The sequence below is a fragment of the Abramis brama genome (genome assembly GCF_963993115.1).
Source record: "Abramis brama genome assembly, chromosome: 15".
Classification (NCBI taxonomy): domain Eukaryota; kingdom Metazoa; phylum Chordata; class Actinopteri; order Cypriniformes; family Leuciscidae; genus Abramis; species Abramis brama.
The window spans coordinates 8,583,597-8,701,846 of record NC_139977.1 but is presented as its reverse complement, the minus strand read 5'-3'; the positions used below and the strand labels follow the sequence as shown (position 1 = coordinate 8,701,846).

General features: G+C 36.9%; 2 protein-coding genes across 2 annotated transcripts; one reads left to right on the top strand and one right to left on the bottom strand.

The window, feature by feature from the left end:
- Positions 1-14,090: 14,090 nt before the first annotated feature.
- Positions 14,091-78,236, top strand: ammecr1 (AMMECR nuclear protein 1). The gene is made up of 6 exons (XM_084136681.1): positions 14,091-15,393; positions 28,705-28,815; positions 50,002-50,116; positions 66,366-66,456; positions 66,596-66,692; positions 73,718-78,236. The coding sequence occupies exons 1-6, from the start codon at positions 14,924-14,926 to the stop codon at positions 73,830-73,832; spliced, it is 999 nt and encodes a 332-aa protein (XP_083992807.1). The 5' UTR covers positions 14,091-14,923; the 3' UTR covers positions 73,833-78,236.
- Positions 78,237-78,420: 184 nt separating this feature from the next.
- On the bottom strand, positions 78,421-117,031 carry tmem164 (transmembrane protein 164). The gene is made up of 6 exons (XM_084136682.1): positions 115,973-117,031; positions 108,808-108,857; positions 88,555-88,621; positions 86,772-86,850; positions 82,671-82,771; positions 78,421-79,910 (listed from the first exon to the last, which is right to left on the bottom strand). Exons 1-6 carry the CDS (start codon positions 116,408-116,410, stop codon positions 79,698-79,700), a joined length of 948 nt encoding a protein of 315 aa, XP_083992808.1. The 5' UTR covers positions 116,411-117,031; the 3' UTR covers positions 78,421-79,697.
- Between the last annotated feature and the right edge of the window lie 1,219 nt (positions 117,032-118,250).

Here is a 118,250-nt window from a genome sequence, read left to right as displayed (position 1 = left end):
TAGTACAGTAGTAGAATGTAATAGTTACGCCTGCTAATTATCTTGTCGTCTTGTCTTTTTCATGTGGTTTAAATGTATACATTGGTTTGTTAAATTGGTATTTTCATTTGAATTAATGGTTAATGCACTAACAATATGAGCTGCACGTCATGAGTAATTTTATAGACTTTTAAGCAATTTGCCTGTATGACATTTGAAAGTCAAATGTTTTCAGTTGATAAATGAACAAAAGTTTAACGCCTCCCATCTAATAAATCTCAATAAGCTTTATGATTTGTTACTTCTGATATGACATTTTGGCTCAACAGATCTTATAGCACCTTCAGTTCAAGCAAAGCAGCTGTAAAATAGTTTCATGAGGTATGCAAATAGTTTGGGACGTCCCCTAAAAGAACTGGCCATTATTATTTTTTTATTAGAAATTGTCTTTATAGTAAATAAAGTATAGTATATAAATTATCCTCTGAAGTATAGTGTAATGTCACATCTTCAAAACACTGCAGTAAAATGATTTTATAAGAGGTATGCATACACTCTTAAGAAAAATGGTTCTAAACAGTATCAAATTAGGGTTCTTCGGCTTGTAACAATAGCAGAACCCTTTTTGGTGCTAAATAAAACCCTTTTTATTAGGTTCCATAAATAACCATGCTTTGAAAGTGCTATATAGAACCTTAATGGTGGTGTAAATAACCTTTTCAACTATTTATTTTCATTAATATTAGTATATTATCTTCATATTATTAATATTACTATTATTTATATTGTTTTTTTAGCCCTCTATCTGCCTGGTGTTATATCTTTTTGCCTCTATGTGGGCTTTACATTTAAAAAACAGCATGTCAGTTAGGAACTTTTATTTTTTTATTGACATGGCAGATTGTAGAAAAAATTACAGTGCTCTAACAACAGAGGTTAGCTGAATACATTAATAAATAACAATTGACATTGAACATGATATAGGTGTATGTAATGAAGACCAAGTTCCAGTGAAATATCTTCACAATCCCCTATGATGTCTTTACGTCCTTCATTATGTGTATTCTGAGAGGCAGTTTCTCTCTGCAGATGATGAGGTTATGATACATGAGTGACAGCATCTGAAATAAACAACTGAGTTTAGTTACATTGTGTCTCTTCCATTTGATTATGTAAAAACAATTGTTCATGAAGGCCACAATTAGCAAAAATGGACAGTATGAGCCCTTTACCATGTTAAAAGGAAAAAGTGATATAAAGTCATGGTATAGCTTTAATATTTTTTGTGACTGGGTATGTTTAGGCATGAAGTCTTAATAACAAAAAAAACAAACAATATGGATCATAAATTCCATATCTGTTACTTTGTGGAGAAGAGAAGATGAGTATCCTTAACTGAACAGAGCTGCTCACACATGTTCAGTTAAACTAAAAAGAGAAAAATGCATGATTGTTAGGAAACGATTGTTGCAATTTTTAAAGTTAGAATTTATAGACATCTTAAGAAAGAAATAATTTACCTGTTGAGAGTATGTTGACAGTCTGTGTAGTTGTATAGCTGAGCGCCCGAAAATCAGTTATGAGGTGGCTTTGACAGTTACAGATAAACAAAAAAGAAAGAACCCTAAAATCTAACACAAAGAACCATTTCAACATATAAAGGGTTCTTCAGGATGATACAGTACTAAACAGAAGTGTCTGTTACTATGTGTAAAGAACCATTTATTTTTATTTTTAGAGTGTATAGTATAAGAACTGGCCATTCTTTTTTTCTACTTATTAGAAATAAGGTCTTTGTAGATGTATAAAGTGGAATGTCAAATCTCCAAAATGCTGCAGTAAAATGCCTTCATATTAGTTGTGCATATAGTATGGGATGTCCCCTATAAGAACTGCCCTTTTTTTCTACTTATGAGAAATTAGGTCTTTATTGGTGCATAAATTGGAGTAATGTCATATATCTCCAAAACGCTGCAGTGAAATGGTTTGATATGAGGTATGCAAACAGTACCCTATGGGATGTCCCATATAAGGCTATGGGATGTCCCATTTTTTCCCCCTACTTGTTAGGTCTTTAGGTCGAATAATGTGACATCTCCAAAACGCTGCAGTGAAATGGTTTCATATGTTGTTTGCATATAATTTGGAACATTGCATGCAAGAATAACTGCGTCAGTAATGCATATATAGTAAAATAAACATACATTTGAGAGTAACTGTCATTTATTATTTAATAAATTAAACTGTCAAATCAAATGTAAAAATTTCACTTCATTTTCACTACTGTATTGGCTCACAAAATATACCATAATTTAAAGCTCCATAGCATTTGAAGAGAATGACTTGCAGTCACACAACCAACTGTAAAGTCTTCATGTAGGTGTCAAGTATCATGCACACCTTTTATATTATTTATATTTATTAAAATAAACTGTCAACCGCAGTCAAATGAAAGCAGAAGTTATTGATATTTTCAATGTAATAAGACACAAGCCTGTTCAATTGTGTTTGCTCCTATTTGTTGTAAACAGCGCTTTCAACCATTAGAGATTTTAGACCAAAAGTGTGCACACATTCAGTGAAATATTGATGCATTCTCATTTACTTAACATTTATTCTCAGAACTATAATATATATTAATTCCCCACTGAATATGCGATCTGAAGAGCTTTGAAATTGATGCTTGAACTGAACAAAAAGTAGTACATTGGAAAAAGTGAAGAAGTGCTTACTTGAGCTGTTTAAATTGAGTGCTTTGCTTATATGAATTGCTTCTTTCACTGACAATCACTGGTTTACATTAGACGACTGTAATTAATCAGTAAATCAAATATGTTAACAGCTAGGAAGTAGGAACATTACAGTTTTTTTCAATTGCTAAGAAGCATTTGACAATTCTTAAAATACTTTTTCTAAACTCTTAACACAGCAACACACATACATCACACAATTAGCCAAATAGTTAATTTTCTGCCCAAAACCACATTTTCTTAAATAAATACAAACTCTACATTTCAAAACACAAAAAAAAAACTTTTTCAATATACGCTAATTCTATCAAAACACTGCAAACCCGTTTCAAAATCGAATCATTCGGTCAAAACTTTAGCACTCGTTTTCTATCCAACATGAACACAGAATCAATCATAGCGTAATGACTGTCAAAATTGTTGGTGGCATTACAAAAACTGCATTACTTGTCATGTTTCAGTTCTATCTGTATAGAACATACAGTATGAAATCCATTTTTTTTTATTCATTCAGCCTGTGTGTGTGTGAATTCATGGTGCATTAGATAGTATGTGTACAAGATAATATCTAAATGTGAAGGAGTCATCAATACTTTATAGAATGTACAACTGAAGAAAAAAATAGTAAGTGACAGAATTCCTGCAGTAAAGGCTTTATTAGCAATATGAAATTGCTGTCAGTGATCAACAAAATGAAACAAAAAAGACAAACATACATGGCCTTTGGTTTAAAGTGTGCAAAAATAAAACAATGTCCTCATGTTTCCTCCCACCCGTTCTGCTTCTGGCACCAGTTGTTGGTGGAGGTCATCTAAAAACAAAAGAAGGCACTCTGTGTTGTAGGGACCAGTCTGGCTTTTCTGCAGGACCAAACCAGCACTTGAGATTGCAGCACATTGTGATATTTGCTCCTCTCTGACCTGGCACATCAACGGTGGCCCTTTTCCCAATTACATTTCTTCCTCGTCTACGTGTTTTTGCCAGGTTAAACCCTGCCTCGTCTACATAAATGAATTCATGCAGTGTCTGATTAGCCTCCAACTCCATAATTCTCTGAAAGAAAAATAAAACACAATTTTTACATAAATGCTTTTCACTATGTGGGTATGTTTACTTGTAGAGTAGCAATAGAGAACAGTGGTAAAAAAATAAGTGTGGAATAGTCACTGTAGAATCAGACATGGTGTATAGACACCGTATACCTGGACGTATTGGTGCCGGAGTTCCTTGACCCGATCACTGTTTCTCTCAAAGGGAACCATGTACAACTGTTTCATTTGAATTCTGTGTTTGGTTGGAGTCTGAGCAATCGTAGCCAGGCTGATGCTTTCAACGTTCTGGAATACCAGGTTGTCCTCTACAATTCTGGTCTGAATTTCTCTCAGTTGTATTGCATTGTCAGCAATGACCCCTACAATGGCATGTTCTTGGTCTTCACTGTGAAGCTCTCTTCTTCCCCCAGAGTGAGGAAGTCGTTGTGTCCTTTAGAGGATTAGAGGAATAGCAACTGCATTGATAGCCCTCATGAAATGCATGACTTACCTGTTGGTTTGTTGAAAAATCCAGATAATGGAAGCAACGGTTGACCATCTAAGATTAGGCTGGACTCTTTCACCAGCCTCTCTCAATGATAGACCATGGTTTATCACATGGTCTATGATGATGGCTCCAATTTCATCCGTGACAACAGCTCTTACTCTCCTTAGAACAGCAGCACACATTCTTACTCCTCTCCCCCTACCTCTCCTTCTCCCTTGTCCTGGTTCAACTAGTCCTCTCCCTCGACCATCTAGTCCTCTCCCTCGTCCAGACGTTTTCTTTCTTTTTCTGCTCCTCTGTGTTGTTCTGTGTTGCTTTGAACAAAACTAATCCAAAGAGTGCCTTTTTATTGTGTATGTCCATGTAATGGAAAGTCTTCAACACCTGGCTATGTGTCTGTTTGAGATTGGAATCAGCTTGGAATTCCATTGAGATTGGAATCAGTAATTTAAAAATGCTTATCAGCTGTTTGAATATTTGTTTCAATACTTTTGAGCTGATATTGTTGCAGAAGTAGAAACTTTATACTGTATCTATGGTTTGGAACATAGGTCTTCATTTCTGGAATGCTGCGTTTAAGCATTTGTAAAAATGACTATAAAGATCCATGATTTTGGTATTGGGTATGCTTATATGTAAAGACAATGTAGGCATTTTAGAAACGTGTGAATTGACTGCATTTTGTGTGAAAACAACATGAATTGTGTTAATGGTATGGTCACAACAGACAGATGTTGTGCTAATTGTGTTTAGAGTTTTGAAAATATGACTACAGATTGGACAAAAGGATGTTATCAGTTGAAAAAAACTGTAAACATATAGATGCCTAATTTGAAACTTGTACAACTAAATAATTATGATTCACATTTTTTGCATTTCAAGACCCTGCAATGTTTCTGCCCTGTGTGACTCCTCACTTTGCTCGACATCCGTCCATTTGTCCGGCCCCCTCCACGGTCAAGGTCTTGGATGTTGAAGCAATGAAACTGTAATCGAACAATATGTATGCCAAAAAAAATTTCTTTCAAGTTAATTTCCTATCAATTCACATAATTTTGAACCTTTTACTGTACGTTTCTTAATTTCAATTTCTTAATTTAGTATACCCTACTAATGGGGTGCTTCTCAATATCCCTCCTCGTTTCCTCGCTCCTCCGTCCTCCATTCTATGACCCGGAAACCGATCGAGCTCAGCCATCTTGAAGGACATCTCAATTCTCTAATTGCACCGCGAGGAGGAGAGGATCAAGGAGTGAGGAGGCTTCCAGAGGAGCCATGAGTGAGGATACACAGGTGTATCCTTTGCGGAAGTGTTTTATCGATTATAAATATAAATATAAATATAATCCAATGTATAAAAAAAGCTTTCCTTCGATTCCTTTGTCCTCTTTTCTTTCCTTGCAGCCTTCCCTCTCAGAGACACGAGTAAAGGAAACAAGGATGCAAAAATAAGAATTGAAAAGCACCCACGGATTCTTTCAAATAAGATTAATAGAGCTAGCAAACCGGTGAGGACTTGGAAAGCCCCTCTCTCTTGGATAGGGATCTAACTGAGATTTCCTTCAGACCATCCTGCCAAATCACTGAGATGAGGTTCTGTGTTATAACCCTTATTGTTTCTATACACCCATTCTTTTGGAGTTTTGTTTAAGAGTGGTCTGCTTACTGTGTCTTCCATCCTAATCACTCAACAAGGAAGTCTGATAAAATGAAAAAATTTAAATACTTGTACGAATAATGTTTACCTTGATAGGTGAAGGGAAAAAAGGTGTCTGTTTCCTCTGCTAAAGGGATACTGAAAAAGCAGAGCATAGGTCAGTTACAGTAAAACAATTAGCAGCAGGAAGAACATTAGTCAGCAGTGTATGTGGATTTGGGACCTCTGCAAAACAGTATCTTATCAACTGCTCTCAATTCATGCACTAAGTGCCATTTTGTTTTGTCCGCCTTTGCAACTGACAAAATGGGTGTGTTACAGTGGCTGGCTGTTTTAATCAGCCCCTAAATTGGCTTTTTAATTCCTTCTTTAGCCTTTTGTTTCAATCAATATTGTTGTGTTCTGTGCTCCTGGGATTTATACCATGAAGCCGGTTTAGGTGGCTAGCCAGGTATGTTTGGCTATTTGGCTACAATAAACAGTCTATAGCTCATGACAAGTGTGATAAAATATGAATATCACCTGGAATGTTAATGGGTTGAATCAAAGGCTTAGAAGGAAAAAAGTAATTTTATACTTTAGAAAACATAGTACTGGAATTGATCTAATACAAGAAACACACTTGACTGACTCTGACCATCAACCTTATAAGGTCTGGACAGGTGTTCTTTTCTTCCTTTACCTCACAATCAATAGGGGTTGCTATACTTATTGATAACCATATACCCTTTCAAATGGAATCTATTGATAAAGATAAAGTGGGTAGATACATTCTTTTAAGAGGAATGATTGCATTAAAGAGAGTAGGTTAATGTATATCATCCAGAGATGGAGGGTGCTGACTATTCATAATTTATTTTTTAAACTTGCATGCCCTGCTGCAGAGCTGATAATTGGAGGGGACATTTATTTAGTCATAGACAATTTATTGGATAGGTAATCTGTCAAAATTATGGCATTAAACCAAGTTGCCAAAGCTTTGAAATATGAAAAGGGATGGTATAATGCCCCTTTTTACAATATGTAAAATAAGTCTCTGTTGTCACAGATATTTTTTACAGCATGTTAAAGTTCTTCCCTTTTTGAGAGTCAGTAAAATGTGTTGTTTCGTGTGTGTCCCTTTAAAAGCAAATGAGCTGCTGCTCCCGGCACAGAGGGCAGAGCTTCAAGAGCTTTGTGTGTGTGTGTGTGTGTGTGTTAGCAGCTCCGATTACTTCACACAGACATGCACTAAAATGGCAGAAACTATTCTGCCTTTTATGTTTAAATTGGAGTTGGACAATGATGGAGAGACTCAAGAAGAAGTCACAACATGTAGAATGCAACAGGATGTTTCTGAATGGTTAGTTGATGAATTTATGTTGCTGATGTGGAGGTGACTATCTTCAAGTCTTTGATTAGCATATTCTGTCATGATAATCTATAAATCGCTTGTGTGGGAACTGTTGTAAGATGCCTACAGAGTGACATGCTATTGCATTTTTTAAGTTACTGTATTGCATGTGAAAAGACGGATGTGACAGCTTGAGCAGACTCCCATGTGCTCTACTAAAACAACTCTTCCTCTTCTCAACATGGACTGCGTGTTCCCGGGGGCGGGGTTTATGTAAATTTTAAGGTTAATGATGTCACTAACCCGGGAGGAATCGTGTAGTCCCTACCAGCCGTTTGTTGTAGTCCTTAAAAAACAATTTCTTTAAAAGCTAATATCTTCCTTTGCTTTGAACTTTGAGCGTTGTAACTTTGCAGATGTTGTTTATGTTCAAACAGCAACATTACACACAAACTAAAGTTAGAAAAGTGAAATCATAATCAGTACTCCAGAATACTCCTTTTATTCACACAGGCATAATAATTACTCTAAAATTGACTTCTTTTTTTGTTCCCAAAGGAAAGGATTATTTGATTGAGTTCTAAGTACCAGCCAAGAATATTATCAGACCATGCCCCTCTACTCATGTCAATACAACAATCTTTTGAATTGCCAAATTGTAATATGGTGGTTCACCAACAACTTACTAAATAACTCTGAGGCATTGTTTTATAAATATAATCATAAAGTTAGCAATATTATTAAAGTAGTCTGAGAATCAAATTATTAGTTAATCCTCCAGTAAAAGAAAAAAGTACCCATCACAAATACAGTCACTTGAATAGGAAATTATGACAATGGAACGAGAACACTTCAACACTAAAAATGCTCAGCTGTTCCAACAATTACATTGTAAAAATTTGGAATATAATATTTTGAAAGAAGTTAAAGAAGCATGTTCTTTAGTATGTTCTTCGTAGGTCATGGCAGAGGTATTGTGAACATGGGGATACGATTGGTGGAAGGGGAAGTTCTAGCTTGGCAGCTTAGAAAAGAAGAAATTAGCAAAACCATTACAACACTGTTTTTAGGGGCAGTTGTGGACTAATCGTTAGAGAGTTGGAGTTGTAACCCGAAGGTCACAGGTTCGAGTCTCAGTACCGGCAATAAATGCAGGTAGGGCAAGTGAATGAACAGCTCTCTCTTCCACTCTCATTACCCAAAACTGAGGTATTGAGCAAGACACCTCAGCCCCCAACCGCTCCCCAGACGCCGAAGCAAAAAAAAGAAAAGGCTGCCCACTGCTCTGGGTGTGTGTTCATAGTGTGTTCAATACTATAAGTGTGTGTGCACTTGGATGGGTGAAATGCAGAGCACAAATTCCGAGTATGGGCCACCATACTTGGCAACACGTCATGTCACTTTTCACTTTCAAGACAATAAAACTATTAAACACCCTAAATCAATTAACCAAGAGGTTTTAGGCTTTTACAAACTTTTGTACATCACCCAAGGAGTAGATGAAACTGAAATTCATACCTTCTTTGAATATTCCAGTTTTGTGTGATGAAGACTGGAGAAAGAAATCTCAAAAGGAGAGATTCAAACTGCAGTCTCGGCCTTAGCTGTATTGGACGGTTGAAACTTCTTTTTCCAAAATTAGTCAATCTACTGTTCTCTATCAATCATACTGTATGAGGCAATTCACACAAAAAAAGAGTTACCAGAATCCCTTAATCAAGCTTTGATAACGGTTCTGTTGAAACCTGGTAAAGATCCTAATTTATGTGCCTCATACCAGCCAATCTCATTGCTTAATTGCGAAATTTTCTCTAAGATGATTGCATTACGTCTAGAGCGAGTCTTACCAAATCTAATCCATATGGATCAGACCGGATTTATTAAGAATACAGTAGGTCCTCTTTTGACAACATACGGAGGCTTGTGAATATCATATTCTCGGCAGAACAAGTAGACTCCCCAGTGATTGCACTTTATCTAGATGCAGAGAAAGCTTTCAACCGAGTAGAATGGCTTTACTTGTTGGCAGTCCTGCAAAAATAGAATTTCAGTCTAAAATTACTTGACATTATCCACATGTTATATAAAAGTCCATCTGCAGTTGTCCAAACTAATTACGATGTCATCACAATTTACTTTATCAAGAACAACCAGGCAGGGGTGTCCTTTTTCTCCACAACTTTTTGTATTGGCAGTAGAAACCCTGGCCATTGCAATACGGACAAATTAGTCAATCTTGGGTCTAGAAATAGGAGGAGCTGAACATATTATGTAAGGGATAATGTACATCCAGAATAAATGCCGACAGGGTGATCAGGACCCCGACGCAAAGCATCTAAATAATAAGACACAAAATATTTTATTAGGTCTTTAAACGCAAAGCTTCCGCAGAGAAAGAGCAGTTGCTAGCGCGGCAAGTTCAAACTACAGCATTTCAACACATAGATAATTATGGGGATAAGAGATATTGATTTGAGATGAAACTGTTTTAATATCATATCGGTTTGTTATCTTATAATCCATTAGTGTACAAAAACAATAGTCACAAAATGGCAGCAGCAGCGTTTGTATGAAATAAGAGAGCAAGCTCACGATACTGGATGGAATATTTAAGTAACTGTGTACACAAAATATTGATTTGACTGAGTTTTAATATTTTATTAGCTCACCAAATGCAAAACTTCCACGAAGAAAAAAAACATTCCTAGTGTATAGTCCTGCTGATTTCAGTAACCCGGATGAGCCTGTGTTATCTATTTTAGCGGTTATCAGGAATAACATACCACTGGATGGTGCGATTGACCAATCAGAATCAATTATTCCAAAGAGCTGTGTAATAAATCATTATATTGCTGTTGATATAATGTTATATCTTACTAACCCGGAATTATATCTGCCTACTTTGTCACAAGTATTGGAAAAAATTTGATCAATAACTGGCTATAAAATTTACATGAATAAAAGTGTTATTATGAATTTAGTTGCTGAAAAAATGCCCTTAAAAATTTCCCCTTCACATGGATACACAAGTTGTGTATTTACTAAATAGGTGGAAATCACTGCCTCTGTAATTACACTGGCTATGTAAATTGAGAAAAAAATGAGTGATCTTTCAAAATGTTTATATTTATTTCAAACTCTTCCAGTCGTTCAGAACGTTTTTTAACCTCTATAGCTTGATTAGAAAATTCATTTGGAAAAAACAAAACACCAAGGGTTAAATTTAAGTTATCACATATGCCATTTAAGAAAGGAGGATTACAACTGCCAGATTTCTTACTTTATTTTTGGGCAGCGCAAATGAGAGCTGTATGATTATGGATACATGGATACAAAGAAATTCCCCTAGATAAGGCATTATTCATTCTCCAGACCTGTGTTGTGAAGAAGGTCAGCAATCCATTTGTCAGTATGTTGGGGTCAGAGATCAAGAAAAAATGTAAATGGCTGTTGCCAATATATAACACTCCATTTCTCTATAACCTGGCTCTTTCAGAGGCACTTAGAGATGGAATAACACAACATTGGTATAAAAAGCATTCGAGTATTTGGTGATTTGTATGAGGAGATATACTCATGAAATTTGAACAACTGAGTGCAAAGTTTTTTTCTCCCCACAAAATACTTTTTAAAGTATTTTCAGGTGTACCATTACATTGCTACACAAGGTGGTCATTTATTGCCTCTTACTTCTATCCCAATAGATAACAACACAAGAGAGAAAAAAGGGGCCCAAAGGTTATGTATCTTATATGAATGCCAATTGCATTGATCTTTACGGAGAGGATACAACATCCTCTAAATTCAAACGGGAAAAAGATTTGGAATGTATTTTTGAACAAGATACTTGGGGAATTGTTTGTAAAAATGCCCTAAGATTCTCATGTAACAGCAGACATAGATTAATTCAGTTTCAATGTATATTACACACCAGATTACATAACATAAGTGGTTCTTATTCAGAATGTTGCCCTATGATTTAAAGTAGAAACTGATACATTATTACATATGTTTTGGGCATGTAAAAAAAATTAAAACCTCTTGGGAAAATATATATACTATTAACAAAACTTGTTAATTTATTTTATTAGGGTACGAATCAGTCTAGCAACTTGAACAGGGTCAATTTACGTTTTATGAAGATGGCCCTGATAGGAGCAAAGAAATGTTGTTTATTATTATGTTATGTTCCAGTTGAAAAAAATATATTTAATCTAAAAAAAAAAAAAAAATCTTTATTTGAGAAGATCTGGGTCAAATTTATCAATTATATGAGAAATTATATTGGAAGACAATGCTGATGTGGTAATGTAAAACTGTGATTTCTTAAAATTAAACAAGTTTACAAGTACTATTATATACTATATGTTTGTAAGATATACCCTTTTTCCATTTGTTACCCTTTTTTTAAAATGTATTATTTCAATGGATTTTACTTTATTTATTTATCTGTTTTGTTTTATTGTATTCTCTACAGCAGCTACTCGCTCTGAAATTGGTTGAAGTGTGCTGTCAGAGGGTGGTTTAGAAAAGATTGTTAACTTTAATACTGAATTAGCTCTGTAAACTGTTTACATGAAAGAACAATAAACATATTGAAAAACAAACATGCATGTAAACTCATTGTTATATTTTAACATATAGTGACCAATTGTGCTGTAAAGGAGTTACAAAGTGTGCATGTGTAAGTGGATATACATGTTGTGCGTTATTGATCTACATGACCCTAGGCACAGTTGTCTACAATATTGAGTTGTCTCATAAAGAACAGAAAAAATAAAACAAGAAGATAATAAGAAAAATCTAAATGAAACCTCTTTCTACAAAATAGAACTCTAAGTAATTGGATTATATGATCAAATGAATTGAATGAATTAATTACAGAACAATGCATATTTATTCTTTGGAAGCCGGGCTAAACAAGTAAACACTGTTACTGAATTCCTGACATGGGTCAGACCCTCAGTCAGTCACCTCTCAGTCAGAGACCAAACACAAATGCCTGTAACTTTAATATCCCATGCAATCTAGATGCTAGAATATATATATATATATTTTTTTTTTTACAGTATTGTTGGAGTCTAATAGATTTTGATTATCCCTGATTTCCAGTATTTCATATTGTTTGGTTATTTGATTTTGTTTACAGGTTGTGTTTGTCTCTTTAAATAGTGTTTGTAAAAGGGTTTTCCATATTTCTCCAGTTTGTACTGGCATTTTTTTTTTCTTTAAGATTTTTGCAATTATCCTGTGGTTTGATCATCTCCAGTGTGAAGAGTATGGAGTACTTCACTGCTGTTTCCACTGATTGTTAATTTATGTTTTTTTCCATAAGGCTTATCTCATTTTAAACAAACAAATACCCCCCCAATAACAAATTAAGAAATTTTACTTTGTACATGACCTCCCCCTCTCTCTCTCACACACACACACACACAGAGAGAGAGAGAGAGTGAGAGAGAGAGAGCGCTGAGCCAGAGAACCAGATGGATGAAGCTTCAAAGTTGCACTTTAAGTTAAATCCGTATGTTCATTTGGCTGGAAGCTAGTTATTTTACTTTATAAAGTTTTAATTATGGATATTTTTCTTAAACAAACTCATCGTTTTGCTTCAGAAGGCCTTCATTAACCCCCCGGAGCCATGTGGAGCACTTTTATGATGGATAGATGCACTTTTATGGACTTCAAAACAGAAACGGCCATTCACTGCCATTATACAGCTTGGAATAGCCAAGACATTTTTTTTTTATATAACTCAGATTGCATTTGTCTGAAAAAAGAATGTCATATACATATAGGATAACTTGAGGGTGAGTAAATCATGGGCTAATTTAAATTTTTGGGTGAACTATCCCTTTAAGGCTAACCCTATTTACATAACACTTTTTTGTGTGTGTGTGTGTGATAAAAACAGATATACCCAGCATAGCCTTTACAGACCAAGTAAACTTAACTAATGCCAAGTTGTTAGGCGGAGCTGGTATAAGTCATGCCCCAATGCTTCACTTTACCTGGATTGTAGTCTGTTACTAACCTGATCGCAGATTTGTGGTAACATGGATTTAACATAATCTAGACTCAATAGTTTCAGAGTAGGTCAGAATATAATCGAATGCAACAATTTATTATTAGTCAGGTAAATGTATCATGCCCTGGGTGATGGCACACCCACAGTAAGCAAAATATCTCTAACTGATAACTGATTTTATTCTTCATTATTTTTCTGCCTAGTCTTTGATGCTCAGACACTATAACTAAATGTTCTAGCAACACAAGTACTATGAAAATCCCCATGACTTTTTAGTGACATTTTGTCGTATCATTATTTTTATGCATCATTTAAAAATTTATATTCTTGGTTTTCTATTGTCATGTGAACCCATAATACGTTTAGTAAGGGGTGGTGAGGCTATCAGGTGAGAATATGCTGTTTTCATATCGTTTAGTGAGTTTGAAAATAATACAATGAGTGCAGATTCGACATCACTTTGACTCAGTCGTTTCAGTGACTAGAACATACGTTGCTCGTGTCAGACAGGCTGGATTCTGCTGGGTCATCATGATACTCGCTAACTGCGGTCTTCTTTCTCCATTAGGTTGAAGACTTAAACTAATGATGACAAGACAAAAGGATGACTAAACGGATTTATGCGTTTCAGCGCATAACAAATGCAGGATGTCTGTTTCCCTCGATGAAGAAACGGCGCCGTGATTACGTACAAGTTGGTGAATACGGAGAATGCGTATTATACGCAGGAATCTGTCGTAAAATACGTCCTGGGCTCTGTACTCCGGCGTGAAAGTAGAGAATACGAGTGCCTCAGATGATCGCATAGGATATTTTCTCAACCGCAACCGAGCTTAAGTTAGCAGCCGTGAACGGAACACACAGAGAGTCCGAGGGAATCCAGTGGATTTCTGGCGGAGGCCATATTATGCCGCTTGAAAATGTACCCGAATAATCGGATGACAGCACTCCAATCCATCGAAGGAAAACTTTCGAGTTCAGTTTAAACGGTGGGCTTGCAATAAAAGGAGGTGGTGTGGCTAACAGGATCCCGAGGGCTGCTGTGAACCGAGGAGCTGTGGCTAGCATGGTGCTAACATCACACATGCAGCCGAACTACATCGATTGACTGAAAGACTGCGTCGCTTCTCGGGTCTGCTAATGTTCATGAGGCGTGTTTGGGTCCTGCGTTCTCAAGATCCCCACTCCCTTGTAGGGAGACCTGAATCCGATCTGCTTTACGGGCCATATATTTGCCTAGCTTGACTGTCATTTCATGTATGGATGGACGCGTGCATGCTTTGACAGAATCCTGCGTGCATCGTTGCAGCGGCACAGAGCATCCAAAGGAGGGGCTCTTACTCTAGCAAATATACATTGGATCCGTCGAAGCATTTAATTTGCGGAGACTCGCGGCTGCTCGTCTCCCTAAGAACACTACGTAAGGCTTCAGCGTACCCTACGTCTTTTCGAAGGAATAATATCGGGTGACATTGCAGTCTCTCCCCTCTCTCTTGGAGAGATATAACGTAAGCTATTCTCGCTTGTTACGTCTGTGAAAGGAAGGGAAGGTGGAGCATTGCCCGTCGTACGTGCTGACGCAGTGGGATTTCTACGTGTGGTCTGCGTTTCGACCCGCCCTTCCCGCGGTGACGGTGATGGGTCGGAAGCGGTGTGTCGGTGCAGATTGTTCGAAGATGGCGGCCGGGTGCTGCGGGGTGAAGAAGCAGAAGTTGTCGGGATCCCCCGGTGCGGGGGGTCCCGGCGGGGCGGGGAGCGGGGTAGCCGGGACCGGACATTGTGGATCGGAATTGGGGATCGGGTCGTCTTCGACTGTCGTGGCCGGGAACGTGAATCGGGTGAACGGCCTGGGGGGTTCAGGGGGTAGTAGTAGTAGCAGCAGCAGCAGCAGCGGCAGCAGCGGCGGCAGCAACACCAATGTTCTGTCCCCAACTCCAGGAGGCTACAACTCAACGGGCCTCTCCCCGACTCTCAGTCCCGGACCTGGCTCGGGAGGCAGGAAAATGGTCGTTTCGGCGGAGATGTGTTGTTTTTGCTTCGACGTGCTTTATTGTCATCTATACGGATACCAGCCTCCTCGAACACCCAGGTTTACAAACGACCCCTAGTAAGTAACGTTAGCAAGATGGCTATTTTGACCTGGTTTGCCTCAACAACAGATGGTGTTTCCTTTTTCTGTGCAGTAACAAACAAAGTTTTGAGTATTCATGCTCCTCGGCGAAGTTTTGCTCGTGCCAATCTTGGTCTAAATGCCTTTTTTTCGTAATGTTAATTACTTTGTTTGATGTCCAAACCAAATGTAGTAAGGAATAGTTTACTTGCTAACCCAAGCCCTCCCGATGAGCTGTTGTTTGTCATGTTCTCAAACTCGAGGTTTCTGAGGAGTTTTAGAAAAAAAAAAATCGTTAATGTATAAACACCCGCTAGTCTAGTCGTATAGATTAATTTTATTTATGGTTAAATGTTAATTTTGACATAATATACATTTGAAGGTTTAAAATATTTAGGATGTATGATTTAGAAGACTGGTGAAATTATCGATCACTAATGTACCCGATAATTAGGTAGTAAGTTAGAGCTGATGTATTTTTTTTTCTCTGAAAGAGATTAAATGGGTGTTAGCCTGCTCTTCTTTATTCAAGCTTCTCTGCAAGCTAACATGCTAAGCAACGTTAGCCAGTTCACACGGTTCACATTTCGGCGAATATTTGACTTTTTCTTTACGTTCAGTACCATTTCTTTTTTTAATTCGTTAGATTTTTTTTTTAGAAACACCGAATAATATTTCGTTTTGATTCCAAAAAAACAAAAAACCCACTGCTGTTAGTGGTTAGCCACCGTGAGCTAGTAAGCTAACAAAACCCTGAGTTGTTTACGTTTCCTTCTGAGATTTACATTTGAAAGCTCTCTTGCGGTGTTTTTAATTCAAGTTGGCAATAAAGCAACAAAAAAAGAAAAAAAGAAAAGAAAAAAGTGACACAGGACACACAATATAATATTTCACGTGTTAACTGTTAAATCACAAACAGTTTTATATTTTGGTATTTTGTCACTTGCCAAACACTGAATCTTTATTATTTAGGACCCTTTCAGGTAAGCTGTTTACTCGAGCTACAGTTCGTTTTTTTAATGAAAAGGTCGTTAAAGGAATGTGTATCTTATCCGGTTAGTCAGGGTTCGTCGAACTAGGTAATGAATGTCTTCACTGCAGTGCCTCCCTCTGCTGTTGCTGATAGACACTGACTAGATTTGGACTGTGCACACACACATATGCATGTATTTAAGCTACATAGTACCTTAAGTTTCTGCATTACAAAAATATGAAACCGTTGTCTTGGTCATAGTCAACTGTTATTTGCCCATACTAGACAATTATTTGCTGACACCTCAAATTCCGTGAGACGATTAGAATTCGGTTTTATTCTGGAGTATGTTAATAGTATGTTCAGTAGATTCATATTCTGATATCATGTGCCTATTTTACAAAGAAATATATTTTTTTAAACTTACAAATGTAACCAAAATATGTAACATGAACATTTAAACGTACAGTATGGAATTTTTCGCCGCTAGGGGTCGCTAACCTCTTTACAATAACAAAGGCGTAGTTTGATGACGCAACATTTGCTAAGAATTATGGATCTTGTCAACGCCAAGCCGACTGATCTAATAATGTTTATGGATGACTGAATACATCAATGCTTTTATCATGATTGTGATATGAAGCAGTTCGGGATTGCTAAGATACAGCTATCAGCTCCACACGCGACGCGAGTCCCGCGGATATAAAAGGAATATGGACATTTCATTCTACCGAACTACATGCAGAATTACTACTCACAGGTAGGGCTGTGCAAAAATATCGATACAGCTAACTATCGCGATATTTTTTTTTCACGATAGTGTATCGATATTTCAACCTCTAGTATCGATATATATATATATTTTTTTTCAATTTCATCAAATCCCTCTGTGTGCGTCAAACGACCTCCTCCGCCGCTGCTGTAGTTGTCGCTGACTCGCTGTCCAGTTGTATGAGGCGCCGGACTGGACAAAAGCGAAGCGAACTGCGCGCGAGAGAGACCGAGGGTGTGAGCGCGCGAGAGAAACCGAGTGTGTGAGCGCGCGAGAGAGACCGAGTGTGTGAGCGCGCGAGAGAGACCGAGTGTGTGAGCGCGCGAGAGAGACCGAGTGTGTGAGCGCGCGAGAGAAACCGAGTGTGTCTGCGTGCGAGAGAGACCGGGGGTGTCCGAGCATTAGTATTGGTACATACATAGTAATATAATTACTATATAAGAGGCATGGAAGTTCGATTAATGGACAACAATAATCAGTACAAACGTCTTGTTTTGAACTATTGTTTAATAAATATAAATAATTCGAGCACATAAACTTCCATATGGAGGATTAAATAAGATTGAATGTATGTAGTAAGATTCCATAACTAATCACTGACACTGTACCACAACCGCGTCAAATAACAATGATTCTGAATTTTATTCACCAACATCGGGATGTTGTCAGTGCAAGTCATGGTGTCCGAGCATTAGTAGGCTTATTTGGTACATAGTAATATATAATTATTATATAAGAGGCATGGATGTCCGATTAATGGACAACAATATAAATAAAAACAACAATTAAATTATTATAAACAATAGTTCAAAACAAGACGTTTGTAGTACTGATTATTGCTGTCCATTAATCGAACTTCCATGCCTCTTATAGTATATAATATTATGTACCAATTAGGCTACTAATGCTGGGGCACTCTCAGTCTCTCTCGCACGCATGCACACTCCGTCTCTCACGTACTGTCGCTCGCGCACGCAGACACACTCGACACAATGCAAATACCTTTGCGAATAAATTGGAATTTAAGTTTTTGTCTGCTGAGTTATCAATATAATGTGATACACATACCAAAATACCCCAGGTGGTACATAACAAGTTGTATATTCAGCTCTATTTTTATTTTATTTTTACATTTTTGATTTAAAAAAAAAAAGTATTGCAATATATCGCAATATGTATTGTATTGTATCGTATCGTGATATATCGTATCGTGACCCATGTATCGTGATATGTATCGTATCGTGAGGCCCTTGCCAATACCCAGCCCTACTCACAGGTCAGTTTATTAGACAAATTAAACTTGTGAGGTAACGCAGCGCTGTTTCACTTGGTCTAACATTACACTAGCACACTAAACTGCATTCGAATGTGTTGAAATTTCTGTGTTAGTTTGTCTGTATGAGACTAGCAGTAAGCTAGATCAACATTAGAATAACATACAGATCATATTCTAACATTTTATCATTGTTGAACTATATAACATTGATTAGTATTATGAAAATGTGCTCACCTGTTTAATAAAGTACATGTAGAAGTGGTCGAAGTCTCGGACGTGGAGCTCTCGTTGGGAGCTCTAGGCATCTCGAAAACACCGCACTGATATTGATTCTCGTTTTAGTTCTCCTTTTTTTATCCAAAGTCTGCTTGCCATGGTCCATAATGTTTGAACGAAACAACAACAGCGTGCAAATAGACATTGTGAACTACACAGTTGTCTGCGTCTGTCGCTTTGGTTACTATCAGAGGGCTCTGGTTCATAGCTCTGGTTGCTATGGCAGTACGAGCGGAAACCAGGGACAACGTGGATATGTTGCATTGACATTGACGGGCATTGACGGCAACAAAACGGAAATAAAGAAACGGGACGTGTCTTCGAATTAAATTACAAATTTCTCCTGGTTTGAAAGTTGTTGGAAACAGTCGGGATAATGCAAGTACACAACTAAAAAAAAATATATAACATGGATAGTGATTTTTGCTATTTTTAAAGCAAAAAAGATACATATTGTGCCTTTAACTGCACTCTCTAAACATTGCACATCCTGTATCCCAATTGGGACAACCACAACAAAAATACACTTTAGATAAAAAAATTAAATAAAAAAATCTGATGACAGCTTGGCAGTCTAGAAAGTCTTTCATGCTTCTGTGCTAAAATGTGCAATGTGTAAAATCTAGTGCAAATCCTCATTGGGAAACAGAAGTACTCAACATCATATTTGTAATATGGCTTAAACCCGAATTTAGACCTTGAACTGAATTTGATGTGCATGTAAAAATAGTCATTGAAGTTTAAAGGGATAGTTTTTAAAGGGATTCATTTTTTGGTGCACTATCCCTTTATCAAAGACTTGCTTGCTGTCTGGATGTACCTTTAAGTTGAGTTTTATCGTTTTCGAATCCATTCAGCCTATCTCCGGGTCTGGCGGTAGCACTTTTAACATAGTTTAGCATAGATCATTGAATCTGATTAGACCATTAGCATCTCTTTCAAAAAAATGACCACAGAGTTTCGATATTTTTCCTATTTAAAACTTGACTCTTCTGTTGTTACATCTAGGCCTGTCACGATAACAAATTTTTCTGGACGATAAATTGTCCAAGAAATTATTGCGATAAACGATAATATTGTCGTTCTGAGACCATTTTCATCTAATATAATGATAATGCAGGGCTCCAGACTGCGACCAAATGGTCGCATTTTGCGACCAAAATTTGAGAGTGTGCGACTGAATTTTACATCCAGTCGCACATGTGCGACCAGTAATTTTTTTTACGTTAAGCGTGGAAGGGGCGCGTCAATGAATCCGGAATGTGTAGCAGGCCAATGATGACGAGTGTGAGAAGAATAGGGAATGGCCACTGTAACTGGCTAATGGGGGAGGGTCCTAGAGATAATCGAGCGCGCGACCGCACGTAAACGTCTGTTGGAAGGAAACAGACAACGGAGACAAATATCAATGTCACAGACACAGTCGGATGATGATTCAGAGTCAGAGGTTTGTGAGGTGATAAAGTCCCGAACCCACCATTTTCAGGAAGACTGGCTGAGAGAATTCAACTGGTTGAGGTACTGTAATGAGACGAACTTAATGAACTGCGAATGTTGCTGTCGCTTCCCCAGAACTGCGGGGAACACAAAGTTTGCAGACAGTGCAGGCACTTCGCAGTTTAAACACAATACGCTAGTTAGACACAATCTCAGCCTCAAGCATAGAGTGACATGTTAATAAATGAAAACAAAATGAAAGCGGAAAAACTGCGCTACTCATTTTTGCTTCACAGACCGTTTAATAGTTCGAACCAATAATAGACAGCGCAGAGCTTCTCTCGCCAGTCGCGGGCGGATCTCGATCACGCAACACCGTTACATCGTTGAGATCCAGTGAAGAAATCCATTGAGTTCGCAACATAATTAATAACATTGCTGCGAGATCCAGTGAGAAACATTCAGATTCGACGCAGAATTCTCTGTTATAAACTATATCAGATCAAACAGCGCTGACGTGGAAACCAGGAGAAACATCGTGCCATGAACGAACAAGTTATAGAAGGCTTTAGGTCCACAGATCAGCAACATTCACCATGGATTTAATGTAGTAACACTAACTGTAACTATGGTTATAACAGTAGCCTATACATATCTTTTTCCAGCACTTGAAAACTATAATATCATATTTAAATGTTATTTTTAATGTGTTGACCAAATCATTTTTTGTTCATCCTTTAAAGATTGTCCCCAAGCACGGCGCTACAGGGGCTACAGTGCTCCTAATAAAAAAAGTTATTCTGGAGCCCTGTAATGGCATAATAATGCAGGTACACCTTTTCAAAGATCTATAAACTTTTATTTCTAAAGAATATTAAACATTGAAAACAGAAAACATTTTAAATATCCACAAAAAATGAACAAAACAACCAAAAACAATAAAAGCAATGGACTCTCAGTGTCTGTTAACAAAAAAATTCACTTGAATAAATACCAAAAACAATAAATGGATATAAACAAAATTGCACTTCAAAAAATATTAAACATTAGGCTCAGACATAAATAGTGATACATTCCATAACAGGCAAAACTGCCAGTTAGGACCTTTGTAAACAACTAAAAAAAGCCTCAACAGGCCATATCACACCATTTTGCACTGTCCTCCTGTTACTTTGTCAACTAAACGCCCGAGTGATTGTGTAATTTACGCACAATACTTTATTGCGTGTATATGCTACGCACTGAAAATACTTGGTTATGATTAGGGGTGAGGAGTGCGTGCGTATTACACGCCATAAAGTGCGTATCATATGCACACAAAAACTATTTTTGGCGTATAAATGGCACGAGAAATAACATTCATGGTGTATGCATTTTCATGAGATCGGGCTCGCTGTCGCGTTTGGCTTTGAAACCAATTCCATCTTTTTCTTTTTTTTTTCCTCCAACTCACAACTAGCGCCTTCTCTCTCTCCCGGCAGTCGCCGCAAGCAGTCCCGCTGGCGCTTTCCCATACAAAGACCATGTGACTGACAAGCGCCGCGCGCCGCCTCCCCACACAAAGACCATGCAACTAAGAGAGTTTACTCCTCATATACGCGAAGGAACCGAGAGTGGTCATCCAGTCTCTTTGGTAGAGAGAGAGAGAGAGAGAGAGAGAGAGAGAGAGAGAGAGACGAGGAAAACAAACAAGCATGCAGATGGAATTATCGCGGCCGGAAAAATTATCGAGCTCATTTTGTTTTATCGTGCGATTAATTGATTTATTGACTATCGCGACAGGCCTAGTTACATCGTGTACTAAGACTGACGGAAAATGAAAACGTGCGATTTTCTGGGCCGATATGGCTAGGAACTATACTCTCATTCCTGCGTAATAGGAACTTTGCTGCCGTACCATGGGTGCAGCAGGCGCATTGATACTTTGAACTTTTCATTTCTCATCGGTCTTAGTACACAATGTAACTACAGGAGAAACTCTTTGGTCATTTTTTGAGAGAGATGCTAAGTCTAATCAGATTCAATGATCTATGCTAAGCTATGCTAAAAGTGCTACCGGCAGAATGGATTCGAAAACGGTAAAACTCAACTGTTTAACTCTAGGGGAGTTGGAAAATGAGCCTATTTCCAAAAAAAGTGGAGTGTTCCTTTAAGATTATAGTCATGGCTCTTATTAGGGCTTCACAATAATCATTAAACTGATAATAAAGATTATTTTGCGCGAAAATTATAATTGCGATTATTAATCATGATTATTAATATTTGATTATTAATATTTGATGTGTGTATTATAGGGCTGCCCCCGACTAAAGATTTTTCTAGTCGAATAGTAGCCGTTCATCTAAGCCATTTGTCGACTAATTGCACGTTTATATTAAATCAATTAATGTAATCACAGACCTCAATGGGCCAACAGTTCACAGAGAGACAAGACGGCAGAAAGCTCGTCCTGTTTGTTTTCTTTTTTACAAAGCACAATGTTTTGTTATTTTGATTATACAGAAATAAAAGTAGAATTATGTTATGATGAAGTTACTAGTGCTGTCAAAATTAACACGTTAATGCATGAGATTATTTTTTTTCCCCGTCATCCTTTAGCTAGCGTTACATTATACAATCACTCTCTCATTCATGCAAATGCTTTTCAAGCATGGTAAGACACAAAGGAGAACGTAGGGCTGTACTGGCTCGCGTCTGTGAATCTCCTGTCTGTGTGACACACATATGACTTGTGCGCACAGAAAGCCAATTCAGACAGCGCTTGAATGGACAAAAACACACAAAATTGTGCCAAAATTCACATTTTGTCGAGTATCCTCACAAGCAAAGTCTTAAATGGTTAGTTTGCCAAAAATTAAAATTCTCACCCTCATGTCATTCCACACCCAAGACCTTCATTCATCTTTGGAACAAAAATTAAGATATTATTTTTGATGAAATCCGAGAGCTTTCTGACCCCCCATAGACTGCAACGTCATAATCACTTTCAAGGAAAGCTCTCAGATTTCATCAAAAAGATCTTAATTTGTGTTCACGAAGATGAATGAAGCTCTTACGGGTTTGGAACGACATGAGAGTGAGTAATTAATGACAGAAATGTCATTTTTGGGTGGTCCTATTATGTCCTTTTATGAAGTTTTGACTTTATGAAGTCTTGACTTTTTTTTGGGTGTACTATGCTTTTGTGTTTGATTGTTCAAAAAACACATTTTTCACATATTTTACATTAGGCCTAAAAAAAAAATTGTTTGGTTCCGGTTTCCGACCGACCCTGTCAATTTATGTGCGACCCAAATTTATTTTATGAGCTAGGGGATGAAATAATACAAATTAAATAAATACACAAATAAAAAACTTTGAGGCGAACTATAATTTACGTTTTTGTACAGCACCGTTTTTGTATAGCACTTTATGTGCTGAAAACCGCATCCGACCTGTTTTCTGACAGCAGCACTAATTAAAATCCGCACCTGACCCGACCCACTTAAAACAGAACCGACACCCGACCCGCACCCGAAATAAAATCATTTTAGCCAATCACATTATAGACACACTTACAAATATGTTTATTGCCAGTTCATACAGAAGTTATTACACGACAATTAACACAAGGACAACTTCAGCCGAAGCTGTCAAAAGGCCGGTAACGTTACATGAAGAACATGGCTAACGTTACCAAAACTGAGTAGCCTAACATTTTACCAGTCGAACAGACACGGCTACAACACTATATGCCACGCAATTTCGTCAAGCCTACATTTGACAATTTTGGGTTCAAACACGCCCTGCACACCACACATACTTAACAGTGTTAAATATGAAAAATACTGTTTTTTAGAACTGCTTTGTTACCACAGTTATCTGCATGCTTCAGCGAAGTTCCACATTTGCGGCTATCCAACACGAAAATGCATGCAGCAAAGCCTTTCACAATATTTTCTTAATATAACTCCAAATTTCTCCCACACACTGGACTTGATTTTTGATGACGTATTGTCGACAACTTTACAATCTCCACTAGCTATTATTTTCTTCAGCTCCTCAGCATCCATCTCGACGACTGCAAGCAGATCGCGCGCGCGGTTATGATGAATTTTTAAAAGTGAAAGTAGCCTAGAAAAAATTCCCTACCGACCCATGACCTCAACTGACATCCAACTGGAACCAAACTTTTTTTTTTTGGCCTTACTATAGCACCCAGTCTGTCTCAAATGCGCCATTTAGTTCCTGTTTCGATTAAGCTCCGCCTTTCTGAAATATGAAATGTGCTGTGATTGGTTAGCTGGCCCACTGTGTAGTAATTGGCACCGCTTAGTGCGTGTTTGGGAAATTTCACACCCCTTACCATAACAGCGAGCTCTACTCGGATGTAAATATTAAGGATGACATCAATTTCTAACCAATTTAATCTTGATTCAGACTAGGGCTGCACAATATATAGAAAAATTATCGTTATCGCAATAATAGTATATGCGATATCTGTATCGCAGAAAGGTGCGATAAACTGCATTTATTTTATGTGCCAAGCATTTGTGTCATGCATGCATAGGTTGTTTATCCAAATTCGACCAATCAAATGTGGCCTTACTATCTTTATACCCGCCTCCCCAGTAGGTGCTATTATGCTATTGGCCCCAAAGGGGAACCTAGTGGCTCAGAGCAGAGAGTGGAAAATAAAAACGAATGGCGGGAGTAGAGACAAGCGAGGAAAATGACAGCAGCGAAGAACCTGTGCCTAAAGAGAAATGTACGTCTGAAATATGGCAATATTTTGGCTTCAATAGAGAAGACGTGTCATAAATGCAGCCAGGTACTGTGAAAGGGGCCGTTCACATATCGCGTCTAAAAACGCATGGAAAGCGTGGCCGCTCCGCTATCTCTTCTTTCCACAAGCGCTTGTGTCTGTCGTTGCTATGCAACCATGACCTGCATGAGCAATGTTTTCGTCTCGTCGCGGCATAAGCGGGCTATGATAGATATACATCAACACTAATGTTGCTAGCAGGTGAGCAGAGGCAAAGCTTTGCCCTTTGTTTACATCATAGCAACAGCATAAAACTTATAATTGGAACTACAAATAATAAGAAAAACTTAAGTTGTGATCCACTAACAACTGATTGTCCCGAGAAAGTGGGAACTCCTGCATTGTACTCATCTTAGGTCCTGGAAGGTGTAAAATGTGCACCACACAGATAAAAGTTGGGCTTATAATGTTCAGGAGCAGTGTTTAAAATAAATTGTAATCACACTAAATTAGTCAGCCTTAGGAAGGTCAAAGAAATGAGTTTTGGAAATGGGGTGGAAAAAATAGTGTCTCTTTGACATAGCGACAACACTAGCCGCTTTCCGACCAAGTAGTTACAGGAACTTAGTTCTAGGAACTGTCCACTTCTAAACAATTCTAAGAACTACTCTCCCCCTAACTCGGTTTTGCTGTTTGCGTTCGCACTGGCCAAGTGGCCATAGGAACTGGTAGGAGGGGTAAGGGAGTAACGCAAGCACGCTGACTTTTATTTTGACGGCGCGACGGACCTTTATTTTGGCGGCGCTGAGAACGCCAGAGCAAACAATGCTCGCATTCTCTGTGTTTATTAGTTGGCGATCTGTCTAACAGTACTGTTTAATATGTTATTAGATAGAACTGTTATAGAAAGTAGACAGTATATGAAAAAAAGGTTATTAGCCTATGCCGTGTGGTTGATGTCCAGTGTTGCTAGCTGGGCAGAAATACATAATCATGTTTGACTTGGTCCCCTCAAAGTTGCGTTGGATTTTCTCTTAAGCATTAAGGTTTAAATACCCATCTATCTCTGTTTTCCATGTTAGTATAGTTAGTTTCTGGAGTAAATATATAGGCTATAATCTGTGTGTTTACATTCTAGCTGTTTTAAAAATGGCGGGTGCTGGTGCTCCGCGTGCGTTCGGTCAATCAGCGTACACTAACGTCACGGGTAGTTCCTATAGTGCTGGTTTAGACCCTACTCTGAAGTAGGACCCAAATTAGTTCCTACAAATGGAGTTCCTAGAACTAAAATCGTTCCTAGTTCCTGCGGTGCGAACACGCCGACATCCGGGTACTTTAGCCAATAGTTCTAATAACTGTGAAAAGGTTCCTCCGGTCGGAAAGCGGCCTACTGTCTTCTCTAACGCAGCTCATCCAGGCCTCGGCCACTTTTTTTTTTGCGTATTATGTTTGCGGCGATTATTTAAATGTGTAACGTTGTGACTTCACAAAACCTGGAAAATATGTGTTGTAGTCCAAACGAGTCGTTCGTTGTAGTTTTTGGAAAGTGGATTTTGAGCTTTGTAACCGTGCAGATCTTTTTTTATGCTCAAACAGCAACATTACACACTAACTAAAGTTGAAAAAGTGAAAAAGCATAATAAGGACCCCTTTAACCTGGATGCCAACGCACTGAAGCGTTCTTTGTTTAAATTAGCTCAAAGTTACAGTTAGATGTAATGTAATAAGCTTGACAAACTATACATTAAAAAGATCTAAGGGCGTTTTCAGACCTGAAAGTACGCACCAAGGTCCGAACCAAAGTTCATGTTTTGATACATTTTATACATTCAGTAAGTTTTGGTTTGGTTTCACATTGCAATTATGTGAGTTCACTAAAGAACTTTACATGACATACTTGCGTCCTGTCATCATCATCTATGTGGGCTGCATCTTGACATTGATTGGTTTGTAAACGGATGTGCGTCTGAAGTCAGCGTCTTGTCAATTCGGCAGGTAACTTTGACAAGAATGAAAAAAAACTAGGGCTGTGAAATGATTAATCGTGATTAATCGCATCCAAAATAAAAGTTTGTGTTCACATAATATATGAGTGTGTACTGTGCATAATTATTTTGTATATATAAATACACACACATGCATGTATATATTTAAGAAATATTTGCTTAAATATACTGTATATATAATTTGTATTATATATAAATATAAATATTTTATGTATAAATAAAAAAAAAAACTTAAATATATACATGCATGTGTGTGTATTTATATATACAAAATAATTATGCACAGTACACACACATATATTATGTGAACACAAACTTTTATTTTGGATGCGATTAATCGCGATTAATCGTTTCACAGCCCTTAAAAAACAAAAACAAAACCTTTGACAAGAATGAATGAACAGACGCATATCGTTGCCACTATACTGTTATTACGGCATTACTACCTGCAGCACCAACTATACTCGAGGCTAGTTCAAATTCGCCAAATGAAGTCCTCGTTGTGCAAACATTTTATCGTTCCCGGCAGGAAAGGAGAAGTCTGCAAGCAATCCTGCGAGAACCACCGGAACTTCCTGTAAATGGTCTGAAATTCCGAATCATACAGAAAATGCTTTCACACTAGAAACAAACCAAACTGTTCAGTTTGATCCGGACTGAGACGACCTCTTTTCATCTGACCAAATTTCGTGTGTTTGGTCCGGACCGTGGTCCGGGGGAGGTTTCACACCTGTAATTTTGATTCGGATCAAACTGAAAAGTCCGAAAATCCGGACCAAACAAGGTAGGTGTGAAAGGGCCCTAAGATTCAAGCTTCAAATGTTGACACCTGTCTTACACTCAAAATCTTATAGTGAACGTTGTAGTGCTGGGCGGTATGACCAAAAATCCACATCACGGTATTTTTCTAAATTACACCGGTTTCACGGTATATGACTTTTTTTTTTTTTTTTCAAGCATGACTGGGTGTAAAACACATTTTTCACTGAGTGAGAGAGGAAATACTGCAGTAGATTGACTTAGAATGCCCTATTTTACTGTCATGAGTGAATACTGTAGAAAAAAAATCCACACTAGTATTATTAATACAGGTTTGCAAGGCTGTTTACAAAGAGATGCCATGGCTGGCATTTTTCAATTCCAAAGAATACAAAGCTTAAATATATGGGCTCACGCACAACTCTCTCATTCGTCACAAATCCAAATGTTTGGCTGCGATATAACATTTAATTGCTAACCTATTATTTATTTTGTAAACAAAGCTTTGTGCTTCACTCCTGTCATAATATTCATGTAAAACAGCATTCACATAGAAAAAAATGTGTTTTGGTGGGCCACCGCCGGTGCTACTCAGCCACCGTGGTGGCGCTTTACAACCGCAGTGGTACGGTTGTCAAGTTTACCGGTACAGCCCTAGTGTTGATTTGTTTTTCAAAAGCATTTCTCAGAATTCGCTTACTGCACCTTTAATACAGTGTCCTCTGTATTTGATAAAATGATTATGTAAAATGTCTCCTCCTATCTCCTTGGCATCTTGGTAACAAATTAAGCAAGAATTGGGCAAGTGTCATCTTTGTACAGATTTGGATCTCAATCCTATTTGTGGGTGCAAAGCCCTTTTGTATGTGATTTTAGTGGAAGCTGAACAGACTCTGGCTTTTAAATGATTAATTGGTTTTACTTTCTTCTGTGATTTCTAGAATCAGTTTTTGTTTTGTTGGTATACATTGTTTGCAGAATGTTCACACTTTGTCCTACTTTATGGTCACTTGTTTAAGTCCTGATTTTACTGATGCTAATAGGTGTTCTTTTCTTTTCCAACAGCCCACTGTTTGTCACTTGGAAAATCGGCCGGGACAAGCGGTTAAGGGGTTGTATAGGTACATTTTCTGCCATGAACCTGCACTCAGGACTCAGGGAGTACACCCTTACTAGGTATGCCACATCTTTGAAATTCTGCTTTTCTCTCTCTAACATGTCTCCACTCATATCATAAAATTACTTCAAGCTTAATTCAAGCTTATTTATTTTGGGGGGGGGGGGGGGATGGATGGATGGGGGACTTAGATTAGATTTGGACTTCTAATTAGATGTATTACTAAAATATGAGGGTTTCCTGTTTTAACACATACTACTGTATCTTGATTTAATTTCTCTGAAAACTTCTCTAAAAGACCTGCCCTTATTAAAGTGGTGTATTATTACTGCAGCATTAGACCAGCTCCCTTTCTTTTTTTTTTAAGTTAACATTGTCCCACCCCAAACTATTGGTTGACCCAGAATTTTTAGGTTTCGAAATGTAAAATTTTGAAAGTGCCACAGAGTTTACACCGGGGTGTTAAAGGCTGGGCTGCGTTTACACTGCAGGCATAAGTGGCCCACATTATTTTTTTTTTGACCCAGATCTCCACATTAATTGTGCTCCCTCTCTACTGATGATAATAATGATGATAATGATAATATTATTATTATTATTATTATTATTATTATTATTATTAATAATAAATATAGCTGCAAGCAGCAATTAAGTGGGCAAGCACAAAGAAGGCACAATAAGTGATGCAAGCATGGCTGGGCATTAGAGCAACCATAACAATGAGCAATTAAAGGCATATTAATATGATTTTAGGCAAAATGCCTGAAAAATTAAATAAAATCAGTAGTAATGAGATTTAATGGTTTATCACTTTTGACCAATAGGTGGTGCTGTTACGAAACTGATGTGGTGTGATCAGAATAAGATGACTAACACATGCAAAGTTTGGTGTCAATATGCCAAAGCACTGCAGTGATACAGCCTCAAGAGTCATTTTGGCATCATGCCTCAACTTTTTTGCTGCGCTATACGAAAACGGTTTCATCTATCGACACGAAATCCATAACTTTTTGTTGGGGCGGTCTGAAGATGATACGATTCAATTGCGCGTTATTCGAGAACGGGTAGACGAATTGAGGAAAAAAGGATTTTGTTTCTATCCCTTATGGTTCTAAAGTTATTAGCATAAATGTGAGTGCAACTTTGGACAGTTGGTGGTGCTAGAGGGTTGAGTTAGAGATTTCAAATTTGCTATGGTGACCGTTTAGACTGTCCTCTATGAGTGTGCCAAATTTCATAACTTTCCTGCAAGCAGTTCTATGGGCTGGCAATGTGGGCCAAAAAAAAAATGCACATGTACACTTGGCGAATAAAGCTCATTCTGATTCTTAAGCTCAGTTATAATTTTTAGTGTTCAGGTGAATAAGCGATGGGAATTTGCTTGCTTTGACTATCTCACCTACGTGCATGTGCTGAATATGGTTACGCTTGGCTCTAGTGGAATTATGCCAGTTTGAAATGGCACAACTTACATACTTTTCCGTTTTATTTCTTATTCAAAATACTCCCACACCTCAGTTGTCTTTTGAGCTGTCATTTCTGTGACGCATGTGATCTGAGGTAAAATAAAAATATTTGGCCCTACTTAAGGTATTGGTAATTATTTTTCCAAGTGTTTTAATTTAATGTGCAATTTAAAATGCTTTTAAATATAAATGTAACAATGTTCAAGGCTTAGGGAAGAATGGGGAACCGGTGAACGGTAAATGGAATTTTTAAAAAATAAAACAGAAGTAAACGGCAGGTGCTTCAAAGCCGACTGCTGCCCATACATAGACAAAGCGCAACATAAATGTCCCAGGCCTGGTCTTCTCTCGTCTTTTACTGTTGTCACTCCTCCTCTTATCCTTTGGAGCTCCAGGGACTTCAGAGTAGTGTAGCGCGCAGTGACGTTCATTAACACTCGTGCCACCGGCCTCTCTCCGTTTCCACGGCTCGCACCCTGCTCTTCACCGTAACATTAAAACGACAGTCATTTGAACAGTAAAATCTTGGGTATTTTTTCCTTGTGTTATCGACTATTGTTTTCAGTGTTGACTAGTAGCAGCTGTTCTGTTTAGTTGTCTAGTCTTGCACATCCCTTCTAAACATGTATATCATATTGCATATATTTTAAATATAATCATAATAATGTAAATATCGTTTATTGTGTTGACTCATCCCCTTTCTTAAAGGTTTAAAGGCTGAAATGTGAGGCATATCATTTTAGAAAACTTTTTGTTTTTGTCAAAACCTGTAGTTCAACTAAAGTTTTTACACCAATTTTATGGTTTATGATGTGACCATAGACATTGCTCCACCCCTCCCATATGGTATTAATTTATAGTGCAATTACTACATAGTTTTATATAATTAGTTTAATAATTAGGTAAATAAAAATATAAAGACCTTAAGATAAATACTTCTGGACAAATAATAACTTAACACTCATTTGAAACTGACCTATGACATGAAATTCATCTAAATTGAATTGACCTCATGGATGTGGCTAGTGGCACCTGCTGGCTGTAGTAAATGTGGCATATTCAAATGACTTTGACGTAGTCCTTTTATATTTACTCGCTTTAAATGCATATTGCTCGCCTTGTACAGTTTTCCTAAAGCCATCGGGGTGGCGGTGGCGCCGGGTCTTGAGCCCGTAAACGTTGCTTGCAACTATATTTTTTTACTTTGTTACTGTACTTAAGTACGTGTTTCAAGCATCTGTACTTTATCAGAGTATTTGATTTTGGGAAACTTTTACTTCTACTTCTCTAAATTCCAAAGTGTAATATCGTACTTTTTACTCCACTACATTTCATAAAAACGTGTCGTTCCTCGTTATTTTGAACTGAAGAATTTGTTACCCTCTCCGAGATGCAATAGCGGTGTCCGATTTGTGAACAAGCTGATTATTTTCAGTTAACCTGTTAAATTGGTTCGCAAAGCACACTGAACAATTCATTCGTGAATTGGACCTATCCGATTGCATCTGTTCTTGAGTCAGCAACTCACTGATTCAAACGATCCAGTCAGAGTGAGTCTCCGGTAAACAATTCACTGAATTCAAAAGTCTGACTCAGAATGAGCCAAGAACGGGAGATCCTCTAAGTTACTAATGCCGAATTTTAGGGTTTATTACTGTAAATGAGAATCATATTTAGGTCACGACTGTCATTTGTTTGTGAACTAATCTGTTGTAAAAGGGCGAGCTGTTTAAGCCCATTGTATGAAATGCTTGAATGTGGACATGTCCACATTTGTGTTTTACTGTTTGAACTTGGTAGGTTTTTGGTAAAAACTAAACATAACTTTAAAATAATGCAAATTGAGGCCCATGCATCCTACCCGCTGTCGTAGCAGTTTCAAATTGTTAATAATTGTTAAAATTGTTAACCTAGTATGTTTGCATAGTGTTCCTCTTAAAATGTGTACACGTTTTGCCCTAAGTGACTTTTGTTTTTATATTGTTTGTTTATATTTGTTAAAACACATTTTGTTTTTCCTCAATTCTGTATACAATAATTTGTGATTTTTCGCTTGTTTGCACACTTGAATAAATCAGTAATTATCAGTAGTAATAGTTATCAGTGTATGACATGTTTTGGCAATAAAGTAAAACATTGTCTTGCAGATCAGTACATGTCTGCATAATCTTCCTTGTTCACTAGTGCTGGCTACTTGACAAATCATTATAATTCATAATGATGTCAGACTGAGCTGTAACCTATTTAAGATCTATCTGTGTGTCTAGTACATTCATTTACAACCCCCTCCCCTCCCTGAAGTGGAGTCTGCAGGAAGGTAACCCTCCAGGAGCAGGGTTGGCTTCCCCTGCTTTAAGGAATCCCTGCAGTTTCCCCCCCAAAATATAAGGTGAATGGTTTAATATCTGTAAATGAAGAAATTAAAACGTAAATATTAGTAGTGAAATTTTACAGTTGTACTATAAAATACAATTATTTTTATTTAAAACTCTTAGTCAGAAGTTAAGTACTCTGACATTTGATATAACATCAGAATCTGCATAAATCAAGGAAGGTTATGTCACTAAGAAAACTAATTTGACAATGTTTTCAAAAGCTTTTCTGTAAAAAGCCTTATATCTACTGAAAAACTTTTGTGGCAAAAGGTCAAAGCTTTTAAGAAAATATCACAATTTATGACAAATTTCAAAATGTCAGACACAGGCAATTTGTCCGATCCTAGGCAAAATCAGTATCAACTAGGGATGAGCAAGAGTACTCGAGAACAACGTATGTGACAGTGACAATCGATCGTGAAAACGATGATCGATTGTCATCTTGTCTGTAACCGATCAGAATTTTTTTTTTTTTTTTATTATTATTATTTTTTTTATTGAAGCATTTGGGGCGGTTCCTGAGGTCTGATTTGTTAGCGTTAGACGGCATGCTTTCCAGACCGGTGAAATAGTGAAACTGGATTTGAAAGCGTGCACTGCAGTGATGCCTGGAATCACTTTGATCATGAAATGCAGTTAAGTGCAAGATGTGCAGCGCCAAACTAACATAATGAGAACACGATTGTAATAGAATGTTGTAAATTCTCTGTGCTTTAGTTTTTCAGCGCAAAGGGAGAGCACATCCACAACAAGTACACATCAGACTAGCACGGTCAAGTTCATGTTCATGTGTAAGATTACTTTTGTTGTCTATATCTGATTAATCTCAAATATAAGACACATTTGATTTAGTTTAATAACCAGCTAGCAAAATGCTGCAGTTTACCGACCGTTTATTCATTTTGAGCTCATGCATTGACTATGATTGTGTTATTTGATATGGTCAAAATCATTTTCACAATCATTGATGATATTAATAATGCAGCAGTGTTATTTTTTCCTAATTTTTTAACAGTAAACCTATGTTTTATTTAAAGTTGTTTCTCGTTATGGCTTCGATAACGCATGGTGACTGTAATCTAATTGCTTTCTATCATGAAAAATAAAATGATGTGCAAGATGTGCAGTGCCAATAAACACGCCATATATAGCATTATAATGAGAACAGGATTGTGATAGAATGTTGTAAATTCTCTTTGCTTTAGTTGCCCGTGTATCATCTGTTAAGGGAAGAACGCATCCAGAGTTTCCCTTTCAAACCATAGACTGTAAAAAACGAGCATACTCGTTCACATGTGCATTTGCGTCCTTTTGTGCAGATGCTAGTTGTAATGTTTATGTATCTAGGATATGATTAATCTCATAGGATGTCATAGAACGGGCTTCAGTTTACTGGAGATCATTTAGTCTTCAGCTTTACCTCAATCAGCTGTTCCTTTTAGATATTTCTTTTTCGATAACATTGATGCATCATAATCTAGCAGTGTTATTTTTTTTTAATCATACAGTGCATCCGGAAAGTATTCACAGCGCTTCACCTTTTCCACAAGTTATGTTACAGCCTTATTCCTTAATGGATTAAATTCATTATTTTCCTCAAAATTCTACAAACAATACCCCATAATGACAACATGAAAAAAGTTTGTTTGAAATCTTTGCAAATTTATTAAAAATGAAAAAATCACATGTACATATGCTTTCATAGCCTTTGCCATGACACTCAAAATTGAGCTCAGGTGCATCCTGTTTCCACTGATCATCCTTCAGATGTTTCTACAACTTGATTGGAGTCCACCTGTGGTAAATTCAGTTGATTGGACATGATTTGGAAAGGCACACAGCTGTCTATATAAGGTCCCACAGTTAACAGTGCATGTCAGAGCACAGACCAAGCCGTGAAGTCCAAGGAATTGTCTGTAGACCTCTGAGACAGAATTGTATCTAGGCACAGATCTGGGGGAGGGTACAGAAAAATGTCTGCAGCATTGAAGGTCCCAATGAGCACAGTGGCCTCCATCCGTAAATGGAAGAAGTTTGGAACCACCAGGACTCTTCCTAGAGCTGGCTGCTCGGCCAAACTGAGCGATCGGGGGGGAAGGGCCTTAGTCAGGGAGGTGACCAAGAAACCGATGGTCACTCTGACAGAGCTGTATGGTAGAGTGGCCAGACGAAAGCCACTCCTCAGTAAAAGGCACATGACAGCCCGCCTGGAGTTTGCCAAAAGGCATCTGAAGGACTCTCAGACCATGAGAAACAAAATTCTCTGGTCTGATGAAACAAAGATTGAACTCTTTGGCCTGAATGGCAAGCGTCATGTCTGGAGGAAACCAGGCACTGCTCATCACCTGGCCAATACCATCCCTACAGTGAAGCATGGTGGTGGCAGCATCATGCTGTGGGGATGTTTTTCAGCAGCAGGAACTGGGAGACTTGTCAGGATCGAGGGAAAGATGAATGCAGCAATGTACAAAGACATCCTTGATGAAAACCTGCTACAGAGCGCTCTGGACCTCAGACTGGGGTGACGGTTCATCTTCCAACAGGACAACGACCCTAAGCACACAGCCAAGATAACAAAGGATTGGCTACGGGACAACTCTGTGAATGTCCTTGAGTGGCCCAGTCAGAGCCCAGACTTGAAACCGATTGAACATATCTGGAGAGATCTGAAAATGCCTGTGCACCGACGCTCTCCATCCAACCTGATGGAGCTTGAGAGTTTGTAGCATCGTACTCAAAAAGACTGTAGGCTGAAAGACTGGAAAAAAAGACTGGAGGCTGTAATTGGTGACAAAGGTGTCAAAAATTTAATAAATTTGCAAAGATTTCAAAAAAACTTCTTTCACGTTGTCATTATGGGGTATTGTTTGTAGAATTTTGAAGAAAACAATGAATTTAATCCATTTTGGAATAAGGCTGTAACATCACAAAATGTGGAAAAAGTGAAGCGCTGTGAACACTTTCCGGATGCACTGTACGTTCAAGTTTTCATAGACATGTTTTCATGTTATTTTTATTTGTCATTTTTATTTGTCAACATTAATTTTTGTCAATATCAACCGGTTCAACAGGACCCAAGGAATCCGCAGAGACCAAGGTTATGATTTTTTGACAAAAATTTCTAAAGTAATGAGCAAAAATATAATTTTCAGATCTCATGGTGCTGTTCCCAACTTTCGCATGTACCCTCAGATCATGGTGCTGATTAATTTAGTAGTCAAATTTTTTTGATTGCATTGAACTTCATCTTTAAAATGTACAACATTTTCTTCCTGGGGGTTATATTCTCGGGACCCCATAGAGGAACAAGTCCACCTCTCATAGTCTCACAAAATCCTGCGGGAAATTCTGATGCGGTGCAATTGCTTGGCAATGTTCTGATGATGAACTTTACTAAAAACAATTACGAGCAGGGCCTGAATTTCTTTTTGGAAAATCGGAGGGGAATTCCCACCTTAAGTGATTCTTATGGAATAAGAATACTTAATCTTATTCTTATTATTCTTATTAAATATATTTAAATACTTATTAAATATGAATACTTATTTGCAGCTGTATCATACAAATAAATAGTTAAAAAATCATATATTGTGATTTCTGGATTTTTTTTTTTAGATTATGTCTCTCACAGTGGACATGCACCTACGATGACAATTTCAGACCCCTCCATGATTTCCAAGTGGGAGAACTTGCAAAATAGCAGGGTGTTCAAATACTTATTTTCCTCACTGTAAATTGAAAGAAGTTGCACAAATAAATACAATAAAATAAATATAAAAGTGAAATAAAGAAAAATAATGAAATACGTTTTTTTTTGGGGTAGGTCTAACACTAGTATTCAGGTACAGATATAATATAGAAACTGAATAAAAAGTCAAAAATCAAATGTAAAATAACACTGGATAGTCTCTTAGTCCTGGATAAATTAAATGCATAGGCTAGTAATCCTGATTCCTTACCATTCAGTCAGCTATATTTTGTTGTTTTATGAACATTAATGACAGACACTGCTGCTTTCACTTTAAGATCTAGTGCATGGATCCATGTTACGTTTTCTTTATCAACTACTTATGTTTAGAAGTCATAATTATGTTTATTTAAGACATAATCGACTGTGTTTACGAGGACCGTTAAAGCGCTATAGCCTAATCCGTGCTCCTTTTGTTACTAGCAAGCTGTTTGTGATGCTGCCTCATGTATGTGCGCAGAGAAAACCATCTTTCAGAGAGCGCGCAAGTACTGAATAGTTTAAAATCGCTTGAATGTGTAAATTGGTAAGACTTAAAAAGACGACCAAATGATAAACATTAGTGACGATGCAACACTTGCCCAATTGGGCAATTCCGTCAACTGTCCCGACTCCAGAAACTCGAGAGTCTGGTATCTCCTCCTGCAGCGCGCTTGACGCTTGCCTTGTGCAGATGCAGTGGGTGATGTGTAGCTCATTTAGAGAGAGAGAGAGAGAGAGAGAGAAGAGGCAGCACCGCTGAATCACTCGCACTGTTTGTAAAAGTTAAAGTTAAAATGACTGATTTGATCTTATAATCTGTGTGGATTCATTTACTCATACAACCTACATGCCAATGTGATTAAATGTTTGTGGGAATTTCCCGCATTAAGTGCAAGACCTCAAATGATTAATGATGAATGATGAATTTAATCGAATGATTAAAATTATGCTCAAAATACCCACACCGAAATTCAAGCCCTGACGAGTCTCACATTCAGAGTGCCATGTGACTGAACTTCTCCACGTGCTGTCTTAAACATTCCTGGTTAACACTGTTCAGGAGGAAGTTGACCTCCAGTTGGTTTACTTGAAGTTGCCTGTGCATATATCTTACACGTGTACATGCATTGCCTATAAAGAACATCTTAGACATCTCTATCTCTAGCAGTTGCTTGACCTTGCTTCCATGTCATCCATCTGTAGATCTACAGCCACATTCTTCCCGCAGCAGGGACGGAGACACCAGAGCAGATGCTTGTGCCTTGGCTCAGTTCAACCCAGTATTCGCTGCCAAATTCCCACTTCTCCATTTTCTCATTAACTTTGTAGCAGCTTATAACCAATAACAATGTCTGTTTTCTTTTTTTCTCTCTATGTTATGAGTATAGTAACGAGTAGATAGAATTTAGCATCACAGGTGCTGCTGCCATAAACGTTTTAATTAAGTACAATCGCTGCATGTCTTTCTAACACGATCATTTGCTGTAAAGTGATGGTTCACCCAAAAATTTAATTATCACCTGTATGCATTTGTTTCCTGTATGCAAATGTCAATTTTTTTTGTCCATACAATAAAACGTTAATGGGGTCCAGTGTTGTTTTGGAAAATGTTAAAATAGAGAAAAAGTGAAAATATCAATATTTAAGTTTAAGTGGTTTTAGATAGATACATTAAAGGGATAATGAACTGCATTTTTGATTTTTGTTTTCTGAGTTGCATTTTTGTTAGTAGCATTTTTACATCAAAAATATGATTTAGAAATAAAAAGCCATATTCTACCCTGATTTAAGCCCTCTTATTTGAACACTTAGTTAAAGGGGTCATGAACTGCATTTAACATTTATTTTTATAATGTTCTTTGAGGTCCACTTATAATGTTAGCAAGATTTTTACATCAAAAAACATCCTAATTTAGAAGTAATAGGTTATTTTCTATCCTGTTTTTGACCCTCTCTTTGAAACACTCCGTTTTGATAGGCGTTCCGCATTCAAGACTTGGAAGTAACTGCCCACTGGTATGATTGGGTAACAGTTTTGCATATTAAAATAATTTTCAACATACCCACTACACGTGTGGAATTGTTTTGAAAACTTCCGATGTTCGCCATACATGTTGGAGCCAGAGTCTAAACCCGAATCAGAAGACGAACCTACTCCTCAAATACCAAGGATACTGCAGTCTGCGACAGCTTGGTAATCATCTTTATTTATATTTATTTATTCATTATGTATTTGTGAGGTAGTATTGTATTTTATTACATTTATATTAGTGTTAAAATGAAGACACTACAGAAAGGTGTTTATCTTGTTGCATAGAAACATTTGCCAGCTGTGAAACATATATGCATATTACATATGCTTATTACATTATTACATATTGTAGTGACAAATAAAGTTTAAGTACTTGGAGTTACCACCGTTATAGTTGACAGGATAACTTGCGGTTTTGTATAAATGAAGTATGAATGAATGTACCATCATTTGTCGCACTGTCATTCTTATATTCATGAGTACATATCAAACGATCTTTAACAAACAAAGCAATAGTTACACATGGTTAAAAGAACATTGCTACTCTCATTACTGTCGGATCCATTATAGTCGGCACTGCATCATCTTTTAGTCTCTCTGAAAAGCCTGTGTCAAAATGTTTCTCATTTAAAAATTATGCGAACAGACCAAGTGTCTTTACTGACGCAATCTGGAACTTTGTTAAAAAATAGTTCTGCCATGCTTACTGACTTTAACAAACAATTATTGGCAGTCCAATACTGATATTTTTCACTTGCTCTCTTTTTTGAACTTTTGTCATTAAAATAGATAGTGTTTTGATCACGTTTTAAACCCGCAAAGTTCAAAGGAACCATGCATTAAGTTATACTAGCTAGTTTATTGCTGCATCATCAAATAATTTCTTTTGAACATGGATTGGATCTATTTAGCATTCAGCAGGCCTACATAAATACAACAGAACAAAGATACATATGAAATAAACAGTGCTTTTAGATAGGTTTTACAGTTTTCAGGTAAAGATATAACAAATGTAAAATAACACTGCATATTCTTCACTGTATAAATTAAATGCATATATTATCATTACATTGAGATGAAGCTAAATTATACTGTAAAACTAATATATTTCTGTCACAATTGCAAGTTAAACTGAACTTTGATTTTGGCGGGTTACCGTGAAGACCTTCTAGTTTCTGTGTTTATGATATGACGATAGATTTTCTCAAACGAAATGGTAAAATGCTCACAAAGTGACTCTAGAGATGAAGTTCATGGATTCATGTCCTCATGTCCTCTGAGGCAGCAGAAGCTGAAAAACACAGTGAGCTTCAGTGTGTGTGTGAGGTAAATGAAACCATGTCTGTGCCATTCATTCACAGAAACATGTGGAACATGCAGGATTCATATTTAAATACTCTTTTTGCAGCTCAATATTCAGACACTAGTCTGTATCGGGATTTGATTTTATTGTACTGGCCTACTTTTTATTTATTCATCAAAACGTTGACAAATTCATTAACATTCCGCGTTTACAGTAAATTCTATTCCCTTTCGAAAGCGGAATAGAATGCTGAGGAAATGCTGAGGAAACTCTTCCCCTTCTTCAAAATTCCTGAAACCTTATAGAATAATGCCAGTAAAATAACCGACCAATTGTCGCAAATATGCAAATTGCATGAAAATAATGACGATCCCTCGGGCAGTATAAAATGCGGGGGAGCGACAATTGCGTCAGAATCTGTTCCTTCATTCTGCCCTCGTTGAAGACGAACACAAAATACTTCTTCACCACATCCGATGGCTTCCTTCTGTCGACTTTGCGTGGGCCCCATCGACCCGCACAAGTATTGCCTGGCCCACTCTGAGGCTGCTTTCTCGGAATCCGACTGTGGGCACTGCGCTGACATACCGCTAGTGGACCTTCTCCCCCTTGGGGTGACTGTGACAAATCTGCCCGGAGCCATTGTCCTCTGCCGTCGCCCCATTCCCAGTCCTCTTTTCTGATGAGAGCCTTCGCCCCCCGCCCGCAGATGTCATGCCCCCCATCCGTCCAAGCCGTGCAGACTGACTGTCCACCTTGCTGACAAGGCCTACACCTCCGCGGGCAAGGTGGCTTCCACACGGCATGCGTTGGCGGAGACATGGGTTAGTGGTCAGATTTCTCAGGGGGAGAGGAGGTTAGATCCCCCACGCTCACCTTCAGTCCTACCATGGGACCTAGCGCTGGTTCTGAAGACTCTTTCTCTACCCCCTTTTGAGCCCTTGGAAACTATCGCTGTTAAGGAGCTTTCTCTCAAAACTGCTTTGCTTCTCGCACTTTCTTCGGCTAAGTGCATAGGAGATTTACATGCGCTCTCAGTGGACAGCGATTGTATTTGCTTTGGACCCGGTGACTGCAGTGTTACTCTCTGGCCGAGACTGGGTTATATGCCTAAGTCTCTTTCTACTCCCTTTAAAGCGCAGGTGATTTCTATACCCGCCTTGTCTTCTGAGCCGTCGACCTCGCATGACGGTGATGCTCAGAGCGTTGTTTGTCCTGTTAGGGCTTTGCGGGGTTACATAGACCACTCGGCTGCCTTTCAACAGTCGGACCAGCTCTTTGTGTACTACGGTAGCTGTGCTAAGGGACGTGCAGTTTCTAAGCAGAGGCTCTCACACTGGATGGTGAACACTATCGCTTTGGCTTATGCGAGCCAGGGACAGGAATGCCCTCTCAACATCAGAGCTCACTCGACGAGGGCTATCGCCTCTTCATGGGCCTGGTCTAAGGGCATGTCCATATGTTTTGTGGGATATATGTTTTGTGGCTTGTTGGTCTTTACAGAACACTTTCGCCAGGTTTTACAAGTTGGATTGTATTCAGTGCAGCCCGCTCGCTTGAGCTGATCTGATATTGGTGTACCTGAGCTTGCAGTTCATTGGTTTAGGTCCACCTACCAGCTGTAAGCACTCCTAGCGGCATCACTGTTTGTTGAATTGTGTGCTATTCTACTCCGTGATTGGTGGGCTGATCTTTGCTACTCACGCCGGAATTGTACACCATTCCCGCAGCGTTGCTACGCATTGTTGAAGTGACCGCTTTTAAAAGGGAATGTCTCCGGTTACTGTTGTAACCTTGGTTCCCTTAGAGGCGGGAACGAGACTGCGTATGCTGTCGTGTTTGCCGCTCCATCAGCTGTGCAAGCGTTCAGTCTAGGTTCTGACGCAGTTGTCCCCCGCATTTTATACTGCCAGAGGGATCGTCAGCATTTGCATGTGATTTGTATATTTACAACAATTGGCCAGTTATTTTACTGGTGTTATCCTGTATAAGGTTTCAGGATATTTGGAGATGGGGAAGAGTTCCCTCAGTATTGCTATACAATGTATCGTTCCTGACTCTCAGGGAACCGAGGTTACAACAGTAACCAGAGACGTTTTTATGACTGGATTCCGTGATTCCGTACGCGTTTTCCGCATTGCGGAAATCATAGGGTCCTATACATACCGTACATATTAATCTTTATGAAAGTTACAAGAGTAGTGAGTGATATATATATTTTTTTTTTTGTCCTTTGTTGTTTGATTAACATTTAAAATGCAGACAGCAGCACAGCAGGAATATTAGATTATGGATCAACCTTGGATTATGTAGCACAAATTAAATGGTTTAGTGCCTTTACGCAGTTAAATAATAAACCATTGTTGGAAATTGAAAAAAATCAGCCGATAAATATCGGTGGCCGATATATCGGTGCATCTCTACAAGGAAGGCAATGCAAAGACTGTGTTTTTCCACAACTTTGCACTGCAGAACGTCTTGCAATCCTCTAAGGCATCTCTATATAATTTTGTTGCTGGAGTAATCCTGTGTTTACATCTCTCTCTTTCTCATATTTACTACTACATGACGTGCGAATTGGGCGGGGCTAAAGAGGCAATGATGTTGAAGTAGGCATTGATCATCTTCTGCAGAGGCGGTCTTTCGTCACATTATGTCGTCATACTTCAACGAGGAAGTTTAGATTTCTGAAACTTGCAGGATATTTTTATTGTACAAAGACCTCATTTATGTCAAAAGATCAAGGAAAATTAGATTTCTCAATTCATGACCCCTTTAAATGAGCAGTCTGTTGTAGTAGTAGTTCTTTGGTCTGTCCATATAATGTGCAAATGGGATGGGCTAAAGAGGCAATGATGAAGAATTAAGGCTCCGATATACTCATGGCTTCTTTTTTGTTCTTCACTTAGGGGTAAATAGAAGTTCAAAATACATGTCCGAGAGATTTCTTTCTTTTCTTTTCTTTTTTATTATTATTATTATTATTTTTTTGAAGAGATGTTTCACCTAAGGCTGGGAGATATAATTAAATATGTATATCTCCTTTTTTCAAAATTATGATATTTGTCTTTTTATTTTATTTTGATTTTATATATTCTCTAGTGTGCTTTCAATGTTGTCTGTTCATTTGGTTGTTCTATTGTCCCCTAAATACAGGTAAATGTTAGCAAATACAATGTACACAAAATTGTTTAAATGGAAACTTTTTTAAACTTTTCAGTTCATACTGTTAATCGGCCAACCATGAATGATTATCAACTAACACCTATTATCTCCAAATGTCCACACATCGGCTGATTAAACAACCTGGGCCACATTTTGCAAAAGCATTATAAATCTAAGTAGATTGAAGAGACCACATGTGTCAGGCTTACAATACTTTTGGGAAACGCAGCTCTGGCCAGCATAATGTTATATCACTAGTTATCAATAATGGTATAATCAGTGCACATACACAAACAATGGCCCCCTTTACACCTAGCATTACCATCTATATCATATCCAGATCTATATTTGTATTTAGATTGACAATGAATGTGGTCTAAATTGATCCAATCACAAACAAATGCATTGTAAATCCTACAGTACGTTAAATTTCCTAATGCCTGGCTCACACTACAGGAGTTTAAGGCCGATTTATCCCTGATTTTCCCCTCCCGAGAATCGGAGAAAAAATCTTGTCGATGACCTCGATCGGTTCCGATGTTCAGCGCAGATTATCTGGTAATGTGAGGCGTTCACAGATCGAATCTTGCACCTCCTGATCTACTCTCACACAAATCGGGCTCGCCCCGATCACATCAAACATGTTTGATATTTAGGATTTTAAATCGGGATGAATATTAAGAAACAAGTAGGGCTGTCATGGTGGAGGAATTTCCCTTGAGGTAATTTTGAGTGAATCAGCAGCGCGATATAAATAGTGTTGTGCTGTGGTCAGCAGGCACGAAGACGAGTACATGTTCCGTAATGAAACCGAAACTAAAAAGCGTGTTAAAACGAAGTCGAGTAAAATGAAGATACAATGTCAAAATAAGGGTCAGGTCCACATAATATAATAAACACAACATAAACCTGACAATGAGCTTGTTAGGCTATGTTCACACTTAGCGTCTTTTTTCAAACTGCCAGCGTCTGTTCTACATTATAACCCTATGGAGTAAACCGTTTTTTCAAAAAAGTCCTGAGCGCTTTTTTAGACGCCACCGCCGGCGTCTTTTTCTGCAGCCCAGAGCGTCTTTTTAAGTTGAAAAAAGTTCAACTTTTCTGAAAAGAACGCCCTACGTCAAGCGCCCTTTTGACAGCTGACCAATGACAAGCGAGTAGCGAGACCTGTCGTTTCCATAACAACAAGAACAACAAGAAAAAATGAATGTCCTTCCCCGTATAATGTCGTGCACCCACAAATGTCTTTGTGAACCGACATTCTCCTCCCCGGTAACTTCAAAAGCCAACGCAAGAGCCAACTTTCTCTTTCTCGACATTTTTTGCATCACACAGCACTAGGCTACTGTTGCAGCTGTTGTTATAGCAACAAAAGACGCGCTCGGCTGCTATTTGTAACCGAACGCTGTCAGCGTTTTTTTTTGCTAAAAAAACGCCGTTGTCAACTTTTTCTTGTCAAAAAAGACGCTAAGTGTGAACATAGCCTTAGGCCATTGTTTTGTAACAGTTAGTTCCTTGAATCTCACTTTTACGAGAGGCTTTCTGCTGATATTTCACCAGTATCGACATTGATCTCTGCGCATTCTAGACAGGCTGTCACTCAGTCCAGTTACATTGTTACGCCACTAGGTGGCGGGAAGGTACAGTCTTTGAGTGAGTTATTAAAGGGTAACTAAACCCCTGGTAAGAGCCTGACTCCACCCACTGGCAACTTTTTCATATTTCTTAAGTCTGTATGACCATAAATTACAGTATTTTAAGTCTATTTTGCTGCTATGTGAAAAAATCCAGCAAAACGCACCGGCGCGTTTGTCGACCCGAGGATTAACTTTAGCCTAATAGGAAGGAACAAAATTGTGACAAAAAATATATGCTCACTCACATCAGGACGCCGCTGCAGTGATGGAGTCCATGCAAGAGGAGCAGCGTTTGGCACTGCGCCGCTTTACAGTGCGAGCAGTGCTGTTGCAACCAGCAACACCACATACGTACCATCCTAACCACTGTACTTAATACAGATAAAGCTAATGCTAAAAATCTACACTAACTTGAAACTTTACTAAATGATGCAATACTATGCTACTAACAATACTACACTAACTGCGAATTAACTACCTAGGTTACACGAAATAATCTAAATAACTATATAAATGCTATGCTAACTAGATGCTAATATAGGCTATCCTGATCATTTTCAATACTCACAATTCCAACTCCTGACTCGCTACAGTGGTTTTGACGAAACAAGATGTTTTTATACCAGGGGCTGCCAAGGGCGTGGTGAGCTGGAACCTGCTTGAGTCACGCAGTACCACAACATCCAATAGGAAAATTCATTCGTTCGACCTGAAGAGGGCAGCACTCAGACGTTTTTACACCATATATTGTAGAATTAAAACACTTTATACCCAAATGTCAAAAAATTTACTCGAATCAATGAATAGCACTAATAAAGCCCCAGTCTTACAGATCATTAACTAGAAAAAGTTGTTTTAGGGTTTAGTTACCCTGTTCATTCAACGGAAATGTAAAAATAAATGATTAATTCAAAGATAGATGTAATGAAACAAGCTGTTAATTATTTTAATATTTAATTTGAACTTTGAGCTCCACTTACAGCAATGCAGCACATGGGCAACGCTGAAGCATCACTTCATGATCAATGGCAATTGATTCATTGTACTGACCAGCGTTGACGCCATTCATTAGAAATATCCTTAAATGTTAAAAGGATGATTTTTGAAAGATTTTGCTTTCCTTGGTCACGGCTACCTTTTCACGAATATGACTTGATATGAAGGACAGATATTGTGTTTAGCCTACATGCTTTTCCACTTCCGAACTGCTGCGCTAGATCACATGAGGCGCTTCCTCTGGCACGATAATCTTAACATTTTGTAGTGTGTGATGTGCCGCGATTTTCAAATCTTGTAGTGTGAACATGTTTAAGATTTGAGGGAAGAACATCTGCAAAGATTCTCCTTAAGTGTGTGCTGCAGCCAGATTTTACAGTCGGTTAGGATTTTAAAACTCCTGTAGTGTGAGCCAGGCATAAAGGTCTAAATTTGCCAGACAGTCTAAGATAAAAACTTTGACAATAGAACTGCATTGACTCTTGTATACAGTAGTCAACATTTGAAGTGGATCAAAAAAGTTCATCAAAGCTGTCCTAAGACAAGAACGAGTATTTCATTCAACTTTGATGAAATGTTTTGATCCACTTCAAAACTTTTCTTTTTTTTGTGTTCATTTACTGTTCATGTCTTTAAGCACGTCTTTTTAATAAAATGTTCTTAGGCATGAATTATGAGGCAGATATCTACATGGAGCCATTATAACAGCCATTGTCAAGTCACCTTTATTTATATAGCGCTTTTTACAATACAGTTTGTATCAAAGCAGCTTCACAGTGATAACATAAATAATACAACAAAGTTTGTTTCTAAAAGAAAATTGCATCATGATCCACCTTAAGGCAGATCAGTAATATTGTTAAATATTAAATGTCCCCAACTAAGCAAGCCAAAAGCCAAGGCAATAGTGGCAAGGAACCAAAACTCAATCAAGGTGACAGAATGGAGAAATTTTTTTTTAGGAAAAACCTTGGGAGAAACCAGGCTCCCAGGATATGCATTGTCCTTTGGTGAAGGAGAGGGTGGATGATTTTTTTTTAAATATTTGATGCTGCTTAGTTCTGGGCGATATGGGCAAAAAAATATAAAAAAATAAGTCGATAACGATAATTATCACGGTAAATGTCAAAATCTTTATCTCTTTAAAGTTTAAAGGCAGATTTTTTGCTCCTAAAGCCCTATTCGTACTGGACTAGTTTTACATGGAGAGGTGGGGTAAAGCAATTATTACCTGAGCTTCTCAGTGATTTTAGTCCAGTTCAAATTGCTATTTCAGTAATCATTACGGACAATGTCAGTTACCAATGCCTATTACCAACACAATCCAATCTGAATTTAATTAAAACATTGTTCGACCAGACATAACTTTTGCGAATAGGCCATTATTATTACAGACGTCCTGTCGTAAATTACATTAATCCAACTACACTTGTAGTTAATCCCATCCGAATAGGGCTGAATAAGTGACATTTGTAGAAACCAGACCATTAATTAAACAAACATGACAAACACTTCACATTTTTGAATTCTTTACACTTTTCCACTAATTTTTCCTTAAAATAAATCTCTTAATAGAAAAGATCATTTCTTTTCGTTTCTGCATGTGCTAACAGATATTGTTTCAAGTCATGAAATAGGTTTTTGTTGCCTGACTTTGTGTACCTTCAGCACAGTCTATAATTACACTGTTGAGACTTTACCCCTTAACTCACCCTTAAACCTACCCATATGTGAATATATGGTAGTTAAAGACACCTAAAAATAAAGTGTGACCGATTTTTCTTTATTTGATATGATAGTGGCATCTAAAATTATTTTAAAATTATCATGGAAAGTCTAAAACATCTTTAACTTAAACCTAACGTTTTAGAACAATAATTAAAAAAAAGAATAGACAATCTTAGCTTAAATGTATTATTTAGCTTAAATAATGTTTTTTATTTCATATAGTGACATTCATTGCAGTTTCACCACCAGACTTCCTGGTTGCGCCATCCGATTTATGCAACTAATTTGACATTGAACAGGCTTCTATTTGGATGCCTGTATTATCTTTTGCTTATGGTAGCAAGTTCATACATAGAATAAAGAAGTTTATCATAAAATAGCATTTCCTAGTTTTACATTGGTTGTACCGTCTGACATGGAAAGTGTACCAACCTACCCACACTTGAAAATAGCTATTTTTATCATTATATGAGAGAGATCTACAAACCTTTTTCTCTCTGCCACAAGGATCAATTTGGGTTTCTGGATGCTGCATTATGTTTACTGTTATTACCTTGTCAATTCCAATGACCCATGTTTACAGTTGTGCCACCCTGATATTTGAGAATATACAAATTGCCGGACAAAGGTTTTTCAGTTCTCAACAGCTTTAAAACTACTGGTATCTATTTATAAAATTTATTTATATGAAAGGTTTCAAACCTAAAATTATGCCACAGTATTTTATTTATAATTTCTTATTGAAATACCATTTAAAATAGTTTTCTTAGTCTGTTCATTTGTGCGGTTGCGTCACCTCTCATTTTGGGAGTGTAAGATATCAAAACATATTTATTATTTGAATGTACTGAAAATGAATTCAAACAAAATAGGTTTTATAGAATAAAGTGATACATGTCATGAATTTATCAAATTTACAACATAATTATTAGGAAGAATTACTGAATTTTTTTAAATGTACAACTTGGACGCTGGATAGTGATATGGATTAATTTTCATTGCCCAATGGCTTACCCTACACACAATGGTGCAGGGAAGTTTGATTTCAAACTTTAAATTGAATTGATTTATTTTAACAAAAAATTAACCTGGAAAAATAAGGTGAAAGGAGGTTACATTTTTGTTATTCATCAAACCTTAACCAACAGGCCAAACAGATTTTCACTCTTTTTGGGAAATGTAGGGCTTATTCCTAATGGTATTCTAAAAGAGGCTGGATTTATACCTTCGCATTTTTTAGTTTACTCCATTTTTATACACTTGCGATGTAGGCCTATGCTGTGCAACCAGATTATTACAAATAATATCTGTTAAAGAACTCTGGCCTTCAGCTCTTATGTTCTATTCACAATAGGTTTGATATAATAAATATTGTTATCAAGTAAGTTTGTTCATAATGTTTCCTTTTTATTTTTTATATATATATATATATATATATATATATATATATATGCCTGTATTATTTTTAATTTATATATATATTTTTTTTTAACCTGATTTATTTTACTTGAAATTTTGCACTGGTAGATCATCCCTTGTGCCGAGTATAACCAGTAAGTGATAAAGGCTGTTTTAAATATCTCGCTCCATAGCAATAGTTCTAGCATTATAAACATAATTTTTACCGCTGCTGTCTTTCTTGTAATAGCATTATTGATTCTAAACTCCCAACTCCAGATGCGTTCAGACGCGATGTGGTTGAATAAAGCCATTTTTGTCGTATTAAGAGAGATCTGTCACTATTTGCCACATTTGTGATTTGGACTGTTTGGAATTAAAAATTAACATAGACATAAGATAAAACTTTCAGTGGTAGTCTTTATTCAAACACACACACACACACACACACACACACACACACACACACACACACGACTAATGTAATGCAAACTGAACTAACGTATGTTGTGTGTTTGAACGAGAAGCGCCTTGTCGTGTCGGGCCATGTTTAAAATTTCAACACATTGTTTTCTATGATTGTACGCACACTGGTGGCTCCACTTGGCTTCTGTCTGTGGCGCCCAGCTACAATTCAAGAGGCTGTTTAAAATCCAGAGCGCTATTAACATTGTTTTCTTTTAAATTACATTATTTTTGTTCCAAAACGTCATTGTACATACTGGTTTACCCTGTGCTGCAAGATACATGTAGTTTTACATTAATAATTTTGCAGCTTGAATAAAGTCTAAACATACAGGAAGAAATATATAATAAATGTAGCTCTTTCTAATCTTTCTGTGCCATATTTTTTCGTACACTAACCTCAGTGCGAAAGCATTATGTAACTTTTGCCTTTCGTGATTACATTCACTGCCACGGTGCCACCCACTGGAGGAACCAGTTACATAGTACATTACAGTACATACATTATCTTAATTTCATGATGTCTGTAAAACATAGCAATATTGTTGACAACAGATTGTGAGTGTCTGGTGTGCGATACTAGACGCGACTCTGCGCTTCTCGTCCGGTGTGCGACCACCTTTAGATGCTGACATGGCATAAAACGGGTTCCCAATCCTGTTCCTGGAGATCTATCTTCCTGCAAAGTTCAGCTCCAACCCTGATCAAACACAGCTGAACCAGCTAATTTAGATCTTCAGGAGCACTTGATAATTAGTCAGGTGTGTTAGATCTGAACTCTAGGTAGGTAGATCTCCAGGAACAGGATTGGGCACCCCTGGCATAAAGCAAACAAATAAATAAAAATGAAATCTAAAATGTTACCTTAATGTAAATTATACTATTGGGGTTGTCATACTGCTCCCATGACGTGCTTTGTCTTAAATCTCATCTTCATGTCCCCTTCACAGTGCCCTTAAAGACAGTCGCTTTCCCCCCATGACGAGGGACGAGCTGCAGCGCCTCTTCTGCTCAGTGTCTCTGCTCACCAACTTTGAGGATGTAGGAGATTATTTAGACTGGGAGGTAAGAGCACAGAATCAATTACTACCAGTTATTAATACATGCATGCTGTGTATATCATTTATTCACAAAATTAACTAAAACAAAAACTTTGTTCACTTAAGGTTTTTTGCTGCACACATTTTAAAAATAAATGACACTACTGAAATGAAATTTCAGGCCTAATACCAGTAACTGATAATTCACAACTAGTTATGGCTAAAACCAATAACCGACGATTATACTTTACTTTGACAGTAACACTTAACCCTTTAAAACGAAGCTACTATTTAATAACGTAAAAACTTCAGTTTAAACAGTGTGATTGTATTACAAATGGTTCAAAGAGTAATAAATTATATTAAAATAAATTGTGTGTGTGTGTATATATATATATATATATATATATATATATATATATATATATATATATATATATACAGTGAGGAAAATAAGTATTTGAACACCCTGATATTTTGCAAGTTCTCCCACTTAGAAATCATGGAGGGGTCTGAAATTGTCATCGTAGGTGCATGTCCACTGTGAGAGACATAATCTAAAAAAAAAAAAATCCAGAAATCACAATGTATGATTTTTTAAAACTATTTATTTGTATGATACAGCTGCAAATAAGTATTTGAACACCTGAGAAAATCAATGTTAATATTTGGTACAGTAGCCTTTGTTTGCAATTACAGAGGTCAAACGTTTCCTGTAGTTTTTCACCAGGTTTGCACACACTGCAGGAGGGATTTTGTCCCACTCCTCCACACAGATCTTCTCTAGATCAGTCAGGTTTCTGGGCTGTCGCTGAGAAACACGGAGTTTGAGCTCCCTCCAAAGATTCTCTATTGGGTTTAGGTCTGGAGACTGGCTAGGCCACGCCAGAACCTTGATATGCTTCTTACAGAGCCACTCCTTGGTTATCCTGGCTGTGTGCTTCGGGTCATTGTCATGTTGGAAGACCCAGCCTCGACCCATCTTCAATGCTCTAACTGAAGGAAGGAGGTTGTTCCCCAAAATTTCGCAATACATGGCCCCGGTCATCCTCTCCTTAATACAGTGCAGTCGCCCTGTCCCATGTGCAGAAAAACACCCCCAAAGCATGATGCTACCACCCCCATGCTTCACAGTAGTGATGGTGTTCTTGGGATGGTACTCATCATTCTTCTTCCTCCAAACACTTTTAATGGAATTATGACCAAAAAGTTCTATTTTGGTCTCATCTGACCACATGACTTTCTCCCATGGATCATCTCCTCTGGATCATCCAAATGGTCATTGGCAAACTTAAGACGGGCCTTGACATGTGCTGGTTTAAGCAGGGGAACCTTCCGTGCCATGCATGATTTCAAACCATGACGTCTTAGTGTATTACCAACAGTAACCTTGGAAACGGTGGTCCCAGCTCTTTTAAGGTCATTGACCAGCTCCTCCCGTGTAGTTCTGGGCTGATTTCTCATCTTTCTTAGGATCATTGAGACCCCACGAGGTGAGATCTTGCATGGAGCCCCAGTCCGAGGGAGATTGACAGTCATGTTTAGCTTCTTCCATTTTCTAATGATTGCTCCAACAGTGGACCTTTTTTCACCAAGCTGCTTGGCAATTTCCCCGTAGCCCTTTCCAGCCTTGTGGAGGTGTACAATCTTGTCTCTAGTGTCTTTGGACAGCTCTTTGGTCTTGGCCATGTTAGTAGTTGGATTCTTACTGATTGTATGGGGTGGACAGGTGTCTTTATGCAGCTAACAACCTCAAACAGGTGCATCTAATTTAGGCTAATAAATGGAGTGGAGGTGGACATTTTAAAGGCAGACTAACAGGTCTTTGAGGGTCAGAATTCTAGCTGATAGACATGTGTTCAAATACTTATTTGCAGCTGTATCATACAAATAAATAGTTAAAAAAATCATATATTGTGATTTCTGGATTTTTTTGTGGATTGTCTCCCACAGTGGACATGCACCTACAATGACAATTTCAGACCCCTCCATGATTTCCAAGTGGGAGAACTTGCAAAATAGCAGGGTGTTCAAATACTTATTTTCCTCATTGTATATATATATATATATATATATATATATATATATATATATATATATATGTATGTATATGTGGTTAGAGAGTAGTGCAGGGATGACATCAGAGCTCGCAAGACTAATTAGCCAGTGGTTCCTTTGAGATTTTCCTATGGGTTTTTGCTTTTTATAATTATAATTTTTTTCTGTATTGTATTTTTTTTATTACTTTTTTAATTTATGAGTAAAATCAGGCCTGTGGTATTCATAACTTGACAATACTAGAGTTCTACTAGGGCTGGATGATATGGCCAAAAAATCATCTGTATTTTTTGGTTAAATGGCGATATACGATATATATCTCAGTACTTTCTATGTTTTTCTATTTGGATAAAGAAAACCTGTATTTATTTAAAAATATATATATTTCACATCCTACCCAATGATATCCTACAAACAATGTTGATATTGAAGGATATGGAAACAAATATAGTGAATGTAATGTAGGCTATGCAGTATATGATGTGCAAAAAGGTGGTTAAAATCACATTACATTCTAACATTGTAACATTACAATCAAAAAAATAAAATAATGCTTTTGTTTTTAAATTGACTAAAGGCTAAAATAAAAACAAAAGCACAAACTAATTATATTAGCCTGCATTTGTTTACTCCATTATAATGGTCACTTTCATAAAAATATACTTGTAGGTTTAAAATTCCACATATGGCATATTTTTTTGTCTCCAGCAACAAATATTTTAGCAATATGTATATTTTAGTCAGAATTATTGTGCTACTATTCTGTTGTGCTCCGTCTGTTTGGTGCGCATGCGCGCGGTGGCGCTCATTCACAGAAGCTTGAATTTTAGCGAAGATTCACTTGCAGAAGGCAAGTGACAGTTTGCCTCTCCTGACAGTGAAATGGACATATTTGTTTGACTTTCTAACATTTACAGATAGAGAATATACCTGTGAAATGTAAGTTAAGCACTGAAGAAAGCACCACATATCAAACGCATTAAACAGCGTAAGTATTTATCTGTCAGTCAGCAACAGATCTGTCAGAGCATCTGGCAGGGCAAGCTGCTTTAAACTTGTTAAATATATCTTACCAGTTATTTTGAAGCCCTTAATATAACATGTTTAGGACAAATGTATGTACTATGTACTTTCACTGCAGCAGCTCACACTGCGTCCTCCGCTATTTTTCAGATGTGCTCGTGTCAAACTACTGTATCCATATAAACGGTATTGCTTCCTTCCATATCGTTTCAAAAAAATATATCGATATATCGTACAAACTCGATATACAGCTAAAACTTATCCATCTTATCTAGTTACTTATTATAAACGTATGTTTGCAAAAATAAATATAACTGCTTCAAAATAATTTTTGGGGACTTCCGGTTTAAGGGGTAATGGAGTAGACGTGTTGTCTCTTGCTCCCGTATCTTTCAGTTTAACCCAACATTTTAAGCCAATTTTATCGTTTATTTAGTTTCAAAACTGAACTAAATATACTGCGCACGCTGTAACTCTGTCTAAACATGACTTCTAAATCGGCTAAGCAGAGCAAAAAAGAAACGAAAACGGACTCTGTAGATGACGCTGCTAGCGAGCTTAACATGGCGGCGATGGTACAACATCACCAGGCAACATCGCCAGGCCTTATCGACCGAATTCAAAACAACCATCTTGACGCTCGAAGAGAAGATTGATCGCATTCGGACCACACACATAAAATTGCCTCGCTCGAATCGAGTACCAATGATCTAGACGAACGGGTGCGGGCGTTGGAAACGACTTGCGCCACAATGGCTGAGTGTAATGCGAAATTACAAGATAAAGTTGTGGACCTTGAGTCACGCAGCCGCCGAAACAACATTCGTATTGTGGGCTTACCGGAATCACTCGAAGGGCCACGTCCTTCAGTTTTCTTCGCGCAGGTCCTCGCAGACATTCTGGGAGAAGAAATCTTACCCTCTCTGCCGGAGATTGACCGGGCACACAGAGCTCTTGTTAGTAAACCAGCGACCGGGAAGAAACCGAGGCCAGTTATCATTCGGCTCCACCGCTACCGTCAAAAAGAGTTGATTGTCCGAGAGGCTCGAGCCAAAAGAGGCAAACTGGTTTACCAAGGCAACCCGGTCGCCATCTACGAGGATTACACGCCTGAAGTGGCTACTGAACGCGCTAAATACCGGTCCGTTATGGCAGAACTATATAACCTTGGATATAAACCAACTTTGTTTTTCCCCGCACGGCTCTCAATCTGGACCAAAGACGGAGGTAAGAAGATGTTATCTTCAGTGACGGAGGCCGAGATCTTTGTTGCAGCTGCCCGCTCCTCGGATCATGTGCCATAACTGTCCAACAGTCAACCAGCCGGCGGGGTTAATTGCTGTTCTCAGTTTTCTAGCGGTTAAATTGATGCAAGTTACAGAAACTATTTCCAATGTTTCTACTTTGTGCTGAAAGCGGGGTTATTTTTGCCTTTTTTATTTTTATTTTATTTTTTTCTTCTTTTTTCCCTCCCTTTTCAGTCACACCAGAGAGTCGGAAATTATAGTAGTTTTTCTATCCGCTCAATGCCGTCTATAGTAACTGTTTGGTTGGCTTGACATGATTATTGCATCGATTATTTTGTTGATTTAACGTATTTAGGTATGCATACCTGAATGTACTAGAGGCTACATTGTTATTAAGTTGGCTTCTATCTATCTATCTTCAAACTTTTTCTTTCTTTCTATCTATCTTCTTTCTTTCTTTCTTTCTTTCTTTCTTTCTTTCTTTCTTTCTTTCTTTCTATCTTCAAACTTTTTCTATCTTTCTATCTCATCTTTCTTTCTTTCTAACTAATCTTTCTTACTAACTAACTTATCTATCTTTCTTTCTAACTAATCTATCTATCTTTCTAACTAACTTATCTATCTATCTTTCTTTCTTTTTAACTAATCTATCTATCTTTCTAACTAACTTATCTATCTTTCTTTCTAACTAATCTATCTTTCTAACTAACTTATCTATCTTTCTTTCTAACTAATCTATCTCTTTTTTATAACTAACTTATCTGTCTTTCTTTCTTTCTTTCTAACTAATCTATCTTTCTAACTAACTTATCTATCTTTCTTTCTAACTAATCTATCTCTTTTTTATAACTAACTTATCTGTCTTTCTTTCTTTCTTTCTAACTAATCTATCTTTCTAACTTATCTATCTATCTTTCTTTCTTTCTTTCTAATTAATCTATCTATCTTTCTAACTAACTTATCTATCTTTCTTTCTTACTAATCTATCTATCTTTCTAACTAACTAACTTATCTATCTTTCTTTATTTCTTACTAATCTATCTTTCTAACTAACTTATCTATCTTTCTTTCTAACTAATCTATCTTTCTAACTAACTTATCTATCTTTCTTTCTAACTAATCTATCTCTTTTTTATAACTAACTTATCTGTCTTTCTTTCTTTCTTTCTAACTAATCTATCTTTCTAACTTATCTATCTATCTTTCTTTCTTTCTTTCTAATTAATCTATCTATCTTTCTAACTAACTTATCTATCTTTCTTTCTTACTAATCTATCTATCTTTCTAACTAACTAACTTATCTATCTTTCTTTATTTCTTACTAATCTATCTTTCTAACTAACTTATCTATCTTTCTTTCTAACTAATCTATCTTTCTAACTAACTTATCTATCTTTCTTTCTAACTAATCTATCTCTTTTTTATAACTAACTTATCTGTCTTTCTTTCTTTCTTTCTAACTAATCTATCTTTCTAACTAATCTATCTTTCTTTCTTTCTTTCTTTCTAATTAATCTATCTATCTTTCTAACTAACTTATCTATCTTTCTTACTAATCTATCTATCTTTCTAACTAACTAACTTATCTATCTTTCTTTATTTCTTACTAATCTATCTTTCTAACTAACTTATCTATCTTTCTTTCTAACTAATCTATCTTTCTAACTAACTTATCTATCTTTCTTTCTAACTAATCTATCTCTTTTTTATAACTAACTTATCTGTCTTTCTTTCTTTCTTTCTAACTAATCTATCTTTCTAACTTATCTATCTATCTTTCTTTCTTTCTAATTAATCTATCTATCTTTCTAACTAACTTATCTATCTTTCTTTCTTACTAATCTATCTATCTTTCTAACTAACTAACTTATCTATCTTTCTTTATTTCTTACTAATCTATCTTTCTAACTAACTTATCTATCTTTCTTTCTAACTAATCTATCTTTCTAACTAACTTATCTATCTTTCTTTCTAACTAATCTATCTCTTTTTTATAACTAACTTATCTGTCTTTCTTTCTTTCTTTCTAACTAATCTATCTTTCTAACTAATCTATCTTTCTTTCTTTCTTTCTTTCTAATTAATCTATCTATCTTTCTAACTAACTTATCTATCTTTCTTACTAATCTATCTATCTTTCTAACTAACTAACTTATCTATCTTTCTTTCTTACTAATCTATCTATCTTTCTAACTAACTAACTTATCTATCTTTCTTTATTTCTTACTAATCTATCTTTCTAACTAATCTATCTCTTTTTTATAACTAACTTATCTGTCTTTCTTTCTTTCTAACTAATCTATCTTTCTAACTAATCTATCTATCTTTCTTTCTTTCTTTCTTTCTAATTAATCTATCTATCTTTCTAACTAACTTATCTATCTTTCTTACTAATCTATCTATCTTTCTAACTAACTAACTTATCTATCTTTCTTTCTTACTAATCTATCTATCTTTCTAACTAACTAACTTATCTATCTTTCTTTATTTCTTACTAATCTATCTATCTTTCTAACTAACTTATCTATCTTTCTTTCTAACTAATCTATCTTTCTAACTAACTTATCTATCTTTCTTTCTAACTAATCTATCTCTTTTTTATAACTAACTTATCTGTCTTTCTTTCTTTCTTTCTAACTAATCTATCTTTCTAACTTATCTATCTATCTTTCTTTCTTTCTTTCTAATTAATCTATCTATCTTTCTAACTAACTTATCTATCTTTCTTTCTTACTAATCTATCTATCTTTCTAACTAACTAACTTATCTATCTTTCTTTATTTCTTACTAATCTATCTTTCTAACTAACTTATCTATCTTTCTTTCTAACTAATCTATCTTTCTAACTAACTTATCTATCTTTCTTTCTAACTAATCTATCTTTCTAACTAACTTATCTATCTTTCTTTCAAACTAATCTATCTCTTTTTTATAACTAACTTATCTGTCTTTCTTTCTTTCTTTCTAACTAATCTATCTTTCTAACTAATCTATCTTTCTTTCTTTCTTTCTTTCTAATTAATCTATCTATCTTTCTAACTAACTTATCTATCTTTCTTTCTTACTAATCTATCTATCTTTCTAACTAACTAACTTATCTATCTTTCTTTATTTCTTACTAATCTATCTTTCTAACTAACTTATCTATCTTTCTTTCTAACTAATCTATCTTTCTAACTAACTTATCTATCTTTCTTTCTAACTAATCTATCTCTTTTTTATAACTAACTTATCTATCTTTCTTACTAATCTATCTATCTTTCTAACTAACTAACTTATCTTTCTTTCTTTCTTTCTTTCTTTCTTTCTTTCTAACTAATCTTTCTTTCTTTCTTTCTAACTAATCTTTCTTTCTTGCTTGCTTTCTTGCTTTCTAACTAATCTTTCTTTCTTGCTTTCTAACTAATCTTTCTTTCTAATCTATCAAACTAATCTTTCTTTTTAACTTATCTTTCTTTCTAACTAATCTTTCTAATCTATCAAACTAATCTTTCTTTTTAACTTATCTTTCTTTCTTTCTAACTAATCTATCTTTTTCTTTCTAACTAATCTTTCTTTTTCTTTCTAACTAATCTTTTTTCTTTTTTCTAACTAATCTTTCTTGCTTGCTTGCTTGCTTTCTTTCTAACTAATCTTTCTTTCTAATCTATCTTTCTAACTAATCTTTTCTTTTTCTTTCTTTCTAACTAATCTTTCTTTCTAATCTATCTTTAACTAATCTTTCTTTTTAACTTATCTTTCTTTTTTCTAACTAATCTATCTTTCTCTTTCTTTCTAATTTTTTTTCTTTCTTTCTAACTGATATTTCTTTCTTTCTAATATTTCTTTCTTTCTAACTAATCTTTCTTTCTTTTTCTTTCTGACTAATCTTTTTTCTTTCTAACTATTCTTTCTTTCTAACTAATTTATCAATCAAAATTTAAACTACTTTACACTTCAAACTACTTAAAACTTCTAACTACTTTTAACTTCTTCAAACTCTCTGGTCCGGCTTTCTCAAGCCAACTTAAAGTTTGTCTCAACAAACTTTTTTTCTAGTTATTTCTGCCATTGTTTTGTTCGACTGTTTTCAGGTTAAACTATATCATTTTACAATTATAGGGCCAACTCTTATATGTGCATATGCATGCAGAGACTAGGCATTTATTTATCTAGACATTTATTTATCCTAAGGTTTCATTTTTCTTCGTACTGTTGTATTGCAAAATCACATGGGTTGCCTCATAGCTGGCAACTTCACCTTAAAAACTATTACTATTATTATTTATTATTATTTTTATTGTGTACTGTGTATTGTGTATATGTATACAATTATTTTTACTCAACTTATTTTTATTTATTTATTTATTTTTGTTTGTTGAGGCTCTTCCCTTTTGTACTTTTATGCTATAAAAAGTTGTTTTAAACTTCAAGTTCAAGTTTTATAGGGCTTACTGTTGGAACGGGAATGAGATCCAGAAGGATAGAAGCATTAGCGGAAGTCGAGACTAAGTGCTCAGGCAAGTTAATTGTTAAAGGTGGGTGGGGGGTGGTTAGTTGTGGGGTGGGGGGATGTTGGCTATATTGGTCTCCTTTACCTTTTTTCTTTTCCTTTTTTTTTTTTCTCTTCTTTTTTTCTCTTTTTTTCTCTTCTTTTTTTCTCTATATGTGGATCCAGAATGCTTTCGGCCAGTTCAATGCGATCCTGTTTCGTTAAACTCACAGAATGGTTAATACCATAATGTTAAGTGATGGAAACCTGCACTTAGTGTCATGGAACACCAAGGGGATGAACAGTGCCGTCAAAGCTAGTAAGATTTTAGCGCATTTACGGGATCTCAAGGCAGATATTATGTTTCTTCAAGAAACTCACCTACGAACGGTAGATATACTGCGTATCAAGAGATCATGGATGGGTCACCTGTTTCATTCCAAATTCTCTCAGAGAGCTCGCGGGGCTGCTATCATTATCCATAAAAGAGTTATGTTTGAACACACTGATACTATTATAGATCCAAATGGCCGTTTTGTTATGGTCTCGGGCAAACTCCAAAACATACCAGTAATTTTAGCTTCCATTTATGCCCCCAACTGGGACAATGATGAGTTTTTCGTTAAGTTTTTTTCAAGCTTACCCAAAGTAGATTAACATCATATAATTATTGGAGGGGATTTTAACTTGGTTCAAGACGTATCCATGGACAGGTCTTCCTCTAAACAGTCTACTCTAACAAAATCAGCTAACGTGGTGCTAAACAACGCCTCTCAACTGGGACTCTCTGACCCTTGGAGGTTTAAAACCCTCAAGGCAAGGCTTTTTCATTCTTTTCTCATGTTCACCATACATTTTCTAGAATTGAATTCTTTTTGGTAGATAATAAATTGTTACACTGTATTTCCACGTGCACTTATCACGCATTAGTGGTCTCTGATCATGCCCCAGTATCTATTGACGTAACTTTGCCAACTAACAGACCGTCGCCCCCACCCTGGAGATTCACCTCCTCCGGGCTATCAGATAGCGCATTCAAAGATTTCCTTTCCTCGCATATTAAGTTTTACTTCGAACTCAATCAGACTCCAGATGTTAGCAGTCACACCTTGTGGGAGGCTTTCAAAGCATTCAGATCGCCAACAGGTGAATTAGTTACGGAACCAGCTGAAATTAACCTGGTTTTCTCAGACTATTATGCTAGACTGTACACTTCAGAAAGCCCTCCCAATAATACTACAAATTTAGATCTTCTCAACTCGCTTGAATATCCCACAATTGATGAAAACACTGCTAAGAATCTAGGCAACCCAATTACAGAATTAGAGATACAGGTAGCAATTAATTCCATGAAACCGGGAAAATCTCCTGGCCCTGATGGCTTTACAGTTGAGTTTTATAAAGCTTTTGCTCCCCTTTTAGTTCCTACTTTAGCATTGCTTTTCAATGACTCTTTTAAGGTGGGCTGCCTTCCTCCTTTATCCGAGGCCTCGATTTCTTTGCTCCTTAAAAAGGATAAAGATCCTATTTCTTGCGGTAATTATAGACCAATATCACTTCTGAACATAGATTTAAAAATTCTGGCTAAAGTTTTATGTTCTCGCCTTGAACGTGTATTACCATGTTTAATTTTTCATGACCAGACAGGCTTCACCCCAGGAAGACACTCTTTTTTTTTAACACTAGAAGGCTTCTCAACATTCTCTTTTCCCGCCCATCTGACTTACCCGAAATTATTGTGTCTCTGGATGCTGAGAAGGCCTTCGACAGGGTGGAATTCGGGTTATTTGTTTTTTATTTTGGAAAAGTTTGGGTTTGATTCTAATTTTATCTCCTGGATCCGACTTCTTTACTCCTCCCCTATGGCATCTGTTCATACTAATGGCATACGATCACCCTATTTCTCGCTTCAGCGTGGGACGCGACAGGGAATGCCCCCTTTCTCCCTTAATTTTTAATCTAGCCATAGAACCTTTAGCTATCTGGCTCCATAGCCACAATGGCTTTGAGGGAATTTCTCGTCATGGTTTAGTTCACAAGCTCTCTCTTTATGCTGACGACCTTTTATTATATGTCTCAAACCCTGCTGCCTCCCTACCCCCAGTTTTTTTGGTTAACTCTGAAGCTAAAAAACTTCCACAATCACTCTTACCCTTCAAGATTGCGCCTGATGGTTTCAAATACCTGGGGGTCCTCTTTACGAATTCATATAATAATCTATTTGCAAAAAATGTTCAACCGCTTGTGGACAAATCAAAACTTTATGTGTAGGTGGGCCTCTCTACCTCTATCCCTTGTAGGTCGAATTAACTTGGTCAAAATGCTTATTCTACCCAAATTTATGTACCTCTTTCAACACTTACCTATTTGTATTAGGAAATCTTTCTTTACTGGCTTTGACAGTATTTTGCGGTCATTTCTATGGGGGAATAAACCTGCTCGCCTTAAGAAATCAATTCTCCAACTTCCTAAAGCTAAAGGAGGCCTTGCAACCACAGGCATTTAATCTCAGTCATTTATAATTTAATAAATTCTATTAATTCTGACACTAATGCCACTCTTAAAGATACCTGGGAGCAAGACCTCGGTGTTACTTTTACAGAGGACCTATGGAATAGCATCTTGAACCAGGTACATACCTCTTCCATATGTGCAAGGCATGGCATAATTCAATGTAAAATACTATTCCGAGCGCACTTAACCAATGCCAAATTGGCAAAAATCTTTCCAGACAAAGAGTGCTGCCTGCAACCGTTGTAAACTTTCTCCTGCCGACCATCTACACATGTTTTGGACTTGTCCGCAGCTGGTGTCCTTTTGGTCTAATGTATTTCAGACGCTTAAAAAAGCTATCAACACTAATATTGGCCCTGATCCAATTATATCCCTATTTGGGGTTTCCCCTATGCCTGATTTGGTTGCCCGAGATCGTAAAGTCATTGCTTTTACTACAATTTTGGCCAGACGGGCCATCCTTCTTAAGTGGAGGCATGCTTCCCCTCCGACGCATGACAGGTGGATACAGGACATTTTTCACTGTATTGGACTTTAAGATATGAAAAGTTAAGATATTCACTCTCTGGTTCACTTACATCCTTTTACAAGACTTGGAATCCCTTTTTAAATTACATTAAGGGTTTACCTTGTGCATCTGCAACTGGCAATGGTACATAATTTTCACTTATTAGGAGGATCTTTGTAGGGGATTTATTTACTTATTTATTTTTTGTTACCTTTATTTTTTTTATTATTATTATTATTTTATTATTATTATTTTATTTTTATTTTTTTCTGAGCTATTGGATGGTGGGGGGGGAGATCATGTAAGGGGTTAATAATGGACAATATCTTACTTAATACTGTTTATGATGTTTTATTCTGTACTGTCGTTGAAAACCAATAAAAAAGATTTGGAGTAAATAATTTTTGGGGATTATTTTAATGGGTATGTGCAGTTTGTTGTAGAACAAAACATCAAAGTATCGTCAAGTTATGTTTACCACTGGTTTTATTTTACTCATAAATTGGAAAAACTCCATAGGAAAATCTTGAAGGAACCACTGGCGAATTAGTCTTCTGGGTTCTGACATCATCTCTACACCACTCTATTGTATTTGTGTCCTTTTATTTGAGTATTTACTTTACTTATTCAACCCTCTATGAACACTGAAACTCGAGTCGCCATTGGCTGGTACATTTTATTTTATTTTACTCGCTAGACTTTTTACATGGAATGCAAGAACAATGCAAATGAAAAATTAGCTTCATCTATCATTGTTTTGCTGTTTTATCGCTGTTTGCTATATAGGCTATAAACAGTTTACACGGATTTAAAAAAATGGCGGGTGCCAGGGTTTCACATGTATTTGTCCAATCAATGTACACTTATGTCACTGGTAGTTCCTATATGCCTTTATCACATTTCCTCGTTCAAAAAGCAGAAGCTTTAAATAATAACGTAAAAGAACGTCCTCTGTAGCCTGTATCAATGGCTGTGCCCATAGCACAGGATTGTTGTGATTTATGTATGTAGAATTCAGCACAGATACTTCTAAAGAAACCAACCTCAGTTTACCATCAGTGGATCAGTTTATCATTAATTGAGTATTGTGAAACAAAGAAAGAAAGGCGTCATAATATTGCAGCCATACTGTATGTGTATGCAATACTCTAGAGTCTGTTTACCTTTACAGATCTATAAGAACACAATACAAACAACATATCACACTAAAGAGCATTAGAATTAGACAAAACTAAAAAAAAAAATTAATTACGACTGAAGTATTTTGGGGGATTAAATTAAAGGTTTAGGGAAAACTTTTTACATTTTTTCCATGCACTCATTTTACAATGCCAGAAATTAGATCAAATTGAAGTTACATTTCCAGCCCATGCAAAATTATACAAAAATAACTGATTTGAATGTAAAAGAGTCATATCCTCTGTGTTTGAGTGCAATGATTGAATAGAATTATACTGTAGACAAAAATGGGTGGTAATATAATGTAAAAATAAACAAAATAACATTAAAAATAAAATTGAATCAGATTATTCCTCTGGCAGTAACTTGAGTTTTGTGCTGCAAAATCTCGTGACTGGCAACACGGGCAGCGCTGACAATCTCGTCTCTCAGATAATGTTACACGATAAAATAAAATATGACATGCATTGTAGGGTAGGATGTAAGTCTAAATTAACAGTTTTACATATTGACGTTTATTGTTAAGTTCAACTTAATTAGTTTAATTTTCTTCTTAAAACTGGTGTCCGTCCATTGACGATAATGCAGGTGGAAATTCATTTACGCTACTAATCAGAGGTGGATTTGACAACACGTGGACTGTGATAAAGGCCTATTATGTTGGGTTAAACCCTACTTTGCAGTAGGAGCTACTTTAGTCCGTTTAGTCCTTTAGGCGTTCATATATCTAAAATCGTTCCTAGTTCCTGCGGTGCGAACATACCAAAAAGCGGGTGCATCTGCCAACAGTTATAGGAACTATGAAAATGTTCTTCCGGTGCAAAAACCACTATTTTTGAGCCCTGCATTTCGATATAGCACATCAATTCTCTTTACGTGGAATGTGTGAAGCCTGGTTTATACTCGCCGCATCAGTATGAGCGCGAAGGTATATACGATTATATTGTCATATTGGTCAACCTTACATTTAATGTGTATGAATATAATGACATGGCACAGAGGCAGATTTTTGCCCCAGTGCTCATCATTCATACTACTACTACTACTACTACTACTACTACTACTACTACTACTACTACTACTACTACTAGCAGCAGTAGTAGTAAAATAGATTATCCTCACAGGGAATACAAACACTGAATTATATGCAAACCTGCAAAAATTAAGTATAACTATCCCCAGACTCTATGCAAACCCTGAAAACAGCTTCACATGCAGAAAAAAGCCTCCGGACACACTTGGAAAACAATGACATTGGGTCTTTTTCACTAAGCATGCGTACGCACAAATTTGTGCCTGAAATCTGCATACAAACGTTTTCACGAATAAATCATGATTCACCAAAAAAGTTTGTAAAAAAAGTAGGAACAACTGAAGCAACACATATCAAAAAGCACTTTCTCTGTGCAGCCTTATAATCATGTTAAGAAGTTATATTTCATCTTAAAATGACTATAATTATATGGTTATATTATTAATAAATAATACAATCTAATTTCATCTGGAATATATTTTATCATATACAGTGGAAGTTGCGTTAAAGCTTCAGCTGTGAGGTTTCTCTGAATAACGCAGATATACGTGTATGTATAGCTGGCTAATGAAAGCTCTGTAATCTGGGTCTGTGTTTGTTCTGGATTGGTTTGTTTTGTTTAAAAAAAATAAATAAATAAAAAAATCTCTATTTCCCATTTATCCCTTATGGAGGTCAAATCAAAAAGCTCCAAAAAGACCTCCAAAAAGACCCAAGGTGAGGGGTATTAAAGGTTGACTTGCCTTCAACAGTACAATGGTAGACAGCTTAACAATCTACAGGAATTCAATTTACAAGCAAATTGTCATACTGCCATGTTTTAGCCTTCTAGTCTTTCTCGTACATTCTCAGAATATGTTCACAAATGCATGAGAATGTCTAAAAAGCAACTTGTCTCTTTATCTGGTTCTATTCATTCTGTACTGTATTAATAAAAATGAGTATTGTTACACCGTGTCCTAACCAGACCCAGCTCGACGCCACGACGCAATAAAAGGTCTCTTTTCCATGTTCATTTAGTGCCCCCAACTTTGTTGCCTAAAAGCAACAATGGATAATTGACCTCAGATTGAAATTAAACAAATGTAAACAAGAATGTTCTAACTGTGAACAAACAAGTGTATTCTATGACAAAGATTCTTTTAGTAACTCAGTATTTTAGTAACTATGTATTTTTAATAATGTTTAAATGGTGTCATATTTGTGAATTGGATTATGTACTTATCCATTTCCTTGTGAGTGCCGTCAAGATTAAGCTCTGGTGCCGTGCATTTGCCGCAAGAGCCCGCCCACACGCTGTTCTTATTGACTTTGGGTTTTTATTGATTTTGTCGCATCTCAGTCTCGTCGCCTCTGGTGTGGACAGACAGATTGTTTGTCACTGGAATCTTATCGCGTCTGGTTAGGACACGGTGTTAGTCTTTTATTTTAGTGTTGACTTATTTAAAGAACCATTTGAGATCCTTAGTAAAGACTGGTATAAAGTCCACCTTTGGTTAGTCTTTTCAAGCTCTTTATATAATAATGTTTGTTTTGTTTCTCCGCTCACACTGCCTTTCTTTGAAAAAACTAAAATAGCATGACGGTTTGATTGAATGTGTCATGCAGGTACCAGTCACTATCCTCTTGCCACATCATTTTCGCATTCTTTTCCCTTCTGTTCACAAAAACATATTTTGTTCAGATCCTGGAAATTAGAACCAAAGTCTTTGTGTTATGTAGTTCTGCTGCCATTACATATGCATTTGTACCTTTTGTCAACAGTGACCCAGTTCGGAGCTAGACTGTGTTTACACATCACAAACCCAGAAGCAAAATAGTCCACTAGAAGTAAAGTGTAGCAGCTGCTTTAGGAATCTCTCATCAGTGGTGTTTGGTAATGCAAGCATCACTATTGCTCATACCTAGGGTTAGGGATTTGAATAAACAATTCAGGTGTGCTGTTTTTTTCTAAGTGAAAGTCCTATTGAAGAAACAGATTTTTTTTAAGTGAGGAGGAAACGTAATGATCTACATTTGTATGCGTCTCATGTTTTTGTCAACTTCCAACATTTTCTTACATCATTGATGACTCATCGTTGTCTTATAATTATTTCTGAAAATGCGTATCCTTAAATTGGTCCCCTCTCCAAAAGCTAACTTACAATTTTTATGTCATTGTCAGAACCAAAGTGACAGTATTTATCAGTTACATGGAGATCAAATCGAAAAAAGATTTTTCAAAATGTGTTTATTTCTTAGGTGGGTGTTCACGGCATTAGGATAGAATTTTTTAATGAAAAAGGATCAAAGCGCACCGCCACCTACCTGCCAGAGGTTGCGAAGGAGCAAGGTGAGAAAAAAGTACACTTGCCTGAGTTTTATCTGCATTCAGTTACAATATAACAGCAGAAACAAGATGAAGAATAGGCCAAAAGGTAACACTCAATCAGTATGAAAAAAACAGGATTGAATTTGTTCTCTCTCCATAGGATGGGACCACATTCAGACCATAGATTCCTTACTTCGAAAGGGAGGTTACAAAGCTACCATCACAAATGACTTCAGGAAGACTATTAAATTGACCAGGTGAGAGAATTACCTTTTCTAAACAATTTTTGATCACTATACAATACAAGGCTATTTTAGTTTAGTTTAGAATATTTTAGTTCTTGTGCCCAATGGTACTAGTCTCTTAAGGGCATTTTTCACAGGATGTCATAGGCAGCAGATTTAGAAGGTTTTTATTTTTCATTTGTATTTTCTTGTTTAGTAATTCTGAACGGATCTGTTTCTTTTGAACCGTCTTTTGGCATCTCCATGTGGTCCTGTTTGGTATTGCTTGACTAGTTGATTATATATAAGCTTTAAACAATTGTAACATTTATTTTTTGCTGTTGCACTGTATACATGCATTATGAAGTATGAAGATTAGTTTGAATTGATTGAACAGATTGAATTTAGGATTTTATTCACTTATTTACATTCATCAACTCACACATCAGTTGTTGTTCGCTTGACATGCGAGAACCAATGATGTTCATTGTCATGTCAGTGACGTTTGAGCTTCCAAAAGAGGTTTGTTTTTCGCGTCAAGCAGGTTTGGTTGTGCTTGTTTATGTTAGCTGATCAATGTTTATATGTGAATAAAAGTGTAAATTCAATCTGTTCATCATATAAAAGCAATGAGTCTCTTCAGAAAATTTGGACTGCTCAGTTCATATGGATTTAGTTTTACTTAATGAACTTTTAGCGTGTCAGTTGCGTAGCTGTCTATGGAAGGATTTGGAGCTCTCAGATTTCATAAAAAGATCTTCATTTGTGTTCCGAAGATGAACGAAAGTCTTACAAGTTTAAAACGACTTGAGGGTGAGTAATTAATGAAAGAATTTACATTTTTTGGCTGAACTATCCCTTTAAAGTATATCATACAAAAAAATTGTAGTCACTTTTCATTCAATTTGAGGTTCTCTTAAATTGTCAAGTGTGGTTTCAAATGAGACCAGGATTATGCCTGTAGACTGAAGGGTTCATGAAATGCAGCCATTTCATTTTGGGTATGTTATTTTCAGCTTGTGTTCTTGCTGGTCAAGGGGTTAAAGAAGCGTGTCTCTTTGAAGACTTCAATGCTATAATTGGGCTATGATAGTAATGTCTTTGCTTATAAATATTACGTGGAACTCTTTTGGAAAACTTTTATTACGGTTTTACTATTACAACTGGCAAGATTAACTAATCGTGAAAAATGTTGGCTGTAGCAGTAAGTTTAGATCTACTCCTATTGCACTGCTGAGCATTGTAGCCATCTCGACTTCTGCACTCTCACAAATACTTTCATAATAACTAACAAAGTGCAAACACTATTTAAATAAGATATTCATTGTGCAGTTTGGACAGTGTCGATTATAACAAGTTTTGGTGACGGTGCGGAATCATTCACTGATAAACTTGACAGCTCCTGTAAATACAAAGGGAGTTCCCTTTCGAAAGGGAACTCGCACTGCGTCGATGACGCTATGGGGAACGCCTTCCACGTGAACCGTTGTCTGAAAAGCTATCCAATCACGGCAATTGAAATTGACCGGCGACAGCCTATGACGTCACTACTAGTGCGACCTGGAAGTATAAAAGGGGCGCCTAGAGAACATGTCTTTTTTGTCTTCAGGGACTGTTTTGTCTGATTTGATATCACCTGAAAAGGGTAAGAAACAATTATGGCAAGTGATAAGCGTTTCAAGAAGTGTGTGGATCTGTGTCTCAGGTATCTGACACCAGATGACACACACACCTTGTGCATTTACTGTTTGGGCGAAGAGCACGCACGATCAGTTCTTGAAAGACCTGATTGTGTCTGGCCCTCTTCTTGAAGGAAGAGGAACAGGCATCTGTGCCCAGTGGTTCGGGTCCCGCTTGTGCTGAGGCACAGTGGAGACTTGGATCATGGGGTTCCCAGATGAGCTCGCTGATGAGTTTGAGAGAGGTGTTTCTCTCTCAAGACCGTCATAAGCTTGCGAGGGTGAGTTGCTGGAAGAGAATGTGTTATCTCTTACATCCTCTGATCCAGCAGCAAGTGCTCTGCTGGCACCCAGCCCAAGAGAGCAGGAGATGTCTGATGAGGGTGAAGAAGAGGTACTACCTGAATCCTCACAGCCTCCCTGCTCCGCGTATGATGAGCTCTTGGGTGTTATGGAGTGCGCTTCTGCGCATGGTTCCTTTCTGGCCATAATTCCCCAGCTCCTGTGAGCCTTCCATTCCTGCCTGATCTGCATACTGAGATCAAGAAGGCATGGAAGAACCCATATTTTGCACGCATCCATCGCCAACAGTGAGCAAATTATGCTTATGTTGAGGGAATGTGTGAACATGGGTATGTGTCAATGCCCCCAATCGACGAGACATTCGCAAACTATCTCGCTGTTGGAGAGGCTTCGGCACTGAAAGCTCCGGTCCTGCCTTCCAAAACACTCAAGATGATATCTCACTTGAATGGCAGGGCATACGCGGCAGCAGGTCAGGCTGGGGCTGCTTTACACACGATGTATGTTACAGGCATACCAAGACGACCTGCTGAAGGATTTGGATCAGGTTCAGGGTCTCTCCCCTGACGCAGTGGGCGAACTGCGCCGCACCTCAGATCTGGCTCTTGGGGCCACCAGACAAACCACTGCCTCGATTGGAAGGTCGATGGTGGCCATGGAGAGACATCTGTGGCTGAACCTGGCTGACATCGGGGAGAAAGAAAAGGGTTTTCTCCTCGATGCCCTGGTTTCGCCATCTGAACTTTTTGGTGCCTCCGTTGGGATGGTGATGGAAAAGTTCAGAGAGGCGAAGGCGCGCTCGACTGTATTAAAATCATGCATTCCACTGCGGTCTGAATCCACGCCCAGACAGCCAGAGGGTCCTGGCCCCTCCCGGTGCGAGGATCGGAGACAGGGCCAGAGGTTCAGCGTCACCTCTCAAGGAAGAAGAGGGATCTGAGGGAGGTGATCCAGCACAGGTGCTCCAGCGTCAGTGAAGGATCCCTTTCCTCTGAGGGTGAATAACTACCACCCTCTTCTCTCTTCTTCCTCACCCCCAATTTTCTTTACCCCAGGCACTTCTTACATCAGGCTTGAGGCCTGGACCGATGATGATATTTTCCCATTAAAACGGAATCTGGCTTGGTAGTGAGCGCGCCCTTTCTAGCCTTTGGGTTTGTAGGCCTTAATTCTGAGAATAAAGTTTAGGTAGGTCTTTATTATAAGGTTGTTAAACTTAAGACCTCTGTTCCTTGTTTAGAAAGTATTAAGTGGTATGTTTGATAGGATATGTAAAAATAGGAATTAGGGCCCTGAAGTTCCCTTTTTTATAGGTAGGATTGCATACCTTGTCATAGGCCGCCTCTTGTGTTAGTCATCAGGTTTATGTAGTAGGTGGTGCCAATCTTGGTCACCCAGTGGTATACAGGTTGGCTTCATCTCATAGAGAAATCTCTAGTAAGGCCACCATGAACGGGAGCTTCAAACAGATTCTGTTCGGCCTCCCAAATTTGATTACCGCGATTGGATAGCTTTTCAGACACCGGTTCACGTGGAATACGTTCCCCATAAAGTCTTCGATGCAGTGTCTCTTCCCTGTTCTCAGGGAATAGAGGTTGCAGTTGTAACCTAGACACTTTCTTTGCTTGCTTTCTGCTGAAATTTAATCACAGTTTAAATAACAGGTAATTTTCGTGCTACTGTGGGGAAAAAAAAAGTAAAGTTGACGGCTTGATTTACCGAAGCATAAGTGCAATTCCAGTGTTATGGATGTGACATTAGCAGTCAAAACTTGGTTTAAATTCTCATAGAATATTCATTACCAGTATATTTAACCATCTGTTTATATATTCCTAAACAACAACTCTGATGTAGAACATCAGAAAAATATCAGTCTATAAACATGTTTTATATTTTAGATGAGGGGAAAGTTTTTGGGAGACAACATATTTTGTAGATTTGTCTGTAAATTAAAATACACAAACCAGAAGCAACGGTATCCACTGAATGGAGAAGGTTTGGCTCTCCACAGAACATCAAATATATTTCATTTAAATTTTCGGTTTCACAATTCGGACAAAATCTTGTTTTTATGACATTTATTTAAAACATTAAATAAGATTCAAAACAGGTTAAGTAAAAATATGCTGGATAAATAATATTGTACAAATATAAGGAAGTCAAAGTTTTTATTTTCAAATAGCCACTCAGATATATAAATATTATTATATCGAATATTATTTGAGTAGAAGATTTGAATTTTGTTTTTCAGCCATTTTGACAGCACGATATGGTTTACGAGAACGAGATATTTTAAGAAAAATAGTTTTTTATTTGACTGAAAGTCACAAAAAGGTGTAATCAGTCAATTATTTTGACGATTAATCGGATATTCTTTGTGGATATAAAAGTAGACCTAAGTGAACAATAGCCTTTAAAATCACTTAAAGTACATATATAATAACAATGAGGCAATACTAATTGGTTTAAATAAAGGATCAAAAGCAAGTAATCATATGGTTTTATTGAACAACACAGTTAAAATACATAATGTAATCATATTCAACGTATTCAACTCGTATTCAACATATACAATTATGTATTATAACAAACGCCTGCAGAGAGCACCAATGGCCCGATTGTTGTTGTTACTTTACAGAATGATCAAATCCTTGTTTAATATTGGCCAAACAACATTTAATTTAAATGTCCACTTATTTCTTTTAAGATTGAAAATGCTACAGCCACTGTAATTTCTTGAACAAGAACATGTGGACATCAAAACATGCAAACTCTAAAGGGTTTAAACTTTTATTTTGAAATCGCGATGAACAGTTCACATATTTAGAAACATATTGATGTATTCTCCTGTGTTGGTGTAGGTTTATTGACAAAAGCTACAGTACACCGGTGCCAATACGCTCACCACACACCAGCTATAGGTGGAAAGGAGAGAGAGTGATGGAGCCAATTGAGTAGATGGGGATTATTTAGAAGCCATAATTGAGCCAGGGCCAATGGAGTGAATTTGGCCTGGACACTGGGGTTAAACTCCTACTCTTTTATGAGAAGGGACAAGGGAATTTTAATGACCACTGAGAGTCAGGACCTCAGTTAAATGTCTTATCCTTATCCATTCTTGAGTCAGTGGCAGCCCATAGAACCATTTGCGGGAAAATTATGAGATTTGGCGCACAGATAGAGGACAGTCTCTACATTAATGTGCAATGTCTACATAAGCAAATAATTGAACACAAAATATTAATTTGATATTTTATTACCTCAAGATGACTCGCAGTACCCGCTTGAGCTTTGTATGTGTGTATATGTAACTACAGTAGTAAACATGACAAAACATTCGGTCCTAAGACAAGAACGGGTATTGTTCAAAATTCATGTATAACTTTGATGAAAGGTTTTGATCCACTTCAAATGTTGACTACTGTAGTTCACACTCTCTCACTCTTATTTCACTTCAGAATTCTAGATCTAAAAGAACTGTAGATAAAATAGCAAACAAAAGTTACTGACTGACTCTCCTGAATAATGGCAGAAAAAAATCTAAAATGGCAGAAGCTGGAAAAAAAAAAGAATATTGGAGAAGCGGGAGGTATAGAAAATGTTCCAGAGGAACTGCTGGCTAATGCTAATAAAGCTAGCATAGAAGCAATGGTGCCGACATTATTGAAGCAATAGTGAAATTGAGTGGCTCCTTTGACAGAAGTTTGATGTCCTTTCATCTACTTTATCAGTTGAACGAATCACTCGCTAATATTTCCACTAGTGGTTGACCGATATATATCACCCGATATTGGCATTTTTTAAAATATCGGCATTGGTTGATCCGTTTTTATCTAACATTTCATCAAATTTTCAGTAAAGGAAATTAACTGTTGCTTTGCAGACTTCAAGATGAAGTCTATGAATGGAAGTGTGAAACAAACCAAGAGGCAATAGAAGAATTATTTTCTGATTTAGACCTCCCCATTCAGTAATAATCTTGTACCAAATGATCCTGTACCAATGATCCAGCGCTTGATTAAAAGTGCAACAGCACATAGTCAATTTCCACCAACAATATACAGAGTATAGTATTCATTCCAAAACCTGGGCGAGATGAGCTGCAAATGTCTTCCTATCGTCCATTTTCTCTTATGCCAATTGAATCTAAGATTAAAGGTGAAATAGACTGAAAATTACATTTGTTCAATTATTCATCAGACTGGTTTTAAGCCCAATAGGCATATATATTTTAATTTGTGATGGCTGTTTAACAATTTATAACAAGAAAAATTTAAAGGCACGTGCAATTTCACTAGATTGCCCTTTTGCACAAATTGATTTATTTCTGCCGAACACAATGTCCAAACTTAGAATGTCCTTACTATATCTATATGCATGCATGCATACATACTGTACATGCATACATGCGGCTATATTTATAATGGGTTTGTAAGTATTGTTTTAAGTTAAAAGTTTTAAATCTGAAATGTTCTGTAATGGTTAATGAATTATAAATTAAAAAAAATCTCATAATTTGCATAATTTCAATTATACTGTAATGTTGAATGGTTATATTTACACCCACAAATTGAAAAACAAAATTAATTTAATAGATGCATGAGTGATTGGTATCTGTGATAATGGCCTTCATTCATAGTCCGTAGTAAAAATGCCACTAAACAAATATTTTTAAATATCAACAATTGTCTTTGTTTCTAGTTTAATTTGGAGACTTATTGTAATTACAAATTGTAATGTTTGGTGTGATTAAATGCAGAAATCTGTGTGATTTTGTTTTTTAATAATGTGTTTTAATAGAATAATTTTATTGGTAAAATTCTCATTTAATAAAGTATTTTTTTGTTTTGGTGCTTGACTTGTTGTTCTCATTCAGTTTTATTGCATGGAATAGAGAACCTTGGCGAAAAATGTGAAATTTCTCCTTTTGTGTTCCACAGAGGAAAGTTTAATGTTTGAAACATGAAGGTGATTGATTACGTCATTTTTACAGTCATCTACAGGCCTGTGTTGTGAGCAGTATTTTGACAGTCTTCCACGGTTCTGATGCTTACCCCTTTTTCACCATTGTTTTAGGTACCGTAGTGAAAAGATGACAATGAGCTACGCAGAATACATCGCCCATCGCCAGCATCATCACTACCAGAATGGCATCGGGCACCCTCTCCCTCCATACAACCATTATTCCTGACAGCGAGCCGCATGACCAGTCACTGGACCTCTCTGCGGACATCTTCCCCGGAGAGCCCGCCTCCTCGTGGTCTAGCTATCTGTACTACTGTACCATTTTATGATGATAGTTTCCGTTGCCATGTCCACAGTCAGATGGAGGCATGGCAGCGGGTGCAAATAAGAATTAGGTGATTATAAAGCGAAAAATTCATTTTGTCATTTTTATTATTTGTATTAATTTAGTTTTTGCAGCATATATATCGACCCCTTCCTTTTTTCTTTTTTTTTTTCTTTTTTTTTTTTAACAAATAAACAAGTACTAAATTTTTTTGTTGTTTCAACAAATTTCCTAATCAGGTTTCTTAGTCTGTGGATGGAAATAAGTCATATTAAATGATGGGCTAGTTTTGAAGATAGTATAATTTTGCTCAGATTTTATCTATGCTAAGCTTTAATGACTTGCTTTATTTGGCACACCCCCCCCCCACCCCACCCAGGCAACCACAGGGTTTAAGGGATGTCATTTCCTCTCTGTGTTATTCCTCTAACTTTCCTTTGTGAGGGGTGATTTTCTGTTTTCCTTTTTTTTGTCAATTTTGTTGTGGGTTGTAGGGTTATGCAGTGTGGCTGAGTTAGGCAACGAAGAACTAGTTAAGTCTTGTTCGTTTTTTTTTCCTGTTGACTCAAACTCATCAGATAATTGAAACCACTATATTAAATTTGCTGTTGGGGATACCAGAATATTTACCATAATGCAAAGGCCTGTTGCTCTTAGCATTATTGGTGCTGAATTGAATTAAGTTTGTCGAACAGTCAGTTAGCCCTTTTTTTTGTGTAGATTTGCTACTCTTAGGGAAAAAAGCATATTAATCTGTTAGTAATCCATCTCTTATTTAATTTCTCGTGTTGACGTTTTGTATTAGTGTTTGTTAGTGTTGTTCGTGAGTATAAGTCTGTATTCAGAATAAGGGAGTAAATTAATGAGTCAGAGACTAAAGTGAGTTAAGGTCAACTGGGCTCACAACTGACCTCATGGCCAAAAAGCTGTCTGAATTTTTGTTTTGCTCCTATTTTGTCACACAGAGAGGAAAACCTTCTGAGAGACCAAGGTCAAATGACAGGGACAAGCTAAAAAAAGCCATACTTTTTTTCTTTTTTTTAATGCAGGCTGTGGCAGGGTGGTTGCTCTAAATGGCTATTTTAAATTCATTTTCTCCTGGCATGGGAAATGCTTCAGAAAGCTCTTTTTTGCTTTGTTTTCAATGATCTGGTCTTATGGATGAATATGATCATTTCTGTCTCGCATAGCAACAATGTTTACATCTCCATACAAAAGCCTCTATATTTACAGTTGCTGTAATTGAGAAGATCATAGAGTAGATACAGTTGCTATTGTGGCTTTTTAATCCCCTCGATATCTTGAACTGAAGTTTGCTTGATTAATGTTGTCGGATCTGCCACTTCACACCAGGAAATTAATTTATATACAATGGTTATAACTGTCTCCATAGTTTTCTCACTGACAATTTGTGTCACTGACAATGTTAGGTCTATTCTGAAAAGACCATGTCTAAGTGTTTCTTTTTTTTAAATCACGTGTCATCTTATCTGTAGATGCAGTGAATTAGCTTTTCGAGGTTTCAGTTTTTAGATTGACTCTGAAAGGAAAAATGGGTGAGGTTCTTTTGAAAATCGCAAAACTATTTCCTGTCATTTGTTTTCATATGCAAAATGTTAAGGGCTTTTGGGGTTCCATCCACAGTCATTATTCAGTTCACTATAACCTAAAAAACAAAACAAAAAAACAAAACGACCTGATTTCAGTTGTGTTGCCTTAAAAATGGTTAAGATGTGGACCAGCAAATGTTGCCCAGATTGCTCAACTAGTGTAAGACGGGTTATTTTGGCCAGCATCACAACAGGAAGGTTTTGACCAGTGACTTCAGCAATTGTGCGTGAAGTTTTTTGAGCAAAGATGTCTGTTTGCCAAACCGTAAAGTGTTTATTACTTTTTTTCTTTTTTCATTGAGGCCCTCCACTGCCCAGTTATGACCTTTTAAAAATAATAATAATTTGCTTATCTAAATCCTACCTACCAATAAGACACATTTGTGGTGTCTCACTGTCTCAGTCTTTAAAAACCCTTTAAATATCTCTACTTTACTGCCTCAGTTTTGAACCCAGTTATTGGTTTATAGTTGGACAATCCAGGCCTCATTTTTGGTCCATTAAAACAGCACAAACTGAACTGAACTTTTTTTTTTCTGCTGCAAAACCAAGTCTTTGCATTTGAGAAAATTTGATGTATACAAATTTGCAATGCATTTGTTGCATGAATTGGAGGCCTCCTGTTAAACATGGCATGCTTGTTTCACTGCTATATAGATATGAGAAAACAGACTATATAAAATGGTGCTATTGGACCTCATGTTGGGGGTGGTCGCAGCAAATGTGACTGGTCATGCGGACTCATTGATCATATCAGACTTTTTATTATCCTCAAAATATGCAGATCTGTTTTACAGGTGTTTTTTTCCTACCAGTGTAACAAAATCTCCTGCAGGTTTGAAAGGACAAGTAGTGACGAGTCTAACCCCATCTTTCCCTCATGGCCTGGGGGATTCGGGCATATGCTTATATCATCTGTTATAGAAGTGCACATTTACGCAATACACAATTACCCTGGAAATTCACTCTCTGTATGTTCGCGTTCATTTACATTGCCATTTTGAACTGCGGCTGGATTAACTGGCTGAACGCTGTTGCCGAAATATGGCCAAAGCGATGATGGTCAATGTGCTGTTTACTTTGCTAACAATGTTTGTTCAAATATCATTGGTTCATTTTGTTGTGGTGATGAAAGACATTTGTTTCTTTCATAGAACTATATGTATATGTCTATACATTAAGTTTTAAGCAAGGTTTTGAAAAATTGATCTAATTGTGAAACGACTAGGAATCACAAAATACTTTAAGCTCTACTTGCAGTGTAGTTTGAACATGTACTTTGGGGACATAACTTTAGCAATCTCTGGCACATTTGAACACTGTAGAAACTCTCAGCACCTGTCCTACAGTTACATTGCTCAAAGAGGAGTTAAAAATGTGCTTGTCGTGGCCCTTTTTTTTTTTTTTTACATTCTCATTACACTCTCCTTCATTTTCTGTAACTTTTAACACAACTGGGACTAGTGTTTGGTAAGTATAGCTAATGCTAATTTTAGGCATAAATGTTGGGTTGTAACACCTTCATACGAGCTTTACGTTTACTGTTAAAACCATAGTCATTTGGAAGTTAGGCTCATGTTACCTTTGTGTGTTCAACCGAACCAAAGATGCCTCCAGCCATGTCCAAATGCTGCTCTACAGACCTGCCTTCTTGTCCTTCCAAAAACCTTCCCTGCAAGAGAAATGTCTTTTTGTTTTTGTGTATTTACTTTTTTCTTTTGTACAATTTCTAATATTGTTTTAGGTTTTTAGCTACCTAAGTTCAATGAATTTTCATTGTAGCTGTTTTTGAAACCTTGCACGGTGTCTACGACCGTAATACTAGGTTGCACTTTTTTATTTTGTTTTCATCATTGTTATTATTATCTATTTTTGTAAAGAAAGAAAACCCCATAGCGTGCCTCTTAGATTTATGGGTTTCTTAATGTGTTTTTTTCCCTAAGACCAGCAGTTATACTTTATACAAAAGATGAGCTAATCCTTATTTTTAAATGCCATTTAAAAGGAGAAAAAAAAAAAGAAGCCTTTTTTCTTTACTCTGGAACCAGTAGCTGCACTGGCATACAATCGCACTGGTAGATATGGGTGGGGGCGGGGGGGACACTACTATATATAATAATAATAATGATGATGATGATAAAAATACATGTAAGAACTACAATAAACTTGTTTGAAAACTTTTTTTGTAAAAAAAAAAAAAAGTTAAAAAAGTAAACGACGACTGTTTTTGTACATCAAGTTAATTCTTTTCAGAAAAAATTTTGGACCTAGTTTCTAATTATTTTAGTGGTTTTCTATGTTCTGGAACTTTGAGAAGATGAGTTTTGAACGTGCCCTTCGATGATTGACATCTTGCAGTGTTGTCATTCCGGGCACTGGGGTTGCCTGGTGTAGCCCTCATGCCCACCACTGGTTTATTTCTGTTTTGAGTTTGGATTCTCTCTTGCTTTACGAACTTTAAATTTTTGAAGTAAAGACTTGGTGAAAAAAATAAATAAAATAAAAAATAGAAACAAACAACAACAAAAAAAATTATCCTGTAGAACTAGATCCTTTACCCCATTGAATTGCTGTTAGAGTGATGAGACTTGAAATGGGCATTTATTATGAATATGGTAGTATGGCTCCAAAAAAAAAAGACAAAAATGACAAAATCAACAAAAAAAAAATGTGTTGGGGGAGGGTGGAAAATAGATGGGTTAGATGTGGGTATGTGAGCTATGGCTGTGGCAATGATAATGTAGTTTTAAAGCATTATTGTTATTACCTTTTAAATCATTTATCCAATAAAAAAAATCTGAAAGAACAAGCATTGGGTGTCTTCATGCTTCACAGAATAACTTGATTTGATGAACAGACATGAAACCAAGACAATCCTCATGGATGCTACACGTTGGAGAAGACCTTTAATATAGAACATATTTCATAAAAACATATGTACAAAACTGAGATCAGAACTAAGGTTTCCCTTTCAGTCAAGTTGCATACATTGGAATGAGAGTGATCCCATAATTCACTAGACTGCAATGGATTTCTTACATTAGCTCAACAGCCAACAAACTGCTTCGATTTTATGTTTGGATCTTTGACATGGAAATGATGGAATACACTTCAAGTGCTGAGCAGTTTTTGGGACCAAAATAACCTCCTAATGGAACTTGTTTTTCCTTCTCATTTGGCTACACATTGGACTTTTTTGTACATCGTTTTCATGTATAAGGTAAACACTCAGTCATTCATGTACAGTATAAGGTAAACACTTTAATGCAAGTCTGAAACAGCCATGCTCAAGTTCTAATAATCTAGTTAGTTTGTAAAATAAATTTCCACTGAATCGAATCATTTATAGATAATTGTGTTTAGCTAAATATTGAGACTGTAAAAAAATAAGTTTGTAAAATAAAGGGAAAATAAGTTATTTTTTTTAACTGGCCCAGTAAGAAACATCTAAAGAACTATTGGTTAAAAATAAAAACTACCCTTAACCGATCATTATGTCTATCTACAAACAACAGTCATTTCCCTTGAATAACATCATCAGTAAATAGTCTAATGGAATCAAATGGACACCTTCAGCCAACAGCTAATGGCTTCAGCGTAGAATGTAGAGTTCTGACTATTTACATAACGGTATTAAAGAAAGAAACTGCCAGAGGATTGGAAATGCCCTGGAAAATCTCCTAGACATACAGTACCGCCACATTTATGCTTTCCTTAACAGGTCAACAATAATAACAAAGTGTAATTTTGAGACAATCTTTTAAAACTGCATTTCCAGGACGCAAGGCGCAAGGAACTGTGCAACCGCTATTCAGCAAATGAGTTGGCCCCATTTCACTGTTCGATGAGCATAACTAAAGAAGGCAACATGAGAAGAAAGGTTACGTCTGTTGAGAGTTCACCGAATCTTCATTTTGCTAAACATTTAAACTAAAAAGAAAAAGGCAAGGTTGATGTTGTTTGAATCCTGCTGTCCCCTGCTCCTATGGTGTAAAAACAATTCTTCGATCCACCTATGAGAAACCAGGTTAGGACCAAACAACAACAAATAGGAAAATAAAGGTATGTACTAACGTTACGCTTTTATCTAGGATGCTGGACAAGTTTCGGTTCAGGAGCATGAGGTTTTGTCCATGTGAGACTGCTGATAAAAACACTAGTCCATCTTCTTGTTGCGTAGACGTAGACGTGCTATATCCAGTAAATCCCGGCATGTGGGAGCAGTGTGTTGCGAGAGGACGGTCAGAGCCTTGCCGTGCAGTAAAGTCAAGGCCGTCTGGTGGCCCGTTGCCCACACTCGATACCAGGGTCCATAAAACGGGTCAGAGACAGCCGGACACAGCATGTTGTTCAAATTCACTTCGGTCAACTGGTGGGAAGCCAAATACAAGATTGAGTTAGTATAGGGACACAATAACTAAACATGCATATCCAAAACATATGAATGCAGATTATTCAAGCAGAATTGGATCGATTTCATGCTTAACTAGACAAAACATACCAGGGTGAAATTAATAGTGCAGTGCAAGTTGCAATTTCAACACTGCCACAAGGGGTGCTATAGGCCTTTATCACACTCCAACGCTTGAAAAACATAATATAACTTTTGCTCTAGCCTGTATCAGGTAAGGCTAAATATTTTGAAATAGTCAATTTAAGTTAATTTTCTTGTCAAATTTAGCCACCGTCCATTGACAACAATACAGGTGGAAATTTGATCACGCTACTAAACGGAGCCCGATGTGATGAGATACAGATTGTTATAAAGGTCAACATGGTCTATTAACACAGTGACCAACCCAATCACAGGAGCTGTTTTGTTCTCCCTCATTCTTATCAACAAGTGTGAAGTCTTAGGACTCCCGGGAATAGAAAAGCTTTGCAACAAAAAGGAAGGACAGATCTTCACAAAGACAACACAAAATGGAAATCCTCCATTTCCACTAACAGATCTGTATTCACTTATTGAGTGCTGTTTGGGACACAACAAGGTATACTTAAATGCACAGGTGAAAGTTCAACATTACACAATCCTGTGGTGTTCAGTACAATGCCTAGGTGAATCTGGAATTGGTTTGAAAAGGGAATTATGTTGTTATATGAATGTATGCATTATTAGGTTCTAACTGTGAACTTTAAACTATGCAAATAATTATCACAGCAATTTCCAAATCCCTCCTGCTCAAGAAGAATTGAACGATTCACTGAGACAGAAAAGTGTTTCTGTGCTGTTGCAATGTTGCAAGTTTAAATTTAAGCAGAGAAAAAAAGGAAGTTCTGCAAGAAGAGAATTTTTGGAGAGCACAGAAAAAGCAACAGCAACAACGACCAAGCATGTGGCCAAAATTTTCAAGACCCTCTGCACCAACTTCTGAGACTTCTTTTCAAATGATCTGCACAGATCTTCTGCACAGACTTCAGAACATTCACCTTCAAGGCTTCTTTCCTCTGCATGTTAAAGACAAGAAGCTTGTCTGTGCTCCAGGAGTTCAGCGTTCCTCAGTCTTATTGTTTAAATGGAGTCCAGCTCCTTTATTTCCGTTGCAATGCGACCCAGCACAACCGGTGGAAGACATCACCGGACTCGCTTATCACATGTCCAAGCGGAATGCAAATAACACTAATGCCAAGGTCGCTGGAAAGAGGTTCGGTATTAATTTCATACCACCTGTGAGACCCACTAAATTCTGGAGCCTGGTGTGATAAACTGCTGAATGAATGGTGCTGTGCAGACCACAAACCTAAGGGCATGACTTCAAAGGCATGTAACAAATATGATACATACATGTAGAGTGTTACAGGTGTCTACATGTATGTATCATATTTGTTACATGCCTTTGCTATATATATATATATGAGAACTACATCATTCTTTATCTTAATTCTTAAGACAATTCTTTATCTTGAAATGTGAATCTGTAAGAATCTGTCACATGATCCTTCAGAAATCCTTCTAATATGCTGATTAGGTGCTCAATAAACATTTCTTATTGAAAACTGTTTTTGCTGCTTAATATTTTTGTGCAAACCATGAAGTGTGGGGTAAGATTTAAAAAGAAAGAAATAAAGAAAGAAAATAATTAAACCCTTTTGTTCAGCATGGATGCATTAAATTGACTGAAAGAGACAAACAGCAAAACGATTTTTTAACATTGATAATAATGAAAAAACAATAATAATTGAGTGCTGATTATAATTTAGAACTAAGCACCAAATTAGCATTTCAGAATGATTTCTGAAGGAATAGCTAGTTATTTTAAATTGTCACAATATTGATTTGATCAAATAATGCAGCTTTGGTGAGCATAAGAGACTTCTTTCAAATACTTTTTTTTTAATTACTCAAAACTTTTGACTGGTAGTGTAATGGTGACAGCAAACATTCACCTTTCTGTGTCCAAATAATCGAGCAGCTTTGAGTGAGACCAATAACTGTCACAGCACTGAACAACATGTGTTCTCTGTACAGTGGGCAACTGTCACCAGGAACAGCCATAAAAATATTTAAGGACATATACTGTCATTAGCTCATAGTTGATCACCTTGCTTGCTGTGCAAGATACTTTAGTAATGAAGGCTATATTCAGACATACTATACTAACATACCGTACTAGTTACTATTGTCACATATATAGTATGTATGTAAATTATGCAAATTGTCATTCATAAAATACCAAGATAATCTACTACGTTTATTAAAATGAACAGTAAACAACAGAGCATACTGAATTGAATATTGTGTCCCACAATGGATCTGACTTGATATTCTACTTGAAGTGATGAATTGACATGTTATTTGATTAGACGGTCAGAAGTTGACACTTTTACACAATATTGGATTAAAAATGCTAAATAACCACTTGTTGAATTAAACACAGAATCTGATAAGGTCATGTGACAATGTAGTGGAATGTTGTGGAAAAATATCAGCCATTTCACTTACTGAATACTTGCCTTACATAGACACACTGCATGCTTCCCACTGTTTTTAAGTAAGTAGTAAGATAGTATTCCATATTTTACATAAGCTACCATACAACTCTTTGTATTTCTGCCATTCAAAGATAAGGCGGAAACAGTAAGAGTAGTATGCTATTCTGGATTCTGCAATAGTGATTGATTGTCGTACCATTCCAAGGCCCTGGAGGAATAAAAAGTGGTAGAGGAAGAGGATTCCTGAGGACAGCAGCGCCCACCACATGTCACCCAGCGGCTCTGGCTTATACACACCTGACAAACAAGACACATGACACAGACGTTAAAATGCATGTAAAGTCTAGGGGTCGGTTGCACCAACTGTGCGCAAGTTACAACTTAACTTACGTTTGATGTAAATGGGCACTAAGATACAACTTACGCACTACTAAATATTTTTGCTTTGCACCATTAAACTTAGTTGAAGCGTAACTCTATGTATAAACTAAATATTTACGGAAGCCTCTGATCAGGAGTAACGGTTGAGATAAAAAAGCAGACAGATTGAACTGCATCAATAAGCTCTTCTTTTACCTGACAGACTTCAATTCTTTAGACATATATGATAATGCTGATATTTACATTTGCTTACATTTTAGGAGAGAGAACATTATATGAATAGATTACTTTGTTAGCGGCTCATCGACACAAACCCGTCCTATAGCGTCGCTGTGTGCCTCTGTCCCATCGGTCCGTGTTGTGCATGTTAAATAAAATCGTTCATAATCAATAAATGTTGTTTCTTATGTTTTTTTTTTGTATCAGTACTTATTTATTTTTCCTTAATAATAATAATAATTTCATTTCAAATACAGTTTCTAAATGTTATTTACATATAAAAACATGTTATTCATGATGATTAAGTATCGTATGTAATGGAAACGTATTTTTACTGTTAGTTAAGTGAAGCAAAATAAGTTAGGATGAAGGATAAACTGAAATTCCTAACATTTAAACAACTTCTGCTCACATATTTTAAGGCTTCTATTGGATCAGAGGCTAAACGTCATATTATGCGACTACGCATTACTTAACGGAGAGTTTATGACCTACTAGCTACGTTCTGCCTTACGAACAAATGGTGCAACGGAATTAAGCAGAGTTAGTTACAAACTAGCTAGTAGTTACTAAGCCTCTAGTGTGGACTATACGTTCCAATTTAAAGGGTTAGTTCACCCAAAAATTTAAATTCTGTAAGTAATTACTCACCCTCATGTTGTTCCAACCCCGTAAGACTTTCGTTCATTGGTTGAGTCACTGTAGTCACTAGGAATATTTTAACAACGTCTTTACTAACTTTCTGGGCCGGCAAGTTTCAATTACAGAGAAGCCTATGGAGGAGTGAGACAGCTCTCAGATTTAATCAAAATTATCTTAATTTGTGTTCCGAAGAAGATGAACGAAAGTCTTACGGGGTTGGAACAACATGAGGGCGAGTAATTACTGACAGAATTTTTATTTTTGGGTGAACTAACCCTTTAAGAAAAAACACGGCTGGTGCAACCCTACCCAGGACTCTCCAAGTCAGAGTATATGTTTAGTGCTGGATCACTGATTTATTTTCATGACCTGAATAAATATTCTGGGTTCAGTACATGTTTCCAAGTACCAAATCTGTTACCACACAGAATTTCAACTTCAAGTCCTTCAAAAATAAAAAAGATGTATAGGGTATGATGGTAATAATTACTGTTTTATTTTGAAGTGAAAAGTTAAAGTGAGGTTCATTCCCCGATATAATTGGGCAAGAAGGCCCACAGTGACATGTTTTCATCATTATATTTAATAATTATTAAAATTCAGGGAATTATTATATAATATTAATTCCATAAATTACAACTGTATCTCATACATTATTCATCATAACCTACAGTCCAACTAAGAAGTATCATTCAATCAGAATAGTCTACTACTATTATGATATCCTATCAACTAAAAATATAGGCCTGTAGCCTATATAATGTAATTCAGAAGAATCTCTTAGACTAAGATTGTGTTATTTGATATATCTGTCATTATTCAACTAAATATTTTATGTAATAATTTTAATTAATGATACCCTTTTCCCCAAAAAAATAACTGTACATTATCAATCCTTCTTTCACACAAAGCATTGATATCCCAGAAACTGTGGAGCTGTAGTTGTCCTGTCTGAACATTAGGAGACACTACAGGTTTACTTATTTCTCTCTGAGCGTCATTGCTTCACTCATGTATCTTTTACTCTGGGCACAACATTTCAAAATGGTCATATCAGTTAAATTTACATTCATTAATTTAGCAGACACTTTTATAAAAATAAATCAATTAATCTTAAAGAGGCAATAAACATGCGAAATGCTAGTAATACAACGTTTTAGCCATCGTTCAGGATGGTACAAGCTAGAATAAGGGAGGGATTAAGAAATAGTGAAAGCATAGATAAAGGAATAGTGAAAGAGGTAGTAAAATAGAATAGTTGTTTTAGGAGGCTATCGTTAAGTGCTCACGGAAGAGACGAGTTTTCAGCTGTTTCCTCAAAACTGTGGTGGAGATCTGCAGTTGGTAGAGCTCTATAAATAACGTGCTACTGATTTTAATAGTATTTACATGGCTCATTTTTCACCTGAAAGGCACCGACTTTCAGCTACTTTCACCATTTGAAGCTAAAATGACATTGTGGTGCACATGTGGATAATGGAAGATATAATCATGTAGGGTAAAAGGGTCCAGGGGTGTATTCCAGAAAGCAAGGTTATTTTACTGTCAAACATACCCAGCCAAATTGATTCAACCAAACCTTGCTTACTCGAGGTACAGTATGCTGGTTCCAAAAACATAAGATCTACATCTTACTCAGAATATAACATAACATCTAACTCAGAATATGTTCATGGTTAACACACCAGACATTCTCAACAGACAACAAATCACCATGGAAACGGACGCTAAGAAAAGGCACGCCATACTACTACTTTTGTTAAATGCTGATTTACTTAAATGCATATCACCACCTATTTTGTGCATTTTATTTTGTGCACCACCTATGATTGTTCCAATCCAATCTGACTTCTGACCTATAAAGCAGCCTGAATCATAACCATACACTGTTCGTTCGTTGGCCAGAGGAGAACTGGCCCCCCGACTGAGCCTGGTTTCTCCCAAGGTTTTTTTCTCCATCCTGCCACCTGATGGAGTTTTGGTTCCTTGTCACTGTCACCTTTTTCCACCTTTGTTGCCATTGGCTTTTGGCTTGCTTAATTGGGGACATTCAATTTAACATTTAATTTAATATTCAACAATAATATTGATCTGCCTGCATTGACACCATTATATGAGAACTGAACTGAGCTGGACGATGACATCACGGTTTTCTCCAGAGCTATATATATAAATTAACTAAATTAATAACTTTTTTACAACAAAAATGAAACTGAACTGAACATACTTAAGCTGGACTGTGATGCTATTTTCTTCTGGAAACAAACTTTGTTGCATTATTTTCCTGTTATCTCTGTAAAGCTGCTTTGAAACAATCTGTGTTGTAAAAAGCACTATATAAATAAATGTGACTTGACTTGACTTATTTGGTGGTTGTGCAATCATTTTTCAGTCTTTTCGTTTAATAATCTTTAATCACTGTGAATAAGAACTATACTGTTTGTTTGATGCTAATTATATAATAAAAGAAAGACTGTTTAAACTAAATACAGTCTGGGCTGTATAAGTTTATTTTTTGTTTAGACATTTTGCTTCCACATTGCTTCAAAGGTAAGATATATCATATATGTCTTTAATTATAGAAATACATTTTAGCATAGAAAAATAAAATAAAAAACAAAACATCTGAATTCAGATCAACGATGTGTGAGATGATAATTATATAGCTATATATTATAATAAAATTAACATTACCTTGTTTAAATAGCACTTTATATATCAATATAACTATATATATATATATATTGTGCACAATCTGTCACGCCCACTGGAGCCTCATCAATAGATCACGCATGTGCTGAACACCCCTGAAGTAAACTAACCCTGGACACCTCTGAAGTAAACTAACCCTGGAACATGAGCTGCTCCGGAGCAGGTTATGTGCAGAGAGTAAGTTGCTATGGCTACTTACATACCCTGAAAGCAACCTCCATTTTTGGAACCGAAAGTTGCGGTTATCCGATTACTTGCCCTTAGACACACCCGGGTATGTCACATAACCTGCTTTCTGGAATACCCCCCAGGACTACTGTTTGACCTGACTTCAGAAACTCACCTCCTTTTCTGAAGAGGTAGACAGGCACAAGATACAGCATGGAGTGTTGAATATAATAGATCTCCTTTTCAAATGGAAGCTGTGATGGGGGAAGAAAGTATGTTTAGATAACAAAAACATACAGAGAGCCTTGCATTCTAGTCATATTTGGTGTCAGCATGTTTCACTATTACTACTGTATATGCTTATGCAATAAGCATCTAAACAAACAGCTAAACCATAAAAAATATAGTATTGATGCAAGCAGTGATGACGGGCTTGAGCACTAGGGTGCCATCGCCACCTGGCGGCTCTAGGAAAACAATAACACTTCCTGCTACCATTTGGTAGTACTATGACCTTAGCCTACAATAGCCACAAACATGTGATTAGCCCCCATCAACATATTTAACCTATTTAACAATTTAACCTGTAGGTAGTCACCAAAATAACCATCACCACCTCCACAAGACAGTGGCAGTAAATACACACAATTCCATCTCTCTCACTACTGTCACGGTGAAATATTACAGTGATGGAAGTGCTTGAAGTGTGCTTACTTTTTACTGTACAGTGCCCAAAAGATCTGAAGAACTTGATGTGAGGACAGAAACTATGAGTAAAGACTCTGGATAGTGTTGCCACCCCTCTGTTTGAAGAAAGTTAAAGAGAAACCCCCCACACATTGGTACAAATTCACACTCATGCTCTTAAGAAAGCAGGTGGAAGATTACAAATTTAGAGGTATTTCAAGGGGCATGTTTCCAGCTACAGAAAGGCCCGGAAAACGGCGAGATCTGCATATTTCAGAACGCTCATAAAAAATAACAAAAACAATCTCAGGAATTTAATACAGTAGCCAGATTGACAAAAAACAAAGCTTAAACTGAACAAGACTCTTCCTCACAGCACAGTAGTGTAATACCTTGTTCACAACTTGTTCAACAATAAAATTAAGACAAGCAGAAAGAATTTTAGCATCTCTGAAAATTTTGTCTCATAGTATCTCCAGCGAACAGCTTCAGTCATTTGATGCTATAAGGACAGGAAGAGTGAACAAAACTTATTACCGTATTTTCCGGACTATAAGTCGCACTTTTTTTCATAGTTTGGCTGGTCCTGCGACTTATAGTCAGGTGCGACTTATATATCAAAATTAATTCAGACTGAGATGAAAACATTACCGTCTACAGCCACGAGAGGGCGCTCTATGGCGGAGTTGTTCAGAAGCGACACCAAGGATGAAGAAAATTCAATGGATTCAGTGATGTGGAATGAGATCGCGGGTGCTTGGTGAACTTGTTTACTGGTAACTTGCTTGTTGGACTCACTGGCTTATGTTAATTTAGCCTATTCAGCCTCCCAGGTATATGTTCTTTATGCTATTGTGTAGCTGAATAACTGTTAGTGTGTTGTGTTAACACACCGGACACCTACTCAGCCTGTTGTTCTGTGTGCTACTGTGTAGTTGAATAACTTGCCTTTCCAGATTAAATGTCTGTTCTTGGTCTTGGATTTTGTTAAATAAATTTCTAAATAAATGCGACTTATAGACAGGTGCGACTTGTATATGTTTTTTTCCTCTTCATGACGCATTTTTTGACTGATGTGACTTATACTCCGGAGCGACTTATAGTCCGGAAAATACGGTACACGTATGCTGTAACCTTTATCCACTAAGTTACTGAAAGAGTTGTTACCTGTAATCTCAGAACAGTGAGGAATACTTGACAATTGAAGTGTTTTCAACTACTACTATAGTGTAATTTTAATCAAGTAACTTTATTATACTGAATATACTCACCAGTCTAGTGTTGACTACTGGGAAGAGAAGAGCTAGAAGGGCTCCATTCAGCATGTGAACCTGAAGTCTTCAAAACAGAAAAGATTGTTAAAAATCACAGTAGAAAGGTCACAGCAACACTATATCTACACTACAGGATCACACAGTTCTAAATATCAACCAAACAAGGGAAAACAGTGACATAAACTGACAAAGAAATATCATTAAACTGACAATATCAGAAATGCCATTCAAAACCTGAGGCTATGATAGGCCAGAAGCAATAGCAACACAAAAATTACTTCATCACAACAAACCTATTTATATACTTTGACATACATATGGCTTGCCGTTACAAGCACAGTTACGCTGCCTTGAAGCAGCAAAATATATGGCGTGCATAGAGAAGGCAATCTTGTACTCAAAAAATAAGTTGTAAATAATAAAAAATACAAAAAGATATTCAGGATGGTGGTATGAAACAAGAAATGATTGGATGGATGGATGGATCCAGAAAGAAAAATTCCTGATTTTAGACATACGTGACAAATAACAAATATATTATATCTTGACTACGGGTTTAAAAACCTCAGGAACCTAAGGAAATGAAACAGCGTTACAAGGGTTAAACCTCTGGAAACATTGCACCTTATAAAAACAAAATAGGCCCATTTTATTCAAGACACATTGCACTGTGACATCAACATGCACAAATTTGATAAGAACAAAGTGGGAATTATTAGCAACACCAACATAACATTAAAGCTAATGTGTTCTGTTATTTAAGCAAAAACTAAGAAAAGAAAAACAAACCCCTAATGTTTTCAATAATTAAACTAACCAAATCACAGGCTATCATTGATAAAGTGCAGCCAAACTGAACTCTTTGCGCATAAAGGTACCTCCTGAAAATGATTTTCGATGGACTTCTAAGGCAGCATAATAGTTTAATGATCAATCCCAAAATAGACAGACCTTTTGTGATAATTAAGCAAATATTTTAATATTTCTCCAGCCCCACAGTGCTACCCTAAACCCCACCCTTTACACGCCTCAGGAGTACACATTAATAACGCTGAATCAAACAGTATTCAGGGCTCACAAAATCGCTAGCCCGACGTCCCGGGGCTATTGTGTTTTCCATTCGGGGAGGTTGCTAATACAATGCTAAATCAGATACACGTACAATAACAATTTTAGGAAAAAAATAACATATAGATGTCTAGAATAAAGGTCTATAATGTCTATAAATAAAGGTGACTTGACCATCTTTACTTGCCTCAAAAAAGTCTGGAATTGTTATTTTTATTTGCTACACTTCAATATGTGAATTATTCCATCAGAAAATAACGTTGTCAGACTTTAAAACAACGGAGCTGCGCACTTCAGTTGATATCTCCGATTCAGAATCTGACACAGACATGTACATGTACCATTCGGTCACACAAATTTCAGTTCAGTTAGAACCAGATGCATATTTGTATTGATGATTCTAATTTGAATATTTTATATCCAATTGTTGATATTTTGTGTTTTGAAAAAGTTTTTGATTGATGTTTTGACTCCTAACCAATTTTCTACATTAAAAATTGTCTTTTTATTTTGGCTAGTAAAATTCATTTCGGGCTACCAAAATCTGAAGAGTGCCTGCCCGAAGGGCTACCAGCGATTTTGAAATTTTGCGAGCCCTGGTATTTATCATTATTTCACACATAAAAAGAGAACACTCATACAGTACTTATTCAGTAACGCCTGCTTCCATTTATTTGTGATCACAGGAATGCACAAAACAACTCTATTAAGACTTAAGTCCAAAGGCTTACATATTTAGAAAAATATTGATAAAATACCTTATGTTTACATCACATTTCTTTAGAAAGAATGATAATTTCTATTAATTTTCTAATAGATCTGAGGAAGTTTGAGTGATCTCTCCCGTATAACTAATACTGTTATCCTTGCAATCAGAGCAACAGAGGAAGCTCATGGACAGAAAACAAGAAGTTAACCAGAGTATGTGTAATTTATGACATATGCGGATGCAAAAGTCTAGTATCAACCAAGGCACAGGGAAGAAACAAATGAAACGTGAAACCAAACAAATATACGATTGTAATCATATGATTTGTCCAAGTTCTTAAAACAGTCTCTGGTATTTTGTGTATTTATTATGCAATGGTTAACATAAGTAGCCTTTAGCATAGCATTTAAATATATTTCTGCCATATTTGGTGATCAGAATCCCCATTGGATTGCAATAGGAAGTTATTTCAGACACTGGCTGGTGATTTGGACCATGGCATTCAGCAGGCCAAAAACCCCTGGCCCCGTTGGCTTGGAGGAACCCCCCGAGGAGACTCGACCAAGCCCCGGAAGTGACCGTGGAAATGCGACACACTAGCATGCTCGCCCGATAGTGGATAGTGGCTATTGACAATGGTCTGTTAGTCTCTACTTGTTTTGACGGCCTTTAATCAGAGTACAGAATGCATTGTCCTACATAAACCTCACGTTCTGTTGTATCTCTACAAACTAACTTCAAATTGGTCACCTGTGAAAGATGTTAAAGCAAAATTAAAGATTGCTGCAGCATCCTTGAATAAATCAAACCCAGAAAACAAACAAAAACGTAAATGCCTTAAGAAGGGTAGATTACCTGGGTAGAATACCACATTAGACATCCATGATCAAGCATCATGAGGGACACAAAGAATCATCTGAGCGATTCTGCATTGAAAACTTCTGTGAGGGACACTTCTTGTGTGTGTATATGTATATATATATATATATATATATATATACACACATATACAGTGAATTGGGGGTTATTTGAATGTATCTCTGATAGGAACTGATTGTCTTACGAAAAGTTTTGATGCCATTTTCTTTTCCTGTTTCTGTATAATGCCTATTAAAGAAGTGTTTACAGTAAGTGCAACGCTGCTTTGTATACAGCGGTAACAGGGAACACTATATCGCAGCTGTTCTATAAGTATTGTCAGAGAGTACATTTGCATTTTCATTCAGTCCATCTGCTGTTTTGTTTTTGTTTTGTGCAGGTATGTTTTATGCAGCATAATTCCACAAAGCTGAAAGTCAGGGCATTCTGTTTTTCCTTTAAATTTTGAAACAAATGCATTTGCTTAAAAACAAACAAACAGCAATCGCTTGTCCTTGTAAAAAAAAAAGGCAATCGGAATCAGCCATGAAAAATCATGATCAATGTATCTCTATAATTCAGTTAAATTACTAAATATTAAAGAAGTAATATTAGTCTCGTTTCCACAATTCTTTACATTTTAATTTGGACTTTGGTTAAAACTATTTCTTGTAAAAACCTCCTCCTTTGCAAATGTAAGCATGGCATCTGTTGTCATGAACACTCGTTCACATGCAAATACACACATTAATCTGTCACCCGGCCTCGTTTACACTGCAGGTCTTGATGCCCAATTCTGATTTGTTACCTTTATGTGATTTTTTCAATCATAGATCGTTTACACGTTCTTTCAATTGTGACCCATATCCGATTCATGTGTTTACACTTGCCATACTATCTGAAACATCGCACATGCTTAAAGGGGGTTCTTGGATGATGGACGTGAAATATGCTTGATGCAAGCTTTACGATATAGCCTATGCGAAGTTCGCTAAACATCACCATGATTTTGAGGCGGAGGAGGACGAAAAGGGCCATCATCATTGCGCATATGCTTCAGTTATTGTGTGCGAGAGAGATCTCAGGACTGGTGGGAGCATTGTGGCGGGCTTTAATAGCAGAGGGTCTGAAATTTTAGGATGAGCAAAACCTTTGATATGTTGTGTCAATGTTTGTCCACGTTTTTTTTTAATATGTTGTATCAACGTTTGTCCACGTTTCGTCGGGCCATCCGTCCCTTTGCAGATGCGCATCGGGGTTGCTCTCGTCATTAAACCGCGGAGACGTAGCCTAATGCCTCAGAAAATCCGATCTGCCTGTTTACATGACAGTCGCATTGGCACATATCTGATTTATATCTGATTTATTTCCACATATGAATGAGGCCTGAAACCGATCTGTAAATATCCGAATGCATGCGTTTTTTTTCCTGTTTACACTGTCATAGAACACATCCGATCTGTGTCACATGTGAGCAAAAAATCGGAATTGGGTCACATTTCACTGACAGTGTAAACGAGGCCTGGTGTTTTAGTGAATTAATGCTGAATTGCATTAACACTCACCCAAGAGTTGAGGGTCACAATCTATTTTGAAATGTTTAGCCAAAACAGCCACTAAAGAGGTAACTGTCTCCAATACACCTGCTATAGTTTTTCACATTAAAACACAGAAAAGCACAGGGAAAGGGGGCTAGATTCAAGCACACGTGATCCATTTTGAAAGAAATCAATTTATAATTCAACTAATCCAAAATTCAGGTCATCCCTGAGCTTATTTATTAATTATTGCCATCTGGTGACATTACCAGCACAGCATGTCTAACATTCAGGACATTAGAAGCTCCTGTGAGGACTTTGTTACCACCATGTTAGATATAATGGAAAGTCCAAATAGGGACATTAACGCCGCTCTGTTAACAAAGTTTTTTTATTTATTTTTTTTTATTTAAAATTGCTTACGTTTATGATGCGACATACTACATGAGTGTATATATATAATGAGGGGCCGTACAAGCCAAAATCCATTCTTCTACTCTCACACACATACATTTCTACTCTCACACTTATTCATTCTCCATTCACGTGCATACATTTCTACTCTCACACACACATACATTCTCCTTTCACATACATACATTTCTACTCTCAAAGTCATACAAGTAATTCATTTCCAATGGAGAGTCGTACGGGAGCTGCGTGGAGTTTCGATCATATGCGAATGTCGTGTGCAGTGGAAATGTATGTATGTGAAAGGAGAATGTATGTGTGTGACAGTAGAAGAATGGATTTTGGCTTGTACGCCACCTCATAATATATATATATATATATATATATATATACATATATATATATATATATATATATATATATATATATATATTACTCACTACTTACTAAATATGAGGTGAAATTAAAGGAAAAAATGCAGTTTCAATACAAGTTAGGCTTAATGGACAGCACTCGCGGTACAATGTTGATTATCAAGTCAAGTCAAGTCATGTCATGTTTATTTCTATATTGCTTTATACAACACTGATTGTTTCAAAGCAGATTTACATTGTGTCCTATCCAGACACGATGTGATAAGATTCCAGCAACAAGCATTTTGTCAGTCTACACCAGAGGAAAATTGGCTGAAAAATTACCACAAAATTAACTACAAATGTTAATCGTTTTAACATTACTCAAAATACATACTCTAGACCGATAATCCATTCATGGAATAGACTTGTTTGCTTGCATAGAGTTTGCTTACATAGAGTTCACAGTTAGAAGAACATTGTTTCCTTTAATTTACATGTATTTTTAAGATTTAGGGTAAATCATCCTCTGTTGCTTTTATTATGGCTAATAAAGTCATACATACATACTATTTTAATAATGAACAAAACAAAATCAGTACCTGAGATTTGAGCCATGTTGTTGCAGAAATTGAAATCATTTCAAAAATAGAATTCCACTGTAGCTCTTTGCATATCACTGCATATCATATCGCAGCTGGTTATGACAAAAACTCTAATTCTTTTGACTTTTATTTCACAGTAACAATATAGGTCACAATATAAATTGCCGCACTTAGATAATGATTTTCCTGCTATTGTACACTCAAAAAATGGTTTTGTGGCACTGTTCATTTTACTCAAATATCTTTTTTACACTATTTTTTTGTTCTTAATTAACTTAAACTGTTTAACTATCCACAATACTTAATTATCAATCTTTAAACTAACGCAATGGGTTTAATTCCGCCATTTGAAAAAACGTATGTGACAATTTCCAACGCATTTTGATGGTGGTGGTGCGAAGGAGGTGCATGTCGCCATAGTGAGAAGTACCAGCCAGGTAAGAACATCTATTTTTTTTGTGTGTTTAGTCAAAGTATTGAGTTCTGAAAGTTCTGAAAGTTTTTATGATGCTTTTAATGTTTTGTTTAGCAGCCAAGTATTGATTTTGATTGGTTTATTGCAACATTAATGGATGAATGTATACGGTTGGAAGATGCGAGTTTAATTGCCCTTGTGGAAAGTGCATGATTATCTGTAGTGTATGACAATATGTATGCTTATGGAACAAAAGTATGGGACAATATATTAAGTTAAGTAGATCACTTCAATCAACACCCCCAAAGCTTTACAGTCCTATACCTCTTACTGGGTCAAAATTTCGACGACACACATGCATTATATAATGTGTGCTGGTCAACTAGTCTAAAATGAAGAAACCCCTAGAACACAGTAAAAAATATATATATAAAAAGATAAAAACATGTTCATTGTGTACAATTAAGATAATATCCAATATATCCAAATATGATACTAAATACCACAGGGAAAAGGGCTTCTGTTTGTGACGTGCTGTCTTTGCATTTAAACATTGCACATTTTAAACAGGACACGCATTAGCTGAATAAATGTTAGTCAATACAAACATATTTATAGAAAACAGTTGACAATGAATAGACAGGAGTCCAATAATAGCATAACGAATCACTTATTCTAAATATAATAAAAAAGTTCCGAATCCGACATAATGAGGGCTGTGTTAATAGTAAAACGTCCGTCATTTAACGAATTTTAAAAGCAGGGATGGATAATACAAAATGCTTTTGACAAAAAAAAATCAAGTAAGAACAAAATTTAAACTTAGCCCGTCAATTTTCATTTTACAATGATCTTCTCTCTCTGTGCGCGCGCGTCCGTGTTTGTGAGAGAGCTCTCGCAGCACTGATACAACGATACTTTTTAATCCATAAGTAGGCTAACTAACGCGCTAGTTTTCATACAAAATAAATATGTAACATAATTAACACAATAACGTAACACATACGTTTCTCAACACTGAGAATGAATGAATAAATAAACGCCTGTTTCTCCAGACTTGCGCTTATCAGTAGGCTAATCCACGAATCACACCACTTTCATAATCACTAAGCCATAGCGATTTCAAGATTTATAGTTCAGCATTACTTGAGCATTTTATTATTTGCATGACTGAATGATGTCTTCCTCTTTTCTGAGTGGACATGAATAACTTAACGGCGTATTTTAAGATAATCCATTCGATCTGTGTGATCATCGAATCCATAAGATTAAGTTAACTCAACAATCAACTTTCCACATCGACCCCAGGCCGTTTACCTTCAGAATCAGGAACCAGAAGTACCGTACTGTACTGTCCTCGCTTATGACATCAGTCAGACAGCGGCCGCGGGAGAGGAAGGGGGGATCGAGCGGGAATCTTTATTGGTGTCGATTTTCAGTCTCGTTTTAATGATAGGCCTTACGCATCTGTCAATCATCCCCGCTTGCTATTTGGGGAATTAACCCAGCGCTATGATTGGTCGAACTCTTCTTCTTTTGCTGTTGCTTGATTTGAGGACAGCGCGTGCACAGAGGCGTCGCCAGGTTTTTGCGTAGTTTAGAGTGACAAATCGTACCAGCGTACTTTGAAGTCAAAATGCGTATCCGCTACGCAAAATGCGTACAGGTTGGCAGGTCTGAGATATCTGATTATTAATCTCATAGGATGTGTCATTGAACAGGCTTCAGTTTACTGGAGAGAATTTAGTCTTCAGCTTTACCTCAATCAGCTGTTCCTTTTAGATGTTTCTTTTTTGATAATGTTGATGCATCATAATCTAGCAGTGTTTTTTTTTTTCTAGTCATACGTTCATGTTTTCATAGACATGTTATATGTCATATTTTTATTTGTCAACATTAATTTTCATAACAGCCTTTCATGTAACATTTCATAACATTTTTGGACCCTAGTGATGACCACAATAGCCTAAATGTGACATGACAACTAGACAACAAACCCATGACACATGACAACTCGATGAGCCCTAGAGACAGCTACCCTGTGAAAAACTCATGGACACGACAGCCAGACAACAAGAATCAGACAACCAGACAATTTTCAAGCAGAAGGAACCGATGGAGTTTGGGTTCCTTGCCACTGTCGCCTCTGGCTTGCTAGTTGGGCTAGTATATACAGTCTAGTTGCTATACTGACACTATTGGATGAGAACTGACCTGGAATCTTTCCGTGGCAGGGGCAGCTGCCACCGGCGCCTGTCACTCGACCTGCCACCACTATATGCGCCTGTCACTCGACCTGCCACCACTATATGCGCCTGTCACTCGACCTGCCACCACTATATGCGCCTGTCACTCGACCTGCCACCACTATATGCGCCTGTCACTCGACCCGTCACGGCTATACTCGCCTGTCACTCGACCCGTCACTCGACCCGTCACGGCTATACTCGCCTGTCCCGCGACCCGTCACGGCTATACGCGGCTGTCCCGCGACCCGTCACGGCTGTACGCGGCTGTCCCGTGACCCGTCACGACTGTACTCGCCTGTCCAGCGAATCGTCACGGCTATTGTCCCACGACCCGTCACGGCAGTACTCGCCTGTCCCACGAACCGTCACGGCTATACTCGCCTGTCCCGCGACCCGTCACGGCAGTAGGCTACTCGCCTGTCCCGCGAACCGTCACGGCTATACTCGCCTGTCCCGCGACCCGTCACGGCTATACGCGGCTGTCCCGCGACCCGTCACGGCTGTACTCGCCTGTCCAGCGAATCGTCACGGCAGTACTCGCCTGTCCCGCGAACCGTCACGGCTATACTCGCCTGTCCCGCGACCCGTCACGCCAGTACTCGCCTGTCCCGCGAACCGTCACGGCTATACTCGCCTGTCCCGCGACCCGTCACGGCTATACGCGGCTGTCCCGCGACCCGTCACGGCTATACGCGGCTGTCCCGCGACCCGTCACGGCTATACGCGGCTGTCCCGCGACCTGTCACGGCTATATGCGCTTACCACTCGATCCGTCACAGCTGTATGCATATCTGCCTTGCGTCCCATGAGCGTTAAATGCGCCTCTCACTCGAAGTCGAACCACTGTTTGTGCCTGTCACGTGACCCGAAGTTACTGTTAAAAAAAAACAAAGTTGACCTGGAAACCGCATTTTTTTCATTAAAATCTAACACTGTTTAGGCAAGATTTGAAAAGCAGACGAGAAGACATGCCAACAGAACAACTGCAACCAGCAATTAAACACTTAGAGGATTTTGGGCAAATGGCTGAAAAATCATACAGTAGCCTAACTTATAAGATGGTAAATGGTAGGCTAGCAGCCTATCACTTTCGACTAATAGGTGGCGCAGTTACGAAATCGATGTGATGTGGTCAGAGTGAGGTGACAATGACAAACCTTACCAGTTGCATTACAATAGGCAGATTTATTCAAAAGTTATCAACATTTTTGGAAAAATGTATAACTTTTGACCAGAAGGTGGCACTGTCTTGAAATCTTTTGAATATCCTTTGAATTACAAAATAGGCTACAATGAAATAGCTTGACCGTGACTAACGTCTCAGTCCAACAGTAGGTAGTGCAAGTTTTCCTTAAGATAGCATGCGAGGTTGGCTTGACATAGCCTATAATGATTATTATTATTATTATTATTATTATCATCATCATTATCAATATTATTATTGGTATTATTATTATTATTATTATTATCATCATCATTATCAATATTATTATTGGTATTATTATTATTATTATTATTAGGCTAAGCCTAGCCTACTACTATATTGTGTAGGCTACATGTAGAATTACAACTATAGCCCAAGACATGAGTACATGAGTAGCCCGTGAGTGACAGGCGCGCATAGCCGTGACGGGTCACGGGACCATAGCCGTGATGGCGGGTCGCGGGACAGGCGCGTATATGTGACAGGTCAAGTGACAGGCGAATATAGCCGTGACAGGTAGGCCTAAGTATAGTTGTGACAGGTCGAGTGACAGGAGTAGGTGAGGGTCGCGGGACAGCCGCATACCCGTGACCATGGGTGGTAGGGAGGGGCTAGCTGGTGCTTCAGCACCCCCAAGAAAGACCAAAGCACCCCGATAGCACCCCCAAAAATAATTTCTGGAAGCAATTATATTTTGGCTGTATTCTATGGAAGCTCTGAACCGCATTTTTAAGAAATAAGATCTCGTTATTTCAACATTGAAGTCTTATTTTGACATAATAAATCGTTATTTCGACATAATATTATTTCGACATAATATCTCGTTATTTCGACATAATAAGGGGACATTCTAATCTGCATTAAGCCACATTAAGCGTTCTTATAATGGTTTTCTATGGGAGGAAAATGCTTAACGTATAATTAAACGTTGCGTTCATATTGGGCTCATCTGATTTTTTTTGTACACATACTTTGTTATGATTTTAGTATCATAATAATTAATACATGCACGCACAATTATCCATGAACTTGATTTGAACAAATGCCTTTCAACTTGACGTGCAAAATTCAGAATTAGGCTAAATTAATGTACAGCAATTTGTACAAATGGAGTCTGTATGCCTACTATACTGTTGCCATTAAATAAGCGGATTTAGTTTCATATTTGTTAAAATATTATAGTATTATTTTTTCCATTTATGTTGATTTATGGAAAGTGAACAGCACGAGTATACAATATATCGAGAGCAATATATCGAGAGACATGGAGCGGGTCAGGCATGATTTTGACCACTTCATTAAGTTTTTATTTGTAGAAAACCTTTCTTTAAAGTGAATTTCGTTTTGTATAAATTGTATCTTAATTTTAATCAATTTTTCATCAACTAATTGCCTGGGTTTAATAAGTAAGAGAAGCAAATATAACAGACACTCATGGAGGCGCCGCGCGGTCACTTGCATTGCACGTGAACTGGAGCATCTCATCCTAACTTAACGAAACTCAGTGTATGCCTCACACAGACATGAGAAATACATCAAATACACAAAGCTTGAAATGTCTTTAAACGAAATAATTCAAAAGGAAAAGAAAAAGGCTCCTCTCTGATTATGTAATCCATTATGTGCATTTCTTTTTAGGCCTATTGACGCGTTCACTGCTTGTTGCACGCACACATATTATGTCGGAATAACGAGATATTATGTTGAAATAACATTATTAATAATATATCTTTTCTATTTGATTGAATGCTGAATGTTGCGCTTGTTCAATTTAATACAATTAAAACTTTAATTGTGGTCATTAAAATATTTGAATATTAAATATTTAGTGGGCAAGTTTTGCTCATTTATATACAGCTCCCCCTGTCAATGATCTAGCACCCCCTCAGCACGCGTTAAAAAATCTCTGGCGCCGACCCTGGTCGCGGGACAGTCTAGTATAGCCGCGACAGGTCGCGGGACAGGCGAGTATAGCCACGACAGATCGCGGGACAGGCGAGTATAGCCGTGACAGATCGCGGGACAGGAGAGTATAGCCGTGACAGGTCGAGTGACAGGCACATATAGCCGTGACAGGTCGAGTGACAGGCGCATATAGCGGTGGCGGTCGAGTGACAGGCACATATAGCCGTGACAGGTCGAGTGACAGGCTCATATAGCCGTGACAGGTCGAGTGACAGGCGCATATAGCCGTGGCAGGTCGAGTGGCAGGTCGAGTGACAGGCGCATATAGCGGTGGCAGGTCGAGTGACAGGCGCATATAGCGGTGACAGGTCGAGTGACAGGCGCATATAGCGGTGACAGGTCGAGTGACAGGCGCATATAGCGGTGGCAGGTCGAGTGACAGCCGCCAGTGGCAGCTGCCCCTGCCACGGAAAGATTTTACCCTTACTGCTCATTTATAACCGTCGCGTACGCACAAAACAGGCCCTGAAAGAGGCGTACGCCACTTCCGACGCATAAGTTGTGATTTATAAAAACAAACTTGACGGGAAAATTTGCGCACCTGCACGCAAACTCTGACCCAGGCGTACGAACGTTTTGGAGATGGAGCAGTTTGGCGACACCGATGGTGAGCTGGAGTTAAATGTCTTTTTGGTCAAAAATTAAACATATACAGAAAGATAATACAAATATAATTTCACTCACCAAGCCTGTCACTTGAAGCAAATATCCATCCCTTCTTAAATGTCCGCGCCAGCGAGCGCGTTGGGCCGTTTAGTGAAACTGACGCAAATAACAGTTTAAATAAATAAAATAATGATTTAAACTATGTTTTACTTCTGATATAAACATTTAGATTAAATATGCCATTCAAATTAATGGAGAACACTTAAACATGAAATCATTACTGAGAAGTTACAACATTTTTTATTCAAATTCAATCAATAGAAATATTTGTTGTGGATGCGATGTTTTGAACACTTTTCCTGTAGCGTGCTGTGTTTTAATGTTTTAACCACAGAGATAATTGCTTATCAAGATAATACAAGATTGTCTGAGAAAATAGTTTCGTGCAAATAATGCCCAATCTGTTTCCATTAAAAATATAAATCAATTAAAAATACAATTCGGCCAGTGGAAAAGATGAAATGTATTTTACACTATTTGATGTGTATTCAAAAACAAGACAAGGATAGGCAAGTACATGATTTTTATTAATGTAATGTGTCTTGTACCGTTAAACGTTATCACGTGGATGAATAATCATATGCAAATGATATGCAGATGAGGATATGCATAGTAAAACTAGGCGTTGTAAGCTCCATATATGGATATTTCGGGGTGGAGACGCATGTGCGCACAATCTTCCGCTGACTGGGATTTATAAAGTGAATTCTGCGCAGGTTCTGGCGTACGAACGGTTTTATAAGTCTGAATATTTTTTTGCGTAGGCTACGTCATTTTTGGCTTTCAGGCGCACGTACACTTTTAGTAAGGTTCCTACGCACAGTTTTATAAATGAGACCCCTGAGCTGGATAATGAAATCACCATTTTATACAGAGCTTCTTTATATCTGAATTGAACATTTCATATTTGATGATCTTTACAGTAACTGAACAGAACTGAATCAACACTGAACTGACCTCATCTGAACAATGACACTTTTTGCTTTTTAGAGCTGTTTCACAGCAGAATTTAATTCTGTTTGCATCTATGAATCAATATTTTCCTTTTCATCCCTGTAAAGCTGTTTTGAAACAATCTGTATTGTATACAGCGCATATAAATAAAAGTGACTTGAATTGAGTTATGCAAATGACATTTTATTTGTATTTTCTAAATCTTTATTTTTATTTATTTGTCAGTGGAGTTGATGTAGATGATCAAGGAGATGACAGTGGAGATGATCGTGGACTTCAGGAGAAACCGCCTGCACTCCCCCCACCCACCATCATGGACAGCACTGTGGCAGCAGTGGAGTCATTCAGGTTCATGGGCTCTACCATCACTCAGGACCTGAAGCGGGAGTTCCACATAGACTCCACACGGCCCAGCAGAGGAAGTTCAACCTGCCACAGGAGCTGCTGATACAATTCTACTCTGCAGTCATTGAGTCTGTCCTCTGCACTTCTATAACTCTCTGGTTCAGTTCAGCTACCAAATCAGATCTCAGAAGACTACAGCGGATAGTCCGGACTGTGGAGCGGATCACTAGTACACCCCTCCCCAGTCTCCAAGAACTGTACTTATCTAGAGTGAGTAAAAGAGCTGGCAAAAAATATTCTGGACCCCTCACACCTAGGCCACTTCCTATTTGAACAGTTGCCGCCTGGTTGGCGCTACAGAGCACTGAACACCAGAACGGCCTGGCATACTCTAGTGAAAAATAAATATACTAAAATGTATTTGAAATACATTTAGTTTTTGCTACAGTAAGTATACTACAAATACATTTACATATTTATGTACTTAATACAAATACCCTGCAATTGTACTTTTAGTATAATAAACTGATATACTTAAAGTCTGCTAAATTGGAACAGGTAATTTTGTGCTTAATGTACTTTAGTTATAAAGAAATAGTGCTGAAGTTCACCTAAGATATACTTAAGTAAGTATATTTGATTGTGCTAAAGTGGAACTATTGCAACTATACTTTAGGTACACTTTAAATATCTTGCATTTAAAAACTGATCTTATACAGTGATCATACTATCCTTACTAATAGTGATAATAAAACACATTTGAAGGCTTAATATTAAGAAATGTGTATTATGCAATAAAGAAAATAAAGTTTAATTATATTTATTTCAGTACATCTCATGCAATATTTCAGTATATATGTTAATAGTTTTGTAATATCTTAGTATGAAATGTATTTTAAATACATTTTGGTATATAATTTTTTTACTAGGGTAGGAACAGTTTCTTCCCTCAGGCAATCCAACTCATGAACAGTTAATGCCCGCACTTGGCAATAAACATTTGCAATACACAACACTATTTATAAATTTATTTAACACACCATACTTCTTATTTACATGTCCTTGCATTTGTACATACATAGCTGTACATACCATCTATTGTCTATTTTTTTATATTGTGTATTTTTTAAATATTTTGTATAATTTTGTTTCCTATTTACTTATTCTATTTTTATTATTTTTACTATCTGTGAAAATAGATAGTAAATTGTCATTCTGTTTGTACTGTGGAAGCTTCCCTCACTGTCATTGTTTGTACTGTGGAAGCTTCTGTCACCAAAACAAATTCCTCATATGTGCAAACATTCCTGGCAATAAAGCTCTTTCTGATTCTGATTCCTGACCCTGTTAGATCTGTACCTTGCCTCCTCGAACCGACGCCTTCTCAGGTTATAGGTGGGTGAATTGGTCTAAATCAGAAGCTCTTGCATTAACTGCGTTTTACCCTGTCACAGTTTTTCATCCTGGCATGTTTCAATGGCCTAAGTTAGGTATTAGATATGTAGGCATTTTATTTACCCCAAATTTAAATGATTTAGTTAGAGTTCATTTTGATCCCTTAATGAAAATTATTTTCTGTGTTCTCGATAGATGGGAACCATTCTGTATGTAAATGGATGGAAAAGTCAATGTAATAAAAATTAATTGTTTACTACAGTCGCTCCCATTACAACTACCATTTTCCTACATTAAACAGTTTGAAAGAATATGTAGGCTAAGACTTTTATTTGGAATGGTAAGCGACCTTGGTTACATTCTAAGTTACCTGTTGAGAAAGGTGGTCTAGGCCTGCCTAATGTATTGTTTTATTATTATGCTTTCAATCTTCAGACACATGGCCACATTGGTCACTTCCTCCTGAGCAAGCTCTCCCTTGATACAAGATTGAACAATCTGTCTTGCCTTCAATTTCACTATTGCAGAGTCTGTCCATTAAAATGATACCTTTTGAAAATGGTTGTCTGAATGGTTAAAACAGTAGCATGTTGAGGGTTGATTTGTAGTGAAGGACTACACGCCTGCGAACATATATTCAAACACACATACCTATAGACTGAACTCGTAATGTGCATGTGCACGCCATCGGCGTTCTCACAGGTTCGCGTTTTTGAAGTTTGCGCAGAAAGAACTTAAGAGTTTTCTGTTAAAACGGTGTCGTGTTAATAAGTTAATAACTAATGATCGTTGCGACGGAAGTGAATCAATCAAACTAACTTCAGCTGTTTTATTCTAGAGCTGCTGTAAAGCCAAAACAATCTCTGTTACTTTAATTTCCTATTATCAATGTAAAGCTGCTTTGGTACAATCTACATTGTTAAAACCGCTATATAAATGAAGATGACTTGACTTGACTTGACGTCAAGTCATTTGAACACTCACAGTACTATGGTTAGGGGTGTGCAATGTCACGATTTTTCATCGTGGACGATTAAAATGTCTCCATGATCTGCTTTTGAAGAAATACCGTGCGTTCTATCAGTTGCAGTTCTGGCGCCTCCGTCCCAACATACTGTACAATGCAACGTACATTCACATCATATGTTAATGCAGAGGACGAGTAACACAGAACACAGCAATTCACAAAAGTTCATAATTTGCATGTGCTTTAAAGCCTTGCCGGTAAAACATTTAATTTGTGTGCTGATGCGCTGTTCTAACATGTGCTTTTCTGCACATGTTAGAACACTGGATTACTGGTTACTGGACTAAGTTATCTTTTGAGTCTTATTGGGTTAAAACTGTCAAATACACACCAGGTTTACATAAACACAGAATGTGGCTAACCAAACAGTTGCTGGATCCCCATTGACTTACATAGTAGGAAAATATATACTATGGAAGTCACTGGGGACCAGCAACTGTTTGGTTAGCCACATTCTTCAAAATAACTTTTTTCAACAGAAGAAATAAACTTGTTAGGGTTTAAAACAACTTGAGAGAGTAAATGATGCCAATTTTCTTTTTTGGGGGAACTATCCCTTTAATGTTAATACAACAACAAAAAACAAAGAGAAACATCACTCACTGCTCTTGACTGAGAAATTTAAAAGTAGCTTTAATGAGTATCAATGTATAATTTATCTAGTGATGTCCATGTAGTGTTTTATTTTTTATATTTGTTCATTTAATTTCTTTCTTCAATGCTTCTGTTAAATACACCTACTGTAGCTGAAAAAATAAAGCACTGTTTATTTCTTTTGTATATTGTGTATATGTAATGTGTATCTTTGTTCTTATCTTTTAATAACAAAGAAAATAATGACAAAGTTAATTTGGCTGCAATGCTCAGTCACTTGCAAAATAGTAAAACCAACATGAAAAAGAATCGTGATAAAAAAACCAAAAAAAAAACCAGATATAATATTTTTTGCCATATCGCCCGCCACCCCTAACTATGTTATATCTAGATCTCAGTTTTTCCCACTATTTACAGTTTCAACATTTACTATGTACAACTTTTGGTTCTAGTACACAACTTCCTGGGTCATTGTATGGTAATATCGGCATATGGTAAGGGTCGTGAAGCATCAGTGAACTGCTCCTGGTTGATTCAAAGTCTTTATGTTGGAGCTACTAGCTCTTAAGGAAATATGGTAAAGAGATCTGAACCTGATATTCAATGGCGATGAATGGAATAGATTTTTAAATAATGTTAAAACAGCATCTAGGGGTGTTTTCACACTTGGTCCTTTTCAGGGGTCTGAGTTCAGTTCTTTTAAAGGGGACTCAAGTGTGAAAACACCCTAGGGATGCAATAGAACACCTTATACCATTTAAGATAATGCACCGTTTTACTAGATTCTTCCAGATTGTTTAGGCTTGGGTTTTAAAAGATACACCATATTTCTGGATATGTAAGGCTGAGGATGGAGATTTGGCTTATGCTCTATGGTTGTGTACAAAAAAAATAATTCACAGTTCATTAACACACCTGCACGGTTTTAGATATTAATGTTTCACTATGTCCTAGACAGTTTATATTAGGTGGGTGGACAATAAGAGATAAATATGTAAGATACTGGGTCCAAACCAGTTTAATGATTGGCAGAAAAATAATTCTTTGGAGCTGGAAGTCAGAGAAGGCCCCGTTTTCAAGAATGGAACTGAGCAGAACTGAGTGGCTGCATTTGAAGAAACCTTAAACAGACTGACAAATTAAACTTGTATTACAAGAAATGGTCCAAATATCTAACCTATTTGAAAAAGGGGCAGTAATAACAATGTGTGGGAAATATGTTCACAGTTGAAAGTGTAATTGTGATGCGCTATCCACCTTTTTCCTATGTCTCATGACACTTTGCGTGAATCGTGGGAGTAAATTCTGCCTGCTCGACCAAATGGTTGAGCACATTTTGAGTCACTATATTTTATTGAGAGGAGTACCTAACTTAACTCAAGCTGATTGAGCCATCTCTACCATCTGGTTGAGGTATGTTATGCCAAAAAAAATCCACTAGATGTCACTGTGTCAATCAACAGCACTCGTCACAACACTTCCTCTAACAGGAACTGTTTTTGGTTACATTTTGCAAAGTAAGCATTTTTTTTTTTTTTTTTGACATATTACAAAAAAATATTTTTTGTAACTTTACAAAATGATGTTACTTCTTGGTGCCATGAAAAAACTTTAGTATGTTTTTAATAATTTTTCGAAAACATGCTCAACCAAATGGTTGATTTGGCACTTAATGGTAAAAGTAGAAAAGCTAAGCTAATGTTTTCAGATCATCATTTCTGCAGTCAGAATGGACTATTTGCTAAGAAATATAAACTTCTGATCATTCATAGCTATGAATGTGACACAGCTATTGTTGTTTCTTCATGAATATACTGAGATTATTTCTTAAGTATGTATTTTTTTGCCACTTTTGGATATTTTAATTCATAGAATTAATGTGTGGAAATCATAATTATCAGAGGCAATTACTTCTTAAATGACAAATGCTGGTTTACTAACATTACTAAAATTGTAAGAGATTGTAATTTTTCTTATTTTTTTACAATTACTAGATGGAAGTCAACAGTTTCTATGGTACAAGAATGCGCACTCTTCAGGCCCTTGCACCAGAAAACGCCTCCCTGACTTTGCACAGTGTCTGTGCGAGAAGGCTCACTGGGGGAAACGCATACTTGCACAGGCCCCAGGGCCCGCTGTGTGCCAGTGCATCCGTGCCGAGGTTGCCCTCAGTCAGGGAGTAAAACACCTGGCAATGGGACGAGTCCGGAGTGGCACACAGATCTATCTGTGCGGCCCCGAAGTGGTCCTAGATCAGCTGGACCAGAGTATGTGTGGGGCCTCCCGGGGCCTCAGGCTGTCGTGTGAGCTCGTTGGCGGCACGATTGAGCAGGCCAGGGATATAAGTGGCACGAAGCGACCTAAGATGCTTATGACTCCATAGGAGGAGATAGCGGGCGAGTTGCGACAACATGCGAGGGGAGCGTAGACCACCTTGATAGACAAAGGAAAAATAAAATCCTGTTGCTCTACCACACTTGACAGCGTGTTTCTTGAAACATAAAAGCCTAAAATGCCATTATATTACTATCTTTTGCTCTTTATTTATTTTTATTTTTTTGAATGCAGAAAGAATGTAATGCCTTTGGTTTTGTTACTTTTAGTTATTTGTGTTATTTATTTTTGTTTATTGTTAAAAAAACAAGAAAACAATTTCCTGTGTTAAAATGAAAACCTGAAATATTTAATGGCATACTTCAATAAATAAAGAAGATTCAATATACAAAAATATTTTATTTTGATTATGTTTTTAAATAAATTAGTATTATAGTTCATATTTTCATAGTTCAAATGAAAATGTGTAAGCAATTTCTTTAACCTTTAAGTGCCATCTCAACCATTTGGTAGAGGCCGATATTTTTAAAATTATGGGATGTGTTGAAAAAAAAGATTGTGGTTACTAGCGACATAAGTAGATAAGAAAAAAATTCTCGAATGCCTTTTTCTTGGTAAACAATCAGCGAAAGGTTAGCTCCATGAACGCAATAAGCATTTTCAAAACCTTGGTACAATGAGATGAGAAATGAACATTATTCACAGTCTGTTGTAGTCATTTGTTAATGCTTTTAGACTTTTAAATTTCCTTTTAATGTTTGATGGTTGAAGGGTGAGTAGAATAATGTCATCTCATTGTACCCAGTTTTTGAAAATGCTTTTTATTGCATTCATAGAATGAACCTTTCGCTGATTGCTTACAGTTTAATGGAAGTTACTCCCAAAATTTGCGCAAAGTAGGCGCAAGGAAAAAGTTGGATAGGTGTGTACAAAGTGACATCACCTGTTACACCCAGAAAATGGCCATAGGGGAACATTAGTTCTTAGGGAACTTCCCTGGTGGTTAGTTCCTAAAACTAAGTTCCTAAAATTACCCAGTGCGAAAGCCCCTATTATTATACCATGCATATTTTAACTTTTTATTTTATTTAATTTAAAGAAGACACCACCAAACCAATGTATAGTTGACATTTGAGGCTTAATGCTATAGAAAAGCAATAAACGTTTTTCAGGAAGATTGTTTTTTTTATATAAAAATATGGCATGCAGTTGCTTCAAACAATGATATAAAGCTATTCAAAACATCATTCAATGTAAATTGTGATAATCATAATTAATTACAATTTTAAGGGAATAATCGACAATTATGATTTTTGTCATAATTGTGCAGTCCTAGATTTAGAGTATCCTAAGCATCCACAGAAAAAGGTGTTGAAAGTTTCAAAGGCTATTTTAAGAACAGCTTCTGGTGATACGCAAAGGTTTGAATTCCTCGTAAGCTGGAGAGGCCACATGTTACATTAGTTACTGTCACTAGACTCACATTGCACAAGACCAAGAGTGAAGTTGACAAAGAAAGCTCACAGTTCTCTGCAGTGCAACCTCTTTCTGAGTACTTACCTAAAGATAACCATTGCAGTTTTACAGGGGGGACATGCAAGCAGGAAGATCTGCAAAAGAGGAAGTAATAAAGCTCAATAACGTACTCTCTCAGACAAAGCAAATATAGATAAAAGATAAATGCAGTCTTTGAAGCATGGGCCAAGATGTGCCAGTAAAGATCAGTAAAGTTGATCACATTTTCAGTGGCTAAGTGTTAATCAAAGAGACGTTTGGCTACTGAAAAATGGATAGTGTTGCATTCAGAACTACTTTCAAACCAACTTGGATTATGTAGCACTTTGATTATGGCAGAAATGCAGTATACCTATAAATTCTCTGATCATCTTTATTTTACTTATTTATTCTCATGTAGCAATGCAAACACACCAATTCAACAACAACCTGTTAAAATGACGAATCTAAAAATAAAATTGCATTTGTTATAGAGCCGTTTAAACAATCTTTTTCAAGAATTATTTCAGATGTTTCATTTATAAATTTCAGATAAATGTCAATATTAAAATAAATTCCAATGTTTAAAATTATAGAGGCATTTGTTTACTTTCGTATGATAAAACAATTTTTGTCGGTTACTAAGACTATGAGAATGTGGTTCATGCAGTATTTTCTTTCAGTGATAAAGGCAACTAAGGATGGCTGTGAGCCATATCTACTCCAGGGTTAATGAGATCACAGATTGACATTGTTTAGGATCTGTTGGGAGGGTAGCCAGCGTTTGGGAGGATGACACAGGAAGGAAGGAAGTTGAATCCTGTCAGCAGATGTCATCATCCCAGGTGAGTCAAACTAGAGCACAATCTGACGTCACATTACAGGATGATACCGCTTTCACTTTCATTCTGAGATGGAGTGAAAAGTTGGATAACACTGTTACAGCAATACTGCAATTAAGATCATAAAACAATGTTGTATGTTCCACTTCTTTAGAAAGTTTCCAAGTGCTTATTTAATTCAATGATAGTCTAAACTCAATTTTGGACATTTTCTGAAGAATATATAATGGTGTTTGCCCACACAAAATTTGCTGACACGATGCAAGGATGTTTTGGAGTGGTTTCTATGTATGCCTCAGTTTAATGAATGTCTTAAATCCCTAGTGAACTGCTTCAAAGGAAAACTTTATAATTAAGTTATTTGAACTTATCCTGATTATGTGTAAATAACCCCGGTTCACTACATCTCACCATGTAACAGTGGTTGGTGCAATGTGCAATTTGTTATTTTGACCACTATTGCAACAACATAGCATAACTCTGAAGACATTTATAGTTAAGAATTTATAAAAAAGGAAGTTTTATGTTATTCCTCTGGATGTAAAAAGTGAGTGTAGAAAGACTGAACTGAGTTACACCTAGATTAGTTAGGAAAGTATTTCACCCAGCCTATACCCTTTAAAAAAATATCTGTACAAGCAATCATACGTGTCTCATACATGAAACAGCCATCAACAAGCCTCATTCACAACAGAAACATTACGATTTTCTCACCCATATGTCGTTTCAAACCATGTTTTGTTGTCGTTGTTGTTTATCTTTCTTACCCGGAACACAAAAAAAGTGGATGAAAGTGAATGTAGACCAGGGCTATTGATAACTTCCTTGTCACTATTCAATTCTAATCTTCTCCTTCATCAAAGCTCTGAAATATCAACCATGTTTGCACATATTCAAATAGGCGCAGATCACACAAATTTCAGGTTATATGGGCAACAAACCAGTTTTATATTCTTTTTTACTTTGTTTTACTGAAGAAATTGACAGAACAACAACACAAAGCAATTGTCTATCTACAGTCCTTGTAGGCATCTACTGTACATCAGTGTCTCCTTCTAAACTACTACACCTTTAGCTACTCCTGCTCCATTTTTTGGCATTTATTGAGGCTGACATAATTCTGCTTTACATGCCCTATCTGGTGCAATTACACTGTCAAATTAACAATTAGATTGCTTTGTTTTTCATGAGACAGAAGAGAAAATATCATGACAATAAGGTTTGGAGAAAAAAAAAAAGTTTGTTATTGCTACAGTATGCACAGAAGGATTTATAAAGCAAGTTACTTTCCCCTTAACTCCTTGTGTATATTATTGGTTTTGCACTTCATTGAATCTGTTTACAATTCTCCACTGTTCTGGCTTTATTATTTACCAGATGATAAGACACTAACCTTGTGCAAATAATGTAAGACTTGTACAAATACGTTTATTGACATAAGTGGAACTATGAAGTTACTATGAGATGTTGCGTTTGAGAACACGTATTGGAGGCCTAGTCAAGTGGCATCATAGCGTGCAGTGAAAGACGGGCAACCGGGGGCTGGGCTGCGCAAGCAGAACAAGGATTTCCTGATCTAGTTGCTCAATGTACAAAAAAAAAACCTCACATAGATGACAGGAACATTCTCAAAACAGTCATTTACAATAAAAAAATGCTTATGTCTGAGTAGGACTGGGTAATATATCAAATATTTACACCTAATATAGCTGATAGGCTAGTATAAAATTAAGGAACACTTGAATTTGATGGTGTTTCTCATTTGTCCATTACATTTACTAAAGACTTTTGTCATTAGACTAGCTTTGCGATCTGTGTTATTTTTGCAACAAGTATGAAAACATCAAGACAGAAAGATGTTCCAAAAGTTTGCATGTTGTATTTTTCATATGTTTTAGCAATGATATGTATTTTAGCATAAATATTTGTTTGCACCATCACTGAAAATTGTTTGCATAAGTTTCCATGTGGCATGTGTTAAGTTTTAGAAACTATTTAGCCATTTTTCATTGTTATAATAATGATTTAATTAATAATGATACTAATCAAATCTAAATGAAAACTTTGGAATGGCATATGAGACATTGAGACTCTGCAGTCTGGCTGCACTTGAAATTTCATGTTATTTTCATTTTTAAAGTGTTCGTTTTACAGTAGATGGCAGCAATTATTTTTTACTATGTTAACTATTATCAACTATGGCACATTTTTCATGTTATTACATGAATGAAACTTAAAAATGTAGATCTTTAAAGTTAACTTTACATAATGTTGCAGTTTTATATAAGTGAACATATTTAAATAATTACAAATTAAGGCAGATAAATGATACCATTGATACCAGTTGAGGTGAAAAATACCATAAACCTCCCAAAACTGTACAAGAGTATGGTAAAAATAAAATTCATAAATATTAATACAATTATTGAAATCATTTTTTTAGCATTGTTTTTTTTTTAAATGACATTATTTTGTTACAAAGACCCTAAACATCCTGAGTGTACACCCTAAACAAACAGCGCATAAGGTTTGAACCAGGTCAGGTGTTACCAAACTTTTTTCTCAGTTTTAGTTCAATTAATTTTGCACTTGTATTTTAATGTTACATGTTAAGTAATAATTAGCATAATAATGAACGAAGCCCCTGCAGTTCCCTCACAAACCCCCAGGGATTTGCAAACCCCTGTTTGGGACAGATTAATCAAGATTAATGTTAAATATACTATTATTCATCAATTCATTGTTAGTTCAACTGAATCACAGACCACTTTGATCAGTTTCTGCAAAGGTGAAGAGATTAGCTATCTTTGTACAAAAAAAGTCCATAAAACAAACCTTCACACACACAAAAAAAACACCACCTCAAAAGAATTTCTGTTGAAACAACAAACAACTCCTTTTACAAATTGCCACTGTATTTAACCACTTCTGTTTTTAGCCACTTTAACCAAAAACAGAACCAGTTGAGTACAGAGGTTAAAGAGGAATTACTACCAGTACCAGCCCTTTTCAATTGCCAAATGAGCTTGGCATGCAACAAAACTGTTTATAGAAACTATGTTTCTGGTATCATCACACTAATAGGGTTCCGTCGATTTAAGTATAGTTTAAAACGCATATTATAGCTAAACAAATATAATACATCAGTAATGCGTAGATGACAGGGACAGCAGTGACATGCTATACTTTATCTAAAATAGTGTTTTCTAATTTTAGAATTACACACAGTATATGCAGTTTTCACAACCTTAAAATTGAGGCAGAGGTGAAAGATGCTATTTAAACAGTGAAAATTGGAGTGTTTTCTTTGCACTGTATAAATAGAATTAGATGGTATTTATACTTATTGCAAATAGTGCCAAATACTTTTTGCACCTCAGTGTATTGTAGTACTTTATAAAATAGTATACAATAAATATAGTGTGATTATTCAGTAAATATGCAAACATTATGGTCGATGTGCCGATGTCCGATATCCGATCAATGCTAGGACACCATTTCCAATTTCTTTTATACACTTCCACTTTTCAAATATTTTCTTACTTTTTATTTAAAGGAGAACTTGGTAACTTTTTTAACTTAATAAAACTGTCTAGTATTCATTTGGATGGTTAAACAACCTGTTCTGGTGATATTGGTGACTTTCCCCGCTCCCCCCAGCGTTCTCAGGCGGAAAACCAACCTTGCAACTTGGGGACTACCGTCCCGGCAAGATAGAAATTGGAAGTCTCGTGAGAAGCGAGAACGAGCACGAAACACGAATTTCTTTACGGCAATTCGACATAAACACACACGCATGTATGATGTATTACCAGATTACCCACCTCGGTAGACAGCTCCACACGATACAGTTGGCTTGCTCCGATCAAAACAAACGCACATGAGCAGCGGTAGAGAGGGGGAGGAGGCCGCCGCAAGTGAGTTTTTTACGACCATGAAATAAACGCTGCCCCCCTGGAGTTGCCGAGTTCTCCTTTAAAATAAACACTTCTCTGAGATGATATGCATTGGGAAAAGGGAGAAGAACGGGATCAGGAAAAGAGTTGAACTCGGGCCGTTGCATCAAAAGCTAAATATAATGTTCCAATCACTGCATTAGTCTAAAAGTCATTAGTCATTTAAATCAGGAGTGCCCAATCCTGTTCCAACACTTCTCTAACACACCTGTCTGCAATTATCAACTGTTTCTGGGAGTCTTAATTAGCCGATTCAGGTGTTTGATTAGGGTTGAAGCTGAACTTTGCAGGAAGGCTTAAGCCATCACAAATGTTTATTTCGACTGTCATGTCCATCTGGTTGGGCCACACTGTAAACTCTAACGCTCAAAATAATTAATTGGATTGAGTAGGACAAACTTAAATTAAACTAATTAGTTCAGTCAAATTAACTTTATTGTATTTAGCACTTTCTTTTTCTTTCAAGTTCACAGGACTGATATATTTTAAGTAAACTGAACTGTTTCATTGTTTTGAGTTTTAGGAAATTATTTATTTTAATTTAGACTAACTTAAGTTCAACTGAAACTGGGCTGGGATTTCTATTTCCCAGCATGCTTTGCCCATGGCACTCGAAAGAGAGAGTAAATGCTGAAATTAAGTGTAATGTATATATATTTTTTTTTTTGTGTGTGTGTGTGGAAGATTAGCCTAATGTTAAGTGGGAGATTTATTAGTGATTAATGTTTTGTTATGCTAATTTAGAAGAATTTTTGTTAATGTTGATTTTAGGAGTTACCGTCATGATGACAAGTGGTGCATGCGGCTTGGTTTGAGAGCAAGTGTGTAAATGCTTTATATTACTGCATTCATACAGCAAGTGCTAAACCATACTATTGTTAGCATTTATTGAACTAGTTTGTTATAACCATCTAAGTTTATAATAAGTTAAAAATGTTCACATTGGGGTTACATGAAACTTAAGGATTAATACCTGTATGGATTAATGTACTCAAGAGCTACATTTCACGTTAAGAACAAATAAATGTAGGAGTACAAAAAAATCTGCAAGATCTGCTTACTTAAACTTAGAATTTCTTAACTTAAATATTTTGAGGCAACTGATTGCCTTAAATGTATTGAGTTTTGCAAATTTATTCAAGTTTACAGTGCATTACAATTCATATTTTAATTTGGACCGGTTACAATACTACAGTAGTAGACCAACATTTGAAGTGGATCAAAAAAGTTCATCAAAGTTGTCCTAAGAACGGGTGTTGTTCAAAATTCATGAAGAACTTTGAGGAAAGGTTTTGATCCACTTCAAATGTTGACTACTGTATATAACAATTTGGGCCAGTTACATGGGTGCGTTACTTCAGGGTATTCTGCATCACAATTTCTATTTCATTCAAGTATGAAAGAAATAAGGTTTTCAGTAATGAACAGAGCTGTACTTGAAGCATAAACAACCCTGTTTGTAGAGGGATTGTAATGGAGCTCAGCTTTAAAAGGGCTACAGTCAAAATATTCTGAATGTTTTGTGCTGGGAGTCTATAGCTGTAGGCCTGTAAATGACATTACATTGGACCGTAAATCATAAGGTGAGCCCCGATTTGGACTCATGTGTGTCCACTGTCAACCTACACACATCTGCGCTACCAAATCAATCACAAATAACATGGACATGAGCCTTTACATTTTTTAGATAAAAAACCCCAAATCAAACTGAAAGTTAAAGATTATTATTGTAACAATAAGGAACAAGAGGCAATATTATATAGTGAATGTAGTCAAAGTTAAAGACTGCGGTTAAGTGACTATTATAGACGAGTGACTATTATTCACTAATATAGTTGGGTCTTGAGTGCCTTATTGCTTTTGGACAGTAGTTATTACATCCTTTTGGAAAAAAAAAGAGCAAAAAACAAAAACAAAAACATGACTATATGGGAAACAGATTCCTCTTCATTCAGCTAGTAAAATTTCTGAGGAGAAATTGTACACCAGTTTAAACCGCTGCAAATAAGCGGTGCAAAAATATACACTATACTTCCTCCTTTTTACAACCAATCTATCATTTCCTTCATGTGTTTTGAGAGCCATTGAGAGGTATAACAAGTTATGATTCGCCTCTAGCTATGTGGTATGCAATTTAACCAGTGCATCCAATGACACTCAAAGCTTGGAAACTAAAGGAAATAAACTGCCGCAAGCCTTCACTACTTCAACATCATTAACTAGTTTAACCAAAGCAACTTATGATACAAATACGGGTTCAGATCATTCAAGTAACCTGAAGTTGAGTGTTTTGTTTAAGGCCACAGTGTTGATGGATGAAGCAACCCTTTGGGAGTCAATCTTTCAGTTACCAGCCCAAATCATCTGCAATAAAAGCAGAACCACATCTCCACAAATTATAATAGTTTATGATTGTATCATAAGTATACTTACTTGCACCATTGTGACCACATGACATGGATTGAGGAGGTAGATCACAGTCTTTGTGGCAAACTTAAACCCAACCTCAACACCAAAAGTCATGCACAGAGCCACAAGCAACAGGTTCTTGCCCCAGCTGTCTTCCTTACTCCTCCTGCCATCTCTCCCAACATCTCGGACCTCTTTAGGGACATTGAGCTTCTTCATGGCCACCACCACTTCCAGAATAGAGAACAACACAATGACCAGAGTCTCCAGTATTCTCTGCTGTGGAGAGAGGAAGGCTGCGCACTCTGGCCCTCCATTACCCTCAAACATGGGGTCCACACCTCCATAGATCCAGTCCAGCAGACTGTAGATATTATACCGAGACATGTTCCTCTGCTCGTATTGAAAAAGGTACGAACAAGACGGTATAAAGGACAGGACACCAACCTCCTGGCGAAACATTAACTTCAAATCTGTCTTCGGTGCAAGAATAATAAAATGCTCAAGGAGGAGGGCAGACTCAGCTGTTTCAACAGATCGGCATCCTTTATGTGAAAGACACCTGTGGGAGAGACCTAACGTTACACACTCTGATGCGGTGTGTTATTCACAGATGGTCGTCAGGGCTGGGCTGTAGTTTGTATGCAAGGAGGAAGACGCATTTCCAAACGTAACGTCTTGACTGGTAAACGTTTTCTTCGCTAAGAGGAGAGTCCAGAATATTCCTGGCCAGAGCGGACCATTACATAAAAGCTTCAAAGAGGCTCTTGTTCCGCGCGAGAGGCCTTAAATATATAAACAACACTGTAAAACACGACCACGACCGATGTGACAGAGTTCGGTGTAGCTCGCTGCTACAACCTATCATCCGATAAAATGCGTTAAAAGCAGATGCAGAAGATGCGATATACCCAGGTCCATGTGGCGAATAAAAGAAGAAACCATAGAAACGCCGCCCTGTTCACGCGGGCCCCCACATCCACCCAGCACCCACACTGCAACACGCTTGCGCGCTGTTTCCCCTGAAAACCATCAGCATATTGATGTGGCCGCACATTTCCTGGAATGGGACTGGACGAGTGCGATGGCCCCTCCTTCTTTTCACAAGTTGTTAACTCTCTCACTGCCGGTGTAGCTGTACCTTTTAGGGTAAAATTTTCTAAAATGATACAGTGTCCTCACAAATAAAAACTGTGGAGGGCACACAAATTGACAGGAGAGGCATAGAAAGTTTTTGTATTGTATTTGTATGTTACACATTTATTCAGAGACATGTCAGTTGTATATACAAAGAACAAAATAAAAATAAATAAATAAATATATATATATATATATATATATATATATATATACTTATATGTCTTATATGTCACATCACATGTATGTAAACAATATGCATTTGTGTAATTTGTACATTACCCATTTATACAAAGACATGTCATTTTTATTTAAAAAGAAATATATAAATATGACTTAAATGTCACATGTAAACAATATGCATGTGTATAATTTGTAAATTACACATTTATACAAAGATATGTGTATACTTCAAAATATATATTATATACATTAACGTAATATTTATATTGTCTTGATTTATACGTCAATATATAAAATTGTTCCTATTTAGGTTTCATATTGTCACGCTTTAAGCAGGGATGAGGAGCAACAGTTTATTCAAAAAACACAAACCAAGATAATCCAAAACAGAGACAGGAACATACTCCACACAGGGGAAACCAGGAAGGCAACAGCTGAATTAAAGCTCCCTAATTCAGCAGTCAGGGCACTGATCAGGGGAGTCTGCCGTTTTAAGGGCTGTATCAGTCGCATAAACCTTCCAGGGCACTGAAACATTCACTCCCTTTTTTAAATAAGATGTAATTTATGCCCTACTTACACTTAATGTTGTCACATTCTCCTGGTTATAAACATCACTTTACATGTAAAGTACATGACAACGATGTAATTAAACGTACAGTATGGAATTTTTCGCCACTAGGGGTCGCTAACCTATTTACAATAACAAAGGCGTAAATTGATATTTGCTAAGAATTATGGATCTTGTCTTCAACGTCAAGCCGACCGATCTAATAATGTTTATGGATGAGTAAGTACATCGAGCAGGTCGGGATTGCTAAGAGACAGCTATCAGCTCCACACGCGACGCAAGTCCCGCGGATATAAAAGGAATATGGACATTTCATTCTACCGAACTACACGCAAGTGCAGAATTACTACTCACAGGTCAGTTTATTAGACAAATTAAACTTGTGAGGTAACGCAGCGCTGTTTCACTTGG

Excerpts from the sequence above, each read along its gene's own strand:
- ammecr1 (XM_084136681.1), top strand. The coding sequence starts at position 14,924 with ATGGGTCGGAAGCGGTGTGTCGGTGCAGATTGTTCGAAGATGGCGGCC. Across the intron at positions 15,394-28,704 it reads AGGTTTACAAACGACCCCTA|CCCACTGTTTGTCACTTGGA; the intron begins GTAAGTAACGTT and ends CTTTTCCAACAG. Across the intron at positions 28,816-50,001 it reads AGGGAGTACACCCTTACTAG|TGCCCTTAAAGACAGTCGCT; the intron begins GTATGCCACATC and ends TCCCCTTCACAG.
- tmem164 (XM_084136682.1), bottom strand. The coding sequence starts at position 116,410 with ATGTTTCGCCAGGAGGTTGGTGTCCTGTCCTTTATACCGTCTTGTTCG. Across the intron at positions 82,772-86,771 it reads CTACCTCTTCAGAAAAGGAG|GTGTGTATAAGCCAGAGCCG; the intron begins GTGAGTTTCTGA and ends CTTGTTTGTCAG. Across the intron at positions 79,911-82,670 it reads TCCTCCAGGGCCTTGGAATG|TTGACCGAAGTGAATTTGAA; the intron begins GTACGACAATCA and ends GCTTCCCACCAG.